The 144,179-nt window shown below is 34.4% G+C and overlaps 3 protein-coding genes and 3 non-coding genes across 7 annotated transcripts; 4 read left to right on the top strand and 2 right to left on the bottom strand.

Annotated features, from left to right (window-relative positions):
* Positions 1–8,372: 8,372 nt before the first annotated feature.
* Positions 8,373–8,446, bottom strand: TRNAN-GUU (transfer RNA asparagine (anticodon GUU)). The gene has a single exon. It is a non-coding gene; the product is annotated as a tRNA-Asn (tRNA).
* A 568-nt stretch (positions 8,447–9,014) lies between these two features.
* Positions 9,015–9,086, top strand: TRNAC-GCA (transfer RNA cysteine (anticodon GCA)). Its single transcript has one exon. It is a non-coding gene; the product is annotated as a tRNA-Cys (tRNA).
* A 1,695-nt stretch (positions 9,087–10,781) lies between these two features.
* TRNAA-UGC (transfer RNA alanine (anticodon UGC)) lies at positions 10,782–10,853 on the top strand. Its single transcript has one exon. It is a non-coding gene; the product is annotated as a tRNA-Ala (tRNA).
* A 12,867-nt stretch (positions 10,854–23,720) lies between these two features.
* Positions 23,721–27,155, top strand: Gadd45 (Growth arrest and DNA damage-inducible 45). Its single transcript, XM_077431807.1, has 3 exons — positions 23,721–24,035; positions 25,322–25,538; positions 25,661–27,155. Exons 1-3 carry the CDS (start codon positions 23,971–23,973, stop codon positions 25,874–25,876), a joined length of 498 nt encoding a protein of 165 aa, XP_077287933.1. The 5' UTR covers positions 23,721–23,970; the 3' UTR covers positions 25,877–27,155.
* A 42-nt stretch (positions 27,156–27,197) lies between these two features.
* Positions 27,198–65,564, bottom strand: ClC-a (chloride channel protein 2). The gene is made up of 22 exons (XM_077431806.1): positions 65,441–65,564; positions 34,282–34,432; positions 34,084–34,206; positions 33,619–33,747; positions 32,734–32,867; positions 32,458–32,614; positions 32,287–32,375; positions 32,087–32,208; positions 31,907–32,008; positions 31,724–31,826; positions 30,350–30,481; positions 30,107–30,269; positions 29,804–30,034; positions 29,616–29,719; positions 29,421–29,540; positions 29,269–29,349; positions 29,086–29,191; positions 28,863–29,004; positions 28,608–28,785; positions 28,345–28,524; positions 28,183–28,269; positions 27,198–28,102 (listed from the first exon to the last, which is right to left on the bottom strand). The coding sequence occupies exons 1-22, from the start codon at positions 65,495–65,497 to the stop codon at positions 27,944–27,946; spliced, it is 2,850 nt and encodes a 949-aa protein (XP_077287932.1). The 5' UTR covers positions 65,498–65,564; the 3' UTR covers positions 27,198–27,943.
* A 1,508-nt stretch (positions 65,565–67,072) lies between these two features.
* On the top strand, positions 67,073–142,167 carry LOC143912955 (uncharacterized). 2 transcript variants are annotated; one of them, XM_077432421.1, is made up of 7 exons: positions 67,073–67,231; positions 76,772–78,045; positions 132,589–132,724; positions 138,652–138,791; positions 138,871–138,968; positions 139,071–139,157; positions 139,234–142,167. In XM_077432421.1, exons 2-7 carry the CDS (start codon positions 77,412–77,414, stop codon positions 141,988–141,990), a joined length of 3,852 nt encoding a protein of 1,283 aa, XP_077288547.1. In that variant the 5' UTR covers positions 67,073–67,231; positions 76,772–77,411; the 3' UTR covers positions 141,991–142,167. The 2 variants fall into 2 exon arrangements, with proteins under 2 accessions (XP_077288547.1, XP_077288548.1); XM_077432422.1 differs by having other exon boundaries at positions 139,071–139,161; positions 139,277–142,161.
* The last annotated feature ends 2,012 nt before the right edge of the window (positions 142,168–144,179 follow it).

The following is a 144,179-nucleotide window of genomic DNA, read 5'->3' as shown; positions in this document are numbered from 1 at the left end:
TTAATTGTAAAAGCCGCCCTACATCCACCCACACCCTGCCGCTCTCCCTTTTCTTCGCCCAGGATCCAGATGGACGAGGGGGACTCACCTCTCCTAAGTATATCTAAATTACACCTGAGATTCTAGCTGTTATTCAACACTATCTAAACCAAAATTTTGGTTTAAAATTTGATACTATCCACAATTACAAACGCAAGCTTTTGTAACATATACATAATTGTATCTAGCTTCACCTGTATTGAATAACGCCTCGAATACTAATATCTTTCCAAGCTCCAAATAATACTAAATAAATCCCTAAAAATAATTTATAATACACCCATATATACTAACTTGAAAAAACTGCATGCCATAAATAATACTCCGTTAGTTACAGACATTATTAACAAACTAACCAGTAGATTCAATCACAGAATCACTAATAACCATACTAACACACTTGTGAAGAGTCTCGGTGATTACAACAAAATGTCTGTACCCTTCAGGTATAATAACAGATTACCTAAACGCAATCTGCTTTAGGTCATCGACTTTAGAGAGTCTTTAATTAATATTATGTATTAGATGTATTATGAGCATTTATAAGAATTGTAAATAGGTTTTTGAGCTCTTTTTCCTATTATGCTGTACATTAACATTAGGATAATATAATACTATGATTACTAACAAAATTAAATTAAAAATGTAAAATAGAAAATGATCAGTAGATCAGTAGCTATTATAAAAGATATAAGATGTATTGTGAACATAATATGGAAATAATAAAAAGCATTTAAAAATCAAAAAAAATATATAATTGGGTCTAATATTGTTGAGCACTACATATGTATATGTTACAGTCGAAGTATATTTTCAGTTGTAATATATTCCAACTGGCGTTTTAGTTATTTCGTATTCGATTACGTTATATAAAAGTTGAGTTTCAACAGTTCTGTTTGAACAGGACTGTATTTTCTATAGGAACAGGCTGTCCCTCTTGTATCCTGTCCGTGCACATTAAGTAAGGCTGTACGACAAAAAAAGAGAGAGAATTTCACCGCACGCCACTGATATGTACCTATGTTACAGTCCAAGTTTAAATTTCGTTAGAGCACTTGAACTGTAAAATACATAGTATATATCTGACGGATGTACTCAACTTGGACTTGTTTTCCTAATTGTATAAATATACCCAACGCTAAATTACTGCAGAGCAATACGTCAAATATCACTGAGCAACAAAAAATCATATTTTTTACTTACCGGAGCGGAGACTAATCAATCTTTACCAAGTTTGACCGTTCTCATTTAAGAGATATGAGCCAGCAGTATGGCTCGGTGGTTGCGTTTATGTTTAGCACCGAGAGATTACTGGGCTCGATCCCGTGCTAATCTTTAATATTGCTGGTTAGACTTGGATATTTGTGACTCCAGTCGATCGTTTTTTATCAGAGTTTGCCAATTTATCTGATTTTCATTGTTGAAATGGTTCCTCAAATTGGCAAAAATCATCCTACCCGCTGTCACAAATATCTGAATTTGATTTATGTACAATATGTAAAATATATGTACTAGTAACTCTAAATCCATAGATGTTTCAATGGATAAATTAATTAATTGTTAATTTCGTGTGCTTTAGCCTATCGAAATACAGTGATTTATGTAATAAAATTACTGTAGGCAGGCGCATTGGGGTGTACCTGTTAGGCCTTCCTGGTATATATCTATGTGAAATAAAATAAAGAAAATTTATAAGAGCGTAGATATTGATTCTAATACTCACTTTTGGTCTAGTAATACTAGATTTTGAATAAAATACTACCAAAGCCAAAAAAGTGTTAAAATTGCACATTTTTTTAAACGCTCATATCTCTTAAGCGAGAGCAAGTCAATAAAAATTATTGTCATATTCGAATTCAGTGGTTCAAATTTAGTAAAGATGGATTAGTTTCCGCTCCAGTATTTTTTTATTGCTCAGTGTTATGATCATTAGTTATGAGGAAAGTTTATATTCCATCATATCTAAGACACAATAACTCAATCTCAATTCATCACCACAATATGTAATTATTTCAACAGAGGTAATTAAAAATGTAGCTAATTAAACAATAGTGCAACTTGTGTAACCAATTAGATGGCACAACATCAACATGACTTCTCATACACGCATTACAAACAAGAACACTTGTTGTGACACATTCTACACACGTACCTACTGGGTACGAGTAGATTCTGTTCCACAAGTAAAATATATAAAAGAATTTGTTTTTTTCACGCTTAACTTATCTATAGTATGAATAATGTTTTGTCTGTAAAATTTGCGATAAAAACGGGTGAAAATAAAGTCTTCGAAAGCATCCTGTCGCCTTCTCGTATATCAAAAATGAAAAATGTTCGATGGGGGGAACCCAGCGTGCCCTTTAACTTCGACGCACACACATACACACTTGCGCGTAAAAAAAGTCTTAGATAGTCGTCACTTTTAGTTGTTAGCACTTGGTAAAGTTTGTTCGGGAGGGGATCCCAGGGACAAAACCCTCTTGGGGGTGTCAGAGGCCCACCCTCCCGATATACAGTAGGGACTCACTTTTCGGCACTCCGCTAATACAGAGATGTCCATACATGTCATTTCAACCATTTAAGCACTACATATACTCACTTCATTCCAATGACTAATACACATTATGTATTTTTTATCTCTATGAGACTTTTCGCATCAAAGAGCTACTAACTGCTGTGACATTTACTCTGGTTCATTATCTTCTGATATTTGCAAATTTAACCACTTAATCGCCACGCGTTTGTAGAAACCGATTCGATCATTTTATTATATTATACGTACATGTGCTTAGTGCCAACCCTTGACACTACCTCTTGAATATTTATTTATTTTATTACATTTTATACCAGGAAGGCCTTACAGGTAAATCCCAATGCGCCTTCCTGACCAATTACAAACAATACAGCATTTTTATTATACGAGACACTGAAAACTCGCAAATTAACGAGACATCTATGAATTGTACATACATTTTATTGTACATTAATCATACTCAAATAGTGGTGACATAGTAGGTAGGAAGGATTTTAGCCAATTTTTAATCGGGAACCGTTTCAACATGAAATCCGAGAAAATTGGCAAACTCTGATAGGAAACAATCGACCTGGAGTCACAAATATCCAAGTCTGACCAGCAGCACTACAGATATACTCTATAAAATTCTTTTCGAGGTCAGAAAAATCGAGGTCAGCTCATGGGATCGAACCCGGCGCCTCTCGGTGTTAGGCAGAAACTTAACGACCGAGCTATGCTGCTAGCTATATACATATATCACAAACTAACAAAAAATATTGACTTTTTTCAATTTCATTAGTATCAGAGGATATTTTTAGATGTGACTGTGAAGAAACCAAAATTAATTTCGAGTCATAGCTTTAAATATGAAGGAGCGCGCACCGGTTCGCTTATGGCGATTAAGTGGTTAAAAATTATATTTCCCTTTTTGGCGAGTTTCGCTCTACAACGGTAGACCAACGTGTAGCCTGCCATATAAATAGCGCCCTTCTGTACTTTGTAACTGGATTACAGCTACAAGCTTGTAGAGCCAAGATGGCTGGGTGTGGGACTTACACGACCCCATCGACCAAAATAAAAACAAACATATCTTCTCACCTGACATGTAGATACTTCGAATGCTATCTGTTCATTCGCTTTACTATTTATTTTTTGTTATGTATTACTAACATACATATACAAAGCCCAGTAATATAAATAATACCTTTATATGCAGACTTTTGATTGGCATTGAAACATTTATTTAAATCTCATTAAGTTAATCATATGTATTATTAATATGTGTCGAAAACTTATCGGATTGTTTGCTGATAATTTTTATTGCCTTTTTATATTTGTTATGAATCGTAAACAATAACTATAACAGTTAATTTAGCTTTCACTTTCGGCCACTATGATATAATGTCACGCAAAGTTTGCAAATTTATGACCCTTTTTAAGAAATGTGACTTATTATAATATGTATAATATTTCGTTGAATTCCATTATAATGTATTCCTCGTGTTATGAATTTTATTGCGTTGTAATTTTATGGGTGAAGTTACAAGACAGATGCATCTTAGCATCCGAGTATAGGCAAGTGGCATGAGTGTTATTTCTAGGTATTGATTTTTAGTTTCCCTTGTACGAGTATAGGGGCATCCGCCTCACCCTCACCTGTTTCCTCACCCCATGACAATTTTAATATAGGACAATTCAATTGCCCACTATATTGTACATGAACTTCATATGCGCGATGTTCCGTTTTTTTATTGATTTTTTTACAAATACATATGAACATCTATCGGAACCGGTTTGTATTATAATCAGTACTGTTTCTTAATAATGGTGATAATACATATACACATTTGTAGCTACCAGGGACCCGAACCGTAACCGAAACGAAAACCGAATGATAGAATTAATGAACAAACCTACAGGAATGTGTATTAAAAGTATGTTTATGAAACTTTTAGAAAAAAATAATATCAATATCAAACAAATCTACTCTGTTACAACAGATAATGGAGCTAATATGATCAAATTTGTCAAATTGTTAGAAACCGAAATAAACGAAGAAAATCAGAATATTTATTTATTTATTTTATTCTAAACAGACCATTGTGGCATAACAGGAATTCCTAAAGCGCCACAATGGTCAAAAAATATAACACAAAAAAACAAAATAATAATTAAACATAAATTAATACATAACGAAAATACTCATCAATTATACATAAAAAAATACATTTGAACATAAACATAAATACATCCATACATAAACATAAAAAATAGCATTTAATAATAACAGATAAAGTAAAAATATCAAATAAAAAATATAGCATAAGGAATGCCTTGCACCTACAGCCAGTTCCAATAAATATGAAAGAAACAACTACAAATAAAAAACATCCCTGTAAGGCCCAAATGGAAGAGAGTTAATCAAATTTTCACTCATAAATCACAATCAATCATGAAAACAATGATGAGCGCAGACTACCAGATAAATGGGTTAGAGTAATTTCCGACAATTTACGCTCACTAAGGTGGAAAATATCACATTCAGTCTCGGCAGCAACGATTTCATTAAGAAGTCGAATAGCTCTTGGAATAGTAGCCATTCGAAAAAGAACTGTGCGGGCAGAAGGTACTGCCAGCAAATGATGATGTCTACCACGCACATAGTTATTAGGGACATAAAGTCCCAACTGCTCCAGCAACAACGGGCATGACGTATTACCACGTAAGAGCAGGATAACGAAACGAATTAATGAGAAGTTTCTCCGAAGTTCAAGGGAATTATACCCAAGCATGCCCAAAAGGAAAGGAGTGGGGTAGAGATATGGGTAATACCCATATTATTTCCTATATAGGAAACGAAGAAATGCTTTTTGCACATTCTCAATATTAATTATGAAAGAGATTATGAAGCAAATATGCTACCTTCCATTGAGAACTGTTCATTCCCTCGTCTCATCTGAATAAAATGTGTGGCACATATGTACTTTACAATTAGCAATCAAAGATTCTATTAACGATTCCGATTTAAATACAATTATATGTGAAGCTCGCGTGTTGCCAATGAACACATTATAAATTGGCTATCAAACACCTGTGAACGGAAAAGCAAGAGTTAATACATCCCTAACTGTAAAAATGAACTTCTAGAATAAAACAAACTACTAGATTCTTTCCAAACTGTTGTCGCACTTTTGTTCCTAAAAGCAGGGCACGATGAAAAGTTGGTAAGCCTAGAGAAAGTCAATTAAGTACGAATAAAAAAAATGTATTTCATCTGCATTTTAGCTTCATCTAAAATCTACCTCTATTCCGCAGTGCACCGGCGGCAAGCTGCACAGGCTAGGAAATATTCTACATTAACATTTTAATTATATATTGAAAAATCAACAGGCCTCAGATGTAGAAATTCATAAAAATAAAGAATAAATATAACAAAATAACATCTGAGCCCAATTATAGATTTACAAAATACATATCTACATATCTAGTACATATAGACAAACATATGAAAAAGAAAAGAATAAAAACTAAAATATGACTAAATAGGACAATGCATAATTAAACATAAAGTGCTATAATTGGATAAACATAAATTGCTACAATATATGTAGGTTGGTATGAATGAGAATATTTTAAGTTGGCAGGCCTGTAGCGTCGCTTCGCGCGTCACTCGCTGGGTCGAGCCAGAAGCGAAGACATTAAACGAGTTGCGTAAAGACTTTGACTTTGAATATCCTCCCGCACACATTCATGGATCCCATTCATATATATAATAGAAATGGATCAATCAATCAAGACTCTCTTGATGGCAGTCCTAAATAGATGTAAGGAAATACCGTTATGTACATACATATATGATTACAATGGTGACCGGAAAAATGCACTCGAAATAGTTGCACTCTCGAGACATCCAAACTTCCAAAGATGCTCAAGGAGAACTAACGCAATAGAATTCCACAAAAAGCGTCAAGGGGTATTCGGATGTTATCCGAGGGTGCTAACTTATTTTTTGTGGAATTATATTGCGTAAGTTATTTTTGAGCGCCTTTGAAAATTATGACTTCTCGAAACTGCGCTACTATTCAGTGCAATTTAGTGCACCTTTCCGGGAACCGATCACAATGGGTTTGGTGCAAACGATCGAAAAGCGCCAGACAGATTGAACCACAGATTAACTGGATGGCTGCTTTAAACGCAATTCTCGACTTCACGAATGAAAAATTGCACATCAGATGACGAGTAACCTTTCGATGTGCACAGATGCAATTATTAAAATGGTAATTATTAAAATTGAGTTGGATCTTTCTGGCGAGTTTTTAATAATTTAATAGGGGAAAATTCGGAACTAAAGTATCAGAAGCACAGAACGTATACACAGTAGGTATGTCGGGACTTCGGGTAGATTTCGCTTAGTGTAAGTGCGAGCAGTGCGCACGCATAAGGTACACGTGTCGTTAATCTGTGGTTCAGTCAGATTTCATAGTGGGGAGGGGGGGGGGGGGGCTGCAAGGTTATTCAGGCTGTAGTAGCTCGTTAACCAAACCGGTGATCGAATGAAAATAAAAATAGCTTGAATATGTACTATACTGGGAGGGCTGCAGCCCCGCAGCTCATGTGGACGACAAAAATAGCATGCATGTGTACTGTACTGGGAGGCTGCACCCCCGCAACCCATATGTACGAGTCGCCATTGTATGTCACAGTGAAATTATATTTCAAGTGAAAATATACATATTTTCACTGACGTTTCAGTGAAATCGTAACCAGTTACATTTTCAGGGTTGGTTTGAAGATAAGATTGTTAGGGTTGGTATTATTTTAGGGTCAGGATAGGTTAGGTTAAGTAAGGGTTGGCCCTATTCATTTAATATTGGGTTTTTAGGAATAAATTTATAGAGTTAAACGTTGTAAATTCATTGTTTGATACATTTTCACTGTAACATACATATGTACATCAGAAATGTGGTCATTTGTTCGATTCATTACACGTGTCGTTAATCTGTGGTTCAGTCTGTCTGGCGCTTTTCGATCGTTTGCACCGCATCGGATCACAATAACTTATTGTTTTCGCTATAACTTACTGTCAATAAGTTATAGCGAAAAGCCGTATAAAGAGAGGTATAGACGGTGTGGGTGTACATATATTTACATTCACTTTTTTTAATATTTAAATACAAGAGAACCGAAAACCGGAACTGAACCGATATATATATATATATATATATATATATATATATATATATATATATATATATATATATATATATATATATATATATATATATATATATATATATATATATATATTGTAAAGTTATTAAGAGAGACGCCCGTAGACCGGTGACGTCATGGTGACGCCGACCAATGGTGGAGTCGGGCGTTGCGGCCAATGGCTGCACCAGACTCCTTGACCAATGACTATACACATTTACGTGTTATACGTGTATGCGCTGAGCGCTGAGTATTTATAAGTATGGTGCGCTCTCGAACGGTGGCATTCGGATCCTGACCTCCACCGGACGAGCAGCAATAAAGACTTGGAACCTGCCTGCGCGTTTTCTTGTACCTCGACCTGACTCCACTTACCTCTGAATACTCTTCAATATATTTACCGAACAGGAACGAAAAAAATAACGATTCGGGTCCCTACTAGCTACATATGTACATACATTTATGTATAATCAAATATTTCCAGTAAGATTTATTAAATCAAAATGGAGGATTGGATTATTGATTTTATTTACAATGTAAATAAATATGGAATTTGCAAAATAAAAGAGTTATCATAAGTAAAATTAAAAAAGAAAAAAAAGGAAGACGCCCCCGGGTGGGCTCGAACCACCAACCTTTCGGTTAACAGCCGAACGCGCTAGCCAATTGCGCCACGGAGGCAGATGTGCAACGGGTTCAGATTATGGTATAAAAGTTGTACCACCACACATGACAATTTAATGAACACATAAAATTGACTATAATTACTTTTATTTATTCTATTAAATAGCATAGATTAAATTATGCGAATTAAAATTAGCAACAATATTTAAAAAAAATACTCATTTCAACTTAATAATTATTGAAATAAAATTGCTAAACAAAAATTATTTATTTTATTTAAGTTTGGACCATTGTGGCATTGCAGCAATCCCTAATACGCCACAATGGTCGAAAATATAACAGAGAAGAGAAACAAACCTTGCAAAATGACAAAGTTTTAAAGCAACGGAAGAATGTAGGAAATATTGTATGACCGATTAGCAAAGTGAGAAATGTATAAATAAAAAAAATACATTTATACAGACAAAGTATTTCTATGTGACCTTATTTTCTTGAATATAACATCAATAGTAATTACACAATTAAATTTGTATAATGTAAATATTCAAATAATTTTTGTTTAGAAATATGATTGTGGACTTTAGAATTGATTTTATATACAGTTATTTTGACCCGAGTTAAACACGGGGATATAGCTCAGTGGTAGAGCATTCGACTGCAGATCGAGAGGTCCCCGGTTCAAACCCGGGTGTCCCCTTGAAAATACTTTTTTGTTTTATAATATACATTTTTGTACTTCATTTATTACAGGAAAACATTTATCAAACAAAATCATTCAAATAAAAAAAATTCAACCGTACCTATTGTACCGCTAGTTTCAGCTATCTTTATATTAAACATGGCTAATCTAATATTAAACATTTGATTAAATTTATTCGAATATTCATTTGTTTTCTTTTTTAAATTGAACATCACGGATTGTACGAACCAAATAAACAAACATATACATACAAAGTCTCTTTCGAAATTTAATACATATTGGATTATGAAAATGTGTATAATATTTTGATTTAAATCTACCAACACATCTTGAAAATCATTGAGGCTTGTATCACCAATCATAACCATCATTGTTTTCATAATTGATTGTGATTTTGATTTACTCTCTTCCATTTGGGCCTTACAGGGATGTTTTGTATTTGCAGTTGGTTCTTATTTATTGGAACTGGCTGTAGGTGCAAGGCATTCTTTGTGTTATATTTTATATTTGATACTTTTACGTATCTGCTATTATAATTGTTATTGTTTTTTTATGATTATGTATAAATGTATTTTTGTCTGTGTTTATACATATGTTTATATTTATTTTTCTTTCTCTTTTTTTCTTTTATAAGACATTCCCTTCTTTGTTGTTTTTTATAATTTGTAATTATTATTATTAGTTGTTTGTGTATATATATGTTTTGTTTTTGTTATGTCTAATTTCATTAGTTATTATTTTGTTTCTTTTCTGTTATATTTTTGACCATTGTGACGCATTAAGAATTCCTGTAATGCTGCAATGGTCCAAACTTTAAATAAAATAAATGAATAACGTCTCAATGTAACGCACAAAATGTTTTATTTCCTTCCAAGTTTTTCTGAATCCATAATTATGTACATAGATATTTTATGCGCGAAATGTTTATCATTCACTATCGAAAGTATTCAATCTTACGTGAGACAATCAAATATTTATAATATAAAATGTATCGATCATGTCTAAATTATAATAACTTTTACCAAATGTATCATGGTGGTATCCTCACCTACTGAGCCAAACTTGAAGTCAATGTTTCGTTACGATATCACTTAATTAATTATTTTTCAGATACATTTTGAAAATATTCACAATCGAAAATTTGTTTCTACCGAAACATAAATTTGGCAAATAAGTTGTGATTCAATGAAAAGTATGCTGTTTTGGTCTTGAAGAATTCCAAATAGGGGAAACCCTGCAAATTAAACGTGTGAAAGTGTTTGGCCAATTAAATTTTAAGTTAAACTAAATAATAATAAGGGTTCGGCGATTACTGGTCACAAAGTCACTAAAATCTCTATAACGGAACATCTGGCAGCCGAAAAGTCCATCATACTAACGATAATTATCATACCAACGAGAACTTGAGTGCCAAATATTGCGTATTCGCGATTTTAATGGCAAAAATCGTCTTTGTGACCACCGCAATGTGACTAATAATCCAATTACCAATGCCCTGTAACATTACCGAAAATCTTTCATAACAATGCTGCTCCCGTTTACAACTGTTAGCAATATATTAATTTACAATCTCAATTGGCATTAATGTATTATTTTAATTCGGGTGGCCAATGACTATTGCATGGACAACGACCATAATGTTTCTCTAAATTGAATGGAAGCATATACTGTAATTTGAACGAGTATCTACAAGGGGATGTAGCTCAGTGGTAGAGCGTTCGCTTTGCATGTGAAAGGCCCCGGGTTCGATCCCCGGCATCTCCAAATTTTTGATCAATTTTATTATTTTTTTCATTTACCATAATTGACTTTCAAAATCAGGGCTTTATAGACAGATCAAAAATGTATGATTCCGTTCCAACTCCAACTTAAACGATTTTAGTAAGAGCGATTTTTCTTGCCAATGTATAAATAAAAAGTTAGTAATAAAAAGAAAGCTGAAAGGGGGCTGGTAAAAATAATAGTGATTTTCAAAATATATAGGAATTAAAAATATCAATAAAAATTGTCATGTAACCCAATTTATTGAATTATTGGTAATGAAATAGGTATAAATAATAAAAAAAGTAAGTACATGCATAGAGTATTTGTATTAATTTCATAATAAATCAATGAGAAAAATTAAAGTGAAAATCTGAATAAAAAAACACACGCAGGAAACATTTGGTTTTGGCGACAAAACATCAAAATAAGTGCAATTCAACATTTTTATTTATATTGTACATAATTTATAATCATGATTTTTACAAAGAAATTATTTAACTGCCCTTGAAATGCTCCGACTTCACGACTCCGACTTGGACTTCACATTTCTATTCAAAATACATAAAACTCTAAAACCTGTGTCTTTATTTATTAATTTGAATTTAATTTTCTATTTCGAAAAAAAATAATATTTTCAAAGAGTGTTTACGACATCTTTAGTAAAGTACTAAACTATTTTATAAATAAAATTAAGTCTTTTGTTTTAATTTCAAAAGATGTCACTAATTAGTTAAAAATATTTTTAGACTATTTAGTATTATATATCTGTTCTAACCACAATTGTAATTTATATTTTTATTAGTTTCATAAAATTGATCAAAAAAGCTACACAGCTAACTGAAAACGTATGTTTATAGTGACGCAACCAAGATTATATCTGGGAGGGGGATTTAGGGGGCAAAACTCTATTCTACTCCTAAAATCAAATAAACCAAAAACGTGTAAGTGTTCTCTCACACAATGTAATAAAGAATAGCCGAATGTCTTTTTCTTTTAAGCAGATAAAAGTAAAACACAAATAAACTTTTTATCTAGAGTTAAATATTTATTTTTGATTTTTTTTATTATTTAAGTAAAAACTCGTGAAAGAACTGGATATACAAACAATACGAAAATTTCTGATGCGCGACATAAAATGTTTTCGTCTTGCATTTGATAAAGATTTTTTCCTCTAAATCTTTACCGAATTTTTGAATGGATCGTACTGGTTTGCGATACCGAACAAAGTTTTCCTCGTCTGTATATCAACATCACGTGTAAATACGCGCAAGTTTTTACAAAACGTATTATTTTTCTGTTATTTTCCTTTACCACAATCAAGGGACTTCCCTTAAAACAAACAAGCTTGCGCAAAGCGTTGACCCAATAACGATACTAAACAATGCAAGCACATGCTAACTAAATAAATAATACAAAGCAATAATCCTACGAAAAAAAGTAATATCACGGGAGCCAAAACTAATGGATTCCTCTGAAAAAGAAATCCGGGGAATTCCCAACAGCGAAAGCCGTTGATACCGAGAACGCGCCCCGATCGAATAAACGATATCAATGTCAACAAAACCGGCCCTTTAGAACCTGTTCATGAGTAATCGAAGGTCGTCGGTTTAAACCTGACCGTAACTGACGCGAACATGGACTTTGAACGGTTGAACTTTGATATTCAAAAATTTCAGAATTGACGAACACGTCAGAAAATTTGTAGTGACGCATGCGAAAATTCGAATTTTGTAAATTCTTAGAAAAACGCACGTTGCAGAAGAGCAATAAGTGTACATAAGTGCCCAATTCATTATTGACATACTTGTGAATTCGCGGTTTACGTGTCTGGAGGCATGTTCAATGACGTATTTGGAGAAATTACACGTTGAGAATCCGCTAGTTTGTCGAATCGTCCGAATATTTTGTGTGGGTACTATTTATATACATCTATCGACTAATATCCTGAACTACTGAAGCGTTGGTGTCCTTGATTAAATATAATCCCTTTTGAATCTTCTAATAATATTTCTTCAATCGCGTACCGGATTTTCGATAATTATTTTAAAACAGGTAGATGAAATACTATTTATACGATATTATAGATTCGCCGGTTCAATAGTGAGAGAGATAGATTTAGAATATTAATATTTATAGTGGACACCTTCTACCTGCTTCTGCATATTTTCAAATTACATATAATACAAATTAAACTATTGCGGTGTGGATGAATTTGAAAACAAAAAATTATATAGTACATTTATCAAAATTTAGTGGTTCTTAAGAGGGCTATACACCCGAAACCTTAATTTTGTTGCCGTTCCTTTCTTCGATATATATATTGAGTGAATGCGACAATATATATCAATATATATTAAGTGAATGCGACAGTTGCGCTTCGACCAGATAAAACGTATTTTAAATTGACAAAAATGAGGTTTCGTATTCTCCTATTTTCTCCTCCGAAACTGAACCAATTTTTAGAAAAAATTCATCATCGGTATGAGAAAGATATTTTCTGTGCAACTATGCGCGTATTTTTTTTAAAATCGACCGTTAAATAAGCACGCTGGACTCTTTTCGTGGGTGTAAAAAAGAGGCGATTTTATTGATGTTTGGCGGCTCCTAGCTCCTATAAAAAATAACTAATCAAAAAAATAAAACGATAGATGCAACCCAATGGTGGATATCCATAGCATATTAAAAAATAATTTCTCTAGTGCCATAATTGAGGAAGGGAGAAGTCTAATACGTTTGTATGGACAAGACGCTGGTGTCCAGCCCTCTTAATTTAAAATTGTAGATTTTCATAGCGAATAATCAAGCATTCATCGTTAAGTAATATTGTTTTCAAATTACATATAGCAAAAGAATATTATCAGAAATTGAATATAAATTAACCAAAAATAAAAGACAAATTTCGTTATAAAAAAAATATCTTTTGTTTCGTTTAATAAATTTAGCCAACGATTCTACTTAAAAATATAATTTCAATTAATGCCAATATCATTACAAAAATAATTACATATACATTTGTATTTACATATATATGTATCTATGGTTAAGCTTAATATGGATTTTCACATTTTGCGTTTCTTGAATTCGTCTATTGTACAATGATTTTCATTTTAAAATGTACATATAAACATATGTACATAAACATATATAATTAAAAAAAAAACAAATAAATGTTTTTCAATCATGATATTCACGTGCAATGAACAAATATGTACATATTATCGACGTTTTAAATCATCAACAGTGTAATCGGAATGAAAATACACAGTGTAATTCGATTTCAATTTCACGGCCTTAGCAATGAGACCTCATAGGATTTTAATTCTAGGTAATTTAATTAAGTGGTAGGTAGGTAATTTTTGAACAGTAGAAATGTTGATGTTCAAATGAAAAAGACTCCACCTGTGCATATTTAATGTAATACAATTTATAATTGAATATTTTCCTCGTTTCTCTCAAGGCTATTGTGGAACTCTTATTATTTATAGCGTTATCTTATATGTATAAGTACATATACAAATATTTACTTTAAAATGAATTACATACATACATAAAAAAAAAATCTTTAATAAATAATACAAGTCTAATGGTTTCTCTTCAATATGTGCGTACATTCAATATGACTTATAAAATGCACCTAGTACAAAAAAATCAATTGCCTGAAAATTACATTATTATTACACAATCGCCATCATAACTATGTACATCGACTGAAGACTCGGCCAATTCGGCGAATAGGCCTACTAGGCTATGTCGATAATACGTCAATACCTGGGAATAGGCCCGTTCTGGGAATTCAGCACACAACCCCTGAACAAATCACCTCTGAAAACTTTCGATATCTCCTATAACTACCTGCTTTGAATTGATTGAATCTTAAGAAATTCTCGTGAAATTTTGTTGAAATTCTTTGAGCGTGACTTTGTAACAATTTCAAGAGCCGAAAGTGGGCCGACAAGTATGACACCATCCGCATCCGAAATGGTGAAATACTCGAGGTCTTGGCCGTTGCGTAACTTTATAGCTTATGCAATACGCTCGTGACATTGAATGTAAACAAAAAATCCAAAATTATGCTATAATTTTAATCAAAACATATCCATCAAAACAATGGAAAATTATTTAATATTTAATTTCCTTGATTTTTTAATAAAACTTAAGAATTTTACACCAATCTACATACATGTATAAAACCACTCCAATAAGAATCTGCTACTATGTATAACACTATTTCGAAATACAGTACACTTTCGATTATATCTGGGCTAATTACTGGGGAGGAAGGGCAATCAAAAACACAGCAACAAAAAATCACGTTTTTCAGTTACCAGAGCAGAGACTAACCAATCTTTACTAAGTGTGACCCACTGAATTCGAATATGATAATGATAGCACAGAGAAAAAATCCATAAAAAACTTGACTTTTAAAATTCGCTAGACAATTAATTATAAATATTTTAAAACAATAAAAAATCACAATCAATAGAAAAAATATCCGACTATTGATTCCAATACTCACTTTGAGCACGGTAATACTAGATTTTGAATTAAAGACCGCAAAAGCCAAAAAACTGTAAATATTGCGCATTTTTTTAAACCCACATCTCGTAAAGGAGACCCAACAAAAATCATTATAATATTCGAATTCAGTGGGTCAAACTTTGTAAAGATTGTTTAGTCTCCGCTATGGTAATTTTTTATGTTGCTCAGTGAAATCAAAAATCAAATTTTGAGTTGGTTTCGAATATAATATCATATTTACAACACAAACTTTGTTTCATAATTTTAATACTCATTATTTATTAAGAAAAACGCTCATAATTAAGCAGATAAGTGGCCGTTAGTAGTTAGTACTAGTGCTGTACTATTTTATGACTAATGTAACCACTGGTATCTTCTTCACTTGTATTGTAACTCCCATTTTCTTCCTCTTGATAAATAAAATAAACGATATCTGTATCATCCATGCATATAAAGCTTGGATCACTTAAATCATGATTGAGCCACTCCTCGATGTTTTCCTTATCCACATTTTCAAAACATTTTAAATTTTACAATAATCCACATATGTATTTCAGATATATCATTTGATTCATTCTCTTCAGAATCGACTAAATCTGTTTCCATGTCAGGAAGAATCTTTCTCCATGATCGAAGAAGTGCTACTGGCCTTACTTTTGACCAAGATTATGTTATTCCGTGTATAGCATCCAATATCGTCATTTTTTTCCAGAAATTGAACAGGTTATCACTTCCTCAACAAGAGATTTCAGAAGTCTTTGACGATAAAGACGTTTCGTTGATGATATAATGCCTTGGTCCATGGGCTGAATAAAAAAAAGGGTGCATGGTAAACGGTACATAGTCACTTAATTTGCGCGAGCAGGATACAACAGGAACAAGAGGAACAGGCTTTTCCTCCCGTATTAATGTGCACGCGCTGAATACGGGAGGAAAAGCCTGTTCCTCTTGTTCCTGTTGTATCCTGCTCGCGCAAATCAAGTGAGTATGTACCGTTTACCATGCACCCTTTTTTTATCTTTCGACTTAATATCTTTCGATTTTCGATCTTTGCCTTCCAATATTTGCGCTTTCGGGCGTTTCACGAAACTGAAAAAATTAACGCAATATTAAAAGACATTTAAAAAGGGAACGAAAAACATTTATGTGTGACATAATTTGTTTCAAATAACACGTGTGTTGACGGTCGCAATCAATCTGTGCATCTCATGATCATATAAGAAAAAAAAATATTTAAAAAAATTAATTAATGTTTTTCAAGCACGGATAATCCGCAAACTGGATAATCGAGAGTTTACTGTATAAACATATAATTATCTGAAATTGAAATCAGTATAATTTTAGATCGTAAAAATAATAGCAATGAATCACTCGAAAGCATTGACTTCTGTTTATTATTATGTCCAATTGGATAACATATGTATAACTGATAAAACGCGATTAAGGTCGTCTATTTGTTTATCTTAGCACTTTTTAATCTTGTTCACATCATTTTCCTGTATTAAAATTCTCTATATACAATCTATAAACAAATCATTGATACATTTTCAAAACCACAAGATGAACGGCCATTTAGTGCCATCATTAAGGATATATCTACAGAATTTCATCACGTGTGCAACGCAATACAGTTCAACGACTCACTTAGTCATCTGACGTTTATAATGACGATCTTATTATCCCACACAAACTAGAATACAAGTTGAATCGCGTCATTGAATCGATCAACACAAATAAGAATCACAGCTAGTAAGTTCTACCGGCAACAAGTCAATTCATAGCAATTAAATCGCAAATGCGGAAATTTACAAACTTTTCACTTCCGTTCAGTAGTTGATATGGTTCATTTTTCATTATTGAATCGATTTAATTAACACGTGTGATGTCTTCTAACACACAAAACCTTCGAAGTGTGCAAGAACAGTGGACATTTGCCATTAAAGGCGTTTCGCAAGGCTATTGCACTTTTATGACAGTTCTCACGATTTTACAATAAACATGTTTCTTCTTAACTCTCCGTGCATAGAAATATTATAGCTCTTATTGGAAGCGTAGTTATTCGACACAACTAAACTTTTTTTACTTTATTTGCAATGCATACTCAATTACTTCGTAACGGACTTCACTATGTATGTACATATTTATGTATTTGCCATTTAGTGAGGTTGTCTTGTTTTTTTTATCCCAAATGGTATCCTTCTGAAGTGTAAAGAATGGATTGTTTGTAATGTAAATTATGTTTGAAGGAGTCTTACTAATTACACTGAGTAACAAAAAAAAATGCCGGCGACTAATATTGTAAAAAAAAAGCGAAGACTAATCAATCTTTACCAAGTTTGAGCCACTGAATTCGAGTATGAAAATGATTTTTGTTGGCTTGCTCTCGTTTAAGATATATGATCATTTAATGCGAAATCTAGTATTGCTGTGCCAAAAATGAGTATTGGAATAGATGGTCAGATATTTTTTCTATTGATTGTGATTTTTTTTGCTTATGAAATGCTTATAATTAATTATTATATTTTTTTCCAAAATATTTTGAGCTAATTTTTCACCTTTCACTTTCACTCATAATTAATTATACGTATTTTAAAGCAATAAAAAAAATTACAATCGATAAAAAAAACATATGTGTATTGATTCCAATACTCACTTTTGGCCCAGCAATACTAGATTTTGAATAAAAAACTGCCAAAGTCATATCTGTTAAAATTGCACATTTTTTTAAACGCTCATATCTCTCAAACGAGAGAAAGCCAACAAAATGTATTGTCATATTCAAATTTAGTGAGTCAAACTTAGTAAACATTGATAAGTCTCCGCTCCGGTAAGTAAAAACGTGATTTTTCGTTGCTCAGTGTTATCCATATATGTACATATGTACATATGTACATAAAAATCAATGTTTGTCTGTCTGTCACATATGCGTTCCTATACCATTCAACCGATTGCGATGAAACTTACAGGAGTTATTGTGTGAATGCCCGCGATGGTTTCTGTAAAAGAAATCGCCCAAAAACGGGAACGGGAACGAGAAAACAGGAATGAGTGTCATTTCAACGCAATAATTTCAAATATTTTCGCGTCGCCACCTGCGTTGTTAGGGTAAAATAAACAAAAAAATTGAATAATTTCAAATGTATTCGCCGCCTGCGTTTTTCCGACGAATTCTCATTACTGTAATTTAATTTAATTATTAAGTATTAATTTGAAACTGAAACATTCACATCTAGAAACGGAAACGGGAACGGGAACGGAAATAGGAACGGAAACGGGAATTGCATGCATTATTGTGGCATTACAACGCACGCCGGGTTCAGCTAGTTGTCAATATAAACGATCGATCTAGATTTTATAATGATCCAGATCTCGTCAGCGGCAATAAACCTGCTCATAATCATCGCAAAAATTAAAAATATATTTCGATTTTGATGACCTCTCAATTAGTGTACAATCGCTTAACCAACATATGAAATGAATATTTAAAACATAAAGACTTCATTAATAAGGATCAAGGCAGAGCTACACAGAAACGACAAATGTCGACCAGTCCGAAAAGGTTTAGCCCTTCACATGTTAAGCTTCCGGATTCCCTGTGTCTTATATGTACATACATATGTGGGTTCATATAAACTTGTCTATCTAACCCATACATGAACTACATATGTACATATGTAACTACAGTACTCAGAATCGTCAATGAAAAACCAAACTCTTATCTTTTGATTTGAGTATATTCATAATAGTCAGATTTACGAAAAGCCCGAATAAAAATTGCTGTATATATTATGATTTGACGATATCACTGGCGCCATTATCTGATCGAAATCGGTCACAGACCAATTATCATTATTAGGATTGTTTACCCAGCGATCCCATGGTTGAACCGGACACTCAACTGATAAGGTCTACGTGTAAATATCATATCAATATTTCATCATTTGGGCGGATGCAAGAATCCAAAAGTGTGTCGTGTGGTCGATCGACCTTCCAAAATGTTCAGGAGTTCAAATGTTTCCATGAACTTGTATCGGAACCGACGTCCAGGTCGAAGTTCATGTTTACATGATTCTTGTATTCTACATAGAAAAAAAATCCGTCAGTATACAGTAGTGTTTGCAATACGTGTTTAATTGATTGTAGTGCTTGCAGTGCGCATTGGTACATATGTATGTATTCCATTTTATGGCTTTGCGTCATTGAAGCATTTGCATGGAACTGTTTATTGAATTTGAAACGTTCAAAGTTCAACATCACAAGATTTTAAGTACGTTTGCATAACTAGAGCTCTATTGGATGGCAGCAAGTGGCTCAGAATCTTGTACACAAACATCGAAATATTGTTTAGCACTGTCAAGTACAATGACAATTTGTTTTGTGTTGTTGACTTTTGGATGGAAATTCCATCTATGTACATATATATGTAAATACCAAGGTCACGTTTAGGAAAGAAAGTTAAGGTAACATCTTCATTAACACGTTCAACCCGGCGTGTACCACCGGTGGCCACGCGGATAGTGCTATAGCAGACTGTAATTTTACGGTTCCACTTCATAGAGCACCCCAACACTAAAATTCCTATACAATTCTAAATATTTAGGGACAACTCATTATATAAAGTGATTTAATGCCGTCACGCGTAATTGGGTGCCGATACGCGTGACAGTGCCGCCACATGGGCTAATGTATGAAATCATGCGCCGGGCTGAATGTGTTAAAAGCGTGACTATACAATAATTACTTTATTAAGATAATTCATCGATGTAAGCTAAAAGTATGAACAGATTGAATATCAATGTAAATATCAATAACCAAAATGGATTTGAGATTATGTTTTCTGAGATATTATGCAACTGGTGCACTAATTACATACATTCAATTACTTCTACTTTACACAAATACGTACATATTTTCATAATTCCATAATGAAAGATTAACGATTTCATAAATGGGAAGAACATGGCGATGCTGATTTTGTATGAAACCATATTATAGTGTTTTCAACATCAAAGCCAAGTATAAATAGAAACCGATCTATTTACACAATTTAATTGCAAGTTTTTTTACTCGGGAAGAAGGCAAGTTTAGCTATAATATATAATTATTCGAAATGCTATATCGAAAAGAACTCACGGAAAACTGCTGTTTATATAGAATACAGATTTCGTTCCTCAAATATTATATTTACATTTTTCAGAAAGCATTGGATCGACAAACATATTCATAATAAACTCAGTAGCTATACATTACATATATCATTTCTTCGCTGATTTACTTCTGAAAAACACCAATGAACATCACTCAATAGTAAATATTTATGTATATCACATTTTTTTTATAAACAAATTAAAACATTACATCTTTTATCTTAACGGCGCCATTTTATCTCAATTTATTTATCGAATTTTGAAGAAATTTTGTTTTTGTTATATTTTTTATCAATTCCGGCTTGGATTTTCGATATATTTTTCAAAAATTGGCAATGAATCAAAAATTATGTAAAAGTGTTAAACAATGGATCATGAACAATGTCAATCTTATCTGAAGATAAGCGTGTACCATACATTAGCGTACAATATCCATGTAATTATAATCTGCTTAGTGTCTAGGCAGCAAAGAAGATATTTTTTTTGTAAAATCAAAGTCTGTAAAACTAATTAATCTAATTATAATCTAAAATTAGATTTTTATACATATTTTTGTTATACATATAATAATAATACGTTTGTGACTATGATCAAATATATTTTGCATAATATACAGTTTAAATATCAATTTTTTTATCACTATGTAACAGAATTGGAATTTCCCAAATGAGATATACTCGTATGTAATTATGAACGGATACTCGTTACGAACTTGTACCAGTTCGCAGAACGACAAAATAAATGATAATTCTCTCATTCGACAAAAGGCCCGTAAAGCATATATTACATAGCCTATTTGTTAATTCAGGTCGGCACGCGTCCATGCAAATTAACAATAACAATAAATTCGTATACAAAAACAAAAATCCCAGTTGGGTTATCTTCGTGGAAATTGTGGGATTTCCTTAGATTACATCCACACAAACAAGCGAGAGATCCGTAGGCACCGTGAGCTAAATTTCACACATATGTATTAACCCTAGAGAGGGATGGCGCTATGGTGGAAATATTGGTGCGAGCGAGATAGACACAGTTTGCGAGTACAGACATGCGTTGGTGATTCACAGAATGGCGCTTACCATAAAATGGTTTCCAGCCGTTCTCGGAAATTCCCTCTGCAGAGTTCATGCCACTTCGACTTTGTGATAGGGTGACCGTGTGTTAATAATAATTTGAATCGTTTTCCCTATCGCTCTCTGATAAGAATCACGCAAGAATCTATTAAGAAAGTTCATATTCAAAATATGAAATATCTCAAATTTCAAAATATTTCATATTGAAAGGTTTGTTCATACCTATCCAGCACGACCCGTATCCTGCAGGTGTCATGCAAGTGCGGATAGTATTCTTTGGTACATTCTATATGGACGCGCATTAATGCGTAAATGCGCATGCGCGAATGGAGTATGCATACGTCCATATAATGTACCAAAGAATACTATCCGCACTTGCATGACACCTGCAGGATACGGATCGTGCTGCATAGGTATGAACAGACCTTAAATCGTCCAAATCACATTCTATTTGAATATCAACCATACATTATTTTCACAAATATTATTTGGGAAACATCACAGTAATTAGCTTGGTCTACTTCACGGTTTTCATTTAGACATTCAAGTCAAGAATTATATAAATATTTTGTTTGTGTCGATGATTAATACTCAGTAATACGTAAACAATTTAAATGCACAAGTTTTAAATATAAGGTGGCCATTTGTACTGGTTCTTTGGGTACTGGATCTATCCTGATAGCCTCCTTGGGATGGGCCTGTTTATAAATATTGAAATCATTTTTTTATTTTCATAAATGTGCATTCAAGATCTTCTAACGTTCATTAACGTTTATAACATTCTCTTGAAAAAGTTGTCCTGGTTTTGTCACATAACCTCTAAACATGTACAATGGTCACATTAGAATAAATACATACATGTGAAATTTAGCCCAGATGAGCACATACAATATAAATTATTAGTTGCCATGCTTCGGTCGAGTGTATGTTTAAGTTAGTATGCTGCGCAAAACCGCTACTAAACAACAGTTTATTTCAACATATCGAGAAATAAACATGGTTTAAGTGCCAAACAAATCATGAGCTATCCTTACCACGTGTCCCCACAGCAATTGAGTCCTACAAATACGGTATTATATAAAATTAAATAAAATCTTAAGTTCGAATTTTCTCACCATCACAATTATTCATCAATGATACTTTGTATATGGGTCTACCTCACGGGCCCGAATGTGAAACACCCGAAAACGCAAATATCAGAAGGTAAAGATCGAAAATCGAAAGATCTTAAATCGAAAGATAAAATAAGGGTGCATGGTAAACGGTACATACTCACTTAATTTGCGCGAACAGGATACAACAGGAACAAGAGGAACAGGTTTTTCCTCCCATATTCTGCGCACGCACATTAATACGGGAGGAAAAGCCTGTTCCTCTTGTTCCTGTTATATCCTGCTCGCGCAAATTAAGTGAGTGTGTACGTGAGTATGTACCGTTTACCATGCACCCTTTTTTTGATCTTTCGATTTAAGATCTCTCGATTTTCGATCTTTGCCTTCCGATATTTGCGTTTTCGGTAATTTCACATTCGGGCTCGTGACGGAGACCGTTTGTATATGTATATATATATATTTTTTTAAGTAGCTAGATAACCGGTGGCCCTTACGGCATAAACTAATCTTAATCTTAATTAACCACTCGTTACTCCTAATCTTAATGCTTTGGTACGAGTTTTTTTTCGAGTCTTTATAAACCCAGAGTTTGTGCCATAAGGTGGACCTCTAGATAACCTGTAGAACCATCAAATAAGCAGTGTTTCTTTTTTAAGTAACAAACTAATGCAATGACAAAAAATATAGTAGGTACTAAATCTTACATGTACATATGTTTTATGTTAGTTATTGCTCACTTATGCAAAAACAAAATTGACTTGGTTTTAAGCTTTTAGAATCACACTTACAAAAATGATCAAAATGGTGTTTTCTAAAGCCATCATCACATCGTGAGGTATAGAACATATACATAAAAAAAAGTAAATATGATAAATTTGAATTGCACAAATCAACTTTCAGTTTCAGCATGTTCAGACTGGCGATTGTAACGTATGGTGACCCTAGTTTGGCATTTACGATTGCGCCAGAAGCGTGCCACTCCAAGGCTATAAATACAAGCCAACAGCCACTCGCAGCAACATTGGTGTGACAGCGTTTACGGAAAGTAGTCGCTCGTTCTGCTCCTCGGAAAAACCTGGTAGTTCTCTGGAAAAGTCATTCGCGAATTTTCTCCTGTTTAAGTGTTTTGTTGTGTTTTTGTGAAAATTGTTGTGCTATCACCGGTGCTTTGCAAAGTCAATTATACTTTTCAAAAGTGAATCGAGAGCACGAAGTGTTGTACCGTTCAATCTACTGTGGTGAGAAATTGGAGACGTATCCTGCAAAGATGTGCCTAGAAGACCAGACCGTTGTTGGTGCGAGGGAGACTTTCAGCTCCGCTTTGGGGAAAACGTAAGTTACTTGAAAAATTTTCATATTAAAATCCAAAGATTATTAAAGTATTAACATTTTAAAGATTATTGCGTTATCCAAAATCATAGTTGTATAATATGGCACCGTGCTACTTTCGCCAGTTTTCTTTTCGCCGTTTGGGACTTGACCATTTGCTAAATCGATATTTTGGGCACGATAAACCTCGCTTTTGAACTAGTTCGCGGTCAATAATAACATACATAATCATAATCAAGTTCATTCGCGTGGATTTTGTTCGCTTTTCATTTCCGTTTGGCAATAAAAGTATATTATGACTATTAAACTTTAAAGTAGGCTTATTTACTGCCGGATGTATAAAATTTTGGATATACATACATACATACATATTTCCTTTGTGCGCTCTGAAAAATTTTGCACGCTACTTTATTTTGTCCAAATACTAGGTGTAATGAGTGAACTCGGGGATATAATTACTAGATCAGTAATTACTAATTGGCGCCATTTCAGCACCAAAATCAATCTATTATCAAAAAAATATTTATCTTATCGTGGATTTCAATAGTTCGTTATACAATTAATTTATTTACTGAAAAATTTACTTATCCATTTTATGTAATATTATATATTACATACAACTATGCACATTTTACAATTAGCATTATCAATGTTTTAACTTAACTTGTAATGAATATCTTAAGAGGGCTGTACACCTGAAATCTTAATTTTGTTGCCTTTCTTCGATATATATATTGAGTTATATATATGCGACAATATATATCAATATATATATATTGAGTGAATGCGACAGTTGCGCTTCGACCAGATAATACGTGTTTTAAATCGTCAAAATCGAGGTTTCGTATTCTCCTATTTTCTCCTCCAAAACTGGACCAATTTAAAAAAAAATTTCATCATCGGTATGAGAAATATATTTTCTGTGCAACTATGCGCGTTTTTTTTTTTTAATCGACCGTTAAATAAGCACGCTGGACTCTTTTCATGTGTGTAAAAAAGAGGCGATTTTATAGATGTTTGGCGGCTCCTAGCTCCTATAAAAAATAACTAATCAAAAAAATAAAACGATAGATGCATCCCAATGGTGGATATCCATAGCATATTAAGAAATAATTTCTCTAGTGCCATAATTGAGGAAGGGAGAAGTGTAATACAAGGCGCTGGAGTCCAGCCCTCTTAATTACCCATCCTAAACGACTCATTTCAAAGATTTAATTTTAACATTTGAATACATAATATTAAATAAATCCTGAAAATTTATTAATTATTGTTTGTTTTATTATTTATAGATGTATGGGCGATACCATCAGATCTGTCCTACGTCGGGCTCAAGCCGAAAAAAGGTTGACTGTAGGCTTATTACCTGCCATCGAACGACTTTCAGTTGCCTGTGATGAAGCATTATTTTGCTTTATGTCACCATCATGTCATCAAGACTCTGCTACTCACATGCATAAAGTTCTGCTTGAAGCTGTCTGCCTAGAAAATGACATATACTTAGTCAAAGTGAGTCAATAAAATTTTAGAATATTATTTAGTATAAACTTATGCCTTAAATCGCACTATCATATAATCATAAAATTCGAAGATGTTCAATGTATTAACAATGTATTTTTTATTATTTATAGGTGGATTCTTCAGAGAAACTTCGCAAGTTGATTTCTGGATATGCCACGAATGATTATAGCTGCGTGTTGGTGCACTTGCCGTATTTAGATCCTTTCACCGATCAATCACAGATCGGTCATGAGAATCTGTCGCAGGCGGAGAAGCTTTTGGTTCAACACTGCGAGAATAACTGGAATAACGTATCTACACCACTCGTCAGACTTCCTGAACAATGAATCGGCTATGGTTTTTGACTTATGAGTAAATCTGATTTATATTGAAGCGACCCACCTGACATGGTGTGTGTCCAAATATGACGAGAGGTAGTTGAGGAGTAAAGGAAGATTTGTAATAAATGTTTTTAAATTGCACGTGGGCAATTTAAGCGTTTGGTATGTTGTTGGAAATCAATTGTTGGATGATTTCGAAATTTTTATTGGGTCACCGTTCACCACAGCGTGAATCGGTTGAACAAATTGACGTGACGTATGTGAAAAATGTACAGATTCTCGAATCTCAAGACATTATTGTATTTTATTTGTGTTTGTATCATAAATGATATTCAAACATTTCAATGATGAAATTTAGGCAAATATGTGTAACCTTACACAAAAATAACTCAAGATCTGCAATAGTTGTATTATTCTATTTAGATAAATATATATATAAATATATAAATCGTCATTTATATATTGTCACATATTTTAATTTTAAAATCTAATTTTGACACTTTTTCATATGATTTAAACATGGAACACAACGCACCCTTCACTGTAGTGTGTAAATGTAGCTTTCTATGGTTTCAACTAAAAATAGACCTCAGACATGCAAATCGATATAATCTTTAATTGGAACTCATTTATTAATGGATGTGAGAGTTTTGTGCGTAAATAGAATAAATATCTCAAATATAAACATTATTTTAAACTCTGATAAATCTGAAATAAAAATTTAATATGTAGTCTAGTGATGTAGCTGTGGACTTTAGTTTTTACATTTGTAAAGTCAAATGACTAAATTGTGTAAATTAATACTAGTTATTTTTTATAATATGTAAACCTAAATATTGAAGAATTATACGTATGTAATTTAGTATGGTAATTATTTGATTGAAATCAAATAAGTTATGTAAATGAATTTTCTATATAACTTTGTACATAAATTCAAAATAATTGATAGATTGTATAATATTTTTGAATCTTTTTGTAACGTTTTATGAAAAAATAGTTCAATTTAAATTAGAAACAAAGCTATAGAAGAATAATAAAAGCTTATTAATTTATATCATACACGTTTGTACATATCAATTAGTCAAATATGAAGATATATTTCTGTTTTTTGGTTACATATGACCTGAACAGTGAAAATAAAATGTCTAATTCGACTAATTAAATTTATTATATAATAAATAGCCTTGTTTAGTGAAATGTTATTTATTGAAGTTGTCTTAATCAAATTCATGTTATTTGTATATGGCAATAACTACCATTGCTCATTCTGTATTTCAATATTTATAAAATAAAAACAAAGAAAAGATTTTTGTGTTTTTTTTTCGTTAATAAAACAATGCATATTTTATTTGAATTTATTTAAAAATATTGTTAGTATAAAAAAAGTATTTCTTGAATGTGTCGATACCATAAATTTATACATTCGCTTGCTTTGTGGTTAACTTGCACTTGCTAAAAATAACAAAAAGAATTCTACTACCAATAATTACAATGATTACATACTACATTTCAAGAACTAAAAATATATAAGTAATATTTACTTAAACCTACAAAATAAATAATTTATCACTCGCTTATATCAAAGTAGACGTACCTAGCTTTTGCATCAGTAGGAATGTATTTATCATAATAAACTTTTAAAATTAACAAATTCTTACAAATATAATACATAATAAAAACTCTCAAGAGGAGTGTAATAATTCTCGGCTTAAAATTAAATATAAATTTGCTATATAAGCTTTAGATATGTATAAAGAAATTTCACAGTTATTATCACTAGCACAATAAACAGATCTTAAAACTACAAATACTGGTAGAGTGCAAAATAGATGAGTCAACGAGTACAAATTTACGAAAATAATCTAACTCAGACATTTCAACAAGAAACAATGTAATCGGAATTTTAACTGTAAAGAATTATATTACTTAATTTAACAATTTTGTTCAGAGCAATCACATATAAGAAAATATTAATTTTATTTCGGAATGATATTATAATTAACTCTAAAAATAGATTAATCTATTAAATGAAGATGATGATGTTAGTATTTAAATTTTCGCGAAAACGAAATACTATTCACGTTTATTGGCGGCTAGTGGAATACTTTCTTCTTTTTCTACAGATATATCTTGATCTAATGCCACTTTTTCGCTTACTTCCGTAGCTTCTGAATTCACTGCAGGTGATTGAACAACATTTCCACTGTTGACATCTTCAATTGCTCGGCGCAGCTGTTGAAATATTACGCTTATTAATCCATATAAAATTAAATATTTAAAATTTATTTGAAATCTACATAAAAACAACAAACCTCTTTAAGACCAACAACACCAACAAGTTTTCCTATGTCAGTTACATATGCAATATTTACTCCAACCATAGAGAATAGAGAATGTACCTGCAACATTAAACACAAGGTAGAGACAACTTTAAAAATCATATTACTAAATGATGTAGAATCTAATGAAAAAACCTTTAAAAGAGAAGTATCTTTAACAAGTTGAAAGGGTGCTGCATCAATGCGACAAATATAGCGGTCCTCTGAAGGTGCTTTTTCATCCAGAATTTTCATAAAATCACACGGCAATGCCATTTCTCCATGCTCCCAAGCTCGTTGTTCTGCGTTTGACATATCGCATACTCTTTCACCGGGCTGTAAATTCATTAATATAAATAAAAAACATAACCAAAGAATTGAAAATATACATACATATGTACATATATGAAATAAAATACCAATTGGACTTTCTTGAACGGACTACGAGGAGTGTCAGTGGGAGTAGGTAAAGGACTATAATCTTCGGGGTTTTCGCATGGGGTGCCTGGATCTCCAATTAAACCTGCTTCGGGATCTGGATTGGCATCTTGTAAGGTAGTGGATTTTTTGAAAATAGCATCGAAAGCCATTCGAATTCTAAATTAAAATAACAAATTTATCATAATATGACTTCATTAAAAGAAAAAATTGTACTAATAAGTATTTATGTTTACCTGCTTTCGGCTCCAGTTACAGTACTATACACAGATGATTGCCTAATTATTGGAGATAAAGCAGGACTATTTGCAACGGCCGGTCTCATTAATGTGAATGAGTTTGTTTTCTTTAAAATTGATTTCGGCCGGAAAAGAGATCCTTAATAATGTAAAAAATAAAATGTCAAAATAATTAATAATCATATCATGTATTATTTTTCTTTAAATAAATTTAATTTACCTGGACTGAGTAGCCCAGCATTTTCAGCACTTAACGTAGAAACTCCTCTTTTCATACCATGTGTTCTAGGAACTTGTAATGTTAGAATATCTGGAGCAGGCGAAACCTTAAAATAAAAATAAGTAAATTATAAAACCTCTAATATTATCTAAAATATCTGAAAAACAATCAAATTTTGTTTACCTCAAAACGTGAAGGTCTCCTTTTACGTTGTTGTTCAGCTCTCGCCTTTTCGGCAGCTTCTTGTTGCCACTGTGCCGCTACCTGTACAGTAAAATTTACATTATAATACTCACGGTATATGAATACACAAAGAAAATTAAAACTAAACGCACTTGTAATCGCCTCTCTCTACCAACATGTCTGTCTATTAAACGAACTAATTCTCCTCTTTGAACTGAGCCCAACAAAACCATTGAGTCTGGACTATCAACTAGCGGTACTCCTCGAAGATGCTATACACACAGTAAAAAGTAATGAGTATTTACAATATTGATAAAACAGCAACACAATAAAAAACTCAATTTAACCTTATAGTCCTTTAATATGTCTTTCAGCTGCTGATATGTAATTCCATTCCAAATATATTTTACATCTTTTTCCATAAAGTCTTCCACATTCATGTTATACATTCCTATTTGAAAAATGTGTAAATTCTATTAAACGTTGATAACAACATTATTTAATTAAACATAATACCAATAATAGCAATTTTTACCAGTGTATCCTGTTAACAAATCCGGCAAATATGGAAGTTTCTTTATAAGGATTATAGAATCGTATGCACTCGGTTGTAATAGAGCAGCAGTAGCATTAGCAATCAACACAGCAATCACCAAAGGCACTACGTGTGTCACTTGACCTGTCATTTCCAATACTATAACGGCTACAGACACGGTGTGTGTAACAGCTCCGGCCACTGCTGCAGCTCCAACACACGCATAACCACCTAAAACAGAATATTCCATCACAATTCATTCAAATAATGTCAAAATATTTAATGAAATCAAATATAACATACCAGGTAATATCGGTGATATATGATCGCCATATCGAAGACCCAATGGAAATGCGGTGTGAGCTAACTCTCCGACAACTCTTCCCAAAGCGGCACCAATTTTGAATAGTGGTATAAACACACCGGCCGGTACTGGAATTGTAGATGCCATTATGGTGAGGAAAAACTGTAATATAACAGATTAATTTGTGAGTAAAATGTCTAAATTGAAATATTATTTAAATGATTGATAAAAACAATACATACCGTTGAAACCATAAATCCAACCAAACTGACATACACACCAGTGTGAGGCGTACTCCAATGTTTTAAAATTTCAGCTTCATCTGCCGCTAAATTATCAGAATTCCAGGTAAAGTTAGCAAACAAACTCATAACCTACAAGTAAATAAATTCATAAATTTTTTAGCTTAAATTAATTTTGAGGTACAATTATGGTTAACATTTTGGATTGCTAAATGAAAGTTACTGATTTACACAAAAAATATTATTACATTTTTACTATAGATTTGTTTAAGCTCGAAAATGTTTCAAGATTCTTAAACAAACCTATACGTAGGCACATTTGAATAAAAATATATCATAAATAGTATGAAGGATCTCTGGTGAACCCCATTGCATTTTATGGTGTGTATACACGACAATTGGTGCAAGTCCAAAATGTTCACGCGACAAAATGTCCACGGAAATTATACTAATTTAATAACGTCCGCGATGTATACGATAAAAAGTAAATTATTCATTTGAAATAAAGAAAATTTTTGGGACGGTTGAGAGGCCCTGACATATAAACTAATTCAATGTAATCTGCAGTTCATTCGCTTAAAAAGGTTCAATTTAAATAAGAATATGTTGGTGCGGTTGAGAACACCTGTAATTTATACTAATTTAATAACATCCGCGATATATACGATAAAAAGTACCCTATACATCGATAGATATATAACATATAATACAATAAAAAGTTACTTTTTCCATTAAAATAGGAAAATTTCGAATTTTTGAACATTTTGTCGCTTGAACATTATTTCCGTGGACATCTGACGCGTGAACATTTTGTCAGTGCACTAATTTTCGGGTACATTTTGTCGTTGAACCTTTTGGACTTGCACCAATTGTCGCGTCCCCGTATGGTGTCGAGACATGGACGCTAAAAAAGAGAAACAGACATATTAGATGCCTTTGAAATGTGGTACTGGAAGCAGATGTTGCGAATTTCATGGAGCGCAAGACCCACAAACATCTCCATCCTCAAAAGACCTGGCAGTTTCAGAGAGAGAGACTCTCTACAATATGTAGAAAAAAGATTATTTACAACTTTGGCCATATTACCAGGAAAAATGTGGAGAATTTCGAGAAGCTGGTAGTCACCGTAGCACTAGAGGGAAGCCGAGCGAGAGGACAGTCTCCCACAAGATGATCAGATCAAATCAAAGAACTGATAGGACCGTCCTTAAATACTACATTCAGCTTGGCACATAATTGAGCAAAACAAGGAGGAAGAAGAGGAAGAAGAAATGTGTGAAATAAAATAATGGTTTTTGTGATGAGAAAGGATAGCTCTTGCCAATCTTCAATTCTAGGAAGGATATAGCTCAAATAAACAGTATAAATAATTACCTGATCGTGGGTTGTAAGATCACCAGCCATATATTGTCCAAGCCCAGAAGGAAATGTAGTTGAAGCCACAATCAATGCAATGATTCCAGGATAAATGAACCGACTGAAAAAAATAAATTCCTTGTGCTAATAGATTTTACAATGACATAGTAGTAAATAATCAAAATATTGAGCTTTGTTTACTTTTTCTGTAGAAATGCATTAACCCTCTTGTTGTTACGAATGGATATAACATATTTTCGATGCAGCCATACATAGGCAGCTCCGATTAATCCAGATACGACACTGTAATCAATCATTATTATGAGCAAAATAATACACATTAACGTTTTATGCGAAACTTGTTGAAAATTTAATTAGTACCCGATTAATGCAAAAGCCAACAGCTCTTGAGGATCAAATGGGAAATCCATAGCAAAATTTGTAGGAAACATTGCAGTCACTGTGCGAGCTCCGCCAGACCATACAGCGAGTAGTCTAAAAACCTGTAAAAAACACAAATCACTATAAAAACATCTCAACATAATAGATTTGTTTTTAATAATATAAGAAAATTATATTACTGTAGCACCACAGACAGCGGCAAAAAATCCTCTCCAATAATTACGGACGGCAAAATACACGGTGGTTACTTCGATTGAGAACAACACACCTGCAAAAAAAACAATATTTTTAATGCACAAATAATTTTTAATAAAATATTTATATTAATTTGGGTGTCCGATGTACCTAACCTCCAATTGGAGCGGCGAAACATGAACCGACTCCAACTGCACAAGCAGCTGCCAACATTTCACTGGTACGGGATTCATTAGCGTAAATCCCTTGAAATGATGTGACCAATTTACTAAGTAAAGTAGCAACTATTGATGCTATATGAACAAAAGGACCCTATATTCAAATTAAATAGATTTTAACAAAAATGTAAAACGCACAAATAGTAATTCAACCACTCTCCCCCTATTAACCAAATATAATATATAAAAAATTCATTTAAAACAAATACAAACCTCTTTTCCCAAAGGCATTCCACTTCCAAGGGTAGCAGTCAATCCAATAACTTTAGCTACAAGCGTTCTAAAAGTTAAATATTCCTTTAACGGTACTCCTCTAAGAATAGTTTTCATCTCGGGTATTCCAGAACCTATAAATTTATAAAACTGGTATTATTGTAATCTAACCTATGTATTGTTTCCCAAATCATGGTAATTGAAAGATTTAAAACAGTAGGCAGGACAAATAGGCAAAAAAAATCTAAAATATATTTGTAGCATTTTTAACCGTTTTTGTTTTACAGATTGTAATTAAATTGTTTCATCTTAGTAATAATCTCAACAAACGAAATTGATGGTGAACTATTACAAACTATAAAAAAACGCAAAGAGTTTACAAAAGGATTTAAAAGGTATTTTCTTAAATCAATATCAGTGATTTCATATTTCTCATTACAGTTTGAAGAAAATTTCAACAACATGAGTCGACTTCTTTTTAGTAAGGAACTCATTTTGAAAATTAGAGATTCGCCAGTAAAATCTGCGTCTCTAAGAGCATAGAGACGTAGATTTAAGTAAGAGCATGATTTGGGAAACTTTGATTCTAATAAGGAATATGATAAGCAAATACATATGTAAGATCTTGTGAAATTTAAAACAATATGTTCTTGTGAAGTTCAAATAAGGAATATGTATGTAAGATCTTGTGAAATTTAAAAAATATGAAAAAGAAATTCCAACTTTGTAAATTATCTCAAAACTTCCTGAAAACCCTAATTAGATTTCGGATCAAACAAACAACAGTAATAACTCTTCTAATAACTAGGTCACTTATCTATGTATCACATTCAAGGTCTCAATTATTATTAGTCACATATATCTAAACAACAAAATTTTGCTTACCAGCCGCCTGAGGAGCTACGATGTGAACGAACCCAGCCGAAAACAGAATCAAACACACCGGAAGTGACACCCACGCCAAGTACTTGGTAATTATATCTCCGGCGATGTCCCTATACATCCATATCCTTGCTGAAAAGTTGCAAATACAAACCATCGATAAGTTTGTCACGAGCATGGTTAATTAACGAGCACACTTGTGATAAATTGTGCATGCAGAATGCACATAATTTACACGCTGACCTGCACCTAGTCATCACGGTAACATTATACAAAGTCTAGATATCAGGGTGAACGTTTATTAACGCATCGTATGAATATTAAAACATGTGCCACACATTCTACGATAACTTACTCGTCATAAAACTTTCCTATCGGTAGCATGAAATTAAAACATTGTGTTTTACTACTGTAGTACTTTACACTGCAGATTAAAATGTATTGTAATATGTATACATTGAGACGTACCATTATTGCACATTGATATTCCTCGATCCATGATGAAACTTAAAAGAGCCATGATGATGCCCAAGAGTGCTAAGAATACCCAATCTTCGCCAAGGCGAGCAAAAGTATTCCTCCATATGAAACCTATGCAAATATGATGAGAAATTAGTAAAAAAATGTGTTTTAAATAATTGTATCAAACATATATTGTAATACTACCGATAGCTCGTGCGAATTTTCCAGAATTGGCCGAGCTGAGTTCTTTTTGTCGGGCTCGGTCATCTTTCTTCCTACGTTTCTCCAATCTTTTGAGTCTTTTAGCTTCGCCGCGGGCTGCTGATGCAAGGTCGCGTGCATAGCGACCATACATCTGAAAGATTTAATACTTATTTTAACACGCATGTATATGTATTATATATAATCTTAAGCATAATAGTAATAATCCAACTATAGTTTAATTTTTTGATACGAAATCAAAAAGATATGATAGTAATGAGTCAAACGATAACGTTCTTCGGACTGCTTAGGTAAATGCAAGATAATCTACATTCATTAATCCAATGCATATACACATTTAGATTTAATAAAGATAAGTGACGTTTAAAAAAAGCAGATGTGGAGTAGTAAAAATAAATCAGTTTTCTTTTTTAATAAATTGTATATTAAATCAACAAATATTATCGTTATCGAATGAAGGTCTCCACACTCGAGTTAGTATATATCTTGTGTGTCATCTTTTCTACTTCTCGATATAACCGAAGACCTTCCTAAATGTTTCCTGTGATTGTTATAGAAATCTATCTACCCATATATGTATATATATATTAGTGAGTATTTGAACTAGTAGTATAGATGCAAAATTCTACTAATATATATTTTGACGTGAAAAATGAATAATAATGAAACAAAATTGTCCGATTCATTCAGTGGTAACGGTAAGTAGCTGTTTGTAAATGCATAATAAATAATATATTCATATAACAACATATTTGCGAGTGAGCTAAGGTTATGCAAATCCTGATAAACGAGCGACTTTTCACTTTGTCGAGTCAATGAGGGTTGTAACGCATTTTCGAGGAGAAAGATGGGAAAAGCGCTATGGGGGAAATGTGTCAGAAAAAATGAAGGAAATATTAAATATGATTTCGCAAGATTTATGGACGTTTTTATTCACACAGACCCACTAACGGTAGAAACAACAAAAAATATTTTTTGACTTTTGAAAACACAACGGTGTGGGCGATATGTATTAAAAACAATTTTCGTTTAAGGGTCGTTTCGTTAACTGAAATGTCTCGGGAGAGTGTGGGGTGCGAAAAAATAAAAATAAAACTAGGTCACAAATATGAATATGAGAGAACTGTCGCCTTAGCCAAACCATTACGACGAAGATTTACGTGTTTTTCTCGCGAAAAAATAAGGGAAAATATACATAAGCATAGTCCGGCCCACGGAAATTGGTAATGGGATCCGACTCTTACATACACAATAAGGGAAGAGGCTGAATAAATTTTACGATATTTACATTTGAGATACGCGACTCTGTGCTCAATACATACTCCCTGGCTCTCAAAGGTTGACGTTCATTTAAATGTTTTTATTTAAGCTCCCAGGATTGATAAGGACGGGTAAACTTTCCCAGATAGAAATTCAACATATCGTATTTTGCATACATTAAACTCACACAAGCTATACATTTAGTTTTTATTCTTTTATTAATGATAATTTTAATATATTTTTAACAATTAAACGGTTTTAACACATTTTTTATTAAATTACATTGTATTTTAAAACGTATCTACAGTATTTTGTTTCAAAATAGAAAATAATTACAAAAATAAACAAAACTTCATTTATTGATATTTCATAAATACATACATATGTACGTATCATCATCATCTACAGCCATTCACCATCCACTGCTGGATGAAGGCCTCTCCAACACGCTTCCACTCGTCTCTGTTTTGCGCAACTCTCATCAATCTTATTCCACACACTTTACTAATTTCGTCTACCCATCTTCCCAGCGGTCTTCCTTTTACCCTTTTGCATTATCTTGGGTACCATTCTAGCAGTTTTTGTAGTCCACCTTTCATCCATTCTTCTAGACACGTGGCCCGCCAATGCCCCTTCAATCTCCTCACTCTATCCACTATATCCACAACCCTTGTCAAACTTTTCACCCATGTATTCCGTTTCCTGTTTTTCCTCGTTATGCTAAGAATACAACGTTCCATACTTCTAAGAGAGTAAAGTGGCATTTTTTATTTAAAAGCAGCGTTCATTCGCCCAAATGCACTCCATCCTATGTAATTTCATACGTCTCTTTACTACCGGATATGTCTATTATTTGCCCTAAATACAAATAATTAGTGACTTCTTCCACTGTTTTATCGTCTCATAACACCTTCAAGACTTTTAGCTGGCATAATTGAAAAAATAGTACTGCGTATCGAGGAAATGCTTATTGAAAATATTATATCGAAACAATATAATTTTGATTAAGCACCGTCATCGCAATTTTCGTCGTGCATAATTATTACTGGCGATAGACCATTATATGGCCGGTTCGGTTGCTGTCGATTCGCGATAACCAAGTGTCGAGTGGGTATTTAATAACTTTTCGTAATCCTCCGGATTATTATAAACGAGTTTTAACCACCCGCCGCTGTCGCTCTTTCACTTCCAAACCAGAACGTCATAATTGTGTGGACACGACTGCAAATCAAAAACCATTTAAACATCATATGGAGAGACATAAATAATAATAATAAAAACGAAGATTCTCTTAAAACCTGTTCCAACCAGTCACGTGGTGAATTATCAAAAAAAAAAAAAAATCGGTGTAATTTAAATCATAAGTCACGAGTTTTTGGTATGTGGTTATATTTCTCAGTTCTTTTTTGTCGAAAATGCACTGTCGATTATTGAAATCGCATCACTTTTTACTAATTCTATTTATCTGAAATATTATTTTATATACTCGTATGTATGTACATAGTTATTGCATGCCTGAGAGCATTTCATTAGATGATAAAATATATATTTATATTTAGATCTAATAATTGACATGTCCGGTAGTAAAGAAGAATAAATAAACAGACGTATGAAATTAGGATGGAATGCATTTGGTCGAATGAATGCGGTTATTAAATCAAAAATGCAACTTTGCCTGAAGAAAAAGATCTTCAATCAATGTGTTTTGCTAGTGATGACGTATGGATGCGAAACTTGGATATTGAACGCCAAAATGCTACAAAAAGTCCAATGCACTAAAATAAGTATGGAACGCTGTATGTTCCGCATAACGAGGAGATATTGTAGACGGAATACGTGGATAATAAGTAAGACAAGTGTAGTGAATATAGTAGAAAGAGTGAATGAAGCTTGTTGGAGAGGCCTTCATCCAGTTGTAAATGATGATGATGATGATTAGTCAAAGAAGCGTATTTTTCTCGAAAAAAGTCTTCATAGATGTCATTATTGATCATTAATACTGCCCAGTATTTTTTTTTAAATATGCCTTTGTGAGGTGAAAGCACTGTATATACTGTATAAATAACCTTTCGGGTATTATGTTTCTTTCAATAAAGTAAAACACAAAACTATCCTTATGAAACACGTCCAGCAAATATTCTGGCACATTTCCCGATGATAAAATAGCAACCTAGAGTGTTTGGTGATGACAAAAAATATGTGAGAGAATGGGAGGAAAAATCCTGTATTCGATTCGAAGGAATTCACTGATTTTTATATCTCTGATATCAGTGGCGTCCTGTGGAAATCTCCCTGCTTTTATCGCAAAGCCTTAGGGCGAAAACATACTGAGAGGCACGCGGCACCTGTTCCTTTTTAGATAGTTTTGCACATCGAGTTTTATACAGCATCGGTCATATTTTATCCTGGCGCGAAATGTCATAATAATTAACTGGCACAAAATACTTGCCGTGTGCCTATCAGTGTGTTTTAGCCCTTACTTACGTTTGTGCGAGCAGAATTCAATGGGACTAGTTGACGACCTTGTACACACGTAGGTAAGGCTGTGCGATAAAAACAGAGAGATTTCTACGGAACGCCACTGACTGATCGTTTAGGAAATTATAGTAGAAAACTTAAATCCTCGGTAATGAGAAGTATAATCATATTCGCATAAAGGAAGTGCATAGAGGTAGAGTAGTGCTCCACACATTATATTGCAAACAAGTAGGCAAAAGAACCACCACTCTAGCACACTATGCATTCGTGTAATGAGTTACCATTTTATAACTCATTAGTGTGAGAAATATCTAGAAATGTAAAAGCGTTAGTGGAATTACAGTCTGTACGCGGCCCAAAACCCAACATAGCGTGAGGCAATTACTCAAGATCAGACGAATAGCACATAATATCTAATTTAAAGGACACTGAATACTACAATATAAAAAAAGCAAACTTATTGTTGAAAGACAATAGAACTCATTGTTGAAATATTTCATTTGAAAACCATTTTTGTATTCTTTTCGATACATTTAAACATCAATTCCGAAAAAATTGTGCATCCGACTTTACAATCGGATTAATTTCACAAAAGAATACACTTATAATGTAAAATATGTACCATAATGAGGCTTGACTTATTGATAATCGATTCACCAGTCAATTACATTATCAAACGAACAATAAACTACGAGGTTGGAAAAGTAAATTAACTGTCATAATTCCAATTCACGCTCTTACCGATTGTTGATAATGAAATCGATAAACACGTGTTAATTGATTTAACAAGATTATACGCAGCAAATATACAAATTTTTCCGAGAAAATTTCAACAGAGGATTCGATTAATACAAAGAGAATGAACCTGGAGACGACATTCAATTATTTATTTTAATATGATGCTATCCTTGAAATTTTTGGTATTTAGAACATCGACACATTCAATATTGAAATAATACATTACAGAGTGCTAAATATTCAGTCATGAAAAGTCGACAGCGGATTGCACAACATTTCACGAAGGACAAGATGCTGAAATTTAAAACAGATTTTTTATTTCATTGTCGTTCTCATCCCACATTTGCAATACACTGACTTCGATGACGCAAACGGCGATGATTGTAAAATTGTTTCAGTAAACATAGATCACGACTGTGCACACACAAGATATCCGAACGAGCGCGCACCTCGCAGGAAGGACGCCATCTTTGATATTAGCATCAAAAAGGATTTTTTTATCCGTCCTCCCCCTTGGCACGGCTCTGGAGAGAGACACGGTGAATAGAGAGCCTTTTGAAGTCTCGTCTGCGGTCGACGAGAGCTGCCTTGAAGCCTTTCATGAAGATTCGGTGGTGTGTGCGGCCATTTTGCAAGGCGTTCAGGCAGATATGTATACGTACGTATTATATGTATATACCCGTGTAAATAGGTATACAGAACTTTTGCGAGATATACGAATGCATGCATGAAATATGCAAATGCGTGATGCGAGTTAGACATTTTTTCCCTCGTCTTTCAGTCGATGCTACAAATGTAACATATGTATGTATAATGCAATCGACTGTTGAATGCTATGACAGCGACATGCGATTGAAAAGTTCTGGAATACCTTGGATAACCTACATATATATGTACATATATACATTATACAAGGACGTGATCAAAATCGGATGCCGATTGCATACCGAAAGGCAACTGAGGATCGTGCGGTATTCTCAAAGCAGGATTCCACGGGACGCTCTGTTTATACTGCTGGAATTTTTTTAAATTAAAAATTCAAGAAAAGAAAAAGGTTAGTCTGTAAAGGAGGTCATTCAAGTCAATCATTTGTCTGCAGATAAGTCTATTAATTTATCTGTCGTAACAATTCAGAGATCAGCAACGCATATGTCAACATAAGGCTAGTTCAGAATACGTTCGGTCGAGTGATCCTAGTTGTATTAATTGCCAAAATATTTTAACTAGTTGTTTTACCCGGCTTCGCTCAGTGTTTGTAATATAAACAGCGTAAACATGGCGAATCTAATAGTAAATATTAATTTTTTTTTTATTAAATTTATTTGAATCGAAAAAAAAATATCGAATCGTCATATAAACTTCGACTTGTTTTCGATTCCCAACCAAAGATACATACATACATATTTACATACAAAGTCTCTTTCGAAATTATATATTAGATTAATGAACAGGACATTACTAGGACATGACCAGCAGTTAGACTAGTGGTTAGCATATAATGCTTTTGAACGAAGTGGTCACGGGTTCAAATCCCCCTGGTTGCTGCTGGCCAGACTTTGGATTTGTGACTCCAGTTCGATCGTTTCCTATCAGAGTTTGCCAATTTATCAGATTTCATTGTTAAAACAGATCCAACAAATTGGCAACCTTACCCATTTTCTCGCAAACCCTCTTTCCTGGAAAATAGCACTGTTGCACCGAAGCTTACTTATGCTTATGCTACCTACATAATTAATTTTTCGCAAATTTGCTGTGTATCAAACAATTGTTGATTGTCCATAAATGTCTCAATTGTATTCTATATCCTCATATGTTAGAAAAAAATTTAGTTGGCTTTGGGGTAATTTCTATCATTGCACACATGTGTGTACATATGTATGAAATAAAATAATGATAACACGTATATCTTCTTATGGCATGCCCTACTCAGACGTCAGTCTCTTTAATTCGGACGATTTGTTTAAATAAAATGGAACTTCGGGCTTCTCATGAAATGCTCGAAGTAGCTGAATTTTCTGTATTTGATTATTTTCAATAATATTCTTCCTGTACTCATCTTTCGAAAGACAGTGTCGTTTGTCATTCGTTCAGTCCAGGAGGTGCGGAGCATTCTTCGATAACACCAAAGCTCGAATGCTTCAATTCATCTCATGTTTAACAATTTAACGTGCACGGTTTACTTCCGTATAAAATAATATATTAATGCCGTTATAAAGGTCAATGAATTTAATATATAAAACCCTCAACATGAGGCCGCCACTCCCCAACGAATACAATCTAAAAGACTCTTTCGTCAGAGACAGATGATTGTCCAGCTAGATTGTACCAGATCAACCGCTCATCGTATATATGTATAGGTAAATTATATATACGAAGTATCAATACATCCAAATTCATGTATGATCATGAGGATATTTCATTATGAGATTTTGATGGATATGTACTAAGTATCGATCCCTGACAACAATGGTTTCTAGTTTTATACTAATGACTAGGTTAATTTGCTTTTGTTAATATGATTCGTATTTAATAAAATAAATTTTAGTTTAACAAGAATTTCTCAGAAAAGGAAGTTGAGAGATTTATCTCGAATCTACATATGCAGCTACGACAAATGCCAAAGATATTTTTTTCGGCAAAAAATCTCAACGCGAATGCCCATTTTTAGTAGAGCAGCATTCTATGGAATTTTGCCCCTTTTTTTAGCATACACTTGCAATTGTGTATTTGTTCCAAATTGTCGTTACCGTTTGAGTGTTTGTGTGAAGTTTTTCTTTATAAAGCAATCTATTTCCAAAACGATCTGCAATGCAAATTGTATGAAAAGGTCACGGCAACCCCTGCGTCATTTTTATTGTGAATATACTGAGCAAAGGGCCACTCTGGTACATTATACGTCAATAGTTGGAAAATAGGGTTAATCTCAGTTTGATGCAAATGAAATTAGGCCACTTGGCCTTCGTGAGCCTAATTTTATTTTTATCATTTTATGATATGTGCTTTTTCGGCCCAATTCCCCTGTTCCCTTCCCGAAGATATTATCTCGTCTTTATCCTAGAATAATTCTATAGAAATAACTTTAATTGAATTTGTCTAAGCCGAAGAGGGATACTATTGTAATGTGATTGATACTTTTCTAAAGAAGACTTTCGAAAAAATTGTGTTAACAATAAATCTATTTATCAAGCAATGTTCAATAGAAACAGAAATATGATTTTGCGGAGAGAAAAGTCAACATCAAAGAGATTTTTCTCATTTGCTAAGCTTAAATATAATGAAAAATATACATAAGTTACAAACTTATTACGAATATACATACATATGTATACTTTCAATAATCAGTAGCATATAGATCAATGGTTAGCATGCAATGCTTTCAATTATGTGGTCACGGGTTCTATCCCTGATGTATGTATGCTGCTGGCCAGACCTTGAATATCTGACTCTAAGGTCGATCGTTTACCTATCAGAGTTTGCCAATTTATCTGATCTCATTTGAAACGGTTTCAACAAATTGGCAACCTTGTCCTAACTCTTTCGCAAAACTTCGAGATATTCAGCATCTCGATTTTCGCTGATTTAAATAAATGCTGCAAATGTGTCCACATGTGTCTCTGAGGATGTTAATCGATGTTTGCATTTGCCTTGCATAATACTTACAATACTTCTATACAATGTTTGACCATAGATGTCGTCTTTAATGTAAATAGATAGGTATATATAATTAATACTTCTTAATCTGTATAGCACACACGTCGCGTTGGAGCTATCTGTAGACGAGTATACATGATTGATTGAATTAAATAAATAAATAAATATGTATATTTAATACCAAAGAAGTATTTCATTTTCAAATATTATACGTAAATTTATTTACAATGCATGTGTATAGAAAGATACGTATATTTAAAAATATATCAATACAATAAAAACGTTAACAAGCAATAAATTATTTATATATAATGCTACGGAAAAAAAATAGGAACTATTTGAATATTTTTTTCAAAATTTTCCTCATTAATTAAGTCTTGATTTATTAAGTAAGTAATAAATTATTTAGTTTTAAAATGCTTCAGCTATGGTTCGTCTGCTAAGATTGCAAACCGTTTTTAAACACAGTTTTCATTACTTTCATTAGAAAGTAGCATTCGCTTCGGATATTACTAGAACGGAGGACAGTAAGCACAAAATGTACCATTAGTCCCGCATAATGTCACACGAGTAGTTCCAATCTTCATGCAAAGCTGTGTTATTAGCTCAGTTTTATCATAGCGAACTCGAAATCCAGTAAATCCAAGTAAAACCATTTAACTCGCCTGCATTTTCTTAGGCAAACTCATCAATGCACCGAGTGAAATTGAATTCATTCCAAGTTTGCGAATGTCAATGCAGGCAAACATAACCGAGACGTTACTTATTTGCACATCTGAGTGCATTTTGAAAGTTTACCCAATGAGCTTTATTAACTGACTACTATGTATAAATATGTACATATATATATGTGCAGTTGAAAATGAATAAATCTGCCAAAACGACTGAATAGGGTTGTTTCCTTAGCTCTTTGAAGTTAGACCAAATGAATTCGCAACAACGAACACAAAGCGATTACGATATAATAGGAACTCGCATTGATCAAGAATCGATCATCGTGCGAGAACAAATAAAACAGACGGGATATTTGGCCAGGATATAATCGATGCATTGTGAAGCAGAGACGAACGAAACAAAGCGTAACATAATTGACGCCGTTAGGAAACGTGACGGATGAGACTAATCTGAAAAATTGACGTGAAAGATTGAATGGCGATGACGTGATGAGAGACGATCGGAGAGCACGCGAACTCCAAAACATCATAGCATAACAATTACAAAAGAAAGAGGAGAAAGGAGTATTGTTAGGGGAGACGAGACTTTTGTTCGCTGCATGCTACATATGTAAGATACATATGTACATAAGTATCGTAAGTGTACATATCCGTATTATATCTGTTTACACGTTTCCAGGGTTCGCAATAGACGGGAGTGCATTCCCTTTCGTGATATCCAAAAGCGTCTTAAAAAAAAAGTCTTAAAATTCAATAATTATTACCGAAAATAATATGCCAATATTGCAGTATTGAATTGTTGACTGCAAATAAAATGCTTTACTATTCAACTCCGCCAAAGGCATCTATCTATCTGTAGCTGAAAACCATTAATACTATTATCGTGTTTTTAACAAGCTGGGTGCACCAATGTTACTTGAAAATAGCGAATTTCAAATTCTATCGAGGGTTTCATGATTCCATGTACATACATATGTATGTCGGCTATGAGGAAAAAGTTTCATTTGTGGCAGACAATCGGCATTTCTATGAACTTGCAACAAGGCTGTCACCACATTCGATTATTTTCTTTTAAATTGTCGGCTTTCTTATTTTAACTAAATTACTAAGAGACCAAAATTTAAAATTTGTTCAGTCTTGTAAGTCCTACTGATGAGAAAAATTTGAATTTAGCGAACGTAAATCAGTAATGATAAGTTTGAGAAGCCCTGACTCGTCACAAACAAATATGTCAGTATATTATGAATACATATAATACACATACATTTATTTATTTAAAGTTTGGACCATTGTAGCATTACAGGAATTCCTAATGCGCCACTATGGTCAAAAATAGAACAGAAAAGAAAATAAACAAAATAATAACTAAATAAATTAGACATAACAAAAACAAAACATATATATATATATATATATATATATATATATATATATATATATATATATATATATATATATATATATATATATATATATATATATATATATATATATATATATATATACAACCAAATAATAATAATAATAATTAAAAATTATAAAAAACAACAAAGAAGGGAATGTATACATATGAAGACTTGAAGATACTCTTCTTCGAACAATGACCCATTGAGCTCATATTCTACAACAGGCTTTCTAAACATCCAATATACTTACATTATTTTGAATGAAAATATTAAAATAAGGATAATATAATCATGAAAATATGTTACCTCATATTTTACATCTTACATGTATATAATATTTTTTAAATTCAAGTCATCTATCACCCCCCCCCCCCCCCCCCCAATTAAAATAAGATTAAGCCCTTCCTTAGTATTATATTTATAATGTCTTATTTTTTTGCTTAAGAAATAAAAAAAAAATTACATAGGGGTGCAAATTTTTCTGTTTGCCTCAGGTGACAAAATGTCTAGTCCGCGCTCTGATATGTACATATTATAATAAAATTAAAAAAATCAAAACTATGATTTGAAAATTATCGAGCGCCCTTATCGCTTTTCATATTCATGAAAATTTCCATTTCAAGCTCTGGACGTTTCGATCGATCGTCAAGCATTCGCATTTGGACGATAAACATCTCTAATTATTACATAATTTAAACTAGGAGTAATTATGTGTCTCGTTATTCGAAAATGAGCAATGATTCTCAATGTCAACCATCCCATTTATTTTGATGGATGCATTAAGTCGTCGTCACAATGTCGATGCTGCTGTCTGATAAGAAACGATTTTAATGTTGAAGATACATATTGATTTTCATTATTCATATATTACTATAAACATAGTTATTTTCTTCTATTTGGCTTTGAAGACGGTGTACGTTCTTTGTAAGCTACTTATCTACAAGCAGTTTACATAATACCAATTACGGAAAATGACAAAACCTTAACATTCCGCAACGTTCGAGTATTGGATTATGAACTGAATCTTTCAAGAAAGATCTCCACTTAAAAATGTCAAAATTATACATGTGTATCTAATGCTGTTATAACTTGTAGGTGTTGACAAGATTTGCATATTAAAATGTAGCTCAACCGTCTCTTCTTGGAAATTTGTAGATTTTATCTGAATTAGTCCTTGAAATTAAATAAAGTTCAACTCCATTAAATACTATTTCATTCCACAAATGAAATTTTCCTCCTTTTTTCTGTTGTCTACCTATGTATATATACCAGGGGTCTCCAACCTACTTAACCTCCTCAGACATCGTGCACATTGCAATGTACATACATACATACATTAACTTTATATTTTTATATTGGAGCTATTTTCAATTTATTTTCACCAAAACCTTTTGTATATCACAATTTACACTGTATTATTTCGTTCAGTTTTATTAGTGTTGTCATATAACTTATGAGATTAATGTTATATGGCAATTCGTGCACGATGTCGCCGCTCGGTCATGCCTCTCCAGGTATGCCACGTTTATTTTCGTTGTTTTGTATGAAAAATAAAAAATCAGAACTGAGAAGTTAAGATAAAAGCACATTTTTAGAGTACTAGAGTAATAATACGCGGCAAGTGTTTTTTTTAATATAGTTTTGCACATGAAAAAAATTGTAAACGGATTATTTCGCACATAACGCATCGCACATGACAATAGTTGCCACTAAAATCGCGAAAACGGAATATCTGACACTCTAGTTATCGTTAGTATGATGATTCACGTGGGTAGCTCTCGATGGATGGAATTTTTGGGTGCAAGACGTTCCGTGGTCGAGATTTTAGTGACGTGGCGAGATCGTTTTAAAGTTTGTTCATACATAGTCGGCACGTATCGGCAGCAGCAGGCAACCTGCAAGTACGGAGAGTATTATTTGGTACATTCTATGTGACGCGTATGAATGCGTGAATGCGCATGCGTGAATTGAGTATGAATGCGTCCATATAGGATGTACCAAATAATACTGTCCGTACTTGCAGGTTGCCTGCTACTGCCGATACGTGCCGACTAGGTATGAACAGACCTTTATGCGGAATAAAAACCGAACCGTAAAAAACACGCTAGCACGCCTGATCCATGCCATCATACCCATGGCAAAATTCACCTCCGGAGCGTTTCCGGTGATATATTTTCCTTGCATTGACATTGATCGTTAACGTTGATTCTCATATTTGAAGAAATGTAGGAGAAACGTGTCGAAATAAAAAGATCGTACGAATTAACAATGACATGAGAAACGCCCATTCGCCGCTGGAGTCTATCTAGGTATGCCATGCCGTACGATTATGTGTGTCTACGCCTTTAAGCTTCAAATTTGTTATTTTTAAAGAGATTCATGCGATATGAGATTTTTTGCAAACCAGACAAAAATCGGTCACGAGCTAGATTCTGAATCGTAGTTTGAAGAACCCTGCTTTAAATGGAAATATGGACGTAAATACTGAAAAGCAATAATTTATTATTGAACAAATTGCGAACTTTGATAACAAAACATTTACATAAAACTTTTCACATTATATTATATTATATTATCATATTATATTTAGTATAAAACATAAAATCACTTTTTCCTTAGCTTCTGAATTTCAAACCTCACTTAAGTACATACAATGGTTTAGACAAGGTCATAAAAACTTTTCTGAGAATCAACCACTGTTTCACATAAAGCGACAAAAGACAGGTATTCTTCTGGGGTCTCATTATGCACATATTAGCAAAAAAAACAATTAGTGACGTCTTAAAGTCACCATTCAACTAACTGCAGGCTGATTTTCGCCAAACTTTCCGGTTTTCCTTGTCAGATCAAAAAATCAATATACACATTCTATTAACTATAACCCTGATCAAAATATAAACATTTTACGTTTAAAATATCACCTGCTATTTGTACCGATTTCATTACAATATACTACGTTATACTTTCACTCAAAGAGATTTCGATCTCTCTTTTGAGAATTCTCGGAATCCCTTAGTAACCATACAATTGGTGAGAGCATAAAGTTTTTCGTTCAAATATCAATTTTCCCTGGGATACTCGGAAACCGTCTATTTCGAGGACTGCGATCGGTCAGGACAACAACCTCGGATTACGAAGACCGTTATTATTACATGCACAAATATCGTGCTCGAGACGGGATTTAAAGAAGCTGATTGCCGACTATGCGATCATGTACTCTTACAAGGTCGATAGCATGGTAGCAAAAACTCAAAAAAAAAGTCTATTTTCTAAACAGAAATCAAATACGACAGGGTCATTGCTTAGGAAAGGGACCACTTATTTGATTACTTCCTTCAATTTGAATTTAAGTATTGTAACCGCAGACTTGCGTCTGCTGGTGTGATACTCAATTTTTCAAAGGTGTTCGTATTTAGGTTCATGGAAATATTTATAGCTACTTACAGAGTACGTGTCAAAATGTATTCGTAGGTACATACATATATCTACTATGGATGCGTGTGTGGCATCGTATTCTATTAAATATTCATATTGAGAGCATCTTAACGCGATTAGTGAAGTGTCTAATAGTGTGCGGTGAACGTTGGCACGCGATCTCAATAAAATATTTCATTAAATTTGCACAGAATAAATTTGTATGTACATAATAGAAATAAGTGGGTAAATACTCCTAATAATAATAAATGTCGTAGCTTTTACAATCAAAGATCCCAATTCTGTCAAACAGAGCTTTCTTTGAAACGTTAATAAAAGTCTGGTGAAGAAAGATAAGTTCTTATGAGTCGTATTTGATTATATTAAAATATTTTACACGAATAAAGGTTCGTTTATATCAGTACAGCCCAAGCCAGCAACTGCAAGCAATACGAAAAATTCTTTAGCACATTCTATATGTACATATTCATATGTTCCGTAATTTGTTAGAGACGTATACGTAACAGCAGTAACCAACACGATCTTTTCATATTATATATCAGTACATGTCACCGAAACGTATTAATCAGAATCGGTTTTCTTTGACACGATATTCACGCATGACGTGACGTCATAGAGGCGAGTGCTCCATACTAACGAAAGTGTTGCCATGTGCATATGAATATTTTCGAAAACGCCATATTGTCACAATATTGACTCGACGATATGACGCAAGCAATATTGCACCGTGTCGTCGCACTCTGTATTGTGTGTGTGTAAGTCGATGTTGCCTTGCACTCTTCCAAAACAAGTATGGGCGTGCCGAAAACGGGCCGTGCTGTATAGTATTGTAGCGTGGGTGTGTAGAGGGGTTTCCGTGATCAGAGTGAAAGATGCAGCTAGTGTGGTAGAGGTTGTTTATTGATGTTCACCCGTCGGTTCGCCAACTCCGAAGGACATACGGTCCGAAACCGCCCAATATTTATACCAATATTGTAGGTACTCTTTGCACAGAGAGATAATTGGTCGATGGGATGCGAGACCCCATTGGCCGTTGTACGCGGCTCCTCTATACGTTGAGGTCCTTTTGGCGCGAACGCAAGATCAGGTAATTAGCGCTAATAAGCGCCACTCATCCAATCTCTACGTTACGGTATGAATAGAAGTAGAGCGAAAACACACTGAGTGGTACGTGGAATGTTTTCGGTGATATTTATACTTGCTTGAAAGTGATCGATATTTGAAGAAATTTAGGAGAAACATATGCACTCTGCACGTGCAACTACACCCGAGTTCAGTTTGGGGAAACACCCACTGTTACAGCGTGGAGCTAAGGACATGACGTTCCGTACTATTCAGTGTGTTTTCGCCCGTAGTATTTTCCGTGCAGCGTTGAGCCGAACTGTTGACGTACAGTGCTAGATAATATAAACGGACCTTAATATAGATATAATAAATTTCAGTGCTTAACAACAGCCATTACCTGCATACATGCAATTTGCAATATATTTTATATTTCGTAATCCAATTGACAACAATTACGTTTGCGACATTTTAGACCCACCCAGATTAAAGATGGTTTGACCTTACAACTTAATATTATTGAAGTAAATTTTGAAATTGGTTAAACCAAACGAAAACAAATTACTTATACCCACGTGAAAATTTTGATATTTTTGTATAAAATATCAAAAATAAATAATAAAAGTAAACTTATGAACTTATGAAATGTAATGGGCAACTGACGTACAAATTCATTGCTTTAACACTCATTCAATTTTACGAGTTCTATCTACATACAAAAAAGATTCATGAAGTACATACATATATGTACATATGTCAAAAAAATACTAGCGTGGGTTAATTATATTAGGCAAAACTGCGTCCATTTGAAAGAAAGCCCAAATTAAGTGAAAATGTGACTGAAGACCTTCAAGAGTCAAATCACTAATATAAAATAAGTGATTTTGTTGGCAGACTCAAATATGAAGAAAAAAAGTATGGAAAGTTTTTAGATGAATCGAACCAGACGGAGATTGATTTGCCATTTTGGCAGCCATAGAGCGAAACTCCTTGGGATATTGCACTCAGTTCAGACGAATCTTTTTATTTGATTAAGTATTTGATTGGAAAAGAAACAAAAAACGTAAAGGAGGTATGTAAAAAGTCTAGCATCATAAACTTGATCACAGACAAACGGGCGATAAACTTAATCAAAGCAAAAATATATTTTAATTTCGTAAATGCATACATATGTACGTCAGAAAAGTTATGTACATATAACGATTGAGTTAACGCTAATTCTAAAATTTCATATTTTGATAAAGTCCTTTCTGGATGATAACGAGTACTCTTACAAGTCGCTGTTAAAATTCGAATGTCTCTTGTCAGATTTTTTTTTGTTTTTCAAGAAGATTTCCATACAAAGAATTGGCACCTTATTATTCATTCTGCCTACCACGTCATAACCACCCTTCCTTTACTGCATACATTTAGAGTACCCTTCCCGTGAGACTTTGCATGTTTCTCAAAATGAAACAAACAACACCCGAAATGAATAATACATGTATTAAATATGAAACAGCAAAATGCTCCACATTGTGATCCATCACTGTAGTGACGGATCATTACAGCTAATTCAATAGAGCAAAAAAAAAAGTCACTCGACCAAATTTGCTATCAAATGTTCACGAGCTAAGCCATATCTCTAGATCAGAACAACATCAAATAAACCTCACTGACAAACAGACATTGTCCAGCGTCGGTATAAGGTGCGTGCAAAGACAACACAACATTCGTGAATAGTTGATCGAATCGTAAATCGAATCATAAGGACGTACCAGCAGACAGACAGACACACAGACGCGCAGTTGGATGAGAGCGCACGTACGCTCTTAAGTAATTCATGGGTTTCGTGGCTCTTTGTGAGTTTTATTTCGGCATTGTCGACGAGACAAATTGCGGCCATCATTGTCGGGGACGTCGCGAGCACCCACGCGCGTGTGCCAATCGCTTTTGGTAACGCTGGAGACTCCTCATAAGCCGGCAAGTAATGCTTGAGAGGCACGTGGGACTCTAAAAGGATATATCTTAGCGCCCTCGAGGGTAGCGGAAAGCATTCCAGAAAAAAAATTTCAACGGAGGAAAAAGTACGTAAGTTTTATTAGTTTCCCCCTGGGTTGGGGGGGGGGGTTATGAGGGTGGGTGGGAACGGTGGGTGTCGCGCAATCTTTATTGCGTACATTTTTCTCGCCCATATTGGGAATATCTCAATAATGTTTGCGAAAAGTTTTAAACGGCGACCACTTCTACGGCCACACGTTTCCCTCCTGCCATCTACCCATCTACCCCCCGAGGGTGCGATTCGAGCGGAAAACGAAAGTTTCTCGAAGATTAAATGACGCGTGATAATCGATATAATATCGGAGAATATGGTCGGATAAGCATCGCAGAGCAGAATTAAACAAAAAAAATGTTTTGTTGTTGTTTCTTTATTGTTCGTTTATCGATTCTCTATGTATAATAGTATACACCGATACTGAGACTGCTGTGGCGAGTTAACGAAATTCGATTAGCCGTGGCAGAATTGTTGAATTGAAAAATGAGCAAGGCTTGCGCTATTTGATATGTACGTATTGAGAAAACTTGAAAACAAAAAGAATAACAACTAAAAGTAGTATCTACAAGCACGAGAATATGTATGTAGGTATGTATATGCATCTTTAACTCTTTGAATGCTGACCAACGCCGATCGGCGTTTTGCCTAAAAGTACATGGGCCTGAAATACACCGATAGGCATATTTTGTAGGTTGTATTTTGAGCATGTACAAAGTAAACAATAATAATACCCGCTAAGCCTTTCCAGGTAGCATTGAAAAACAACTATTGTTACTACATACATAGATAAAGTAAAAAATGAATTGAAAATGTTCACGCGACAAAATGTCCACGGAAATAACGTTCAAGCGACAAAATGTTCAGAAGTCCTAAATTTTCCTATTTTAATGGAAAAAGTAACTTGTTATTGTATTATATATATCTATCGATGTACATATATGATACTTTTTATCGTATAGATCGCGGATGTTATTAAATTAGTATAAATTACAGTTGCCCTCAACCGCATCCAACATATTCTTATTTAAATTGAAAAATTACATTTAAGCGAATGTCATTGAATGTCATTTTAAGATGTCGTTGAATTAGTTTAAATTTTAAGAGTTCTTAGCCGTATCCAATATTTACTTATTTAAATTGAAAAAAAAACTTTTTAAGCGTATGAACTGCTGATTACATTGAATTAGAATTATATGTCAGGGCTTCTCAACCGTCTCCAAAATTTTCTTAATTTCAAATGAATAATTTACTTTTTATCGTATACATCGCGGATGTTATTAAATTAGTATAAATAACAAATTTAAATTGAGAAATTACATTTTAAGCGTATATAATGCAGATGTCATTGAACTAGTTAATTCAAGGACATCTGCAATACAAAGTATTTTTTTCAATTTTAAATAATAAAATATTGAATACGGTTGAGAACCCCTGAAATTTAAACTAATTCAATGTAATCTGCAGTTAATACGCTTAAATTTTTTTTTTTCAATTTTAATAAGTAACTATTGGAAACGATTGAGAACACCTGTCATTATACTAATTTAATAACATCGCGATGTATACGATAAAAATTAAATTATTCATTTGAAATTAGGAAAATTTTGGAGACGGTTGAGAAGCCCTGACATATAAACTAATTCAATGTAATCTGCAGTTCATACGCTTACATTTAAACTAATTCAATGACATCTTAAAATGATATTCAATGACATTCGCAATTTTTCAATTTAAATAAGAATATTTTGGATACGGTTGAGAACACCTGTAATTTATACTAATTTAATAACTAGAGGTCGGAATCGGAAGGGGCCGGAAACGTGCCGCCTATTGTTCAATTGTTGTAAATGCTTTGTAAAAAAGGTTCGGCAACCTTTAACAATGCATTTACAATCTTTGAACAATAAACAGCCCCTTCAGATTCCGGGCTCTATTAATAACATCCGCGATCTTCACGATAAAAAGTATCATATACATCGATAGATAAATATATATATATAACAATAAAAAGTTACTTTTTCCATTAAAATAGGAAAATTTAGGACTTTTGAACATTTTGTCGCTTGAACGTTATTTCCGTGGACATTTTGTCGCGGGTACATTTTGTCAGTACACTAATTGTCGGGTACATTTTGTCATTGAACCTTTTGGACTTAAACCAATTGTCGTGTAACCCTCGGGTACCATTCCAGCACTTCTATTGTCCATCTTTCGTCTATTCTTCTAGTTACGTGACCCACCCATTGCCATTTAAATGTCTTCACTCTCTCCACCCAAGTATTCAGTTCCATCTCTCCTCGTTATGCCTAGCAATACAATGTACACAGTTAACAGTTTTAACGTATATATTTTTGTACGCATTGTTCTCGTTTGTTATGTTTTTTTAACATTGTGACGCATTTCATTATGACGATTATATACCTGTAATGCCGAACAGACAATGGTGAGAATTTTAAAATAAATAAATATTCCCTAATAATACAAATAATGTATTTATCCTTTACAAAACCATCAATTGAAATGTCAACGGACAAAATACTAGTACAAAATAAAAACAAACAAAATAAACTGATCGATATGAAATTTCAGTTCGATAAATCAAAAGGCTTTTGAGAAAAACATAAAAAACCTCGATTCTCTAGAGTAAAAGTACTACTTCCGGTTCAGATAAAAATATTTAAAAAATATAAAATTATAAAAATTATTATTTCTAGTACATGTAAAAAAAATCAGTCCGATTCAGTTAGTAGTTTGGGAGAAAATCGAATTCAAAAACTTAAAAAAAAGAGGACACCTATAAGGGGAGGTACCATTTCCGGTCAACCTAAAAATTTGAAAAAAAATTACGTAGTGTCTATAAGAATTTCATTAACCGATACTAAGTTTCGGTTCGATAGGACTAACGGTGTTGAAAAAATCCCCAAAGTACACAGACACACACACACACATTTTTTTCTAGATCATTAAAACGTGATCAGTAATCGATTCTGAGTTCGAATCAGTCAAAATCTCGAGTTCGAATTTTCGCATGATCACAAAACTTCATCTATTGTTACTACGTACATAGATAAAGTAAAAAGCAATTACAATTGAAAGACAGTCAACAAGAGTAAATTATCATTTCGATGATTTATTACAATAATCAAAATTCTGCCAAAAGCAAATGGATCTTGTAGAATTATCAGCATTGCGTTTTAAGGACTCATATTGTGTTTGATGAATACATACATACGTATTTTTGATAAACACACTTGATTTCGAGTGTCACTGTTTCAGCAAAACAAACAGCTTTACTATCTGTTAAACACAAACAATTTTGGAAAGGTACTTCTCCATCGACATGCCTGTTATCTTCTGGAGTGGAAATTGCGATCAATTATTTGAAGAGTGGGTAATATCAATTTCATATAGTACATACATACATATGTATGTAGAACCATCTCAAAATATCAGATAAAATCGACAAATCCTAACAGACGACTTCCATTTTATCAAATTATAAGTCTGGAATATTTGAAAATTTAAACTTGGAAACGATTGATCGTCTTGATCCGATTTTGGCGAGATTCTCCTCCAGAAACATAATTGGTTTTCCTCTGAAGCAGTGGCGTAACTAGAAAAATTTGCCACATACATTTGTACATATACAAGTTACAAAAGGACCCCCCATATTTTTTTCAATGAAATAAATAAACTTACAAATTTTAAATGTCCTTCCTAGCCTACGTATGTATATCGATGTAAATTTTAAAATTTTGCATTTTATAATATCATATTTTTAAGGACATTTTCTGATCTTCTTCGTGTTAATATTGCAAATTCACTAGGTCACAATTTTTTCATACATACTTTTGATTATTTTCAGTTATTGTGAATTCATTTTCTTATATATTTTTTAATATATGTATTTAATATTCACAGATTCTCCCAAAGGCCCTCCTGACCCTAAGGGCTCGCATGCACCGCATACCCCACGTCATAGTAGTTACGCCACTGCTCTGAAGTGGAGAGACCAGTGAATGTTTATTCACTTAAAAAACTTTAGTGAATGGTGCCAATTTTATACGCACGACCGTTTAATTAAGATATATGAAATGGACAAATCGCAAATGGAGACGCACAACCTTAAGATAAAAGGTAGAGATGGAATGGAAGACTATTATCGAAGAAAACAAACATTTAATAAAGATTCCTTTATTAGTAGAGAAGAATTAGTTGTATACTCGTTGTATATTAGTTGTATACCTGTTCTATCATAATCAGAAACTGATCATGATATGTTTCCATATCCAAATTTACATTTTCTATAACATATATTTTCATTATTTCACTGTGATTTTAAGTTTCGATAATAATAATATTTTACATATTAACAAAAACAAAAACAGCCTTATAAAATTTTATGAAAGAGGCCAATGAACGACTTTACATACAATAATATTTTGTTTATCTTTTAATTAATGTTATCTTAATGGCATCTCTCTAATGTTGAAAAACATTTAAATTTTCTGTATTTTTAAATTTAAATCTACTCCGTTGCATGTGAGCAAACAAATACATAAATGCAATGGTAATGTATGTACATAAGTACCAATGCTAATACATATGGACAGATATATTTTTAGATTTTCTGAAGATATTAAAATTGTCACGAGTCCAAATCAATTAAATACGACTTCGATACAGCATCCAAATCGAATACTATGTACACATTTATACACCACAAATAAAATTAATTCTCGCTTTTGTATGATATTTGCAAAGAGAACCTTCGCAGCGCGACTTCGCTGCCTGGCTTGGTTTATTTATTTTACATCGAACAAACTTAATTAAATGGGTGTGTGTCTGTGTATGTTTAGTTTGCTTTGGAATATCAATCAGTTTGTATCGGCTGAAACGTTCCCCGATTCTCATTAGTCGCGTAAATCTAGCCCTTGGCACAGTTACCGGTCCTAATTTTCGCACTTAACATTCTGACGAACGCGTGGGTTAAGTCTACTGGTCAGTGATTGTCAACCTTCTTCTATCGTGCAACATCAATTCGAGTTTAATAAAAATAAACGGTTTTTCTCACCCAACCGAAATATCATCATCATCATAATTTAATGCGATGTATGAGTGGAATTTTGATCTTCTCTCTTCCATTTGGGTCTCACAGGGATGTTTTGTATTTACCGCTGGTTCTTATACATACATATGTACATATATCGGTGCTGGCTGTAGATGTAAAACATTCCCTACGTTGTATTTTATTATTTTATATTTTACTTCATCTGGTTTTATTATAGTGCTATTTTTTTATGATTATGTATAAATGTATTTTTGTTTGTGTATATACATACATATGTATGTAAGTATATATTTTTATTTTTCTCATCTCTCCGTATTTTTTCGACCAGAGTGGCGCATTAGGGACTCCTGTAATGCCACAATGGTCCAAACTTAAACAAATAAATAAATCTTTGACAGCTATTCACCATCCACTGCAGGATGAACGCCTCTCCAACACGCTTCCAATCGTTTATATTTTGCGTAACTCTCATGGTAAGAACACACCGAGGGCGAAAACACACTGAACACACGTACAACATTTACGTCCTCGTGGTTTTGAGCTGAGAATTTCATTCGAGTCATTGTTGTTCGAGTCATTGTTGTTCGTTCATTCGAGTCATTGTTGATTAGTTCGATCTTATTATTTCGAAGAGTTTCTCCTACAAAAAATAGGAATTATTGTCCAACCTATGTCAATACAAGGAAAATATATCACCAAAAACACTCCAGGGGGTGGATTAGGGTTGGCATAGATCAAGCGTGCTAGCGTTTTTTTTACATCTGCAAAACTATCTAAATAAAAAACACATGCCACGTACGATTCTGTGTCTTCGGCCTGATCGTACGGCATGGATGTGCTCTTTGTTTCCAGCTGGGATGGGCGTATTCTCATATCTTTGTTAATTCATACGTTCTTATTATTTTGACAAGTTTCTCCGACATTTCTTCAAATATGAGAATCACCGTTATCGAATACTGTCAAACCTATAAATACAAGGGTAAAATATCACCGAAAACACTCTAGGGGGTGAATTTTGCCATAAATGCAATAGCATAGATTAGACGTGCTAGCTCTTTTAAAAATCCAAACACCCTTTTACATTCTCTTGGGTACCGTTCCAGCACTTAGTTTGTCCACCTTTCATCCATTCTTCTAGCTATGTGACCCGCTCTTTACCATTTCAATCTCTTCACTCTCTTCACTGTATCAATTACCCTTGTCATACTTCTCACCCACGTATTCCGTTTCCTATATCTCTTCATCATGCCCAGCATACAGCGTTCCATACTCATTTTACTGCATTGGATTTTGTTTAACTTGGCGTTCAATGTCTAAGTTTCACACCTATCTGATCAAATTCAATCGCAGTTAGTTCTCAATGAACTTGTTCATATACCTATACATACATACAACTACAACTTACTTCTTCGAGACTGCGTTTTGAATTATCTGGGAATTTTTCCGCTGCCTATAAAATCATTCGACAAAACCACAAAGAAAGTACATAATACATACATCCCGGATAAGGGAATTAACTGAGAACAAAGGTGATTGGTTTCCGCGGGTAAGCAAAAGGGAAATCTAGTGACACATTGAAACCTACACCAGTTTAGTGGCTTCCTGCTTTGACGAGAGAGCCACAAGAGAACAACTGGGACCAACTCATAACGACATTACTAGATGAGATCTCTGTATAAGGACCAAATTACAGTTGTGTCTCGTTAGTCGCGAAGTGTTCCGTTCGCATCCGAAGAAATCAAATTAAATAGCATTCACGACATCGACTCGGCGACATAACGAATGCCAAATTATATGCAGTTTTTTAATGTACACAAAAAATATGTATAGTATATAATAAAAAAGGCCTCGGTAAGAGATGAGACGGTGTATGTACGAGTATGTGTAAAAAATGTACGTTTGGAATATCAGGTTTGATGCCTACGTATTAGAGGTAAACCAGTTTGAAAATTTCATAGTAATATTACCGGCAAAGATATCCCAAAACCTGTAGAATTCAAATAAAATAAATACATTTACTATTATTCCAGCATGAAAATAAGTAGACAACGGAAAAATACGACCTCAAAGATGAGCTTCGGATTCAAAAGACTAGTCTTCTGATTATAGTGAATATGATACCATTGATCGGTGCAAACGATCCATTTAATAATACGTCAGAACATCTACTACACACATACATATGTATGTACATATACTCTATGCTGCCGTAAATGTGCTATAAGTAGCGAGCGAATTTGAGAAGGTTTGGTAAATTTTATATAAACAATCTTCCATTCAACACTGATCAATATTAATTTCACTATTCTTGCGAATCATACAAGTGCAATTATTTAGAATTAATATATTAGCTATCAAGCTTTATCAGAATGAATTTAAAAAATCACACATAATTGTTTCCAACATATTACGTATAAACATGTATAAACGTTTATACGCAATATTTAAAATTTAAAATAGTTTATATTTCCAAAGCTTATAACCAGACATGGGCGCTGTGATGCGCCAGCGCCGAAATAGATGGGTGCCTTTTGTCAATTTCTATTGTCAAAAAAAGGTTAAAAATAGAAATTGACAAAAGGAACCTATTTATTTCGGCGCTTGGCACATCACAGCACCGAAGACTGCTTATAACTAAAGAGCGGACCCAGAGCGCGGCGTTCATTGTTCAATTGTTGTAAATGCATTGTTAAAGGTTAGCCGAACCTTTAACAATTTTTTTTCTTTACATTGTAAATAGAGCCAAATCGCCCCGATTCCTGGAAAAAGCACGGTATCTATCCGCGCTCTACTTATAACTATAAGCAGAGATCGGCGGTTGGGTTGCCGCCATAAAATAACAATATACTTCTCCATTGTCCGAGAAAGCAGGAGAGCCAAAAAAAATGGTTGACAATAGAAATTGACAACAGTGAACCGTTTTTTTTAGCCGTCGAGCATCTTGACCGCCGGTCTCTGCTTATAAGTATATACATAGATAAGTCACGGGCAAATCAAAGAAACAAAGTATGTACATACTTGATTTTCTCGAGATTACAAATACGCTCATCGCTATGGATAAGATTAGAATGGGTTAAACATTTTATTTCAGACGATCTCTCAATAGTTTGTCGATTTTATCTGACAACTGTCAAGACGGTTTCGTATAAATTGGCACCGTCAAAAATCCACGTCCCGTTTGCCACACTATGGAAATTGGTGACCCGAAAAAGCCACGCACAATAAACCCGCGCAGAACAATTCCGTCGATGCCGCGCAAAACAAAACTAAAAAACTTAGGAGGATAGGATAAAAAGTATATTTAAAGCACTCGTACGGATGATTTGTTATCTTTAACATGATGTAAAAATTTAGCTAAAATGTAATGTAAAATTTAACTATTTTAAGGACTCAAAATATTAACCAAAGCATTTAACTAAATGCACTCAAGAGAGCCGCACTCTCGAGACATCCAAACTTTCAAAGATGCTCAAGAAGAACTAACGCAATAAAATTCCACAAAAAAGTGTCAAGGGGTATTTGTATGTTATCCGAGGGTGCTAACCATTCTTTTAGATTTATGTTACGTAAGTTCTTTTTGAACGCCTTTGAAAATTAGGATTTCTCGAAACTGCGCCACTATTCAGTGCAATTCAGTGCATTCTTCCGGGAACCGGCTAAAACTACAACCGTCATTGTTTGATTTTGTTTAGCGAAAGTTTGATTTTTGGCTTTTGTCGGCATATACTGTAAATTTCGTTATAGTTCGGCGTTTTAGATACATTGAAAAAAATATATTTTCAATTATTTTCATTGCAATTGAAACCTTCCATAAAACCAATGTTATTTTGTAATTTTAGGAATCCAAGCTCTTCGAAAAAAAAATTGTTAATGTTGCGCCCACGTGACTCCGATGTCTAATTATGAGTAATTTTTAATTTTTATTGGATATAAAATATAATATACTAAGCTGAACCCGGCTTTCGTTGCAATGCCACAATAACGCATGCCGTTTCTCGATATGTTTCGATAAGTGAATGTTTCAGTTTCAAATTAATACTCAATAATCAAATTAAATTACAGTAATGATTATTTGACGGAAAAACGCAGGCGGCGAGTACATTTGAAAATATTTAATTGTTTGTTTATTTTACCCCAACAACGCAGGTGGTGACGCGAACAGATTTGAAATTATTGCGTTGCAATGCCACTCATTCATGTTTTCCCGTTTCCTTTCCCGTTTTTGGGCGATTTTTTTTAAAGAAACCATCGCGGGCATGCACACAATAACTCATGTAAGTTTCATAGCGATCGGTTGAATAGTATAGGAACACATACGTGACAGACAGACAGACAAACATTGATTTTTATATATATGTATGTTTATAGATAGGAATTTACATTTGTCGTGCGTGGTTATTTCGGCGTGGCATTTCACGGTGCCATGGAAATCACTTCCTCAACAAAACATTATTAAGCAAGCTGTTAATTAAGAAGATGTGGTTAAATATTTTAATGAAATTCACACATATAAAGAAGAAATTCAATTTGAATACATTTTCTCATATGCCTATATTATATTTGTATTCGTTGACGCAAAGTAGTTAGATACAATGGCGAAGTTAGTTCATTCAGCTTCAACTCCTTTCAGGCATAGAGTATAAGTTCACCAGTGTAAACGCTTCATTAGAATTACATAGACAAATGCTCTAAGATATTTATATTCATTGTGGTATAGCAGGTACAATAAGGGAATTAGTTCATTCATCTTTGTCTACATCCAAGCAACGAGTCCAAGTTCACCGATGTAAAACGCTCCATTAGAGCTAGATTGTTCTTATTTGTATTCGCTGAGGTAAATGCCCCACAACACTTGTAAGTATTGCAATTGGAACGGTTAATTTGTCGCGCGTCTCCACCATTCAATGCTTGAAATGAATGCTGAAAAGTGGCCAAACGCGAGTAAATTCAGAACGTGCCAAAATAAAAATAAAACTACACCATTTCACACTCCCAATCACTGGATTTAATCTCGGGTTAAAATGCACTCTGAAGCAGCCACTGATTTATGGCTTACTCCATTAGGCGTTCATTTAATCAAAGCATTAACAAATGAAGCCAAGTAATGAATATATGATTTTTTAACAGGACAGAGTGGTCATGGGCGATATCCGGGTGCAGTGAACATATATGTACGAGCCTTTCGAGAAGGGCATATCATCGTTAAGCTACCGCCGCTCAAGATGATGATGGAGCCGGTGATGGATGACATGTCATTAAGTCATCGGACGCCATCGGGCTGCTGATGATGGCCGGCCGTGCGGGGTCAGCGAATGCGACACCACTGTCGCCAGATTCGAAATTAAAGTAATGTGACCAGATGGATGGACAGAAGGTAGCGACTTGGCGAGGAAGTAACTATCAGCATTTGACGTCTGCGAAAAGTACAGACCAGACGGTGTAGAAAGTCCAAGACGACGATCATTATAATAATTGAGAATATTATGTCAAGTGAACTTGGCTCGTCTCAGTATGAGTCGGAAGATTTGAAAAATGCTCTCCGTATCCTTCGCATTGAACTTCCATTGGATCTACGGACGATAGCTGGTGGATCAAGAGCAATTAAGATGATTGTAGAGAGTTATATATTTTAACCTGCGCTCAAATAAGTATGATTGGCATAACTAGGATATAGAAATTGGAATACGTGGGTGAGAAGCAATGGCGGCTCGTGTGCATAGAAGCTGCAGCGCTGCAACACCCCCAGAAAAATTACGAAACAATCGCATTTACAACTTGTATTTATATATTTGACGTACTCATTAATAATGAGTATGTTAAATATCTAATCATTTTTATTTTAATTATATTCACAAGTGTAAATGTATACAAATGCTATTTTTCGTCGTTTTCTGGGAATGCTGCAGCGCCGCAGCTTCTATGCACGAGGCGCCAATAGACTAAGAAGTATAACAATGGTGGTTGACATAATAGATTCGTGTTTTTTTTAGATTTGCAGATGCAAAAAAAAACACTAGCACACCTAATCTATGATATCGCAATTATTGGCAAAACTCACCCCCCTGGGGGTGTTTTCAGTGATAATTTATCCTCGTATTGACACGGTGATTCTCATATTTGAAGAAATATAGGAGAAACTTGTCGAAATAATAAGATCGTAAAAATTAACAATGACATGAATACACGCCTATCGCAGCTGGAGTCTATTTAGGCATGCCGTGCCGTACTTCTTACCATAAAATTTTGAAATGGCAATAGACGAGTCACGCATCTAGAAGAACGGACGAAAAAAGTGCTCACATGGTACCCGAGAGAGGTACCTTATTTGTAAAAAAAGGTGCAAGGAAGGCCACGTAAGAGATGGCTGAATGAAATCAGAAAAATGTGTGGGATGATATGGATGAGAGTTGCCCAAAACAGAAACGAATAGAAGCGTGTTGGAGAAGCTTTCATCCAGCTGTAGATAGTGAATGGCTGTAATTGATGATGATGATGATATATTTTAATATATACAACAAATATGTATTTACTTATGTACGTATTTTTGTTTGTGTATATATATTTTTATTTTTGTCATCTCTGTATTTTTTTCGAAAATTGTGGTGAATTGGGGATTTCTGTAATATCACAATGATCCAAACTTAATGTAAAAATAAATAATTGGATATGATGTAATTTTAGAATTCGTCGATTTTTGATATTCTTCGATTTGTTTCTTTTCTGTTATATTTTTGACCATTGTGGCGCATTAGGGCGAAAACACCCAGCGGTGAAAGTGGCACGTGGTTTTTTTTTAGATACTTTAAAACACGTGAAAAAAATAAGCCGTGCTATGCAGTGCCGTGCCGGGCATTCATGGAACGCCCGGCGCGCCCCTTCCCAAAATGACCCTCTGGACCTTTTTCGCAAAATCGTATGCTTGTATTTATCCTTGCTTGGCAGTGATCGATAACGGTGTATCCCATATTTTAAGAAATGTAGGAGACCACCCACAGCGAGGAGTCATGCACACGATGTACCGTTCACCGCTGTGTGTTTTCGCCCTTAGAAATTCCTGTAGCGCCACGATGGTCCAAATTTTAAAAAATAAAACGAAAAAAAAAACGCACAGAGTATTTTCAATGCAATACAATAGTACTCAAGTTATCGGTAAACGATGAGTTCCCTACAATCTGCCTATAGTGTTACATTGTAACTTTATCCGATTCAAGTTGTCGAGTTGATGTCGCTCTGGCTCTCAGCCTTATGCATACAAACAAAACAACATTGTGTCCCATGGGGATGCTGCGCAAAACTGACATGATTTTTTTATAATTCTAGACTTTTCTTTGGTTGTTTTTGTGATCGAAAACTTAATAAAAGAAAAAAGTCTGGCAGCGTCTCATGTAATCCCACTCTGAGAGGGATATTGCCATACGTTGCCAGACGCCTCTCCTTTGTTCAGTTTACGATACTAGACTTCTTTTTGTACATGTTCGATCAAAAACATCAATAAAAGAAGGAGTCCAGTAACACGTGACGTAGCATTTTATAGAATGGCACTAACGAGGTAATGCAAGATTGATACCATCCTGAACAAACATCCAGCTGAAAATTTATAACAATAGATCATCTGTATTTAGATAACGAAATAAACACAAAAAATACCACCGGGAATAAGTGTGCCAGATATGAAAATTTTCACTCAACATTATTAGAATTCCAAGAAGTCTATACGTTTACGTAAAAAGTTAAATAGTTTTGTTTAGTTACATAAATATTTCATTATTCAGTTTTTAAAATGAAAATAAAATTTCCTCAGGTTTTAGATTCGGAAATTGACTAATAATCCTCTAATGTATGAAGTTATTTCAAATACAAAATCAAATATTGAGCTTTTGTTTGAATGTAAAAATTGTACTACAAGCGGTATGTAAGATAAACATACATAATAATCGGCGGATTAAAATGCTGGCGAAAAACTGGTTTTTTAAGCAGATGTATGTACAATTCATATAAACAAATACATATTTATAAGATGTAAAAATTATTTAAATGTCCACGGTTAAAATTTAACAAAGTGTAGACCTACATACGTAAATGCGGGATGCCTCTATTCAAAAACGCAAAACGTTTTACGAATAACTTATTTGTGTTATAAAACAAGTATGAAACTGATTCTATCCAAATAATATTGCTCATAAAGGTGAACAGGGGCAGCACATTATGGGTTAAATTAATAAGGAAGTTGTTAGAGAATTGTTCAAGTCCTTACATTCGACATAGCAACTACAATGTATGTACATACATAAATACAAACATTAGCTCAAAATATAATATTTATTCACATGACCAGTTTGTCGATAAACAAAAACAATTTAAACCATAAGAAATTCATAAATTTATTTCCAATAAGGAAATAATAAAAATTTGTATGTAAAATCTAAATATGTACCATATATAATACTAATACTATGCTATAAAATCGTTAATCGTCGAATAATTCTGGTGGATTAAATTTTAACAGTTTCAAGTGATGCTTGAACTGATAATTGATTTATAGTATTACTGGCGTGATCAATTATGAGAAAATGTTACGAGAAAGCGTCAATTTTGAAAACAAGTCATTTTCTAAGATAAGATTAACAATGTTCCTTTGATAGTGACATTGAAATTAATTATTGTGTTACATTTTCGATCTAAATTTTGCTAGCAACGATTAAATTAATGTAAAAAAATTAAAATGTACATAAACATATAAATGTAAGTATGTAGATAAAACATGTGGGTAGATTATGTTGAAAGATATTCTCTATATCGTTCCATTCTATTCGTGAAATTAAAGATAGAAAGAACCCTTCCACGTGTAGACGAATCCTTCCTTCTAATGTATTTGAAAGTACAATATTAAAAAATATACATACATACATTAGTAATAAAATATATGAGAAATTATTTAAAACGATTAAATAATTTGATAAAAAATTCCAAATCAAAAAATAAAAACAATAAATATTGTTGTTTATATGTAAATGGATCCATACGATTTTAATACTCTTGTCGTTCAAACATAAAACAGTTTTCTTTTCAGCGCGACGAATCGTTAATTCAAAAATTATCACAAAGTAATCGCGTGGTTAAAATTCAACCGTCAATTGTTTCAGATTGAAGGGTAGATTGAATTGGCGGGTTTTAATCGATGGTTGAATGATTTAAAATACCTTAACATTTATTTACATGTTTACGTTTGTGTTGTTGGTTAATTACAATCGGTGTCTTTTAATTGGGATGAATTAACGAGGACAAAGTGTTGAATAAAAAATGGTGATAGAGACAGGTAAAGTATAAATACCACAGTGTTCTGATATCCGAGGCCGGTCTCATCGTCAGAAACATCTGAAGAAGCCATGGCGGCTGCACAACACCTCACCCCACCTCCACAACAGACCGACACACACTGACGTACGAGATCATACGGCTATAAACATTACATTTTGCCCCAAACGATACGCTTTACGTCCATTCGGTTGTACTTTTGCTTTTGACATATGTAATTTTTATATATTTCGATACGTGAACTTTGGGACCTAGCATTTTGTTTTTAACAATATTTATTATTATTATTGGTTAAAAAATCCAAAGAATTCAATCAATCTATATTTAATTTCAATTTTACCACGATGACGTTATAGATTTACTTAAGGCTGTTACTATGGCTAACAATATACACATGGATGAAATACAATAATAAAAAATAAATATCTAAATATAATGCGTAAATTAATTTTTACAATGCTTTCGTAAATACGGAGTGTCGAAGAAATATAAAAAGTAGTGTTTTGTGATTTATACTTTTGAAAATTATGTAATTAATTCCAAAAAACATATTGCTTGATGGATGGTTACAGAAATATGCTTATTTTAAATTGAATTATTTAATAACTTTTTATTTATAAAATTATATATAGTATATTATTATGCAAAATTTGACTATTACTCACTAGTGGTTTTACCCGGCTTCGTTCGGTATTTGTAATATAAACCGCATAAACATGGCTAATCTAATAGTGAAAATTTATTTGTTTTTTTATTAAATTTATTTAAATATGAAAGAAAAATTTAACGAGAGGCAATCAGAAATGAGTACACACAATGAATATTTTTTTATATACTTATTATAAGGGAACCGGACCTGAATTAGACATCCGCATCCAGAAGTGAAAAAAGGATCGGAATTCGGAATTGAAAAAGGAATCCGGAACCGGAACTGAAAAAAGAATTGGGATATGGAATCAAAATCGAAAACAGAATCGATATCGTCGTCATAGAATTTTTTTTTTTTTGATAACGTCATAGATTTTAGTATCCAAACCTTACTTAAAAACAAAGTCTCTTTCGAAATTATATATTAGATATAAATATATAATACATATGGAAAATAGAACAGAGGATTTTTGATTAATAGTCATATTAGAGTCTAATAATAATTAGACATTAATGGGGCCGTGGACACCAATAGTATTTACTTACAATATTTTCCATATCCAGTTCCCATGTTTAATTAAAGTTTAATTAAATGATAAATCGACTTAATATTGTATTTAATCAAAACAAACATTTTGATAATTTAAGATTTGCCATAATTTTGATTAAACAATTATTTTACATAAACATATTATTTCCATCGATAATAATAATAGTTGTTTATCATTGAAAGAGTGATCAATTCCAACGAATTGACCCGATAAAATAATTGTAGAAACGTAAAAATAAATTTCTAAAGCGGAACGTTAACGTATGCTAAAAATAAAATGAAATACACGTCGGCACATGGTCAAATGTATTTAATGTAAAATTAATTTCGAAAACACAAATGCACGGCGGAGGCACACGATACGTTGTCGGTACGGTTGGTACGGGTTGGCACGACATGCGGGCAGTGTGGAGTGGGTTGGCAGCAGTGGGGCTTACGGTACTGTGCGTCAGTGTGTGCGTGCGCGTGCCGCTAGGAGGTGGCGCGGCGGGCTACTCGCCGCCGCACCCCGCTTTCCGCACCCCTCTCGCCCCGCACCCCGCACCCCGCACCCTCCGACCGCCGCTGCACTTCGCCTCTGCCTCTGACTCCGAGGACTCCGAAGACCAGGTGAGTCTTCGCCACTTTCATTCACTTCTGAATACGGAATGCCGCACAATTCGGTAGTCAGTGTACTGTGGCTGTGACTGTGGCTGTGGCTGTTGGCCGGCCCGACCCGGCCATTGTGCCCGACCAGGACCAGGACCAGGACCAGGACCAGGCTCACCACTCACTCGGTGACAACCCTCGCCTCGTGACTTGGGAAAGCTCACGGCTGACGCCCCGTCGTGGAAAAGCCGTCAATACAACTCGTCCACATCCACATCCACAGCCGCAGCCAACTTCACCCCAAAACCCCAACATCCACGTCTCGCTTCTTCTCGCACCGTAAACAAAACGCATTCCATACTCCTCTTCGTCGTCGCTTCTTCACTCGCCTCGTTCACGTGCCATCTGTTATTTTATTATCTACGTTTAACCACTCGATACCGTTTTCGACCGTACTCTACCGACTAATTCTTCTTTTATTCTTATTCATTTTAGAATGTGTTCTTCGAAACTTTTGCATTGTGCTGTGCTTATTTGTTTGTACGGATATCCCACATTCCGATATGTGGCCGACTCTCAAAAGTCGTCGACCGTTCCAATTTAAAATTTGTTTATTTTATTTCGTTTCATTTGTTTTCTACTTTAAATTATCTATTATGACGTTTTGTTTCAATCGTATGTAAAATTTGTTCGATTCGCTTGTTTTGCAAATATATTATTATTTTTTACTTTAATTTGAATGAAATGATGACTTTGTACAAATTTAAGACAAAATTTTTAATCATAACTAAAAACTTTTGTAATAAAAAAATCATTATTAGAGAAACCATTCCGTAAAAGCGTTTCTTTTGTTTTTAAACACGCGTATTTTCATTAAAAATATAATTAATTTCAATTTTTTTTAATGAGCAAGTTATTCGAAAAATATCTCAATATATAAAGATGAAACTGTTCGGGAGATGTTTACAATATAATAAACTTGGTATTTGTAATATAAACCGCTTAAATATGGCTAATCTAATTAAACTAATTAGATAATATTAATCTAAAGTAAACATTTTATTAAATTGATTTGAATAGTTTTGTTATATTTAAATTTATTTGTTTTAAAAATTTTTAAACATTAATGTAAAATTATTTATACGTGTCTTATTTTTTTGTATTTAAATTTTTTACAAGATTTTTTTAAGTTTCATTATTAAAAGTTAGTTCGTTAAAGATGTTTGTTTATATTCTGATATTTATAATACTTCAATAATATTACTAACATGCTTAAATTCTGGTGTAACTAACAAGCTTAAAAATATTTATTGAAAAATTGGTAGATTGCGAAATAAATAGTTTTTTTTTTCACTTTTAAAATATGTACGTAAATATATGTAATAAGAGCTCATACAAAAACCGCGATTCGTATTTACTATTTTTGAATATTTACATGAAAAAACAAAGAATTTAATCATTGAAGTAACACATTTTGGATTTCATTTTTCAAATTTCGTCAAATTATTTAATAAAATATTCCGCAATATGATGTACGTTAATATTCAAATATCTGCGATTCCTTTTACTAGTCTCATTTGAAATTTGTTTCCCGTTCTTCTTAAAAGGGCCGTACACCCGAAACCCTTATTTTGTTGCCGTTCCTTTATTCGATATATATATTGGGTGAATGCGACAATATATATATTAAGTGAATGCGACAGTTGCACTTCGACCAGATAAAACGTATTTTAAATTGACAAAATCGAGGTTTCGTATTCTCCTATTTTCTCCTCCGAAACTGGACAAATTAAAAAAAAAAAATTCATCATCGGTATGAGAAAGATATTTTCTGTGCAACTATACGCGTATTTTTTTAAAATCGACCGTTAAATAAGCACGCTGGACTCGTGGGTGTAAAAAAGAGGCGATTTTAATGATATTTGGCGGCTCCTAGCTCCTATAAAAAATAACTAATCAAAAAAATAAAACGATAGATGCAACCCAATGGTGGATATCCATAGCATATCAAAAAATATTTTTTCTAGTGCCATAATTGAGGAAAGGAGAAGTCTAATACGTTTGTATGGACAAGGCGCTGGTGTCCAGCCCTCTTAATTCGATCTAATTTATTTATAGTTTCACGTTTAGCATTGTCGTAAAATGTATAAAAATGGGCTCCATTAGTTAGTATCCAAAGTCAAAATTTTAACATTTTTAATTATATTAATGTTTGCATATCAATATTTAAAACTGAATTGCCAAATTTGAAAACCGGTTTTCAAATTTTGAAAAAATTATGGAAAAACGCGGTTTTTTAACTCGGTTTTCAAAGCCTTAATATGTATGTAAATTGTAATTGTATGTAAACTAAAGGATAATAATGTTTGCTATTAAATAACAATAAAATATGATATTAAACATAAAGTCATATAACAAATGTTGCCATATGATGTAGAGAACCCGAATCACATAAAAAATGTCACAATATGTTAATTAGGGTCCTTTTCGACTAATCCCTTCAGTTTTTTCCAAGTCTAAAACCTCTGTTAATAATTGAATTTACTCCCAATATACGGGGTAATAATTATAATCCGGGTAACGCTGGGTAATAATTTAAATTAACATTGAATAAATGAATTCATATTGTTAAATTTGGTCGGGTTTGAAGTTATAAATTACTGTTGCGAATTTTTTTTTTTTGTTCTCTTTGTCGATTTCGAAAGTTCAGAATCGTTCATTTTATTATATACGTAATTTGTAATAATTTAGACCGAAAATCGGCAAAAATCGATAAATCAAATGTGAGTTTTTTTTCGCGCTTTGTCGAATTTATTATATTCGCCCATTCGTTACGGCGTATAGAGAAAGTCTTCGATGGCCACGTCGAATTTTACGCGATGGGTTTTATAAAATAAATGTCTTTTCACGATGAATTAAAATTCAAAATTGATCGTGATTATGCTAATAATGTTCGGATCGCCAAATTTTATATATGACATAATATGCTTTAATCTCGGAAGAAAAAAAGGCCGCCCACAAATTAACATCTAATTGCATTTTAAGATTCTTTTCCGGATTTCTGCTAATCTTTACGACGTTTTAATAAACATTGAGGGGAAAAAATCTGCATTTATTCGTGAAATTTAGTATGACAGTATTCTTGATTAACATTTTCATAATTTTTTTTTACACAATTATTCGGCTTAAAGTATTCAATTCGTTTCTCATTGAAAAAAACGCGTTATTTATAACTGTTTTTCGATGAAATTTCTATTGTATTTTAATGCCATGCATGATTTATACGTTTGTTCTAATTATAATGTGATGATTGCACGTGTTACATTCGTACATATATTTGCAGTAAATTTGAGTTTGAGAAGTGCTGACGGTGCACAATTATTGTCGAGAGCGTTTTTGCGTTTCAGTTCGCTTTAGGTAATTTGGGAAATTAGCACATCTGGAAACGTTTCGGTGAAAAGACTTATGAGAAATTCTAAGAACATGAACGTTAACTTAAAAGCGCACAAAGCCTTCGTTAATGTCATACCTATTGTTGACTTTTTTTCCAGACACTGTCAATACTAACTACCGCACGGCACTATAAATCAGTGTGTTACTTGTCACTAGCGGTATAATATTTAACTTACAGCTTTTTCTCGTGGTGGTCTCGCTGAGCCTTTGTCTCTTTTGGATTTCCAGAACAATAATACATGTTATTGTTATCGATACGTTTGCTCCAACTTGAGAATGCGTATACCTAAGTATATATGGCTATAGGCGAAGGTATCCTCCGCATATTTCGTATGTATCATTATTAGTGAACAAAAAAAAATCATTTGATTTTTTTTTGTTGATCTCTTGTTTGTTCGTTTATGTATACCCTTTTTGATATGTTATTCTATCGCCGTCGACTTTCATAACTCAGAAGCGGTGCGTTAAATTCGGTTCAATTTGCCAGAAACGAGTATTATTTTTTTATCAGGCAAAATAGCTGTAGCTGTCTTAACTGTCACTATTAGTTAGGATCCCAGCGCTTGAAATAAACTGCTTGAGAAATATTCCAGACTTGACTAGGGAATACGTTTGTTTTTTTATTTCACTCTTCAGCAAAGACAAATGTTAGTTTGATCTTCTTTCTTACTTTTTTTTAAGAAATTTTTGGTTGATTAAAAAGTATTCAAACTGTTTTTAGTTATACGCGCATTTTTTATTTAAATATAATATATTTTTATACGTACATATTTACAAGAAAGATTTTAAGAGTCTTTGACACGTTTTTCCTTTTAATTTCTTCCAATTTTTTTTTCCGGAAATTGATTCTGCGACCTAAAAAAATTCTGTCAGAAAATAATTTCGATTACCATAATTTTTTTTATTAATAAGTTTACAACAGATTTATATATGTATGTACATACTTTTATCCCTACATTTCTAATAACTACGATCACGTTCATATCGTGTAGATCTCGTAACTTTCGCCTATTTTTATTGTTTGCTTAATCACATGCTGTGGCCCTATCTATGTATTATGTATATGCAAACCGAAGAGTTCTTCGAGGGCGGCAATTAAGTAGAGGAAAACTTTTCCCCGGTATGATTGTGCAATGTGGCATAGGTGCGGCGGACTCGCCGTGTCATTAAAATGATTATCGGCGGTCCATTGTATGAAAATAAGTTTGTAAACTAAAAACACATTCCATTCGCGTGATTGATGACCGCTGGACGCGTCCTCATCCTTTGTCCTCTTGCGGTCAACCTCACACGAAACACTGCGCTGAAATCACAATCACTTTTCCGCCTCACCTCTGTCATCGACGATCACATCATCATTGTCACAATAAACGCTCCATTATCATTCAAATTCCCAACAGTGATCATTTTTCGAACTGTGCCGATTTTGAACCCCTCCATCCCCAGTATGTCGGATGTTCCTCTGACGCGTCGTATAATCGCATTGTACACATTTTATGTCTTCGGATTATTATTGGTGAATAAAAAACCGAAAAATACATACGACGACACTCATAATCATAAATTTTAATGTTACGAGTGGAAAGGTTGATTGTACCGATCGATGTCGTATCGATGTATGTATCGTCGTACTACAGATAAGGACAGTGTTACCGAGTCGTATAATTTTTATTGCTTTCAATCGCACAATGGCGTACTAAATTAAAATTTCTCATTTTCATATATATTTACAGCTTCAATTATTAATGGTTAATTTCGAATACGATTTAATAACTCCGTTTCAAGTTCGAATGGCATCTATATAATATATTTTGAGATGGTAAGATTGTGCGTTGGATACCTATCGAGGTTTCGAAGTTTGACGGAAACGAGTATAATAGATGTATGCTTGGGGTAATTTTTGGGCTGCGCCCAGGTAATAGTTTTTAGAATTTGATTTAGAACAAATTGTAAACACCGTCGAGGGTTTCTGAGATTCTTTTGTTATCCATCAACAGAACAATAAAATACGCACTAGTGCTAATAATAAAAGAACGGCTTTCACATAAAATACATACATATATTTATGGCACCTGCTGAAGGAAGTCATTTAGCAAATATTGCTGGCAATCAGTCAAATAATCGGCTTTCAATTATTAGAATTGTGAAAAATAAGTTATGTTGTCGAGGAAAAACGCATGTCATCGCACTCTGCTGACCTACGAGACCTTCTGGATCATACGGAATCATTGTGCAAAGTTTCGAACTGATTACGGATTGCCCCTTAGCAATATCTATTTCTATGGTATTAAACTTGTACATATATAAATGCTTAGATTATAATTTTTGAAATCATGTTCAACTATTCATGATGAAGTGGGTAGGATAGTTTTTGTCAGTTCGGCGGAGGAACCGTTTCAACAATGAAATCAGATAATTTGGCTAACTCTGATAGGAAACGATCGACTTGGAGTCACAAATATCTAAGTCTAACCAGCGGCACTACATATTATATATACTCCGAATAGATTCTTTTCAATCGAGATCAACCCACGGGATTGAACCCGGCGACCTGTCTATGGTTAGCATTAACGTCATCACCTAGCTATGCTGCTGGTTAAATAAGTATGTATGTATGTATAGATTGGGGGTTCCAAATCCGAATATTCGAATACCTTTTATACGAATTTATTTTTTTATTTTCAATCTATTGCAAATTTACATATGTAGTTGTATTCGATGTTCCAGATTATGATTCTCTTAAAATTTGAATAATATCTTGACCTTCTTAAAACTACAAATAAATAATTTTATGCTACTATTCGATATTCGAATATTTGGAACTTCTAGTATAGAGTCATCGATTGTATGAAAAGTTAAACTTTTTACGTTAAATACATATGTACATGCGCATTTAATGCTACATATAGACGATATATGTGATATAAAGTATCGTATGATATTCACGTTATTTATGGCCTCTCTAGGTATACGTATAATGTTTGATATTTCAATGTGAGCAGTGTTCGAACTGGCCGCACGCAGTTCTTACGTTACAAATTATATACGGGGGAGAGACGACGAATAAATCCCTGACGGTGCACGGGGATAAATCTCTCTCCCGGGCCCGTGTGCGAAGAAAGAGATAATTTCGCCGAAACAAATTTATTTTTGTCAAGCCGGCAAGTACTTTGCGAAACCTTTTTTAATCATACCGCCCATATTTAATACGAGTGCCTGCCTGGCTGCCTTCCTCGCCACGGAGCATCATATCAAATATCCATTCGGCTGGTGGGGGCGCACAATATTTGTACGATATTAGAACCAGCCGTCTTCGGGGATACATTGCAAAGGTTTCGCGGTCTAATACCCCGCATCCCCACCGACCGTACATGACACACCATACCTGTGTCTGTTTATACGAAGAGAGAAATTTGTACGTTTATCTATTGGCAAAGGTCTGGTTCCACGTTGGGTCGCAGGGCTGTGGAGTCGTTAAAAAAAATCACGACTCCGACTCAAAAATGTTAAATTTTATCAGGTTGTTTTTCTACATTTGCAAATATTTTTCATGTTATAGGCTTAAAAATAAAACAAGATCAAACTTTATTCATTATTTATTTGAATTTATTCTTAAAAACAACATTGCTTCTATTAAATCTGTATTCGTAGAAGCTCTCAAATCAGAATTGAGGATTTTAAGAGCGGAAAATAACCGCTCTACGGATACTTGGGTTGGCGGCAATGCTGTAACGATCAACGCTGAATCTTTTAAGATTTCTGGATACTGCTGTATTGCCATTTTAACATTTAAATTATAAGCTCGGCCAATTTTTTCCACCATTTTCAATGCATCGTAAAAATCATTTTTAAATTTTGAAATAGAGTCTCCTTCGTCTGCTATATTGGGATTCAAACGACGATTCATACGCTATACACATTCATTATTACGCAATTCAAATTTCGTAATTAAATAAAAAATGGTCGGAGTAGCTCATTTTTCACGATTCCGACTCCGGCCAAAACACCACGACTCCGACTCCACAGCCCTGGTATATATGTAGATATCAAGAACTATGGCAGTTCAAGTCGGGAAAGTGGAACCAGACTGTCAAAATCAGTTCGCGATTATTACATGAGAACTAACTTTTATCAATAATGTATATACATTATTGTATAATAAATAAAATACTTTTAACAATAATGTATATACATTATTGTCGGAAAATTTTGTAATGCTCGCTAATGGGGGTGGTGAGGGGGGTTTTAATGGCGGATTAGCGTTGTTGTATCGGCGTTATTGTGACGATTCAATTTATACTGTGGGTCGCAATGCGCGTCGGGGGTATTGAATGTTTAAATAAACGACAAGATTAAAATGCGCATTGATGTATGGCTTATGGCCGAAGTTCAATAAAACCCGTTGCGCGCCAGGTGCCCGTAAATTTGCCGAAATTCGATCCAGCCTCACTTCGAGGGTTTCGTTTTTTGCGGCTTGTGCACACGCACGTATGGTATGGTGTCCGTTCGTCTGTATGTTTGTGGGTTACCGACGGTGTGTGTAATGCAGGTATTCCGCGAAATACCTAAGCTTGTAAGTTCGCCCCGATTCGGATGCTGCTGTCCGAGTTGACGCTTGTACTACACAGACTTGGGTCAAAGACCGTATTCGTAGATTTGACTCGATTAGAGTTGGCCGGCCAATTTTGGTGTAATGTTTGTTCGGTGACTCTAATTTGCATAGTGTGTGTATGTATGTATGTATACTTCTGCTAAATGTGCGCTCGAAAAAGTTTCAAACGGCGTCTTGAGAATCGTTGGCGTGGAAAATAAACATCTCGATAGTTAATCTGTTATTCTCTATATTTAAAATCAAATTAAGTTAGGGCGAAAACCCACCAAGTGGTATGGGACGTTACGTCCCTGGCTTGTAAACAGCCGGTGTTCCCCAAACCGAATTCGGTTGCATGTGCAGAATGTATATGTTTGGGAGGTTACACGTGTATACATATCCATATGCAATCGACAAATTTCTCCTACATTTCTTCAAATATGGGATTCACCGTTATCGATCACTGTCATGCAAGGATAAAATATCACCGAAAACACTCCAGGGGGTGATTTTTGGGACTGTTACCATGTATAGAGCTAAGGGTGCTGAGTTTTTTTCGAATGTTTAAGTATCTAAAAAAACCACGTACCACTCTGTGTTTTCGCCCATAAGTTATTTGGAAAAGCCAGGGTTAGTTTTCACAACGGTTGTAATTTTTAGCGTTCATTGCAGTGTAAAAACTAACGCGGTGGTCAGTACCTTTTCGATGAATTGACAAGTTTTGACTAAATATTTTTTAATGAGCTGTCGGACAGAAATAAAGCAATTCCACGTATTACAAAAAATCATTTACTCTAATTTTTGGCGAGCCTACCAAATTCATGCATTTGTTTGTGTAGTGTGAGTGTATACTGAATGCTCGGTTGCGCCCATATAACCGATAAGTACCGAAAATAGTTAATCGAAAACGAATTTAAGTATTCTTATGTCTTGATATATGTATAGATCGCCTAATTCCTAAGGGTAAAAGATTAATAATAACCTTTTGTCACGGCCGTACCCCCAAAAGGTCTAAAGGTCGTCTACCTGCAAGTCTATGTCTGGTGGAAAGTCTGGGGATCAAACCCTGATTACTGCTAGTAAGCAGCATGTGCGCGGTCCAGGTCGGTTCTCGTGTTGGCATTCGCCGATTTTTATCCGACTAATTGTTGAAATAGCTCTTTGCACAAATGGCACCATCTCCCTATTCATCTCTCCTACCGAGTCATTGTCCCTCTTTCATTCCGTTGCTATCCCAAAAGTAGATGTAAAACACTCACCGCATGTAAAAGTAACCCTCCAGAGGGGTTTTACACATTTATTATAACGTTGAAAATCAACGTTTCCGCTATTGAAGACAATTAAAAATATTCGTTATCGTATACATGTACTATGTATGTATGTTGCATACGAATTTCACATAATGTCGATTTAGCATACATTGCCGGCCACATATTAGTAATTCTGCATTCCAATTTTGAGTTGACTCATGCTACATATGTATGTTTAAAATTTAACACTTTGTTTCGTTCTTTCAGGTGGCGAAGACGACTCGACTCGCTCATTCCACGAACTTTGGACTGTTTCATCAAGTTACCCGGACAATGTAATCCCAATGGGGGTCGTCGTTCGGAGTGGTCGTTTTACAGTTTTCATTACTTATTTTATATAAATATTATATATATCTGTGATTTGAATCTGACAAACTGTAACATTCAATACACTCAGTGATTAGTTTGTATACATACATATATACAGTAGTGATGTGCATTGTTCCTCGTTTGTTCATATTCCACGGTATCGCAATTGCTGCTTCGATTTCGCTCATTAAATATTCGTCCTTGTTTGGAATTCAGTGTACTTAAAATATTTTATATATACATGTGATATATTGTTCTCCTGCCAATAGTAAAACTTATTTGAAATTCAATTATCGTAACATAAATACAGAACGGGTACAAGGCATTCGATATATCACTGATTCGATCATCGGAGTATACTCGTGTTTTTAGTTTTGACTTGGACTTTATAATTTGACGTTTCGACTGATTCTGCCGAATCGTTTCATTTTGACAACGGTTGTTTTATATTCGAAACTCTCGCTCGTTCGCTGGGTGTGTTTTTAAATACACGCGATCCGTGTGTAACACAATACTTGTAAATAAATTTTAAATGTAAATGGCAGCCCAGACAATGAGAAAGGGGGATGAATCTAGTCTGTGGACTACCGGCAAAATGGATAGAAAGCACGCATCCAGCTGGAGGAGACGGAATAGACTGGCCACGTCTGCGCTGGTGGGCTCTTCGTGTGCGACAAGTCGAGAATTAGAAGCGCGGAAATTCGACACGTGCAACTGGACCGGTTCGAATGCGAATTCTCACATTGATGACGCTGTTGTGCTGCAACGGTTGCAGTCGTGCTCCGATGATGTCGATTGTGCATCGCCGAATGATATTTCCTCCGGCAGCTCCTGCGTCCTCCTCCGATTAGGGGTATACCTCCTGTCCGTGTGTGCGATGCTCAAGAACACTGTTATCATCATGTGTCTCGGAGATGGTCGGACGCTGCCGAGGGGAAGTTGGAGACGGAGAGTGTCTGGCGAGTACACGTCGGCCGCTGCTTCGATGAGGAGTTTCGGATTGTCTCGGTTTGGTTTGCTGATGATGATCGTCATGTGCTGCTTGGCGATGTTGCCCCATGGTGCTGTGGGGAGTCCGCGCGCCATGAGCGAGACCTTGCAGAGGGCCTACGCCAACAGTCGTGGACCCAGCCCCGGTGCCAAGAAACTGCTCAACATACCAGAAGACGGAGGTAAATTTTTCATTTATCATCAATATTTTCTATCTGAAGAAGGCGTATCTTACCACTTTTACCGGGTGGGTTTTTAATGTGTAAGAATTAAATGATGGATACTTTTCAAGGAGAGTAATTACGCCTCACTTACCGGTGCGAATCTTTTGACAAAATATGACGTCGTACAATGAAATCACTGTACGATACTAATGTGTTAAGAAAGAGTGCTTTAATGTACGCTTTTATTACGAGCACTTTTGGTAGGAGGATTGCAGATGTGTTAGTAGAATGCATTTTCTACGAGTCATATAACTATTCATAAAACCACACGCGTGTACTGCATATACGGAGTGCTTTTCAAGTATCTATTCATATGGTATACAGATTTATTAACAAATTGCAGAAAGTGTATGTTTATACGTGTTTCGGTCCGGGTCCAGGTCTGTGGTGGCTGTTCAGATTCTGTATCTCTATCGCACAGTCTATAGTTACATGTGTGCGAGCATTGTTTCCGAGGAGCGCTGGTACTCCTATGAAACATTCCTCGCACATGAGACTGGATTGTGCGACACATATATAGCAACAAATCAGGCGGTTCCGTGATTATTCCGCACAAAGATATCTCGCACACGTCACTAAAATCTCGATCGATAAACATCTGGCACCCGAAAATTCCATCCATCGAGAGTTATAAACGTGAACTATCATACTAACGTGAACTCGCCTTATTTACTTGAGAATAGACTGGAACTGACTTATTTTGTTTTCGTGGTTTGGGTTATTTTATTGATTTTTTTTCAATTAATTACATATGCAATGCCCGTCTTACATTTGTCTCTTCAAATAATCACATATACAATACTCGTCTTAGATTTGAATATTCTATGTAAACTTAACGCTTTTTTTTACTGGAAAAATTTACTGTATCCTAGTCCAAACTAGCAGTGAATGAAATCTATCCACGGACCATAGGTTAAAAATCTCTGGCCCATAAATTGGGTACCACTTGTTTGAGATGTCTAGTATATATGTATATGTACGTACATACGTCCACGTATAGTTTATTTTCTCATATTGAGTAACAGGCGAGACAAATGCGCCCTTCCCCGCTCCTTGTAAATATGTCGTATATCGCACTCCTTCTTATGACGTCAGCGAGGAATACACACATAAACCCAGGAATCAAGGGGACTAACGCCTAGCGATATTTGGACTTATCGGGATATCGCAGGGGATTTTCTATTTGGGTCATCCATTGTACGGACACAATACACCTAACACCCGAGGAAGATCGATGAAATTTCGCCACTTTCAATAGTTTGCCTAATTGGCGAGTTTGAATGAGTCACAACAACACGTAGCCGTGCCGGCCGGCTAGCTATGTAGCTACATAGCTGCAAAGCTTGTCGTCGTTGACTCATTAGTGAAACTGCCCGAACGCGAGTCGAGCTCTCTTGGGAAAGCGATTAATGAATTTGGGTGCATTTTACACCAGGGTCTGCCGCATATTGAACGATGGCAAGATGTCGGAGACAGCGCGAAGGCAAGGTGAACCAGACGAGATTTTTCATTTGCGCTCTACGAACACAATGGATCGTTAAATGCGACAGTATACTTTTTAGAGCTTACTAAAGCTTTGACTCCAAGCTACCGAACGAAAGTGTCGTCGGTCATTTGATCGTTCGATACGTGTCCTGACTTAAGTTTTGCATATGTATTTGCTTATATGGAATAGACTAGAAATTGGGGTGTAGCGTCTCGCGAGGCGCATGCGGCTTTTTTCTGCGAAACCTTGCCACTTTTGTTTCGCCTATTTTATACGAAATTGTGCTGTTTATTGAACATGTATTGAATTTGAATGTCGATTCATACATGCTCAGGCCCGGCTCAGTATGCTTGTTTATACATGAAGTTGTTGAATCTTGTTCTCAGAAGTATCTTGTTCAAAGATGATTTTATACCCATGTATGTGTAAGCTTTTCATACAAAATGTATCTTTTTGAATGAGAATTATTTGAAAAGGCATCGCCACAATATCTTCATGTGTGAGGTTGCAAATAAACAAGTCTTCGTTTTAGTACCGTTTTCAAAGTGCATTGATACTTTCAGGGTTTTTGTTTATTAAAAAAAATGCTACCTAATTGCACCGCGAGCCAATTTGAATATGTTAGCATATTGTTCAGAGGAGCTTGAGCTTTTTTTGTCCAATCAATCGGTTGACACGTTGAATCTTCACTTCAATATTTTAACGGATAGCTTGTTCCGATTTATACGCTTCGTGCACCTGTACACACGGTGATAAGGTAAAATATAAATGCTTTATTGTAGGTCTAACCAAGCTAGTTTGTCTGGATATAAATAAATAAATGGATCTCAAATCGCAGGAATTTCTACAAAACCGCATCAAAAAATCCGTAGTGGCCGAAAAAATCTTGAATCTGGCCCGGTTCGATTCTATTTAGTATTAAAAATCTGATATAAAAAAAACCTTTTATTTACTAATTGGAAAAAACTGAATTAAAACAAAATAAAAAAATTAATGCACTAAAATGTGAAAAATTAATTTTCTTTTCCTCTAACATATTGCTTCCAAACATTGAAATATGTGCAAAATATAAAAGATTGGGGTATTACCATTAAATCATGCCCTTACGCTTTTAAAATTTTTATTATTTGATCTTTGTCCTAAAATGTACATAGTGTAGTGTAGTTGCATGTCCTCAGATGACTTACGTGTACGTAGATAAACCATAAAAGTTGACTCTTTTTGAAGTAGCGAATGTGTGTGTAACAATAAATAAAGCCAAATATTCTTCTGCGAACTATGGTTTGTATAAAAATTTTGCCTCGGGATTTGTATAAATTTACCTCTAGTGTAAAATACAATATAGCCATTCGAAGTTTTATTTGAGCATAACTAATTACGTACAATTATGTGAGAAATTTCCGTGCATAAATTTGAACATTTGGAAAGTGAGAAATTATAATAATAAATAGTAACAGGTTTCGACCTTTTGAAATGTGTAGTCGCAGCTCGCACGCTCTTTGCATACTGAACTGATATTATTACAGAGGGAGAGCATAGGAGAAAACGCCGCTTTTCGCCATGATTTGATAAATGCGCAATTAATTAGAGGTGTTGTCTGGAGCTTCAATTAATTAACCGGACTCACATTTGTATGCATTTGAAGGCACGCGCGTGAAATAGTTAATTTTCGTGATCGGATATGTGTAGGCCGCGCCGGGAGGAGAAACGGAGGGAGAGAGAGAGAGATCGTGCGTGGCGTGGCTCAGGCGCATTAAAGCCAGGCGTAGCACGTACTCCTGCCATCATATATCATTCCCATGGATGTATCCCGTATATTTCACTTTGTATTTATTGTCAACGCGCTCCGAATAGTTGGCCGATAGGACCTCCTTCTGAAAAATTCCCCTGAATTACGATTTTTTTTTTATTATTATTATTTCTACCTTCTATTGTTTGCGTTTCGTTTTACGCGCCTTTTTTTTCACTGCGTGCCGTTTACATTTTGCCCGCGATAATTTGCTTATGGAGCTTATTCTCGTTAATGAAATTTTATTTCGCGTTCCTCGTACATTATCCGTGAGAAAATATTTAGCGTTCGGTGATTCAGTCGAGTGCAAATATTTGATGTCCTCCATAAAAATCATATTTGGCTTTGTTTGAAAATCGCGTATATATTGTATGTATGTATTTTTTTTTGTCTCCGCCCCCTACTGTACTCGCTCTCGAAATTTATTAATTCGGATGTTGTAGAATGGGGAGGGATCATCAGCGTTATATTCGCCGTGGCAATTTGTGAACTGGGGATTATTTAAATAAACTCTCATCAAGGTATTTGCATAATGTCAAAACTTACGATGTAATATTTCACATTTTTAATCCATCTTGTGTTGAAAGTTATCGCCAACTTTTCCCTTTCTTGTCCCCCCCCCCTCCCTCCCTCCCGTTGGCAAAGTTTCCGGCATTGACTTATTTTATTTCATTTTCGAGCTAATGAAATACATCGCTTTCCGACTGTGGAGATTTTCCAATACTATACATACTTATTTGTATTTCAATTTTCGCATGGGCAAATGTGTCCTCGTGATCCTTATATATTTTGCTGCGCGTATATACATACATATATGGATCTCATTGTTGGATTTGCGGAAATATTTCTGTATGTACTGCTGTTTGTTACAGCTGTGTTGCGCTCCACCAATTTATCAAATGGTACATGTATTTTGCTGAATCGGTGATATATTACCGATTCAGTATTGCCTACTTCTTTCATCCCATATTTATTGCTGGCTTATCTATATCTTTCGTAATTTACAGTGAGAAAACCCCCTACCTTGTTTCTGATCTCGGTTATCGCGTAACGTTTTCTTGTATCGACGATGATACATTTATGAGCGCGCTTCCATTTCATGTATGCATTAAATTTGAAACACCAAAAGATTTTATCGTTGATTTTAAATATTTTATTCCGACTTACATAATATTTAAGCCAATTTGAGGTAACTAGGCAGTAGTGTAGCTCGGTAATTGCGTTAATGCTAACGACCAAGAGGTTCCCGGGCTTAAGGCCCGGGTTGACCTCGATTGAAAATAATTTATTCGGAAGTATTTGTGTAGTACCGCTGGTCTGATTTGGATATTTCTAACTACAAGTCGATCGTTTCCTATCAAAGCTTGCCAATTTATCTGATTTCATTGTTAAAACAGTTCATCATCATATTGTCAAAACTATGTCTACTATTATTTTCTATTTGAATATGATATCAAAAATCAATAATTATTAAATTTAAAAAAAATCAATGATTTGTATGGCTTAAATTAGGTGAAGAAAATTTTAGTAGTACGCTACCAACTTGTCTTTTTAACATCTTTTTTGGTGTAATATTCCAGATCATTAATTGGAATCGATACTGCTATTTTTTTATAATCATTTTCTTTATGCGAAACGCTTTGTCCTTTGCAAAAAAAACGCACCTACTACCACTTATAGTCCAGTATGTATGTGAAAGTTAGAAAGAAAGGCTTTAAATAGTGTGAGTTGTGGACGAAAGTTGCTCGCCAAGGAAAGGTTACATTAATCAATGTCCTCGCCGATGAAACATCTCAGGTAGTAGATCCCACGTCTACGTTCTACTGCTACTACTACATACCGACACATACACACACCCAACTACCTGTACCTATGCACGTACATACATTCTTAAGTCTCGATAAGGGCGTGCAGTCAAGTATTGAAGAATAATGAACTGAATATTGATTTTGTTTGAGAATGCTAAACTGATTGGGGGCTTCAGTCTAGCTCACCCCGCTATATTGCCAATATGGAAGAGAAGCGTTCGTTTTAATGGACTTTCGGTACCGGCAATTACATTTTCATCCAAAAATTCGATTACTTGTAGGATATAGGAAGCCGTAATGTACTTTTTGATCAGGACCTCCTTTTAATTTAATTGGCGAATTCGCCATCACTTTTGTATTTGCCTATGCGCGCGTGTGTGTGTGTATGTGTGTTTGCGTAAACGTTCTCCGAATTGATGTTTGTCTGGAGTAACATTCTGAAACAATTTAGAGCCCCATTTCTCGGTGCGGGTCCGCGGTTTTGAAGCTCTGAATAATTTTTCATCGCGTTAATTTATGTGCGGTCGAATGCTAGACACATTCGACAGCTTTGTTTTGCTCAGATTAATTTTAGAAGACGATTTGGGGGGAAATTGTCTGTCTGCCGAATTCGCAAACAGCTGCTAACGCACGGAGCCTATAATTTCCATACATTTTACCGCACATCTATCATTCATAACCGATTTTATTATATTAATGTGTTTGTGCATAATATCTACGTATATACGTAGACACGCGATCCTCGAGAATTTTCGCCGAATTATGTACTACGGAATGGGAAACGGCGAATCAAAGTTCGACCGAAATATAATAAGGGTTATAAATTAATGAAATGTATATTGTTGTTGTTGTTTTTGCTAAGCAAATTGTGAGATGTTTCTGTCGTAAATTTTAAATTTTCTCCCGCCTTTCCCGAATTCGTCTAGAATCAGCTTAATAAATTTATTCTGGCCTGGCTGCAATCATAACTATGTATGTACATATGTATGTTTGCAGACGGTTGGATATAAATCGATGGTCAAAATTTTATTTATATTTTATTGTTGTTTTTCGATTAATGTATATATTTTTTATTTGGTAATTATGAATTGAATTTCATATGAAACAAATTAAATTTATATTGAGGTACGCAAGTGAGCTTAAATGGGTATAGAAATTAATTAAAAACATTTTTTTTGCAAAATTTTCAAGTAAATTTTGAACGATATTAAAATCTAGGTCGACAGTTTTCCATCATTATTACTGTTGAGAAGATTCTGTGTCACCAATTATTTTTCCTACTCGTCAGATAGTTGTCTTTTAATTTCCATCTCCTTTAATTTCATTCTTTGAGAATTGTTGAGAATAAATTGTCGCAAGACTCATTATATTATATATAATAATACATACATATGTATAATATTCAGAGTTGAATTGAATACATATATATATATTCTATGTAGAACTCGTATATATTATACTAATTCGGAAATGAGCTTTGATTATATCCTTTGGGATTCAAAGTACGAAAATAAAAAGGGTGGCATGTTTTAAAAGAAAAATAATTATTTTGCTCCTCGGCTTCCGTGGATTATCAACTTTCTAGCTTTGATGAAGATTTTCTTGTGCCAAATTTCGTAATGTCTCCTAATTATTATGCCTGAAATTATAACCGGAACACCAGAGGGCCAAGTATCGTTTTACGACGCTTTCTCTCCCTTTTGCCCGTCGCAATATCCAATTTTTTTACGTAACCATTTTCAGCTTAATGCTCACCGCTAAAACTCAAACAGTACCATCTTTATAGCTCAACCGTGTCTTTAAACAGAACTTTCGTCTTTACGATTATTCCAAATTAAATGCAATCCTGCAACAAATTTTACCAACAACCTATTATTCGTACCTGCAATATGTTACATTTGAATAATTTCGTACATGTTCAAGGGAACTGGAAAGATATATTCATATCGGGAGCATCTTCCTGTCGTCTCCGCGCATGGTTTGCTCAACATTGCGCAACGCTCAACTCGTCTGTTGCCAGCGTATCTTGTTCTCTGCCGAGATGAAGATCTGAGATGTGTTGCATCACACACAGTACGCTAATTGAATATTTAGAAAGTCGATTTGCGAAATTTATATTAAATCATCCACACGATATTGTGTGATATCTCGTCATGATTAGTCGATGAACGTTTTCCCCTCGAGCCCAATACATACACGTACATAGATATAATATTATACCTACTTGCACGTAACTCGATTCCCATCGAAGTGGAAACTGTCTCGATTTATACTACACCGGCTTTCATTTATGTAGTTTTAAATTGTTTTGGTTATTTTCGCTCGCTTGATATATCTTGGGAAGCTTTAGCGGAGGTTTATTTTTTTTTTTTACTTTTCTCCTCCACTTAAAAACAGAGCTATAAATTTGGATTCGCGAGTGCTGGCCCGTTTTCTCTGGACTTGGGGCACATGCGCCCAGCCAGGGTTGTCTTATGAGCACAATTCCTACGGGAAACGGGAACAATATTGAACTTCCGATGCGATTTCGTTCAACGTATACCTTTTGATCGTATTATCGAGTTTTTATTTCCCAACAGGATGCATTACTATATATTTTACCAGCCAAAGTATTCAGCTTCTATATATGATATTTCGCAATAGGAATAAATTTAAAATATTACATTATTAACAGACAAGGAAACAAGTATGCTTGTATCATTATATGAAATTTTGTATAATAGTTTACCGTTTGAATACTCAAATTATTCGAAATAAACATATTAAATCACATCGATTCCAACTATTGATAAAAAAATTAATCAGATGTGTACGGAATGCATAACCAAATAAATATGTTATATAACACCTCAAGATGCTACACTCTAAATGATTATTTTCACTTTTGTTTTGATTATTCTGCTTTGATTTGTTTTAAAAAAGAAAAAAATGTTTATTTTTTTTACGAACGGGGATAAAAGATAAATCGCAGCTTGCTTGCGTTTCACTTTGATGTCTGCGTTACGATGGGAAAGTACTTTTTTTTTAATTATATCAACATTGTAAATTATAAAGGCCAAATTAGCACGCTTGTATAACCGTTCCTGCATAATGCGTTTTCGCCCGAAAGCGTTCATTAGTAATCATATCGTAAATTTCTTTTTCGTCAATTTTAGCCCGAAAATGAAGACGATCCTTGTCGTCGGCGAAGCGGGGTATAACAAGGATACAAAGGACATCCTGTTGTGTTATCCCGCCATATGGAAAGTTCGAAAATTGTCGTCATCGTGGTGGCGGTCTTGCGGGCATCTGAACTGTTGACCCCGGTTGTTCTCTCCCACTCACAACTGTTGCCCAATTCGCTTTTGCACACCCTTCTTTTACTGACCTTTCTTAAGCCGGGTCCACACGCGACCGTCGGTAGTAAAACGCACGAGAAGGCAAGTCACTTTTCCATATCCGCTCGGCACACACGGCCATAACTTTGTCAAACTACTCTAATCGCGTGTGAGTTTTGTTCACCGTCTGTTGTTTGTTGGTAGTCTGACGTAACGTTTGTACGCTCGCCGAAAGGAAAAGAAAACGTCTACATATTTGACAAAGCTCGTAGGTATGTACACATGCAGACGCAACCAAGTCCCCAGCATGGCGTGAATAGTGTGTAAATATGGAACTAACCGTTTATCGGCCCGGTAAACATGCATCAGATATAGTGTGTTTATTTATCGTCGATTTACTTGATGCAACGATATGGGACTAATCCGTCAATTTAAGTCGAATAATTATGAATGGCTTGCGAGTGACTTTGTTACCCAAGTGTAGTTGCTCGTGGTCATTCTTGGTCACCCAACTCGGGCAACCAGAAGCAACTAAGAATCGGCTCACTATTTTATTTTTATTCAATCAATCAATGTATACTCGTCATTACAGATCGCTCCGACGAGTGTTCTATGGACATCAAGAAATTATATATATGTATATTTAATACGTAGTCATTACATGATTCGAAACCATACATGACATCTATGGTCAGACATCGTATACAATAAACATAAATACAATACACATCGTATACAAGATGATTAATAAACATCTAATACAACAATACAAATTTATACAATAAACATCCACAGAGACATATGTACCCGGTGAATTCTGATATATAACAATAACTCAAGATTTCGCGAGAGAAATGGGTAGGGAAATCCAATTTTGCAGGAATCGTTTCAATGAAAATCAGAAAAATTGACAAACTCTGATAAGAAATGACCGACCCGGTTGCAAATGTATTGGTGTCGCGGATCACTCTGATTTTACAATAAAAAAGGTTGGAAACCTGGGATATTATGCGATGTAAAGTCTTCAACGAAGAACTATTCAAATGCGCTTCTATGAGTGGCAGGAAAATCTTGGCATGCTTGAAAATAAAACATGCGATTGAATTATTACAATAAAATAAATCGATAAAATTCGTAGTGAACGCTTCTTCTTTATTGGTTGTTTTGTTTGTGCTAATTTGTGTACGACAAATAATATTTTAGCGCGTTGATAAATTATTGTATAAAAAAACCGATTTTTTTCAAACGACAATCAATATAGATGTATATAATATGATATCCAAATTTTACCTTGTTAGTTTTTTTTCGCTCCGTCCGATCGTTGCGATTTTTATCTGCTACATAATTTATCGTTTAAAAGTTTTTCGTATTCATTGCGAATACGATACGATACACGACGTAAAACTCCCCTACATAGAATGCAGCCAGTGTATACATATATAAAGCAATATTTCACCGATAGCATATTTGATGAAAGCGTACTGAATATAATGTGTAATTTCCCCTTCGGAGATGTCTCACAGTCAGCAGTTGTTATTTTTCAGCGCTCTGGTTCGAAAGAATCGTGATCGATAATGTCTCATTTGTATTCAACGACACCCATTGAATATAAACGCACCACTTGAACTGAGCTTTACAGCTATGGGAAGGTTCCTTTATTTTCGCGGTGTTTACACGACCTTTGTGTGTGTGTGTGTGTTTGCAAATTTATCATCGATATATGAAGCAGTGGCTGTGCGGTTGAAAATATTAGAAAATTGAAGCAGAAGGTAGGTTTTTGGTCTGTTTGTTACTTTTTCTTGGTATAACCCCTTCGACCCAAACCCTCTCGAAAGTTTGATTGTAAATTGAAAGTGGGTCAAACTGGGCACGCTAGCCAGCTGTATAAAGAATAGTGCACTATTCCGTACCAATGGTGTCTGCAAACTGCCATTATAAAATGGAAATTTTTCTATAGTGGTAATATCGCTTGGTGACGTATCGATGCGCAAAATTCTTCACTATACATACATATAGCAGGTATTATAATAATGTATATTCTGCCACTGCATTTGTGATTGACGTGAAGTACGTTTTACGATTTACTCTGGCGACGTTCTAGTGGATTTTTATGTGTTTTTGACTTATCGTATTATGTGTTATTTATACTTAGTCCGTCTCGTGTGTGTTTGCGGGATGAATGATTGATGGATTGAATCGAATTGAATCGAGTATAACTGCCGACTGCTTTATTTTTCTTTTTGTGTGAAGAGAGTAATGATAACGTTTACAGTTAAACCTGCGGTGATAGATTAATTCGCTCTAATATTATTATTATTTCCTTTTTCGATGATTGCGGTATTATTTTTAATGTTGTCTTAATTCTTATGCTTGGGCATTGGGATAAAAAAAATAGATGAAGTTAGTATACAAGTATGGGATTTGCGAAAAAAAAGTATTCATGGAAAATCACTTTTACAGGTGCTACACAGCTTATATATATAGTACATACATGTAAGAGTAGGGCTTTGACGTCGTCGAAATTTGGCTAATCCTCAGAAGTGCCGTTGAGGTTGGTAACCTTATAAAATAGTCGACTAGAATGAATACCTTATATATAATAAATATATGTATGTAAAAAACCTTTATTGATCTTTTTTGTTGTTGTGCAGAATAATTCTCCGTACGAAAATATTTACCAAACACTAAAATTGTATTTGTCTATTTATTTATTTATTTTAAAATTAATTAAAATTGTATGGAATATGTTAATATGAAAATAAAAATAGCTTCGTTTACTGCATTAACTCGAGGTTAATATATTTTGTCTGAATGAGTTTTATTAAAAATTTGATATTCTTGACCTAACTAGCAGCTGGCTACTTATCAACCGGGTTCTCTTCTTTTAAAGCTAATGCTTTGACGTATACGTTGCCTGGTAAAAAAAAGGGGCAAATTCACTATTATCTCAAAAAAGAACAGTAAACGTTTCAGGTAAAAATTTCTTCAAAGCGCGTCATATGTGGCGTTAGGTACATACGACGACACGTCTTGAGCTTATAACTTCTGAGATATGTATCGATACTAAACACTGCATAGAAACAAAAAAAAGCCTCATATAAATTCACCATCCACTGCTGGATGAAAGACTCTCCAACACTCGTCCATTTGTCTCTGTTTTGCGTAACTCTCATCCATCTCACCACACACATTTTTTTTAATTTCATCCACCCATATTCCTTTCAGCCGTTTACATTGTTTCGGGTTCCATTCCAGATTTTTTTTTGTCTACCTTTCCATACATTCGTCTTGTCACGTGACCCACCCATTTCAATCTTTTCACTTTCTCTTGATCAACTACCCTTGTTTATACTTCTCACCCACGTATTTCGTTTCCTATATATCCTCGTTGTGCCGAGCATAAAACGTTTCATACTTCTTTGAGTGCAATGAACTTTGTGTAACAATTACACGTCCATACTCAATCACTGCAAAACACATTGATCAAAGAATTTTTTTCATTCATTCCCCAAATGCACTCCATTCTAATTTCATACGCCTCTTTATTTCCTCTTATTCTACTACGTATGATTAAAAAAACAGGTTGGGTTTGTGAAATAATTCTCAAGGAGAGATGAAGTAGGATAATGTTTGGATTCGTGGAATATTTCAGCGATGCAAATTTTCGTAACGCATTCAGCCATATCCAAGGACGGATCCAACGAATTGCTGCCACCCCCCCCCCCTCTAAATTTCATTGCCGTTTGAAAATTATTTATTGATATAACATATTTTTGTCGCAAATTACAGAATAGTTGTTCTTTTATTACCTACAGCTGTACAATGAACGTGCCAAACAGTTGTTATTTGTCAGGTTTGGGTGATTCCCAGATTCTAGGAAGTCGCCACCCCTAGAAAAAATCCTGGATCCGTCCTTGGCCATTTCAAAGCAAATCTGTAAATAAGTTTTATTTCACTAATGTCAGATTCTGTTAAAGATTCTGTGCCGTAATTAAAATCAAACCTAACTTGGGGAGGGCTAGTTTAAAGCCGTTTCATTTCATTGTATCTCTACATATAGGAAGTGATCTCAAACATAATGTGTTTATAACTCAATAATAGTTAATATGCGGATGTGCGTTGATACGACTTTTTTCCAATTGACCTCTCCTCCGTGTGGTTCCACGCGATGAGAATCACCCGCGTTTCGTTCGAATACCAATAATTTCCGAGCTAATTTCAAGATCGTCGATACGCCTAAAAATTAGCGCACACGCAAAAACCATAAAAATAAGCGTCTTCATAAGGCATGTCCGTTTCGAATGATTAGAATTATTAGGCATCGATGTATAGCTCGCGTCTGAATCGGTCGCAGTGCACCATAGCTATGTCGGACGAAAACCGGTTTAAACCGCAGACTGCTTTGTTCATCTACTTATCATCCTCGGATTCCCTCCCCGCCTCTTCACCTCCCTCTCGTATCCATCTCGAAAGAGAGAGAGAGAGAGCGTGATTTGATTCCATCCACGGTATATCGTTCCCCAAATTACTATTTATTGGCCTTTATTTACTGTTGCTAATCGAATAAAATGTAACTGTTTTCTCACTAGCGATACCATACACTCGAGCATATCCGCCTTTATATAGTAATTTTCTCTTACGGCCATTATTACATCAAAACTGAGATGAATTGTGCTCTGGCCTGTGTATGTATGCCGCAGTGTTAGCGACAATCTCATCTTTTTATTACGAGCTCGTCTTGTTTCTCGATTCGAAGCGTATATAAAAGTCTCCGGGTGATAAAAGGCTTCTCGTCTTATTTATTTTACAGCAGTCAATTGGCCCGAAAGTGCTCTAATCCTCGATATTTGTCTCAGCATCCCACACATACCACGTACCCCTAGGAGGAAATATAGGTCAAACTGTTTTCCGCGGGATTCGGTTAAAAAGCTCGATAATACCGCGGCGTGCTTGCGCAACGTGTTAAGATTCGCCTTAGCGTTTCTTCTCAACACCAATTTCTTCACACACGCCGAGAGCAAATGTTTACACTAATTTATATCGGGGTGATTTCATATAAATTTTAGGCCGTGTGTTCGCGTACGTGTGTAGGGATGATATCCTGGATCAACGTGGGCGTAGAAAAAGTATGGAAGAGTTGGGAATTATCAATTTTATATATTGTCGTAAAATTTTGTGATTTTTTTTTTTAGGTGAAATGTTGTGGAACTGCTATAGTGCGCGCGTATACACGATCGTAAATATGTGCTAGACATAAATTTTGTAATTAATTCGATGTATGAATAAAACATTGGGCAAGGCGATTCTCTCCTCGGCTCGTCCTTGAGATGTTGGCTATTGTTTATGAGTCTCTTTAATAAGTTTTATTACGATTTTTACACGCAGTCAAGTCTTTTTGGTCGTTTAACACTCAAGTTTTGGAACTCGATCAATATGAATACTTTTTGAAAAGAAATTTCGACTTTTATTAAAGAAGCTCAATGTGAGACCCCCCCTCGCCTTCCCCCATACTCAAGAAAATACAATCTGAAGAAACTTTCCGTTGTAGACATGACGATTGTCCGTCAAAGTTTTACAATACAGCTTTGTTTGAAATATTCAAAAATAAATAAAATTTATATATGTATATACATCGGGAGACTTTTATCAATTTATTAATTTGATTGTATTGTGTTAGTATATATTGTATTATAATATGTACATATGTCTGCGAAAAGATTCTATCGAAGTGAATTAATTAGTAATAATTGACATATGAGATGTAATCTTTATCAATATTTAATACATACGTTTTTATTTTGGGTGGAGCGGCATTCTCTCTCCGATATTACTAGAACCGTAGTAAATTTATTCGTTGTTCTTATTTTGTGAACATCACTGGAATTAACATTTTATCATATGATCTTAATTTAACTTTGACACAATACTGCAAATTGACTGTAAACCAATTAATTATTAGTTTTTGGTTTATATTTTCCCATGATGCTATTACGGTTTGCCTCTGAGCGACACCTATGGTTTTAAACCTGTACATATTTTATAGATTTTAAATTTGAAATCATATTCAAATAGTGGTGTCATAGTGGGTGGGATGGTTTTACTAATTTAATGAAGATCCATTTCAACAATGAAATCAGATAAACTCTAATAGGAAACGATGGTTGTATACTTGTACATACATATATAAATTTATAGATTATTTGAAATTATGTTAAAATAATGCTGATATGTATCTACATGGTTTTGCTAATTTGATGAGGAACCGTTACAACTAGAGGTAGGATAGTGACAGTGCTATCCATTGTTCGGCAAACCTTTAACAATGCATTTACAACCTTTGAACAATACACGGCCCCCTCAGGCTCCGGTGACTAGTTACAACAATGAAATCAGATAAATTGGAAACTTTGACAGGAAACGATCGACTCACAAATATCCAAGGATGACCAGTAGCAATGCAGAAATACTCGGAATAAATTATTTTCAATCGAGGCCAACCCAGGGCTTATACCCGAGAACCTTTCAGTGGTTTGCAGTAACGCAACCACCGATATATACTGCTGGCTATAAAGCTTATGAAGCTCATACGAGAGATCATTTAAGATTCATATCGATTTTAATATTGTGTACCCTCACGAATAGACGCAATCAAAAAATACTCTAAGTGGTGTAGTGAAACATTTTCGCCGTTCCGTTGGCTCGTTTGTAGGGATCCAAATTTACACGTGTCTATCCACAGATTTCGGCCAGATGGACTCTTGTCGTTTTCGGCCTGGGTAATGTCGTTCTCGGACCCGCGCTAATAACAAAAGCCTCGGCCTTTCTCCGATCGGTTTCCATTGTAATGGGTTTGCGGCCGCATACACCCACCCACCCACCCGACAACCGTGTGCGGCATTTCTTTAATAGCGGAGCCGAATCGATGGTTCACGACCTAACCTTTTTTATTTTTTTATTTTTTTCCCCTCTCTTCTATATACTCATTCTCACACAATCCACCTACGCGCCGACTCGGCCGACTCGCAGAGCGCTTACCAAAGTGTGCTCGGAAATTAATTTGAGCGATGTGTAAATGTCTACTTATCCATTTGTCGTGGCATAAACAATCGTATTACAGGGAATTTATTTTCGCTTCTGGCTTACGTGTTTCGCTTTGACTGGAATTCCCGTGTAAAATTTGACTCTAAATCTGAACGGTGTGACTAACAATTTTATCTCAACTCGTGGGTAACGTCAGTATCAAGTGCGTTACGCGAATAGATTCGTTATTATTATTTAGTAGGGATTCGTGACTTAAACTTTTGGAATGGTATGTTAAAAAAATGCAACTCGCAAGCTTTATCCTTAACCACTTCATCGCCACAAGAGCACCGGTGTGCGCTCCTTCGTTATTAAGGCTGACTCGAAATTAATTTTGGTTTCTTCACAGTGACATCTATGATTATGTCAGAAATGATAGAAAAATATCCTGTGATACTAATGAAATTGAAAAAAGTCAATATTTTTCGTTAGTTTGTGATATATTCAAGAGGTAGTAGTGGCAAGGGTCGGGACTAAACACATAATAAAATAATCGAATCGGTTTCTACAAATGCGTGGCGATTAAATGGTTAATACTGTAATCATATAGTCATTAGGAAATAAATGATGAAAAATAAAATCTATATAAAATTGAAGTCACAGACACAGTTGTATATTAAATATAATTTAAACATACTACTATTGATTGCTTATGAACGATCAACCACCGCTTCGGATTACATATTATAGATGGAAATTCGACCATTTTCGAATAAGTCTGCTTGTTTGTAAGTAATACTTTCTATGAAATGTATGTTCCAGACTGATATATTATATTACAGATAAGATCTTACTACATTTACAGTGTGTTTTAACAGGTTGATGACGTGCTTCTAAATTCACCATTCCTAAACGAGGCAAGGATCCGTACAATTTATGTGTGTACATATTCTGAATTTGCATATTTTCATTTTGATGTTTATAATGTAGCACGTGTTGAGAAAGCGCGCGTTCATATTTGTGTGTGTGTGTGTGTGTAAATTTTGGGAAATATATTTTAATAACATCCCCCATTGGGCGATTCGCACCCCTATTTCAAAATTAATTGCGTTCTCACCCTTAACTTATAGCTATGAGTATTCGATCGGAATATTACGTCGTCGATTATTATGGAATGTATTCCATCATCAATATGTTGGAACAGTAATCTTTTCCCGAAAAACGTAATATGTATGTACGTAAGGTAGCGAAAAGCATGTGTAATGTGATTTGGGTTTCGCAGTTCAGTGAATTATATTTCTTTCTTCCTTTTATCGCAGTCGATTTCTTTTTCTTTTTTTTTTTCAAATATAAATCCTAGCACTTCAGTACGTTGTAATTGTATTAAATCTGCCTAAAATTTATCGCTCTGGATTCTCGTATAAAGATATAATTTTATGCATTATCTGCTTCCAGGGATTTTATGTGAAGTGTTGATAATAAATTTGGTATTCCACTCGCAAAGCAGGTGTTGAATATTTGGATAGAAATATCCGATGAAAAACGTGAATGAAATTGTTATCATTTTTTTTATGGGAAGCATTATTCAAAAATTAAACATATCCGTTGAAATTATCTCTAATTTATTCACAGAGATAATCACAAGCGTATGTACTTTATGTTAAATGGTAATTTTCGTGTTTTCAATTTGAAAATTTCTGCCTATATTATATAATATTATTATTACATTACATACACACATACAAATGTAGACAAGAATTCTTACAATTCATTTTAGACCCACTTACACCTAATCAATCAAAATGAGTTGGACACCCCCCCCCCCCCTCCAATCTTATTTACAAAGTTTTTAAATCGTTAGCGATAATGATTAAAAAAGAAGCTGTGTTGGAAATTTGTCATCAATTGTTAGAGTTCATTATTTGGATTTAAACGTGTGAATGTATCGTGTTTTTCAATTATTGTGATATAAAATATGAAACATTTAAACTTATATTATTATATAAAGCGAATAAACGTGTATTTTTTAAATCATATATGCTTTCGAGTGAAATATAATATTCTCCTTTGACTTTATGGTGTACAAATGGAACGAAATTGAGTTTGTGAGAGTGAAGTTGAAAGTGGAGCAAAATATGGGGTTTATTGCCCCCAATAGTTCAATGTGGAATTTCTTAATAATGTCGGATTCTTTGTCAGACCTCAATGTGGGAGAGTAGTTTCCCTTGCTCAGAAGTTCACCAGCCCTTTGATGTGCACATATATACATACATACAACCGCAAAAAAAATTAAGTTTATTATTTTATATATGATACTTCCACTACTCACATTACATACATTTTTTTAAACTATATTTTGCCTGATTGCTTGTATGATTTTCTAAACGGTCGCATCAGATAAAAACACAAATTTGAACGCGCGTATAATATTACAATCGACGATAAATTATGTTGATAGCTATCGGAGCATTTCCATAAAGCTGTGTATGGGGAAATATTCGTGTGTATGTACGTACGTATTGCCATTTCATCCGGCAACTTCCTTACCTACAACCCCCCCCCCCCCACACTTCTCTCCACAGTCATAATCTTGACGTTTAATTAATTGCTTCGTTTTGCGTTTAATTATTTGGAAAGTACACGATCGCGAGCACTCGCCTGATCATCACTGGGGCAAATTGATAACATGTGGAGTCGGATAGCTGGCGGTAATTTTCCTCTGTAGGAATTTCTCAATTCGACTCCTATTTTCCCTTATTATCGTGCGGTGGAGTCACGCTCTCCCATCCGACCGTTTCATAAATAATTCCTGCATTTTCACTAGTCGGAATTTCAATCTAAAATATAAATAATAGACGTTCATTATCTGCAGCGGTCGTCCGGAAAAACTATCCTTGGTCCTTTCGGTTATGCGTAATATAATAATATAACAGTCGCGCTATCTGGCCGAGTCATCTTCACACGAGACGAATCTCTCCGCGGTTCGAAACTGCGACGAATAAATATCTCGAATGACTAATTTAAATACCGACCCGCTCGTGGTGGAGCTTCTTCTACTGCCATGCGCGCGTAGCCGTTCGAAACGATTTAATTCACTCATTTAATAATTCGAAGCCATTCCTTGCCAAGTGTTGTGATTGATGACATTCCTCGGAACGCTTCTCATTGTTTGTCGGTAATGGGATTTTATCATCGCCGTCTTATTGTACAATTGTAATTTGAGTTTTTTTTTTTTTTGAAGGGAAGAAAGTGAAATTGATATCTTTCGCTCTTTTTACTTTGTTGTATATAAATTATAGCTATCACGTTCAAATGGGTTCAAACGAGTGCCGTGATCGAAGTGAATAGTGACCAACTACGTATTTAGTTTAATTATATTTTCTAATGAGCGTAGGGGTCAAAAGCATTATTTGTCTGGGGCGGCGAATTCGGTTCGATTTAATTTTAATAAATCTTACTTTTCGAATGTATTTAAAGTTTTCCAAAAGCGATCCTTCAACTTGGTGGGTTTTTGTTCAAAAATTGACTTGCCAACGAAGAGCTTTTCTTCTAACACACCGTTAAAAGCGATTTCAAGTGTTAAGTTTCGCGAGGCGATGATCCACTTCAGGATTTAGCCATTATTCAAAGTGCTAAAGTTCCTATATATTTATATATACTTTTAGCTTTTTTTATTTCTCAAGCTCTGATAATACTTTTTTTTTGTTTTTTTAATACTTTCGTCGTTTCTTTGTTTGTTATCTTATCGGTATATTTGGATCGCTTGTGTACTTGTTTATTTGGAAACTAATCATTGTCACGTCTCTTATATGTTTGCGCGGCTACTTTGGCCCGCGACGAAGGATTACGCTGTTAGTTCGATTAATGGTGTAATTCTATATTACATTGCCATTGATTCGTCTTGATTGCCATTTTTATTCCGATGAAGACGCAATACCCGCTCTGGGCTTTCTATTAAGTTGCCAATTGATCTGAAACCCTTTAGGAACACGTCATGTGTTTACATGGCCCAATATATCTTTCTATCCATCTCACCCCGGTACGTATATTACATTCTCCGAACCGAGTGAGAGAGGACAACATCCTCCTTTGAATGGCGCTGGCGGGATAAGTGTTTACGATTCAGTAGGATTTAGCGACATAAAGGAAGGTAAATTAGCTTTCCGATTGTATACCTTATAGGCGAGGTTAAATCGTTTTCCTACTACTACTACTATTACGCGTGAGTGTTACTCGAATATTTGCCTCTCTATAAATAAATATTTATCAGATATAAATCTTTTTCGCAAAAAGTCTTCGCATTCTGCGACGGAATCACTCAATTATTTCCATTTCACGTGTTTGCCTATAATTTTCTCGGCGTTATTGCTTTTTCGATTTTATATTTGTTTGTGCATTTAAATTTCAATTGAAAATCTATATGTACTGTATTATTTTTTCAAACTGTAAGAATTGGATTTTAGATTTGAACACTTTTTTTCGTTTAAATTGTAATTTTGTGAAGAAATTGCCATTTTTCGTAAATATAACTAATGTTGCTATAAGATATACTATACATAATTGTGTGGAAGCCTTGACACATTTGTCAATTCTATCTCATTGTCCATTTCTTATTATCAATATGATACGATCAATTTGAATAGGGAAAATTCCATTTTATTATGAGACTGTTCGTGTAATTTTGAATATATATTTAATTATATGTTTTATTTTCTTATCCATATTAATCAATTACTTAAGGTTGATCGTATAAGAGACCTTGGCGTTTCAAGTAAGCTATACATAAATTTTGGGTTTCTTTTTTGGATTATCCAAACCCTTAAAATCCCATAGATGATAAATGAGCACTGAGCTACATATGTTGCTGGTATTTATTTCAATATGATACTATTTTTTAGCTTTATCATATAATTATATATACATATATATGTAGATATTCATACGTATACGAGAATAAGAGCTATGCTTTCTGTATTCCACATGTTATTCTACTTCTTCAACGAGGATGAAAATACTGAAAAATTGAATGCCTCAAAAAGTATTGTCTGGACTTATTAGGATTAAATTAAGCGTCTATAAATTTATATTTACACGTAAAATATCTCAAATGTATTTGTTTTGATATTAAATTTTGATGTTAATTTATTTCGTGAACATTTTCGTCAAGCGTCAAGCTGTCGTTTGTGTGTGACAAGAAATAATTTCGTACTTTTAATTAAATCCTTTTCATAAATATATTAAAACATTCCGTTTAATAAGTTTTCGGCGACCAAGAATTGAGTAGGCGCAAAGTTGATTTTTACATTATTATTTTTGATTATGCGAAGCTTTTTCGCGAATTTCCCCCTCGTGTATACATTTGCATACGAGCACTTTTTTTTAAATCACACACGTTGTTACGTTTTCGTTTGTGAAAATGCGAAAGTAAATGAAAAAAAAAAATAGTTAATTTTTAACGATGCATTCTCAGTCTTTTTCATTTAAACACACATATGTATGCGTATTGGTATCACACGGACTATGTATACCGCTGTCGCTTTGATGTTATTTATTTATTATTTTTTGTCTCGGGTTTATATGCAAGTAATGTCGCCGACGATGGAAATTATAATAGTGATGATTGTAGGATGTGTTTTGTCAGGATCACAATGGTCCTCAGCGAGGATTGATACGGTGACTTCGACTTGAATGCTCAATTACAGTTGTGTACGGGGCACACTGTCAATCATCGAACCGCTTTGAATAATGTATGTGTATGTAATATCATACGCTCCGACGTCTTTTTATACGAATCATCGATTAAACGTTATACCTATGTACATTTAAACATTTTGTCGACTTTGTCTTTACTGTAGTATTGTCCGACTGTACTTTTGCCGAATTGAACAATCTAATATTTTGAGAAACTTCTTTCCTATTTTGAACCACAGAACACATAAAGCAAAGACGTGTAAACTTTTTTCATCGCAACAGTGCCAAATGCTGCTGTTATTAATCGGCGAAAGTTGTGTGATTCAATTTTGAGCTTCGAATTTCAAAGCAGAAATGGAAGGCGACTCAATTCGTATAGTTATGAATCATTTTCATATCGGTTATGTTAATGAAACCGTCTTATTAATTTGCCGTAACAAGCAGGGCTCTGGAGTTAGTGCATTTCAAGAGTCGTAGTCGTAAAAAATCAATCGACTCCCGACTCCTATTTATTATTTTCTTTAATTAAATGTAATACAATATGTATCAACTAGAGTCTCCAATTTTATTGAATCCATTAATAATAAATCATGATTTTAAATTACATTATAACTAAAATCGTTGGATTGCACGTATTTTTGATGTTTTGTGGCCAAAACCGATTGTTTCCTCCGTCTCGTGCTTTTTTCTGTTTATTCTGATTTTTACGCTCATTTTTCGCATTGATTTATTTGTGTATGAAATTCATGCACGTACACTATGAGTGTACATAATTTTTATTTATACCTATTTCATTACCAATAATTCAATAAAACGGGTAACGTAAATTTTTAATGATTTTTTTAATTCCTTTATTTTTTATATATTGAAAATCGCTATTATTTTTATTACTAACAATTTTATTCATTGGTAAGAAAAGTCGATCTTACTAAAATCGTTCGAGTTGGAGCCGGAGTCGGTAAATTTTGATCTGACTCACACAACCCTTGTAATAAGTCTTATGGTATTCATGTGTTTACTAATTTTGGATTGGTTTTTACCTCTCAGCATTGCGAATCTTTCCTCGAAACATTTTAAATATGCATTCAGCTTAATTTACGCCGACTTATCTTGCAAATAGAATAGGTGTAGAACATATTCATGTATTATATTTATACTACTTGCGTTAATATGTACGAGTTTTTTTTCTCTATATACTTATGACAATTCGATCACTTGCTTTAAAAATAATATTGAATAGGAGACGTTGAGGTATGCTAGCACGTTGAGAGTAATGAAAAATGCCTCAAACTTTATTTATATAGCCTTCGAGTCATTCTATTGTCTTTTTATATTAAATTAAATATTTGTACAAATCGTTAACGGGTTCGGAACAGACACGCATTCGATTGAGATTTACGAAAGGAACTCGGAGAGTTGTACGGCTCGATGTCGAGTTCAATTTTGAAATTTCTAGCCGAATTCATTGGTGCGCAACGGGTCACGATTCAGTTCGTGTTGTACCTCACCGTAATCTCACTCACCTCGGCTCGTTGTTCGCCTCGTTTTAGATTTTAGAAAATGCCACATGTCTTAAATAAATGCACTTTAATAATACACAATAAAAAAAAAACATATCTTTCATTTTCGTTCGACGATTACACACACGTTCGCAATATTTCACCAAACACGACGACATTCGAACATTCCCCCCCTCTTTCGAAATGTATAAATTTTTTTCAATCGACGTTTATTTATTCTTTTTTTTTCATTCTCCCGGGCGAAATTTTCACTCCCGTCGTCGGAATACATATTTTCGGGCGCGAAAATATTTGCTTGCCCGCGCGAAAACTGAACAATGACACGGTGTGATTTGTTTGTGTGTGCGGCGTCGAAAGGAAAGTTTCCGAAGAAAAATGTATTGTTGGAATTGTGAAGTATCGTTCTTTTGGGATCGGCGAGGGTGTAATTGCGGGTGTGGGGTGTCCATTGTTTCACGGCGGCGGGACGAGGGTGAGAGGGGGATGGTGTGTCTCGACACAGATAAGTCACGGAGTGGCGGAGCCCCCGCAGGGGTCATTTCTCACCGAGTGACGGATGGAAAACCCCACCGTTGTGACGTCACTGGTAAAAAAAAAGAACCGCAAACCCGATTTTGGTCAATTTCGCCATAAAACTCCTAAAAGATCTCGTAACATACCCGCATACATACAAAAACATATAGCATTTGTGTCCGATATGGCGATGTTTTTTATTCGATGCAATGAATTCAAATATTGCAATTCTTTTCAAAAACAACCCGTTGAAATATCAACGGGCACGATGCTCTTTTTACTTTATATATATGTACGCTGTGACAAAAAATTTGTGATCACGTAAAAATTTGACTGGTTTGATCTTCACGAATCAATCACTGATCATTGGACCTCGGATTTTGACAAGAGCGGTATATTTTTGGGCAAGTTGCCCATGAGTCTTATTATTAATAAATTGTAACGTATGAATCTGAACCAATGTAAAGTGGAGAATTCAAGTTTGTAGGGAGTAACTTTTTTGGAGAATTCCGAGTTTGTAGAGAATTCCTATTTTGTGGGAAATAACGTTTATGAGGAATGGGGCGGCTGTTCAGACTACTGCATGTCCGAACCTCGGCTACCTGCCTTTTAAAGGAGGTGCGGTGCACACGGTGAATTTGACTTTCTGGAGTGAGTGGCCGTTCCGTGTGGACCTTTTGAGTCGTATAATTAATGCTATGAACCGACTTCGGCCTTTCACTTGAATCAACCCACCCCTACGCAACAATATCATATAAATTAAATGAAATCTAAAATATAGCGGAAATATAACAAACAGAGTTGTCTTCCACTGTCATCTAAACATGTCCTCGGTCTTTTTTTGTAATTAATCAGGAAGAATTTCGGTACTGGTTCAATCAGGAATAATTTCTAATTTTATAATAATAATTATTACAATCAATATTATCATTCCTTTTTTGTAAAAATAATATTAATTTTATAAATTCCTTAAAAATATAAAGAAATTGCATAGTCTGCCCTCTGAGGAGACCATTTTTTCATTTGTGCTCCAATTACCATCCGACCCATTGATCACGTTTCCATGATTTTTCAAAAATTCATGAGTGTTTGTTTGTGTGGGTATTTTGTTGATAATTTGAGTACCCTTAATCCTATCGAACTGAAGCTCAGCATCAGTTACTGAAATTTTTATCGTTACGTTGTATTTTTGTTTTCCAAATTTTTGTTTGACCGGAAGTGGTACCTACCCTCATAGATTTTCTCTTTTTTATGTTTTTGCATTCAATTATCTCCTAAACCTCAACAAATTTTCTTGAAATTTTATATACATGTACGTAATAAGTATGATGACATGTATTATTGAATACATATTACTCTTTGGGTTTATCTGAGAATGGCTTCATTAGTTTCTAAGATTGAATCACTACAGATGGGATGGTGCTAAGAGTCTTCAATTTTATTCAAAGTCCTTTACAAAAAAAGTGTTTCTGCGTAATCGTATTCATCAATTCTTTGTTTTTTCCCTCTTTTTGTCCTTTAAAAGGTGGCGCCGAGCCTTATTTATTCACTAATAATTTTTTTTCTACAAAGAGGCAACGCTTGACATCGAACACGCTACTTAAAGGGGCATGTATGCGAGCTTAATTGCACTTTGTAATTAATTTAAATCGTCTGTATTGTAAGCAAATTACACCCTTTACTACAATACTCATTACACCCTTCTATGTATATGTGACCGAAGAAGAATTGACAAAACTTCATCTGTCGTGCGGGGTGGTTTACGAGTCAATGTCTAAGATTTGCGACATCCGAAATTGAATTTAGGAATCGCACTTTGCGCGACCGTTGATAAACAAAAGGAAAATTTCGCAAAATTTATGTGAGAAATTATAATCGACTTTTTCCGCAAACGTTAGTATAGGGGTGGACCGACGACCGAGTGTGGCGAAATGCCAAAAATTCCATCTATGCATTAACACTTCCATTCCCTCGTTCGGTCGCTGTATTGTTGTACGTGTTACATATTGTAATTCAATAAATTCATCTTATCGAGCATAAAAAAAACCGTAAACTGAAGGGTCCGGCGTTATTATTTTTTTTTATGTTTATTATTTTGCGATGTTATTATCCTTGGTTGCGGTGATAATCAGTATTATCGCGTATCTTTGTCCATCATAAACCAACCCTTACTACATAATTACACGACAGAATAACTATTATAAATGGGGGTGAGAGAAATAACATGTCTACGGAGTGTTGACGTTAAACGATGCCACGGTCATATTTATGTATATAGGTATTATTATCTGTAACTGAAGTAATGTAATGCTGTATATAATATATAATTCAACGTTTATTAATTAATACCTTCGCCAAATTTTGTCAGATCGGATTATTTTCATTTTTATTTTATTATTTAAAAGCGTTTCTTTATTTTTTTTTGTTCGCGCTGAATTACTTATAATTGGCGTTGTATTAATTTGATTAGTAGAAGGGGTTGGAAATTTAAGCATCCATAAATTAACTGACTAATTATTCCGGCTATGCTAGGATTTTTAAGAGGAAGGAATTCCACAATAAATCTGGGTAATACTTCGAATTTATATTACGTAGGAGTTGGAGAGGATTTTCAGTAACACTTTTTTAAAGATTCTTTTTAAATATGTTTATATTTTATTTTGTGAAGGATTAAAAAATAATTGGAGGATTAAATAATATGGAAAAGTATATATTTAACGGCCTTTCAAGTTAAATGTTAATTCGCTTTGCTCGGGATTTTTCAGCCGAATCTGTGTTACCGAACGAACGAGTAAATTAATCTGTCTTTTTTGCGAGTTTTCTCATTTTTTCATCGTTTAATTTTCTGACGATATATTTTCCCCCGAGATATTATTAAATTTTCGTAAAATATTGCATAATCACATCTTCATTAAAATCGGATGAATTTTACACTTTATTTTGTATTATAATTTTAATTCAAAATATAGATATGAATAATCCTGCTATCTCGTAACAGCTTTTATATAATACTACATATATACATATATTTATACCATTTCATGCTATAAAATCACTTATGCGATATATCAATGATTATAATTTTGATTAGCATAGTTGATTAATTATAACTAAACACATTTGCATATACATACATAGAATATGTAGTATTCATGAAGTTGCGTCTGTCCAAATATTACACAAAGGGTTTGGAATCTTCTTTTTGCAGAATTGAGTTTCGTATGCAAAATTGAATTCATGCGTTTATGTATGGATTTATACATACATATGGATGTAATTCAGGTACGATATGTATGTGTGAATCGTGGTATTTCTTCTCGTATGTAATATGCTCACGTAAATCGTGCGGTTTACTCGCTAAATCGTTCTATATATTTTTTGTAGCACCCGAGAGGTGATAGCGTAAATGTGCGTACATCATAGTAATGTCCTTTGTCACCCTTTTGTCAGACTCGCTCTGCTCCTACAGCCACTCCGGGTGAAAAGGCGTGATAATATCAGATTAATCTTTCCCCCTGCCTCTCGACTCATATCGTGTGGCATTTTGTTTATACAGTGCAAATTTGTCAACGTCCTATCAGAATGACGCGAGCTCGTTCGCGCGAACACATAATTTTCAAATTCAATTTTGCGCCTAATGAACCTCCCTGTACCTTTAATTTTTACATGTCAATATTTTTGAATCACATTGATGTTAAGCAAGACCTGTTCAAAGTCAATGCTTATACATAATATCTATACATAATTTCGAAAGAGATTGTGTATGTATGTATGTAAGTATGTAAGTATTTTTGGTTGGGAACTTCGAAAACAAAACAAAGTTTCTATGACGACAATTCAATTGGTTAAATATTATATTTTTTTCGATTCAAATAAATTTAATAAAAAAACAAATGAATATTTACCATGTTTAAGCTGTTTATATAGATAGCTGTTATAAAACAACTAGTACATAATATAGGTATATGTAGGCTTAGTTGTTAACGTGCGACATTTTGTTCGTGTGATATTGTTGTAATCGTCTTGACAGGGTGATTTTACCCTACTATTAGACAACAGTCCTTCCTACCCACCACATAATTGCCTTTCAGCCCCTGATATCGTAGTTGATTCGCTCGCTGTAAAAGTAGAATTAAGTACGCCCTAGCTTAGGATGCTCTGCTATAAGAATATCAGAATTGCTCATTTCTTTTGTTAACGTCATTGGAATTGATTTTCTTTGTTAACGGTCATTTGCAAGACTTCTTACATTTTGACGAAATGAAGATTAACTCCAAGTCATCAGGTCAACTATTTATTATTGTCTTGAACTGTAATTCTTACTCCAATTCGGACTTCAACGATTTTTAATTTTATTTCCTATGATGCCGGGTTTGCGTGTTACCTCTGAGAGACACCTATGGTATTAAACTTGTACATATATAAATTTGAAATCGTTTTCAAATAGTGGGTAGGATGGTTTTGCCAATTTTGTGAGGAACTGTTTCAACAATGAAATTTGCAAAATCTGGTAGGAAACGATTAACTTGGTGTTACAAATATTCAAGTCTGACCATCAGTACTATAGAAATACTTCAGAATAAATTATTTTCGATCAGGGCTTTATCCCGGGAACCTCTTGATGGTTAGCTTTAATACAACCATTGAAGCCGCCTGAAATTTGTAAGCTGATTTTGAAGTAATTCCACTCTTCCGTGATATTTACTGACGTACCGAAGTTAGCTCTTATTAAAGTATACAAATGTCTCGGACATAAACCTAGAAGAATTTGATCATTAGCGAAATCGTTTAAATTACAACGGCATCATCTGTCAAAACGACGTGATGACAACTAGCTATCTAAACGCGGCTTTCTACCGCCCCCACCCACTCACATTTCAAAACTTTTTTTCATTTTATCTCATATAAACTTAATGTCACAAGCTTTCACACTTTTTCATACACATTTTTAATTCACTAATTCCGTATCCATTTAACTATAGCATTGAACTTAATTTTGTTCTTCCAGATAGTGTAATCATTTTCGATTTCAAATTTATATATGTAATATAAACTTTTTCTTGCACATTGTATTTGCTATGTGGTTATGCTGTGGTTTTGTGAAAAAGTTTTACTTCAGTTGCCTTCTAAAGAGATATCGCAATAAGTGCGATGATCCTCCACGCATACCAATTATTTTTCGATAATACTTCCCCGAGTTGCGATATAAATCGAACACGAATTACCGCCATACACACACACACACATATGTACATCCCATGCCGATAAGCAAAATTTTAAATTCGAAACTGCGCTTATAAACTGTTGGGACGAAATTGTATAATTTGAAATGTGAAGGGTAAAACGAGCGTTAGCCCGGTTCATGGCCCTTTATGGGGCTTGGGCGGGTTTGGCACGGTCAATTATACGGTTTCATACGGTGTGGTTGCATCACCATCATCTCACAACGGCGAAACCTCTACACATCACCAACATCTGTCCCCTGGCACACGACCTCGCCATACAAATTTGTAACCTTTTTTGTTACGCTTTTCGAAATAGCCCACCTGTCCCCCGATTATAGACTCGCGAACACACACACGCCGCTCAAATGACCGCATCGTCGTCGATGGCGTATCCATTTAACCCTTAAGTATTGCTTTTTACCCCAGACCAGAAAATGGTTCGGTTTAACGTTGGTTCTCGGGCGCCCGGTGCTCTGATGGCGCGTGATTTGGCGACACTTAGTTATTTTGACGATTTGCAAAGGTTTCCTTTAACACCTGATTCGACCGTAAAACGCTCCGAGAAGCCGAATCGTGGAAAGTTGTCGTAAAATGCGGAGTGAGAGAAAAGAGGAAAAAATTTGGGAAAGGAACGTTGAATGTGCTAAACGCTCGTCTAAAAAGTTTAGGGAAGATTACTGGAAACCATTCCCTTTCACCTTTCCGGTGCCAACTTTATGTATTTATATGGGTCATAAACCTTTCGGCAGCACTAAAAACAGTATGCCGGGCGATTTTACTGCATTTCGTTGATCTACGTTTACTTGTGTGTGTGTGTTTTTTTCTTCAGCTTTTCGTCTCCACATACATAGATACGTAGTCGTAATAAAAATAATTTCATTTTTCGTTTTAACATTTCTCCGTGTTGTCGAAAAATAAACATTTTAATTATAAAATTTAATTTACATTTAGAAGTGGCTTCATTTTTCCGTCACATGTGATAATTTTTATACAAATGAACGCTTTTCAGGAGAACGTAATTTTTTTACTCATCTAATAACCTCGTAAATTTAATTGATTAAAATGTTTAAATCATACACGTTTAAATCATTTTTAATAAAATTTAACTTGAATTAATTATTTCAAAAAATTAGCTTTTTACACAGATAATTAGTAGATACAACTTAATAAATATTAATAAATGCTTCATAATGTTTATTGGTTATATTCAACCCGTTATTTGTTTACACTACAATTTACAAGCGAAATTTAAACGTACACATGTTTGAAAACTTTACGCGTACAAACTTAATAGTTTTGATCTATCAAATTACCAAAGTTGTACAATATATAAATTGCCGGTTGATTTATCAACAATTCTCATATCTATGAATGTAATAGTAAATTCAGACTAATACCGGGTCGACACGATACGAGTGCACTCGCAATTTGGTCTAACGGACGTTGTCACGTTACGAGTAACGACCGGCTGACCAAACTAGCGCACTCGTAGTCCGAATGCACTCGTATCGTGTCAACTCGTTATAATTGGGACAAACTTCTATTTCGAACGATTTGGATAAAGCTTCGTTTAATTGTATCCAAATACCAGTTAATTTAACTAAATCTAATCACTATTTGCATAATTCATAATATAATTGAACGTCATAATCACACATGGTGGTTTTAATATAATTTATTTACATTAAAAATGCTTCATACTTTTGGATAAATAAATACAGGATATATTTTATCAGTTCGTCATTTATACATATATGTATGTACGTTTATCATTATTAATATAATTATTCCCTTTTGTTTGCAACCGCCAATAAGCATAATCAAACACTAAAACGCTTATTATTTGTATTGTGTGCGTTTTCGTATAATATTAAAGCATAATATAATGCTTTTGTTCTATTCAAATATAATCAGAATTCGCAGCAGGCGATGAATACACCTGGTATATGACCATTTTCCAAAATAACATTACGGAACACAGTTTTAGAAACGCATTCACACAACTTACATTTTGTAGAGGAAGCGGAAGTTTTGTTCACAACTACTATTCGTTCGCATTCTTTCGCATCAGAAGGAATGCATCACCGTGAGAATGCGTCCAACGAGCGGTAGCGATCACCGAAACCAGTCCTCTTAATTGTTTCGTATCGCTCGCGTTTTACACAATCATCATCATAATAATATTACACGATCGGATTCATAATCGACGCATACCAGGGTGCATTTCTCATGTGTGTGAGTGTGCATCTTCGGTGCACATTGTACAATGCAAGCACGCTCCGTTTCGTCCTACGTAGAATGCACCGCCGTGGGTGTGTGTGCATGTGCATCTGTGGCCACGTGATGAACACTCACCGCAAGTAAAATCTAGGTATATGTTTTTCAATCTCGGTATAAAGTTGATTTTGAACAAACTGAACGAACGATAGATTGTGTGTAATGTGATCAACGTTGTAAACACGATCGCTTCAAGGGTTACATAAACTTGTTTCTATATATAATTTAATGTTTACTTTTTGCTTATTTATGTACGTATTTATTTCTAAACCTTTTGATTGATACAAATCGAACTTTGCGTGTGGATTTATTTATGTACATGTAATAGTTTTGCAAAATGGATCATGATTCGTGTGAGTGATATTCTGAGTTTGTGAATTATTTATATATGTATGTATAATATGTTCATACATACAATGTCGAAGCAAAGTTTCATGTATGCTTTTACATACATACATTGTATGAAAGTGATTCACGATGTTGATTATGTTACTCATGTGGTTGGATCTTTTTTGCTGGTGTTTTTATTTTTAAAAGCTTTTATTGTTCATATGTTATGTTCACAAGTCTGATCCATTGATAATTATGTATATGCTTTACACTTTTTTTCGTATAGTTAGTACTGATAATGTTCATCATATGTTCATGTTGTGTTTAACAAAAAGCTCAAAAAAGTTTCATGATCTTTAATCATTACATAAAAGTAAAGTGATTATTAAAGTACGGACCCAAAACGCGCCGCTCATTGTTCAATTGTTGTAAATGCTTTGTAAAAAAGGTTCGGCAAACCTTTAACAATGAATTTACAACATTTGAACAATGAACGACGCGCTCTGCGCCCGGGCTTTAGTGATTATAGAAAAGGTGAATGTTTTTTAAGTGCTAGTTGAATAGGCGAAAAATAACACAAATCTTCAAAGAATTCTTTGGAAATTCAAGGACGAAGAACTTAATACATCGTTTAGTTTATTCCTTGAAGATTTTCCTTGGTTAATGTTACCCAGTAGTAATTATTCAATGATTTTTAACAAAAATCGATGCTCATTATGTGCTAGTTGGTTATATGTAACTCCATAACTTTACTACAAGCTCAATGGGATTAAATGTTTGACCATTTGGTGGAACCAAACACAGATTTACTTCCAATGATCCAGGAATGGACAAAAGGAGTGTTGGAATGGTACCTGAGAAAATTTAAAAGGGTGAAAGGAAGGCTGCAAGTAAGATGGGTGGATGAAATTAGAAAATGTGTGGGGTGAGATGGATGATAGTTGCGCAAAACAGAGACGCATGGAAGCGTGTTGGATAGGAATTCATCCAGCAATATCTCTAAATGATGATAATGACTCACAGAGAGTATTTTGTAATATAATATATGAATTGGAACGTGGCATTATTTTATTTTGATATTGGCTTTTAATTACATTTAAATTTTTTATACCCTCTGTATAATTTATAAATCATTTTATTAATCTGGTATAATCCTTGAACTTATACGGCAAAATCGCAACACACTCACACAGCATTCAATTGTTCGAATTTTTTTTATGAATCAACTTTCTAAATTACTCGCCGATGTATATATAATTCAATTTTAATGCACTTTAACTCGCAACCACACCTTTATCGAATTTAATCCCGCCGATACGATCTTTTGATTTATTTAATTTTTATACTTTATTTATAGTTCGGAATACATTGTACATAATACTTCGGATACAGCTCAGCGGCGTGCGATATCGTAGGATTTTAATTTAGTAAATGCGGGACGGACCGAGGCCGCTCTTTGTAGTCGCATCCTACCTGTTTTCAGAACCCACCTGGTTAGTATGTATGGGTAGGTATACACGTATCTAGGTGCACTCCCCGATGTCTAGAAATGGGCATACTTCGCTATTACGTACGACTGTCGTATCCGCATCAGCAATTTTTACCTGAGTTCCGAGCTCTATACGAGAGTAAATAAATTCATTGCTCGCGTATACGGGATATTTAATGGCCGCCATCGGCTTACCTACCGAAAAAAAATTGTATGAAAACAAATATTTTCACAGGAGAATTCACAATTGTGTTTGATGCCTTTACTATGTATTGTACGTACGATGTATTTTCGACGCGCATACATACATATAAATCCGCGATATGTACATATGTATATTTACCATTTGTTTATTTATTAATCGGGATTGTGTGGGGACTTGTTCTCTAGAAACGTGTATACATACATAATGCATACGTAGTGTGTTTTCCCAGCTCTCTGTTTTGAGGTTTCCAGCGAAAAAGAAAAATCCATTAACGCTTGTGTCAAATACACCTGCCGTCTACGTGTTGTTTTTTTTTTTTCGTCTGTTTGTTTTTGAATTACGCTTGTTATACGATTATTAACTAATTTAACGCGACTATTTCGATGTCACAATAATTGAGCCGCTCGCTCATCTTCCTCATATTTTTAATGTTTTAAAAAAAAATTATAATAATTATCTCGCTGTTGGTTTAAATTATTTTTCATCTCTGAAAGTAATTTACTGTGGCGTGCTTATAAATTCGCAAATTTTGTTTTTTAAAAAAAACTTCGTTTATATAAATAAATGGGCGCGGTAATATTAAAAAAGGGAGGGGAGGGGTGTGGGGTGGATGAGATAAAAGAGGTATGGTATGGTCCTAATGACACCTGATGGCGCTGTTACTCTGGAGATATATCGGTAATTTTTCAAGTTGATTCGACGATTACTGAATTTATCTCCGTTTGCTCGGAACGTTCTCGCACTTGGAACAACTGTCAAATTGACAATTCGTCTCCCGAGGCAAGGCTGCGTGTCTGCTGATTGAGAACCATATATTTTCATAAGCGTAGAAGATAATATATTTTCATATGATGTTATTCGATGTGTCTTTTTTTTATTTTGCCTTTATTACCGGTCAACAGTCGCTTATCTAAATAGATCACCCGGACTCGGAATTGAATCGAATTGATCTCGATTTCCAAGAAAAATATTCTTTTACATTATCATAATTTCGACTGTACAATTGAAATTTGCGACCGTTATGTAGTGTTGCTCGAGAGACCGCAGAACTATCATTTCATTCTTCTGTGCTACAGAGTATGCCAATTTGGCTAACGACACCCGAGTTCGTGTACAGTTAAGTACTTGTTATTTTATTTACATACAAATGACAGGAGGCGCCACTATCTGATTTACTCATTTCACGAAATCGACTGGTATTTTTATAATAAAAAAATATGAAAATTTGATGAAAAAAGCAACTTGCTTTATGAACTAACCATTTTTATGACAATTTATTTTTTTTATTTGATTTTTTAATGTTTTTATTATTACTAAATTATGTTCACAATGCATCTTATATCTATTTGAATAGCTACTGATCTAGTGATCATTTTCTATTTTACAATTTTATTTTATTTTTGTTAGTACTTATGTATATGTAGTATTATATTAGTCTAATGTTAATGTACAGCGTAAAAGGAAAAAGAGCTCGAAATTTTTGACAATATGAACTGAGTTTAACTTAAAACAATTGACATTTTTCTTTGAGTCGTGGGATTTCAGAGTGTTTTGCGATAGATAAGGACATGATCATAATCGATTTATTAGCCATATTATTTTTCCACGCTAGACAGAATCCAAACAAGTATCAGAAGAGGAGCTAGCAAGTTTTATATAGAGAATGAACGTTATTCGCTCGCTTGCGTTGAATATCAATCGCTTTCCGTTCACATGTTTGCGGAAAATCCGATATGTTCTCCTAACGATAATCTCTTAACACGATAATTACGAAGCGTTTTGTCGAGATTTACCGACTAAATTACCCTCGGAACGAACGAAAAAACCAAAAAAAAAAAAAAAAACAAAAACGAAGGGAAGCCATCTTTCACCTTTGATTTATTACGTATCTCTACCGCGTTTGCACGAACGATACTGCGAAAATAATTAGTCGAACGCTCGCGTTCTACTTTCTCACTTGCTAAAAAACAACCGCACATATCTAAAATCTACACACACGATCGAAAATCTACGAGTGTCGTGCAGATCTGAACTGATCTCCGCGTGTTTTTTTTTCATTCCTTCTCTGCTTCCGACTACCGAAACTTCGAGCAAGGGTCGTGATTGTGGGTAAAGGTTGGCCCCCTCTGCACGACCATCCATCAATGCCAGCAGACGCGCACTCATCATACCCCGCCGAATAACAAAGAACTCGTGGAATTATTTTTCTTCGGATCTTTCGGTGTTTGTGTGGTCGTCCGTCCTCCCAGATGCGGGTAGCCAACCTCTCCCCCTCTAGTCGCGGTTTTTTTTTATTTCACTTCAGCATTTGCATTCCACGTCGGGAACAATGTCTTTTGCACAATATGGCACGTTCTCCGCGAATGTATTATGCATGTATATGTGTTTAATGTGCGTTCTCCAAGCTTTTTCCGGTTCACTACTAATAACTCATTTACGCGGGCACTCGACCTGCTCGCGATCTTTCTCATCCGCATTAATGACCGAAGCTCACGTTCGAGGAGGGATCAGGCCGTTTTACGAAGGCTATTTGTTAAATAACCGGTTGAGCTCGCGGGCCAGCAGTTTTCTCATACCTGGCCGCCGCGGCCATTATGCCGCCGGAGCGATTAACAGAAACCACAACATGGTTTTTCGCCAACTCGGGTGGATTTGCTCGAAATGTGTGTGTATTACAATGGGATGGATCGCCCAATGTTCGCTTACAGTTTTCTGTAAAAGTAAAAAAAAAATCCATTTGTATAATAAGGTTCATGTCAAAATTGCCTACAGGATAATTTCACACTTTTTTTTAAATATTATTTTATATTACAAGTCAAAAATTCCCTTCCCTTTTCTCACATTGTTTGATATTAAATTTTTCTTTAATAACTGCGTGCTTGTTGTCAGTGCGTCCATATGTAATATGCGACGAAACTCCCTAGAGCTGAAACTCAGTAAACAATAAATACTTGATTTTTTTTAAATACGAGGAAAATGTTCCAATGCTCTTAATAATATGCGAATATGTATGTGAGATCGTAGCTTTTTCAATGTTTTTTTTAGAATCGGAAACCCTTTCGTAGACCTTAAGCTTTGGCGGAGCCTGCATATTAAAATTGAATAAAGGCTATATTTTATTATGCTGGATTTATTATGCAGGTTTATTAGAAAATCGTATATTTTCCGAACTCTGTGGAACCCCAAGGTTCCTTCACGTATGTATTTAGTTTGAATAAAAACCTTGTAAAATTAAAAGCTTTGGAATGATGAAAATGGCTGTTCCTTTAGTACAAGCAGGTAATGATCATATAGACTAGAGTTCTGCTTAACGGAACCAACCCATGTGAGAAATTTTTGATGTTCATTGTTTTTAAATACAGCATAAAAGCAAATAAATATTGCTTTCGTTTTAGTATTAAATCGAGCATTTGAAGTAAGTTTTCAAATAAAATTAAAAAATAAATGTATTTATTATTAATTAATCGACGGATTATATTCCCATTGATTTATACTTGACTCAAGCCTGAGAAATTTTTTGTAGTGGAAATTCCTTTGTATCCTGCGCCTGCTGTGAGGTTTTCGATGCACCCTTTTTTTACTCTTTGGTTTATCTTTTTTATCTATCATTTTTTTATTTTCAATATTAACCTTCATAACATTATGCCGAGATATTTTACTGCTTACGTTTATGGGATTTTAAATTTCTGAAAATTACCCAAAACCAATTAAACTAAAAGTATGGGACTGTTGAATGTTTTTTTTTTGTACCTACCACCCACATCGTACACTTAAAGGTACACGCGACCGATTAAATGGGTCACTCACCGTGGCGACCGGTATACAGTTCAATTCCCGCAAAGTCGATAGAAATTCCCGAAAGCATTGTTTGATTCAAAAGCTTGCCTAATCGGTGGCCAAAGACCCATAGCCAACTAACTGTGAGAGACGTCAACGCAAACCCAGAAATATTTTACCCAGGCCTCTCTATAAACAACGTCTCAGGTAGAATCGAAATTGTATAACTTGAAATGAAATAGTAATCAGCGTGAAGAGTTGCTACCTTTATGGTCGTCTCTGTCTGTTGACTTCTTGTGCAATTTTTAGCCAGAGAAGATTCCTCCGGTTGGTATACATTTCAACTAATAGTCACCTGTGCACGTATCTAACTTCGCTTCCTTCTACTGTTCTATATTTCTTTTAAATTGTTCAAGCATTAGTACCTCTTTCACATAATTGCCTGCTATATAACTAATACCATTTTTTATACATCCATTTCAAGCATTGCTGCTTCATCATGACTAACATTTTTCCTTCTACAAGTATGTATGAATTTAAGAAAGAAAACAAGACATAAAAAGTTTAGGACATTCATTGAAAGTCTTCAAAAGTACCAACTATGTACGGAGCTAGAAAAATCTTGTAAATACTTTATATTTATTGCAAAAAAATAATTCCATTACGCCATTACGTCATAAAGGAGTCACAAATATCACAACACGAGTACTAGTGTTGTGCCCGTTGATTTCAACGGGTGGCTCCGGAAAGGAATTGATACACGAATTCAAATAACGTTATATTTTATATATAAATAAAGTGTAAGGTAATGTAAGGTAATGCGCCGTTCACCAGTTAAATGACGAATGAATGTGTGTGTGTACACACATCCACGCATCTGACGATGACGTCACCCGTCGCTCGGCCTGAAATCGCTCGGCGCTCAATATTAGGAGCACATGTCAGATATTCCCTCCCCCGCATTACGTATACTCTTGGTTTTCTAAGGTTTTCTTTTTGAAATCTCCATACTTGTCGACGCGTCCGCCACATATATACATAAATCGCGTAAGTTTATATATATATATATATATATACACAAGTGGTACCCGGCTTCGCTCGGTATTTGTAATATAAACCGAGTAAACATGGCGATCTAATCCTAAGCATATTATTAAATTTATTTAAATAGTTTTATTTTATTTGAGTATATTTATTTGTTTTTATTTATTAAATTGAACGTCACGAATTTTACGAACCAACAATAGTTACATACGAAGTCTCTTTGGAAATTATATATTAGATTATGACCAGCAGCACTGTCGAAATACTTCCGAATAAATTATTTTCAATCCAGGTAAACCCAGGGCTTGTACCCGGGAACCTCTCGGTGGTTATCATTAACGCAACCATCGAGTTATACTGCTGGCGAATGGATAATTAACAGTTTAACATTATTATACTTTTTGTAGGTGGTCAATTCTTTTCTCCATTTTGAATGTGACTAATTCCAATATGGTAAATCGAGTGGATACAAATTCCTTCTAGACGCGTCCCTCCCCTAATGGTGCATAATGTCCTTCTCTCCACCAGACTGAAAAATTTACGATCGATCTCATTCGAATTATGCATTGCGGTCTATTTTGAGTCATCGGTTGCAATATTGTTGTATATATGTATGTGTATATTTGTATGGTCTGTTGAGTGAACGGAGACAGAACAATGGCTGCGGCCGGGTTAAAGGAGGAGCGGCTCGAAACCTGCCTGGGCCGGGTGTGCCAGATACGTGACCGGACCCAGACCCAGCCTCAACCTCGCTGCTCCTCATCAGCTCGGCTCACACCCATCTCCCACCTCCTTCCTAATCGCATTGGCCACAAACGCACCGGCAAGCTAGACCCAGGCCAGGTCGACAAGCAACCTTCTCTAGCAACATCACTTTCACTTGGACCTACACACACACACACACACACTCACATCTCAATATTAGTCATAAGTCATAACAATCACACACACACACACCTCTTTGGCGATTGTATAATTGCCATTAGTTATACGATACTAATGTAGTATATATCGATTTTGCCAATTCATTTTCTTGTCTGGTTTATGTAGCTGATGGAAACCGGGATGGTATGTCTCGAACTATTTACTACTGGCGTGAAACGAAATGAAAAGTACGTTTCAAGTTTAATTAAAATTAATAGCGGCTGTCGAATGTTGTTATGTTCAGTGAAAGACCAAAATTAGATGTTTCAAAGTTGCATTTATTTTTTTGCCTGCAAGGTCAAATTTTCTTTTACTTCTCGTATAATTATTGTTGATGGACATTCCAATGTGTACACATTTTGTTTTTCGGTATGTATATATTTTGCCAATTGTTAAAACACGCTGCAGTTACAAGTTTCATTTTCAATTTTAATTGGTGTTTTTTAAGTTGTTTTGACGAGTTTTAATGACACAGTGGATTCGCTACATTCGTTAGCATGTATTTTTATAAATCTAGTGCAAATAATTCCTCTCTGAATGAGAATTTGTTCTTTTCGAAATTTTACATTAGGGGACAAAAGTGATACAGGAAGTACTTACGTAAAGTTGAGGGTTGGATTGCTTTTTTTTTATGAAATACATACATATGTACGTACGAATATACTTGATTTTAAGTATTTCCAAATGAACATTTCCTTCCTGTGCTTCTGCACTTTGAAGATACAGAATTAAAATATAAAGCTTTGCGTACTAAAGTGGAAGTAATAATAATAATAAGTAAGTAAGTAAGTAATAAGTGGAAGAAATCAAAACCCCGATACATAAATAAGTACATAGCTGATTTGGTATAAAGTGCCGAACTTGTAAATTGTCAGCATCAATCTATATGTATAAATTTACGTACTGATAGTTTATCTGGACCATATCAACACAGCACTACTTGACAGGTTCTGCATTCAAGAATATCGTATACATACCAAAACTTAACACAATTCTTTTAACCATTCCAAACCACTCGTAATTTTTTAACAAATGATATATTACACACATCAAGAATTGAATGTGAAATGTCACTAAGGTAGATTTTATTTTTATACAAGGCTCATCATACTTTTTATATCCACAATTCACATATGAAGACACATAACGCTCATGCAGACGCACTGGATCGTATGGCATGGTTTGCCTATATATACTCCAGCTATGATGGGCGTATCCTCATATCATTGTTAATTCGAACAATCTTATTATTTCGACAAGTTTCTCCCATATTTCTTCAAATATGGGAATCACCGTTATAGATCACTGTCAAACCAATGTCATTTCAACAATAAAATATCATTGAAAACACTCAATGGGGTGAGTTTTGGCCTGGATTGTCATAGATCAGGCGTGCTAGCGTTTTTTTTATATGTGCAAAATTATCTTTAAAAATAACGTGTTGCGTACTATTCTGTACATCTGCGCCCTAATAATCGTCTTTTACTCCGTAGGTGATGGAACGCTTGTGTCTCAGTGCGCGCTATGTGTCTCAATGTGTCCTAATTTAGACGGGTTATATTTAGGGCAAGTAATAGACATATCCGGTAATAAAGAAGAATAGATAAAGAGACGTATCAAATTAGGATGGAGTACATTTGGACGAATGAATTTAAACGCCGTTTTTAAATCAAAAATGCCACTGCCTGAAGAAAAAGATATTCCATCAATGCGTTTTCCCAGTGATGACGTATGGATGTGAAACTTGGAGGTTAAACGCCATGATGCTACACAACGATATATGTAGGGCATAACGAGGAAAGACAGGAAGCGGAATACGTGGGTGAGAATAATGACAAGGCTAGTGAATATAGTTGATAGAGTGAGGAGATTGAAATTGCAATGGGCGACCACGTGGCTAGAAGAATAGATAAAACGTGAACAAAATAAGTGCTAGAATGGTACCCAAGAGAATGCGAAAGGGTAAAAAGAACCCCGCGTGGAAGATGGGTAGACCAAATTAGGAAAATGTGTTTGGTGAGATGAATGAGAGTTACGCAAAACAGAGTCGAGTGAAAGTGGTGTTAGCGAGGCATTCATCCAGAAGTGGATGGTGAATAGCTGTGGATTATGATGATGATATGCAATACTTTTTTTGTTGTAAATTCACCCCACCATCATACTATTACCCGGTCTTCCTGTTTTAAACATCACCTGCTATCAAAACATTAATGGTATATGGCATTTAAGGTGTGATTCATATTTAGTAAATATGCAATACCAAAAAAAAATCCACAACATTCATTCGTTCGTCGGTTCGTTGATATATATTTATCCGTTACAAAACGCATTGTCCATTTAAGAGATCTGCGAGCCGTTTATATATTATATTATGTGGTAATATGGCGATGTTTAAGCATTTATTGTTGTCGACTCGCGCGCACACAATCCGAGAAGCGATTGCTGAAATCACGCGTGTTGCGAAACCCTTCAAGGTTCCACACTGCCGATTTTTTTCGTCGGGCTATTTTTTCTTTATTTATCTCACATCTCAATGCGCGGCACCGTTATTAATGTAATCACGGCTGTATATTAGAAACGGCGTGGATTAATGATACGTTGAAAAAATAATAATAAAAAAAAATCTCTGACACCGATAGAGTCGACCGCGTGTGTGAAATGCGCGCGCCGATCGATAGACGATGGAGAATCGTCTCGACGCCCACACTTTCGTCTATACATTGTTGTCTCAATAAACAAATAAATAAATAAGTGCGTGATGATGATATTCGCGAACGCAATATTGTCGTACTTATCATGTTAATAATAATTAATTTATCGCTGTGGGAAGCTCGCTATACGTTTCCTCTCAAAACTTATCGAGGTGGATTAAGCCCATATTAAATTTGTATTGTTTTCGAATTTCATGCGCCATTTATCAATTTTCCCATTATCTCCCGCTATAAACAGGGTGCCATCGTTCACCATGTCCATTATCTTTATTTTTTTCTCTCTCTCTCTCTCCTGGAACACCGTGTACAGTGGTCCGCAACTTTTCGAATGATTGAGTAAATTCGTCTAATACTTTCAAGGTAAACGCAACTTCTTTCAACTTTCGTTTTCGACGTCATACAACTTTTTTACTCTAAACGCCTCACGAAAATGTACAACGCCTAAACATGCGATGATGAGGAAGGCGGCCCCATTATCCCACTTCACTGTTGTAACGCTGAAACATTGCACGAAACTTGGAATGCTATAGGAAGACGCCCACGATCCCTCAGCCCCCCTGAAAAGTTCCCTCACAAAGCTAACTTGTTTCTTACTTTGTATGTAAGTCGGTTTTTTTTATGAGGAAGTTCAACCTCTCCAGTTTGTAGATACTTTGATTAAGGTCATTACAGCAGTATAGCCCAGTGGTTTCCGTATATTGCTATCGATTGAAAGATTCCGGATTTGAGCCCTCGTTTGAAAAAAATCATACACTATATGATATGAAGTATTTCTGCTATTGCTCATCCGGTGTAGGATGACAAAAAAAAAATAATAGGTAAAACGATTCAATGAAATTTCGTGCAGACAAGAACGCGCGAAATTCTATTGGTCGAAATGGGGTGAAAGGGACAGCATATGCGTTTTACCTAAGTGTCATCCTTCATCGGATGGAGAATATGCTTCTGGTCAGACTAGAATATTTTTGACTTAAGTCAATCAGAGTTTGTGAATTTTTATGATTTAATTGTTTAAACGGTTCCTTACAAAATTGACTACCTGCCCTCTATTTGTCGCCACTGTCAAATTTATAATGATTTATATATGTATAATATATGTTTGGGCATAGGTGTCGATTTAGGGTAACCTGTTATGTCACCTATTCCAAAAATGATATACAAAAAACTTTTTATTTCATTATTAAAAATAAATGCATCAACAAGAAAATAAATTTAATTTTAAAGTGAGTTCGACTGAAGTTATGCCTATGAAATAATTTTAAAGTTAAAACGATGTGTGCTGACAAACAATAATCACTATCATTTTAACTTTTATATACTAACCAGCAGAATAGACGTTAGCATATAATGCTTTGAACAGAGTGATCACGGGTTCAAATCCCACTGGTTTCTGCTGGCCAGACCTTGGATTTGTGATTCCATGTCGGTCAGAGTTTGCCAATTTATCTGATTTTCATTGAAACGTTTCCAACAAATTGGCAACCTTGCCCATTTTCCCGCAAAATCTCGATTTTTCAGCAATCTCGAATTTCGCTAAATTTTTATAAAATGCTGCAAATTTACAAATTTGACCACAGACGTCTCTGTGTATATTTATGTACTTTGTATAATACTAATAATATTTGTATCAAATATACAATGTTTCTGGCCAGGAAGGACTATTTGGGCTACCTGTTAGGCTTTCGTGGTATAAATTAAAGATAAAATAAAATAAAATTGATTTTATAAGTCTTGCTTAAAAAGTTCGATTTTTATGATGAAATATTTTAAATGAAAAACAAGTTAGATTTTTATTTCTGAATAAACTTTATATATGTATCTACATACATATTATATATATACTGCTTAGCGGAGAGGTCAAAACGCCATCGTAGATTGTTTATTTAGTGACCCGTGAGGGGGGGGGGGGAGGGTCATAGGTTGCCGATCTCTGATTGTACCAGCGCGAAACAAACAAAAGGTAGGTATCCCAAGCATTTCATCCGAGCATTAATTTTTTCACGTTCATTTTCGATCGAAACGCAGCGCGGCTATATCCGTGTACGTTTGTATTATGGGTACATCCGACCTGTAAAGAAAGGGTTTGTTTATGAAAATGTAACGCTTTTTATTTAAATTGAATTCTATAAATAAGCGTGTAGATGATGGTGCCGGTGCCGGTGTTGTATCTGCCTCATTTTACGCCGGGAGATTATTCCGGTCGTGTGGGTGTTTGTATGCGTGTAGATGTGGTGTCAGGTATAATTTGGAATAATTAGCTCTAATTAGTCGGTACAATGCGGTATGAGTTTTCGTCTTCGAAATGCGAAGATTCCGATTTGGCATGTGTGTGTCGGCAAACATCGAGGAAAAGTCTACATAAATGCTTCACGTGCTCGTATATTAGTCTGCTTTAAACTTAGTCATTATATTTTTGAATCGGTAATACATATCTATATTATTATAATATAAAATTGGACGTACGCGTCTGCTCCGCACAACATTTCTATATTCTCGTTAGATCAATTTTTCCTATAGTCATGTTTTTTTTTATGTCGTTCTTCTCATAACTGATCTTTATTCCTCTTCTTATACTTGTTCGAACATTCTTATGGCAATAGCCAGACCGGTAACTTCGTTCACCTGTTTGATCCGTTGAATTAAATCTAATCTATCGCTTCGTGTTCAAATTTTTGGACACAATCAATCTACAGCTTTTTGTCTTATCTGTGGAAAGTGTTTCCGAAGAATTTAGAATCCTATCCTATCTTTTACAATGATTTAAATCAGACATCATTTGAAATAAATATTATAAAACTAGTAATTAGTTTGAACAAAATAGGAAGGTTTGCAGTAAATATTGTAATACTAGTAATAATAGTAATTATTAACAACGCTAAACGGTTATTATCAATCAGTTATTCCAGATTTAATAGACCAAAAATTTAATGACTAGTATTGTGCCCGTTGATATTTAAAGAATTGATACATGAGCCACGCCCAGCTCTTGCAGTCAATTCGCATTTCTTCTTTATTCTAATAATTCTTCTAACAACTTCTAATAATTCTAATATTTATTTTTTGAAATCTCCATACTTGCCCATGCAAAAATACATCCCTTTCATTTTTATATTCATTATTATTATTTATCACATTGACCGTGTTCCACGGATCTAACGTATCAATAGGCGAAAATCTTGATTGATTTGTATCGATTACCGATCCCTGGTCTATTTTCGTTGTTTTTCGTTAATTTGATTTTTTTATATATCATTTTATATATGAGTTGAATCTTTTTTGCCAAACTACGTCCGAATTTGGGTAGGCAAAGGCTTGCACTTAAAGCTATAAATATGTATAGGTACGTATCCATTCTAATGCCTATATGTTAAACCTATTTAAAGTTCGAATGCAATCATCTGAAAGTTGGACGCTTGTTTTATGACTTGAAAAATTTAATTAACATTTTCCTCATCCAAGTTGAGAAATGCTGCTAATTACCAATTAATGCGCTATTAAATTTTGACCGCGAGTTCCCAGGCATAATAATCATGTTATAGGAGTTTTTAGCTTTCAAAATTTAAACATTGAGTTTGCTAACTAACACGTACTCCATAAAGAAGTTTCGTTTCGTTATTATTATTATATTACAATTACACATTATATTTATGAAAAATTACTGTTTTAATTTCAAACTTCATAGAATTATTCCCCAACTACAATTATTATCATTGGAAATATTTGTACGTTCGGTACAATGGAATTATTATTATTGTAAATTCATTGTCCGTTCCAAATCCCGATACATCCTACGCGTACCTCTGAGGGAGATTATTCTTGGAATTCGGCACTCGATCTTCTTCAATTGACCGCCAGCCCCTTCCGAACTATTCGAAACTGTGCGCCCTTATTTACGGGATGGGATCAGGATCTCGATGCGAATTAGAATATTTAAAATAGTACGAGGGGTCCCGGGGGGGTTGGGGGTCGATCGGCAGGTCGGGGGGAGACTGAGCCCCCACGCGGATAATTAATCGTATCGTTTTTTGCGACCGCTCGCTCTCCCCAACATTTGTTTTCCGGTCACAAATTTCACCATTATTTTCGTGCTAGAAGTTTCCACACGCGCATTGGGAATAACGACTGATCCGAATCGCCTTTCCCTGTTTTTCCACTCTCCTATATGTATACACTTTGGTCTCGTTTGATAGATGTCCTCCTTTTTTTATGTATAGCACTATACCGGACAAAGTTCAACTCAAGTATCAAAGCGATTTATCCTAGATTGAATCGTATAAATGGCGAATTTGAGTGAAATTGATCGGGGCCAATTTCGCATTCGCAATATCAGGTGTTATTAGTTATGTCTACATGTTTTTTTTTTATTTTAATTCTATGAAAGTAATCGGTGATACTAGGTGACGCCCTTTGGTATCCGTGCGCGCCTTGTGTGTTTGTGTGCACCTTGTATGGCAGGTGATAGAATGTATGTTCGTCATTTTTCGCATTGTGTTCTAATTTGGTTGCAGATTTGTGTGTGGCTACGTGTTCGTATATACACAGCTGATGTCAGTTTTTTATTGTATTAAGTCGGGTACTCACTTGCGAGCTGTAACTGTAGCCAGTTCGATACAGTAACCAGCGTGGACGCCTCATTTATTGGTTCGTGAGCTCGCAGCGATCCATTTTTTACATCAAATCAAAGGAAGCTCGCAGTTGGCTCGTGTACGTTGTTTGACGCCGCGAGCCTCCAACGCTTTTCAAACCATTTAATTTTCACAATTATAAAGTGGACATCTCGTCAGCTCGAGCTCGAAACAAACACTGGAAATGGGGGCTCACCCCTCGGCTCGTCGTATATAGGTCTGTTACCGAGAGTTGGCGCGAACAAATGCGCTTGTGTAGTGTCGGTAGCATACTGTCACACTGCATTAAATAATAAAAAAGACGTTCTGACCCTTACGCGCGCTTCTGTGTGAGTACGAGAACGCGCCAACTCTCAGTTACAGCTCACAAGTGAGTACATACCCGCTCTTAGAAAAAAAGAAGGTGAATTAAAATAAAAATGAGTTTTCAAGTGTATAATTTAATACCGTTTCCAAATGATATTTGTATTATTTTTATTTTATATGAATTTCAAATGCAATGGTATAATCGCATTTATTTTTTGAGGCGCATTTTCCCTGAAACTTCAAGCTGATGTATTACGTAAACGTTCAACATGATTGTAAACGCTGTACTATCTATTTGTCTTCTATAGAAACGAACTTTATCTTTTTCATTCGGGAAATATACTTCAATTCAATGCGTTTGCCCACTTATTATATACATATATAGTTTAATTTTATGTATTTTTTCGGCAAGGTTTTATTGCAGTCTGCGCTAAAAAGTGAATTTTTCTCCAGCACACTAATATATCGTATTTATGCTTGCCCCATAATCGTTTTTCACGGAACGCGCGCACGGAACTCAGTCGAGTCAAAGGTGTTTTTCCTTTGTTTTCCTGTTTTACTTTCTTCACAATCTCTTTTGTGAATAGAAATGGTCCTTTTGTGTCGACAATAAAATATCCTTATTTCGTAATCTTCGTTTTTCTGTTTTTAATTGTCTCATAAAAATATTTATCGCTATTTATTTGTTTTCATATCCGATTACATCCCCATTTTGCCTTTGGTATGTATTTTTTTTTTCGATTCAAAACAAGGTATCTATGCTTTTCAATTTAATTGATACACGCCTTATAATATTTGATTAAATACAATATAAAACAACCATCTATCCATCGATACGGATAATATGAAAATAACGAAATGGAAAAAAAAGCTGCCACGAATTACACAACAACTTTTTTCCTATAAAAACACGTATATTCTTAGAATCGAATTTTCGATAAGCGAATCAGAGTGTAACAAAGAACGATATTTGTTCACTGAAGCGCGAATTCCGCCGTTGTTTGTCATATTTTTATTTGCGTGAGGGGAGGCGGGAGGCAAATCATGCTTGTATGGGGTAATTTTGCGTAACGCTATATATATATATATACTTCCAATACCATAATAGCTATGAATTGTCTCAATTAATAAAGGTAAAACTCGCGTCTTGTACGTTTCGGTCGAAAAGGCGAAATTTGTCACGTGTGGGAGATTTCGGTTTGGGAATTTGGTGTTGTCGCGGCCACGACATGTTATAAATCAAGTGTGATTGTGGCGAACTGTATGTGTGTGTGTGTGTGCTAAGAAGAAAACACTTCCTGCATTATTACCCAGTCTTGACAACACGTGTATCCCACGTCTGCTTAACACCCTTATTTCGGGATCAGCCCTCCGGAGGGCAGATGTGGCCGAGGCTGAGGGAGGATTCCAGTCGAGATGTTGTCACACGCACACCCACAAACAAACATACACTTGCTTATTAGTAGAAATGTATCTATAATAGTATCGAATACAGCTCGATTACCTTTGTTTTCTCCCCAATTTCCTTCGTGCCGTCACACATTTGTGACACGTGTCGCTTACTGCTTATTTTTATATACATTTTCGTTATTGGAATTTATTTTTTCCAAGTCGACGCTCGGATGTGTCTGCTTTGAAATTGATGCGTTTCAAGTTATTAAAATATTATATTTATTGGTGTGCTATTAAAGTGTGCGGTATTATGACGTTATTTGCGCTTTTAAAGTTGTTTGTTTCTTATGCTTTACGACATCATTTGCGCGAATAAAATCAAGGGTTTAATGACTTGAGTATCAATGTTTATCTCACTATGATAGCTGAATCGTCGCTTTTTAATGCCGATCTTAATCTTACAACAGCTACGCTTTGATTGATCGAATATGAAACGGGTTGATGAAGTTTTAAGTTTGAATTAAGAAAAATATAATTAACGTTATGTATAGGAATAAAATATTAATTTTGTTAGTGCGCAGAAATACTTTTATAAAAAAACGCTTGCACGCCTGATCTATGCTAAGGCGCGCACGACAATCGTTGCCACAAAAATCGCGAATACAAAATATCTGCCACTCGAGTTCTCGATGGAGTTTTTGGGTGCCAGATGTTCCGTAATAGTGATTTTAATGCGCGAGATCGCTTTTTGCGGAATAATCACCGAACTTGAAAACCGAAAACTCACCCCTGAGGTGTTTTCGGTGATATTGTATCCTTGTATGGACATATGTTTGTCGTGATTCCCATATTTGAAGAATTGTAGGCGAAACGTGTCGAAATAATTGACAATGACATAAGGATACGCCCATCTCAGGTGTAGTCTACCTAGGCGTAGCGTGCCGTACGATTCACTATGTCTGCACCTTTGATGTTACTATTTATTTCAAAAATAAACATCCATTCGTAGAAATTAGATATTTGATATTGTTGATGCATTTTGATACTGCAAACAGTATCAATATTTAGAACGGGAAAACATCTGCAGTTACGTCACTTTACCATGTGTATTATGTGTAATTTATCTATATTAGACGTAATATAGATAAATCCATCTCACGACCTAATATGCTTTATTACTTACATATAGTGTTTCGCCGCCTTGATACCGTTTTGATATACGCGAGTGACCGATTTGTCATTTCGATGCCACGTATGTAATTATTTTGCATTATGCGATGATATTTTGTCACCTATGTATGACGATGTTCAAAAATATATACGTAAAATTAATTTCGTCTGCTCAATGCATTTACGCCTATCCATAATATGTCTACAATATTTATTTATTTAAAGTTTGGGCCATTGTGGCATTACAGGAATTCCTAATGCTCCACAATGGTTGAAAACATAACAGAGAAGGAACAAAAAATATATTAATTATACCGAAATAAAATACACATGTATACATACAATACACAAATAAACAATAGTATCAAGTTCAAACAATAATAAAAGTAGTCACAAAACATAATAATAGTTTAATATAATGAGAAAAATGGGGAATGTCTTGCATCAACAGTCAGCACCAATTTTTGTATGTACAAGAACCAGCCGTGAATACAAAACATCCCCATGAGGCTCAAATAGAATAGCGAAGATCAAAATTCAATCATACTTCATATCTAATGATGAAATAATCATGAGCGCAGGCTACCTGACAGGCTAAAATAATCTCAACTACATATATATAAATGAATTATTATAAATATATATAATATATATATAATATATATAATAATAGAATATATATAAAATGATTATCTTTCATCTTTATGTATACATTGTGTGCCAAAAAACTTTTTTGTTAGATCGTGTTATATGTATATAAAGGGGCTTGTTAGTTATAAATATCTAACTCATATAATTTCATATTCGAGATTTCGACTCCTTGGGATTTGTACTTTTCGACATTTAGGCCTTTGAGTTACAAACTAAATCCTACAAAATCAACTTCAGAAAAATGTGCGCATATCGCAATTTTCTTTTTAGAAGTGCTTTTTTTTATTTATCGAACGAGGGTGAAAGTTTCTTGAATTTATTTAGAATTTTAGGAGTTTGCGTTTGTCGTTTATTACAAACTTTGAAAATATCTGCATCGCGAATAAAACACACACACAGATTATACTTGCAGAAATTCCTTCGGAACTGTTGTGTAATACACATTTAATGTTAATTATATGAATCAGTTACAATTTTAACACTCGAAAGTAATGATCATCGTCTATCATCTTAAATGTGAATTATTGTTTCCGTGTTGTTTTCCTCGGGTGTGTGTGTGTGTGTGCGAAATTTCAGGTTAATCGATTTTTAATTGTCTTAACTGGGCATTGGAAACAAATTGCGCGTTTTTGTATACATACATACGTTTGCTTTAGTGAAGGCGAGCGAATGGGGAGCGTTTTTGATAGTTTCGTATGAAATATAAGGTCGGTTAAGTTTCAGGATCGATGTCATTATTATTCGGGATGTGGACACATTACGCGAAAGTTCCTTCAACTTTTGGGTCGAATCGACCGCTAGAAACGGGAAGATGGGGCCCGCCCCACGGTGGTCGTAATTTTTTATTCGTTTCTTTTTGCCTCTTTGTTGAGTAATGTGTGTATATATTTCGTATTTCGATATTGTTAGAATGCAGTTTGCCGTTAAAACATATTGATGTAATTCACCTTCGCGCTTATAGCGTCATCGTACATCGCCTTTCGGTTTCCGTAGTAAGTTTTTTATGGGTGTGGGATTGCTGAGCATTGATGCATCACCCTGACATTAATGCTGTGTGTTGTGAAGTCGTAATTTTCAAATATTTTCCCGTTGACTTGGTCGTGTAAAGATGGAAAGAGGGTTTGATTTCGTGGTGCTAATTTTGTATGAAATCGGCATAAGAAGAGCATATCCACCACTTACTAGAATTCTTGTCTAGTTTAATGGGACAGAATCGATTGAATGCTTATATAATACTAGCTTCATTACCCGGCTTCGCTCGGTATTTGTAATATAAACCGCTTAAACATGACTAATCTAATAGTAAACATTTTATTAAATTTATTTGAATAGTTTTATTTTATATAAATTTATTTGAATACTCATTTGTTTTTATTTATTAAATTGACTGTCACGAACAAACAAACATATATAGTAAGTCTGTTATAAAAAATTATATGTACACCCTCGGGGTCCGCGCCCCCTAGGGGGCGAAGCCCTAGAGCTTCGCCCTCAGCGCCTACGCCCCCGGGAACTTTGAATCCTTTCAATCGGAAAAAAGCGAATTATTTGTTCGATGACGTCAGAACAATAGACTGTTGACGAAAAATACGTAGGTATAAACATACATACAAACAAACTTTAGTGTTTTATATGTAAGATAATACATATATTGCATATAAATTTGTCGTTTTAGTTGAAATTGTTCTAACTGTAATATTGTTTTCCTTTTATAAAATACTAGTGTTTTACCCAGCTTCACTCGGTATTTGTAATGTAAACAGCTTAAACATGGCAAAACAATGTAATAGTAAACATTCATTTGTTTTTACGAAATTATATATTAGATGTGCCAACAAATTCGAAATTATATATTAGATGTGCCAGCTCCAAACATGTGTCAAAACGCATATATTTGCTTGTTAGAAGAAAGACATTTAAACTATGCGAGAGAGAGAGACCCAATGTCTATTTTGATTGTAACGGAATAATAATCTCAATACTAAAAACTGTAAAGTGCTCATCCAAAGTTTTTAAGCTACCTATACTTACTAAAGCGTGGTCCAAAGTTGCATTCCGAACTTGGTATAAATATTAGGCGGTTTTGATCCGTGCTTCATTCGGAGCTGTCAGGCCGAAGAATGAAGAACAATAATAACAAACCTCTAATACTGATTGCGTCTTTCACTCTGCGATCTGGAAACCCCTCTACACGTCCACACTACAGTATTTATAGTATTATCTTCTTAGAACAAAAAAGCTGAAAAATCCATTTTTTTTTAATTTTCCCAAAATGCCATTACGATTTTGCCAATTTGATGATGAACCGTTTCAACAATGAAATTAATTAAATTTGCAAACTTTGAAAGGAAACACAAAGTCTGACCAGCAGTACTACAGAATAAATTATTTTCAATCGAGGTCAACCCAGGGCTTGAACCTGGGCACCTCTCGGTGGTCATCATTAACGCAACCAGCGAGCTATACTGCTGGCTATTTACAATTCATTTAAATGTGAGCAATAAATTATTTTATATTGTTATTATAGATGTGGATTTTATACTTGTTACTAATACGGGGAGTCCTCCACTTTCGTACATTTTACTACATATCATTCATTAGCTATTTGGTAAAAGTTAGATTTATATCGATATCGCAAAATCTTACTCAGAACCCTTATCAAATGAAGACGCAATTGTGCTACAAGACGTACATACATACGTATATAGGATACAAAATGGAATATAAAACGAAGACGATAATAAAATCATTGTATGTAGAAGACAATCAAATGAATCTTACGTTTTGAATAAAATCATGTGATACAATATGCTTACATCGAATATATCTTAATTACGCAAGGAATTGATTTCCAGGTATCAATTTCATATGTACAAAAATTATTTCAAATTACAATTTCATATGAGGACTTACTAAACACGACGGCTTCAGAACATTACATACATGCGTATATATAATTAGACGAGAATCCTCATCAACAGTTTGTATGGGCAATACACAATATGTACCTTCTTATAAAATCGAATAAATCTTTCGGCCTTATCCGGAATCGAATCACACACTTTCGGTTCATTAGTCCGATGCTTAACCGACCTAGCAAGCATGAGGTTCGGTAAGTTTACGGCGCGCACTTAAAAATTTTTCATCCCATGCCATTTTTGCTGGGTCCTTTTTGTTGCAGTAAACAAGTCAAAATAAATGTGTTCTGCCCATTAGTGACCTAACAACCTCCGCTTTTTACTTGCCTCCTCTTAACCCCACTTCACATTCGGGCACACAAAATGCGTAAACACCCAAACACCCCTTTTCACCCGCACCTCCGGTGTGTACTGTGTATTACGTGTACTACAAGTACTTTTAAACCCAAGGGGGGAGGCAGTTAAAGCGAATAGACTTTATCGATTTTTTTTCTCTTCAAAACGACGCTATTTACACGTCACGATTTTACAATGGGTGCTCAGGTTGGAGAGGTGCAACCTAGTTCTAATTTTGTTCTTGTGCTACTTACCGGCTGCTGGTGCTCGCTTTTCTCGGGACTTTCCGGGGTAATTTGAGAGTTGTTGGAATTTGTAATCAGAACGTGGCCGGAATGACAATGTGCGAATAATAATGTAATTTTTGTATGATTTTTTTTCCGCGTTCGTTTCTTTTGGTCGTTTGAAAATGTAAGTTTTAATCAGAAAGAAGACGGTCGAGAAACTTAGAACGACTGAGGTGCACTTTTGCTACATGTAATTAAAAGTTGCTCGTCGACATTCAGGCTTGATTCAATTTAGATTTTTTTTCCGTTTGTACTTTAGAAGTCAGAATTAGTATTAGATTTATGAACTCAAAGGCAAAGACTAAAAAAAATGTATACAACTCTTTTAACTCTTTGAATGCTGACCAACGCCGATTGGCGTTTTGCCAAGTCCATGGGCCTGAAAAACGCCGATAGGCGTTGTATTTCGAGCATGTACAAAGTAAATAAGAATACTACCCGCCAAGCCTTTCCAGGTAGCATTGAAAAACAAATCTTCATCTATTGTTACTACGTACATAGATAAAGTAAAAATGCATTGTACATGGATCGTGTAATCCGTGTCATTCACTTTTCAACGTTTATAAAGACTGGTTTACACCGGAATTTCTGAATTTATAACCATAGCAGAATTTCCCGATGGAAATCCCTAATGCTGGGTATTTTAGATTGTGACTTGGCATTTAGATTGTGAGCATTATATTTTAACAACAATGAAGATGGATCTAGTTTTGAAAAAATGCATTCATTAATATACTTCTTTTGTTTATTTTTATATACATTCATTAATAACTTTTAAAGTGAACCTCAATATTATTATCTGATCAATAGAAATAGCGTATTTTTCTCCCTACCTAACCTAACCTAACCAATGATCAATAATCACGCTATCTTTCTGTAATATGTATGAATGTGAATTTGCATAATTGAGGCTAATTTATGTGTTAGAATTTCGGTTAGAATAAATGTGTTAACTATCTTAAAATTATGAAGCTCGTATAGCTAAATAGATTTTGATCGGAATTAAATGTTATACGTAATACTATTTTACGCATCTGTAATGTGACGTAAAACGTACATTTCCTAAACTTGTTTTGTTTAGCTTCTTCCGCAATTCGCGGCAATCAATCGAATTTATTTTCAATTTGCGCCAAATCGTACCTTTTTTTCTTCTTTTTATGCATACCATTTCGTCCATGCTTTCGCCATCTGCCAATATCGTCAGAAAGTTTATATAGATCTTTTGTGACGAAGTAACGCTTGCCTATTGCTGTCATATTACTTTTTTACGTCAAAATCAGACCTTTTTACGGTTCGTCGAAATCCGAACGGCTTAACTTCGCTTTTATAATATATAATACATACAGATAGAAAGATATCGAGTGTATATTTAAAGGTATATGTCGGTGAAAAGTGTCGCATCTTTCGCGTGGCCTACATTTTTTTTTTTGCAAAATGCGTTCGCTTTTCCGCCAAATTTACAACTTTTCATCGGAATTTCAAATTCAAATCGTATCCATGTTAATTCGGACGCTTTCTGACTTTATCGCCGTGTCTTGCAAACGAAATAAATCTACACCGCTTGCTAAGTAAAGTACCTACCCCTGAGATTTTAGCATACATACTAACTATACATTACCCACGCACACAGAATAACGATTTATTTTGTACTTACCTTTTATTAAACCTTGTTTTAATTTTATCTTTGCAGTAGAGGCCATGTCTGCGAAACACATACCACTAGAAGGATACGAAGCTGAACTAGAGAGAGACCATGCTCTTCCTACTTCAATGCCGAATGCTGACATCTTGAAGACCAACAGCAATCCTACTTACCACAAACCAAGGTATGTAAAATGTATTTCCTTTCTTAGCTGAAAAATGTGTTATGCTGCCAGTAACTATCGTTGAATCAATGACTCTTTACCCTCGTTTAGAGTATAGGGTTACCAACTGAGAAGCAAAGAAAAGAGGACTTTTATAAAATTATTAAATTTATTGTAAAATCACAATAAAGCCTCGACATTAAGAAATATGTCGTTCAAAATTTATCACAAGATCATTTATAACAGCGATCGCCAACCTTTCAGACCTCACCAACCACTGAATTCATAATTTTAAATCCCGCGGATCACTTATATGAATTTTTGAAAAAGATAAACATATTTGTAAAATATTCATCAGAAAACTTCCATTTATTTATATGAAATGTAGCCAGTGGCGTATCATCATCACTGTGGACCCTGGTGCAAAGCTTAAAATACCCCCCCTACCTATTTTTTTTAAATATAATAATAAATTTAGCCTACATGAAATCATTTGTAAGTAATTTTAATGAATTATATACTTAAAATACGTTTAACAATCATTAGCGGCTCGTGATTTGAAATTATAAGAGTATTGCAACTTTCAAATTATACGAAAAATTCGAAACGGTTTAAAAATCAGAAAAATAAGGTGGTAATAAAAATGAGTGCCAGTTTAATTTAAAACAAACACAAATTTACAAAAATTATGATCGGAAAATAATACTTTACAATAAAAAGAAATATTGGTTAGATTAGATTTTAATTTTATAAATTTTCTTATAATATATTTAAATAAAGCGTTCGTTGATTTTCAAAAATCCTAGAACTACGAAAATTTGATCGCTCCAAATTAAACACTATTATAAAATAAACTGCCACTTGCGGTTGACGGGTCTTCACTAAATTTTATATATAACGTGGTATTAAGCTTAAACTTAAACTAGATGTGAAATGTAAGTTCAATATACTTAATGTTTTCTGAGAAAAACATAAAAAACCTTGATTCTCTAGAGTAAAAAGTACTACTTTCGGTTGAGGTAAAAATATTAGTGTATAAAATGTAAAATTTCAATTACATGTAAAAAAATTCAGTCTGATCCGATAAGTGGCTTAGGAGATAATTGAATCCAAAAACCAAAGGACACCTATAAGCGGAGCTACCACTCCCGGCGACTTAAAATTTTGAAAAAAGAATTACGTCATATCGATTATCAATTCAGTAACTGACTGACATGAAAACATGAACAGTGATCGATTCTGAGTTCAAATCAGTCAAAATCTTGAAGTCGAATTTTCTCATGATCACAAAACTTCATGTATTGTTACTACGTACATATGTATATAAAGTAAAAAATTGTAAATGCTTATTTAATCATTATAAAATATTTTAAATTCAAAATATAAAGAGAACATTTTAACATATTCGATAAAAGAATTTTGTCATAAAAGAGGACACGTTCTCTTAATAAAAAAAGAGATCTGTTGGAAACCCTATGCTAGTACCTATACATACGTACATACATAAACATACTAAATAGTAAGTTTAGTACATATAACTTAGTATTTGATTTTAGACTTGTACTACTCAAGCGTATATGTATATGTACATAGTTTGTAAGCACAATAGTTCTATTAATTTCGCCTAATTCAACATACGTAGTCATTCATGTAATATTTCTCAAATGTACATACATATGTATGTTGCAAAGCCACTGTTCGCAATACGAAATATAGCTGGCAATTCAGCCCAGTACACATTTGAATACCATTCAAGTTTACGGAAAATATGGTCCGTATTAAATCCGCTTTGCTTCGCGTGTACTATCTTATATATCAGTAAGCAACTTCGACGAAGTCTTCGAATGAAGCCAAAGCGTACTAGATCTTCGGTTTGGAGTCTAATTGACAGATAGTGCTGCGGAGGCAATGTATTTAACATTGATTGATGTCTCGTGATTGGCTTCCCGAAATAAATTCTAATATCGGAATGGTGACCGTGGTGGAGCACATACATATGTACATAGACGAGATGAGTTGTCGATAAGCGGGGGCGGGTGTTATGTGAACATGATTCTCTGAAATTTCGCCAATCTGCTTTCACGGCGAAGTTGGGGTCTGAAGGGAGGGCTCTGGAATGTGTGATAATGTGTAATTGCCTAAACTTTCATTGGGACCCACTCTTCCCCGCTCAACCCTCTCGTGGTTTTATCGTATTAAAACAATTTTGTCGAGTCAGCCCCTCCCCCTGCTTCGCCTCTTTTTTTTTTGCTTTTCGCGTTACTTCCCGATAAACCATTTTTTCACGCTCGGCTAATTAACCGTACAGATTCGTATTTAATTTGATTACCTTTTACATGTGAGGTTAATTTTTACAATGTATGTAAAGAGAGACGTTAGATCGAATCTCCACGCTGAATATAATGTAATTTAGTATGACATAAAAAGGTCTTTAAACTTCGCACGCGCGCGTTTAATCAGATTTTCGGTACTTCGTTTATGATCTTATGCTTCTTCTTCTTCTTCGCCAACATATTGAGTTTGAGTGCGGATTCAAACTGTGTAATGGTCGATTAAATCGGAAAATATCTAATGAATGACAAAACGTGTGGGAGAATTTGATAAAATCAAAATGTTTTCTTTTGGGTCGCTGATCGTTTGAACCCTGAACTTTTGCCTCACAATCGCCTAATGGGTTTTTATCAAAAATAACATTGAATGAATCCCAAATTTGGGTCGAATAGCATATTTTTTGTGTGTGTATCTTGAGAGTGAAAGTTGATTTGATATATTATTAATGGTTTTTGGAAAATGTTTTACATAGTTTGTACATAAATGGTGTGAACAAAAATACGATGAATGCAATAAATATTACAAAAACGTCATTTTTAATAGTTATTATGAGACTTTTATATTCGTTTTATATTATAACCAGGGCTGTAGAGTCGGATCAAAATTTATCGACTCCGACTCTAACTTGAACGATTTTAGTAAGATCGACCTTTCTTGCAAACGTATAAAATTATTATTAGTAAAAATAATAGCGATTTTAAAAATATATAGAACTAGTTGTTTTACTCTGCTTCGCTCAGTATTTGTAATATAAACAGCTTAAACATGGCGAATCTAATAGTAAATATTAATTTGTTTTTTTTTATTAAATTTATTTGAATAAAAAAAAATAATAATTCAAATTCAACCATATCGAATCGTCGTCTTAGAAACATTGATTTTTTTTCGATTACCAATAAACCTAACATACATACATACAAAGTCTCTTTCGAAATGATATATTAGATTAAAGGAATTTAAAAAATCATTAAAAATTGTCACGTAACCTGAAGACGAAAAGACACTGAGTGGTACGGTACGTCATGTTCTTGGCTCCTCGCTGTAGGGTGTTCCCCAAACCGAATTCGGGTGTTGTGCATATTTTTCTTCTACATTTCTTCAAATATGGGATTCACCGCTATCGATCAATGTCAAGCAATACTAAAAATCACCGAAAAAACTCCAGAGGGTGATTTTTGAGACTGTGTAACCATGCATATGAGTTGCTGGGGGTGATGCTTTTTTTCGCATGTTTAAAAGTGTCTAAAAAAAACACGTACCACGTACCAATTTCTGTTTTTTCGTCCTAAATCAATGCGAAAAATGAGAATAAAAAAGTATTAGACAAAATATCTGCCATTCAAAGAACATATTTATAATGTAATTTCAAAATCATTTAAATTAATTTAAATTTATTATTGGATATACTTCAATAAAATTGGAGACTCTAGTCGACACATAACGTAATACTGTTAATTAAAGAAAATAATAAAAAAACAAAGTTGGAGTCGGTTGATTTTTTACGACTCCGATATCGCTTGAAATGCTCTGACTCCACAGCCCTGGTTATAACTTAGTTTGACTATGATTAGTTTTATCATATAATGCGTAGGTACATTCATCGTAGTTTTGATCACTTTGTATATACTTATATGTACATATGTAAAAAAAATTTACCATTTTGGTTGAATAAGGGCCACAAAGGTGTTGTGAGCTAACAAGTTAATGCCATTGAACGATACAAGGGAATTCTATGTAATTGGTGTTAAGGCAACCTACTCCATTCGTGCCCCAGGGCTCCCATCACTTGTCCGTATCTGTAACCCTTTTACTTTCTTCTCCACATCTTTTAACAACGACTCACCGAATACCTTACCGTTTTTGTTTACCTTTTCAATTTTCATTATTGATTTTATACACCAGTGTGTATATTTGTGTGCACGTACGCGTTCATTTTTTATGTACACACAACCCATAGATAGAAAATGCAAATTGCATTCTTATTCTTATTACATATAAAGGTGTATTCATACTGCACGTAAACAGCAATACGAAGTATTCTTTTGTATATCCTACATATGTATATGGACACATTCATATGTTCCGTAATGTATACGTGGCCTAGACGTAACATCAGTCTTCTCCTAGTGCCTTATCCGTTACTGGACGTTGGCAATCATGTTTTCAATGATGATTTTGTTGGCCGCCACCCGGAACACCGCAGTCGTATTTTGGTTAAACCATTGTCTCAAGTTTTTCAGCCAGGACGTCCTTCTTCCGGGATCTTTCCTTCCGAAGATCTTCCCTTGAATAATGAGATGCAGGAGCTGATATGTCTCAGGGTGTCGCATTACGTGACCAAAGTATTCAAGTAAAGGCAGTAGCCGACAAAATCTATTCATATTATACAGCAGTACGTCACTGTAACGTATCAAGCAAAATCGGTTGTCTTTGATCAATGTAAATATGACGCGACATCATAGTAGCGAGTGCACGCGTACTATCGAAAGTGCGCATACGCATATGAATATTTTCAGAAACGCTAGCAATATTGCACCGTATCGTCACGCTCTGTAATGTACATGTGAGCCGATTTTGCCTTACACTAGACCAAACAAGTATGAACGTGCTGAAACGTGTTCTGCTGTATATTATAAATAAAGGCAGGGCCGCCGAGAGGAATCCCGGGCCCTTGAAAAATAATTCCATACCCTATGGAATTATTTTTCAAAAATAATTCCATACCTAAATATACTGATATATTTTTAATATGTGAAAAATCTATCAGAACGTTTAGTAAAATACCTATATGCTAAATTTTATTTTTTGAAACAATCGAATAAGAAAGTATGATATAACAGGTACGATTTCACATGGACACAAAGGATGCGCGGATCGAAAAATAATAAAAATTTATCATTAAAGACATGTGTATTTTTATGTAGAATAATATAAAATATCAATATCGATCAGTCGAACATCCCAAGACGGGTCCCCTCAAGTAGTCCGGACCCTGGAACTTTAATTCCCACCTTCCCCCCCCCCCTTAGCGCCCCCGAATAGAGGTAGTCTTTTCCGTGCAATGCTGCTGTTTGATAGTATGAATAAACCTTAAAACGTACATACATCGTAGTTATTTTGCAACGCGCCAATGATTACGTGCTCAATTGATGATATCATAACTAATACATCCTTGCATCGAAGGGTCTTTCGATTGCAACAACTTTCACTGACCCGTGCGAATAGCGAATCAAGTTATCTGCAAGTGTTTTCCTCTCACTGCACATAATGTCACTTAGCATAAATAATTGTATATTGAATATATGTATGTATATTCAATATGAATACATATATGTATGTACGTATGTACATAGAAATATTATCAATATGAAGTCTTTCATCATAAAGTTTCAATTCACTTAGTTTATTGTGTGATTACTGATAAGCAAAAATGACTCTTCGGTTAATGTAAAAATCATGTTATCGTTTATCTAATGTGGATGTTATTATTTACTTATAAATTTATATACCTACGTGTGTGATTCAACAATTCTTCATCTTATTGGTTTAATACAAAAATTGATTCATGTTTTTTTATTGATATATTCATATTTAAATCAAAATTACGAATTTTCCAGACAACCTGCCCATCATGGAGCATCTATTTTGGCAGGTGCGGCTGCTCCGCCATCATATGCGCCACCTTCGCGTGTATTATTTACGCCACCGATGCCTGCTGGGTACCGACATCCGTTTTCCGATAAGCCTACTCTTAGAGGTTATTGAATTTTAATGTATTTTTAAATTAAACATGACGTGTTGCTGTGTTTCTAACCTGTTTTTGTCTTACTTTATAGGAACCAATGCCGAAACTGGAAATTATCTCAATAGGCGTCCAATCCCTCCACCTTCGTTGGTACCAGGACATGAAAGGATTCCTATAAGACCTGGTCAAGTAAGATATACCATATTTTTCATACAAAGTTTTAGTTTGATTTTGATCATTTTCTTTATATGAATCAATGATTTCATACGTGTGTATATTTTTAATTTTCAGGAATCTTCATCTCCTCAAGTACCGTCGCCACCAATACCAGGTGATCCCCATCAAAAGAAGAAGGCACTGAATACGCCAAGTCAAAAAGTATGTCTTTGAATAAATAAATAAAAAAAATTATCATTATATTGATTAAAAATCTAACGCTCTTCATTTATTTAAGGTTAATAATGACGGTGGTATGGATCCTTCTGGAATATCTATAGATGATCTTCGCTCTCAGGGTGCTATCAGTTCTCCGGAACAGTCTAATTTCACTGATTACGTTCCGACATCTTTGAACTTTCCAACAATATCAAGAATTTTGTCTGGGTCTAATGGACGCAAAGAAGATATTCCTGAGATTCTTTTAAGGACTGTTACAGCAAAACCTGTGAATGCCCAGAATTCCGACATATCTCGGTCTGATGTTGATCAAAAAAATCAATCGACTCAAAGTAGTGGATCGAGATCAACATATAAAGGTCTCGATAAAACTAATTCAGATAAAGATTCTTCGACAGAAGGATCTGCGCTTCCTGTTATGGGTCCAGATATGGGCAATTTAGATAGACCTCTGATAATTGACACTAACGGAGAATCAAATACTAGAAGGAATTTGCAGTTCGCTACCAATAAAAATTCGGATAATGACAATGATGGTAATTCTATGGAAACCGGTTCTAAGTTGAATTCTGATCAAAATGGAGCTACTTTAACGACTTTCATTCAAAAAGACGTTGAATCGTCTACAGAGCGATTGCACAACTCTGCAACTTTTAATAAAGATGACAATTCACCAACTAAGACAAAAAGTGGCAGCTCGATTTTGCAAAGACATCAAGGATCTGGAATCACGTGGCCCATCGCTTGGAATTTACACATATATCTTGCTACAGTGTTGTTTACAATACTTGCCGTTTATTCTATCTTTAAGATCATATGCTACAATAAGTTCACTCACTTATTCACTCAGTACTATTTCATAATACTTCATCTCATACTTGTGCTCGTATGCCTGATGAGAATATTTTACATGTGTTATGATCCTTACAATATCAACAATTCGCTGCCTATATTTTTGAGTGAAATTCTCCTTCACGTTCCGGAAATATTCCTCAGCATTGCTTTCGCAGCCTCAATTCTATTCTTATTGATCAACAGCATTAATTTGAAGAGCAGTTGTTACGCTTTGGTTGTCAGGCCTAGGACGATTATTATTGGAGGTCTCATGCACATGATATTCTGCATTGTTCTGCACATGGTCGAAAACATGAATACAGTTTATAAAGATCTCGACAATAAAATCATGGGTCTCATTTGCCAAGTAGTCTATGTAGTTGTGTGCTTGTCACTCGGACTGATATATTTGTATGTTTATAAAACGCTGAAGAAAGTATTGCAGAAGAAGTCTCATTCATACATACAAGGATTCCAGAATCTATACCAAGCGATACACATCAATTTAGCAACTGCTCTATTGTTCATACTGCTCGCTGTCTTACAAATATACGGCATATTTGGAATAAATATACAAGTGAACATGACTAAGTTCAATTGGCTACAGTGGGGCTATCAATTCTCGCTTAGATTGATTGAAATCAGCATAGTAACCCTCATTTCATGGGTGATCAGTTTGAAAGTTAGCATCGGAGCCAGCTTGCAACACGAAAAAAGCGATGGACATAAGATCTCTGGTCTCGGACTATTCCCCTGCACGGCAAGCTCTAGCAATGAACAATTTGAATCCGACTATCCTACCGTTTGTAATACCAACACAAATCTACACACTTACACATTGAGAACAGGAAAACCTATATACGATGCAGGTGTATTAGCTCCTCATTTGCAAGGTCCTCCGGATCAATGCTGTTCCACTGGCTTAGAAGGACAAAGATTTCAATTGAACACCTTGGGCGTCACTTGTGATAATAATTCAATAGCTGAAAATTATTCCGGTCGTAGTTCGATAGCCAATGCAGCTCACAGTAGCTCAACGGAATCCAGCAATGCCAATTCCAGTCAAAGTGCGTCGAATCATCTCATGAAGAATCACCATCAGGGACCTCCTGGACATTTACAAGGTTACATGGATAATATATCAGCATCCGATGAACACTACTCGAATTGTGAACCGGTCATACAAAGCATGGATCCTTCCGTAACCGATGTCATCGATCACGAGTATAATGTAATTCAATACGGTAACAATTCTGACTTCGTCCGTGATGCAAACCATAAAAATAATTCGGCATATGGTGGAAATGGTGGATCTGTCCGAGGTTCTCAGAATTTCAAGCATCTATCGTTCGATCGATTGTCATCCAGGAACAATAGTGGACATAATCTAAGTAACCCTAGGAAAAAGCATAGAAATAAGCAAGTTGCGAACCAAAAAAATCAACAGAATTGTATGACGCTAGCTGGTGGTGGATACGACGCCAACATTCGCCACTATCATCATCCTCACGTCAACGATGCGAACGATTTCAACTACCCATCCGACAATGGATCGTTTCACGCGTCTGGAATACAAACTTTGAACCCAATCAGGAATTATTATGATCCATCTGGTGTGGTCGCACAGGGTTGTAGAGACTCACAACGGAGAGGCAGAAACAATTCACCGACTTCGTCTCTGATCAACTCTAGCGGATCTCAAAAGCGAGGCAAGAACATCAACAACGTCTTCGCGACGGCAGCAGCTCAAGACAGACCAAAGTCGACTGATTTGTACGGATTTTCCGAGAATCCTAACGAGCGAACGTTCACATCTGCAATGGGCGGTCAGAATCAGAGTAGAGGGGCAGGATTTGAACACCAGAATTCCTATTTGAACCCCGAGCACGCATCAGAGGCTGACGACAGAGGGGGAAACAGCATGTTGGTTGCTCAAGACGGCTTTTTGAGGTTTCGACCACTAGAAGATGGACAAACTTGATCTTCACCATCATCCAGCTATGGAGAGCTGGATTTCTGATCCGAGGCGTTATACTCGGACGAGGATCTCGTCTAGAGGTTTTGAAACTTAATAGTATTATTAATATTAAGGATACGTATTAGTTAATATTCATAATTTAAATGCGGGAGTCGACCCTCGCAATTTCACTATTGTCATAAAAATAAACAAATAAAAAAAAAACTATTCAAGTGATATAACTTATTATTATAAATATACATATATACATGTTTTCGAACGTATTCATTTGTAAGTGCGACAGTCGGTGTATGTGCGCTTGTATTATTTCATGAATGATTGTCGATGATTGGAGTGGTATATTATTTATGTTGTATTTATATAATGTAATCGGAAGTGGAATATCGGTGTCCCGTAAAAGAAATTGTAAAGTGTTACATTGAAATTGAAAAATATTCGGAGCTTATGGAACTAACTACCTGTTTTGTAGGTTTTAAGGTAAAATGCCCTGCATATGTAGAGGACACATATTTATAATTATATACATATTATACATATAAATATGCACAGTGATTTCAATATACATACATACATACTTGCCATTACGAAAAGTGATATACATATATATATATATATATATATATTTTGGATTTGCGTCCACTTCTTATTGTAAACTTCTACCAGAGAGTGATATGACATGGCGTACTTTTCACCAATTCATATTTATCATTTTTTTATATTTCTATTTTGGCATCTCATTATTTTACAATGTGTAGCAAAATATAATACCTTCGGAATTGAAACTTAATTTAAATTACATATAATGGAGATTATTGTGTGTCTGATATTGTTGTATCAACGATTGATTGTGTAAATCGTTTTAATTTTCTCAATATGCAAACTCTCTTACTATACAATAAATACATATTATATTATATTAGAATTTTATATATATATACATACATATGCATATATATATATATATATATATATATATATATATATATATATATATATATATATATATATATATATATATATATATATATATATATATATATATATATATATATATATTGCACAATTAATTAACCCAGATGCGTATATTGATCGTTATGTAGAACACTAATGAATGTGTTGTTTTTTTTTTTGTTGTTTTTTTAGTTGACTACAGGGTCATCTTTTATGGCAGTTCAAACTGTGTAGTAAATAATTGACGTACACGATCAAGCTATCTGGGTTGAAATTCAAAACAGAAAATATGATACAAAAATTTTACATTAAGCATTGTTGAAATGTTACTAAAGTCATCAATATTCAGAAGTACATAATTTTGACATGTTTGTAAATAATAATAAATAAAAAAAAAACAAATGACAAACTTTCTTTCAATAATTAGTTTGAATTGATGTTTGCTAATAATATAAATGTTCTTTTGTTTGTACAATAATTCGCTCTTTTCTTCTGGGTATTGATGATTAATATAATATTATATATAAATACATGTTTAATATTAAATATTGTATGTTCAAACAATGGATTTATAGAAGCAAGACTTATCTATTATTAAATTGTATAGTCTTTCGCACAATGCTATCCTACATGTCCGTATACATATATTAAACTGTTACAATTTGTATATATATAACATATATGAAATATATATATATATATATATATATATATATATATATATATATATATATATATATATATATATATATATATATATATATATATCTATAAAGACTGCTTGGTGAAATGTGTCAATGTTTTATAGCTGCCAGTCCATATTCTTTGACTAAAAGGTTGATTTTATAAAGTTGAGGGTACGCTACGTAGCTTTCTCGCATCTGAATCTATTTTTTAATTATTATTTATTAATTTAACTGTGCCATACGGTATTTTATATGAAGAAACTACCTCAAAATGAATATTTTATTTATACAATGAAAAACCCGATTTTTTAAAGTAAAAAACTATTAAATTCAAAAACATTCATCTACACGCATTTTAATTCTTAAAATTTACAAATACTTTTATTGCTTTTCATATATGGACTGGTAAATAATTGATATAAAAATATTCTTATGATGAAAATAGTGTTACTTTTTATATATTTACTATATATATATATATATATATAATATGTATGTATATTATACGATGAAAAATTATACAGATTAATAACAATATACGTGTATATGAAACTT

This window comes from Arctopsyche grandis, chromosome 6 (assembly GCF_051622035.1).
Source record: "Arctopsyche grandis isolate Sample6627 chromosome 6, ASM5162203v2, whole genome shotgun sequence".
Lineage (NCBI taxonomy): Eukaryota > Metazoa > Arthropoda > Insecta > Trichoptera > Hydropsychidae > Arctopsyche > Arctopsyche grandis.
Note: the sequence above shows the minus strand (reverse complement) of the source record. Positions and strands in the feature narration are given on the sequence as shown.

What these genes read in the sequence shown, in the direction of transcription:
- LOC143912955 (XM_077432421.1), top strand. Translation starts at nt 77,412, where the DNA reads ATGGCAGCCCAGACAATGAGAAAGGGGGATGAATCTAGTCTGTGGACT. An exon ending in CAACATACCAGAAGACGGAG is followed by an intron (nt 78,046 to 132,588) that starts GTAAATTTTTCA and finishes TTATCTTTGCAG; the next exon opens with TAGAGGCCATGTCTGCGAAA. An exon ending in CGATAAGCCTACTCTTAGAG is followed by an intron (nt 138,792 to 138,870) that starts GTTATTGAATTT and finishes CTTACTTTATAG; the next exon opens with GAACCAATGCCGAAACTGGA.
- ClC-a (XM_077431806.1), bottom strand. Translation starts at nt 65,497, where the DNA reads ATGGCTTCTTCAGATGTTTCTGACGATGAGACCGGCCTCGGATATCAG. An exon ending in GAATGCCTTTGGGAAAAGAG is followed by an intron (nt 32,615 to 32,733) that starts GTTTGTATTTGT and finishes ATTTGAATATAG; the next exon opens with GGTCCTTTTGTTCATATAGC. An exon ending in CGTTCAAGAAAGTCCAATTG is followed by an intron (nt 28,525 to 28,607) that starts GTATTTTATTTC and finishes ATGAATTTACAG; the next exon opens with CCCGGTGAAAGAGTATGCGA.
- Gadd45 (XM_077431807.1), top strand. Translation starts at nt 23,971, where the DNA reads ATGTGCCTAGAAGACCAGACCGTTGTTGGTGCGAGGGAGACTTTCAGC. An exon ending in AGCTCCGCTTTGGGGAAAAC is followed by an intron (nt 24,036 to 25,321) that starts GTAAGTTACTTG and finishes TATTATTTATAG; the next exon opens with ATGTATGGGCGATACCATCA. An exon ending in ATGACATATACTTAGTCAAA is followed by an intron (nt 25,539 to 25,660) that starts GTGAGTCAATAA and finishes TATTATTTATAG; the next exon opens with GTGGATTCTTCAGAGAAACT.